This window comes from Periplaneta americana, chromosome 16, assembly GCF_040183065.1.
Source record: "Periplaneta americana isolate PAMFEO1 chromosome 16, P.americana_PAMFEO1_priV1, whole genome shotgun sequence".
Lineage (NCBI taxonomy): Eukaryota > Metazoa > Arthropoda > Insecta > Blattodea > Blattidae > Periplaneta > Periplaneta americana.
The window spans coordinates 177,077,282-177,221,460 of NC_091132.1; the positions used below are offsets into that span (position 1 = coordinate 177,077,282).

Genomic DNA, 144,179 nt, shown 5'->3' on the forward strand with positions numbered 1-144,179 from the left:
CGTTCAGCCATTATTACGTCAGAAGGTAACAAACATCCAGACAGACAGATAGACAAACAAAAATTCCAAAAAAGCGATTTTCGGTTTCAGGATGGTTAATTACATGTGTTAGGTCCAGTTATTTTTGGTAAAGCGTAAATTATCAGAAAAATTTCGGGGACAGATTTATTATTGGTATAGAATAGATAGCTTATATTAAAACCTCGTCTTCTGCACAGCATTGCAGTTAGTGGAGAGAATCTAGTGCCGGGTTGCTGCGACAATATCGCGCAAGATGAGCAGCAGCCTGCTGACAAGGAGATGCACAGATGCGATGTTTGTGGGAAGTGTTTCTCAGGACCAGTGCAGCTCAAAAGGCACGCAAGTGTTCACACGGGCGAAGCGCCTTTCATTTGCGATGTCTGTGGAAAACACTTCTCGCTAGTGGAGAATCTGAGAAGACATACGAACGTTCACACGGGCCTGAGGCCATTCAGTTGCGTCGTGTATGGAAAAAATTTTTACGAGTCGGGATATTTCAAAGAGCATACGAGGAGACATGCAGGCGAGAAGCCATTCAATTGCAATATTTGTTTAAAAAGCTTCTCTTTTTCGCAAAGTCTGAGCGGGCATAAATGCACGGAAGCCGTTGAAAAGCAATGCAGTTGTAATGTGTGTGGAAAATACTATTCGAATTCCGTCCTTCTCAAAAGGCATGTTTCACGCACATACACTCCGTCGATAAAACGTTCAGTTGTGGTAAACGTTATTTTTATTTGGAAAGTCTAATCGCCATGTTCTCTCACACACGGGGGAGAAGCCGTTCGCATGCCATGTTTGTGGAAGATCCTTCGTTGTCTCAGCGTCACTAAAAATACATTTGCGCGTACATACAGGCGAGAAGCCATACAAGTGCAGTCTCTGTGGTAAGAATTCCGGAACTCTATCTAATCTCAAAAGGCATTTATGTTTGTGCGAGATCGTGCGTATTTGCTTGTTTTCCGCAAAGAACCAATACGCGGTAAGTGTGAAATACCACATTCTGTATTCCCAACGTAACACACACAACAATTTCCCTCTTCTTACCGCTTAAGCGCGACATTCATTTTACTGCTTTAGGTTTTTAACACATTATTATTAGAGACGTTTAACTTAGTAATAATTATAAATTGTAAACTTACCACTGCAGTTTCACCTAAATTGCAATGTTAATTATTGTTTTTAAATATTTGCAAAAATTAAGTAAAGTCTACTACTCCACGAAACCTATTGCATTCCTGATACACGTAACATTAAGGAAGCCGTGAAAAAATCAACAAGATTCCAGATGCCGATGTTATTACTGCAATATGTTATATAAATAATATTGTTAAAATATTAAAATGAAAAATAAATCATTACATAACCTTACTGTTTGTTTTAAGTTCGCATTTATAGACAGGGGGGGGGGGGAAAGACACGTATATCACGGCCTGCTGGAGTATAGTAAACACAGAAACTATTTTATAGCAACAGTGTTGAAGAAAATTATTTTGGTGTTCCGAAGTTGCCGTCATTAAACAGAAACAATCATGGAAATTTCATTGCAACTAATTAGAAATTCGTCTTTCAGGTATATAACAAACGATCTTCGCACAAAATAATGTACGCTACACGAGCGGTATGTTTGTTTTGATGTTCTCGGAAATTAAAAACGCTCAACTACGTTTCGCTTTTTCAATCTTTTCCTCGACCATGAAAACGTCAACATACCGCTCTTGTAACGCATATTACTAATACGCACAGTGAGAAGGCGATGTCGATGGCAAATGATAATGTTCCCGAATAGGTTTAAGGTACGATGCATACCACCATACATTTTTTTTGTTTTATTGGGTTATTTTACGACGCTGTATCAACATCTAGGTTATTTAGCGTCTGAATGATATGAAGGGGATAATGCCGGTGAAATGAGTCCGGGGTCCAGCACCGAAAGTTACCCAGCATTTGCTCGTGTTTGGTTGACGGAAAACCCTGGAAAAAACCTCAACCAAGTATCTTGCCCCAACAGGGATTCGAACCCGGGCTATCTTGTTTCGTAGCCAGACGCGCTGACCGTTACTCCACAGGTGTGGACACCTCCATACAGAAAACAAGAAATTCAAATGCGGTATTTCGACAATAAAATGTATGGCAGACATTGGGTCCCTATTTCACTAATTTACAAATTAGATCCGTAACTCACTACAGCAAGAGCTATGAACTGCGTAACGTGTGCACACAGCTTAGCTTAGCTTACAAGAGACTTTACTACTCAAGCAGAAGAACGTCCGTCCTTGGTACATCCATTACGCTGAATACCGAGTTGTGTTACGCACTATAAATGAGTGAGTTAGAACATCTGTGCCACAAAGCAGCGGCAAGAAAACCATCTTCTAATACTAACCAACAGAGGTCAGATACAACTCGAAACATTTTCTTGCACCAATCAGGGTCACACATAGCAGCACATAAATCAAATTATTGGGGAGTGTTGCACCGATTCATTCAAATAAGCGTTAAATTTGTGGATACGTGTAAATGCTCTGAAATATAAGCGTTTATTGTTTGATGTGTGTTATTATTCTTAGTACAGATGCAGCGAGATACTGGAGGCGGTTGGAGAAGCTCCGCATTAACACTGCTTATCATTGTAATCTAAACGCATTGTTCTGATGTTACTATGGAAACAATTTTCGAAATGAAATAGAGCAACTACACGTTTCCAATATTGGTTGCATAGATGTGTTCTTCATAGGAGTATATTTATTTCGCTGTTGCAATTTAAGTATTAATAAAGTAAGAAGACTAATAATTAAGTAAACATAAATAAAAGCAATATCAAATAAACATATATAACCCACCGCTTGCAAACACAATCCAGCAAATTACCAACACGCTCTGAAAAAAACAGACCGATGCTAGTTGTAGGCCTATTTCTCTTACAGCTATATTTCTATGTATAGAAGAGTGAGAAAATAATCTTTGTCATTACTTTACATTGTACTATTTTTCTACCTGGTAGATTGTTATTAGTGCGAACAACAAATTCAACAGCAAATTTGTTTTTAGACTTCGCGTCCTGATTAGATTCACCTACCCGGAAATACGTGAATCGCTTATGTAGATGTTGGTTGGGCATAAATTTCGTAAGTAGCGTAGGTGGAGACGGGTTATGGTTTGATTTACAGCGATCTGCTCTCTAAAGAGAAATAGATTCTTAACACTCTGAATACAAGCCACTTTCTTGCGCACAACGAACTCAGGAATAAGTTACGCGTGTTCCTGATAAATGTTGAGATTCACTCAATTCGTTTTAACAAACTTGATCTATAAGTATTAACCAAATATATAAATATTCTTAAATGAAATGTCTGTGATGGAAACCTAATTAATTTTGTAGCTCAAACCCATGAAATAAAATTGTTACTTTAATTGAACCTTGAATCTACACATCGAATGGTTTACTACAGGGACATCATTTTATTTTTACTTCATTTTTTATTGCATCTGAGTTTTCGAATATACTTCACTCCCACCCCTTCTACTAATGAAGTTCAACCGTCCTCCACACAGAACCAAAACCGCCTTAAATAATTAATTATATATTATATAATATCTTATATTAATTAAACAAACCGATATTTACCATTTATATTGTTATCGCTCTTTAGTGATCCTGTATAAATAATATTGAAATTATTTATATTCTGTTAACGTTCTTAAGCGACATAAATAACATAAATTTAATATTAGGTTTGGAACAATACATTTGCATAATACTGGTTTTAGTTTTTTTCTTTTTATATTATTATATTATACTATCTTCAAACACAATAACATGAAAAGCAGTGACGAGGAAATGAAACTCAGACGTTTACATCTAAATTCCGACGTTTTTCCGACTGAACTACGAGGGCACAAGTAAAGAAACATTTTCTGGAAAAAGTGGCCCAATCCCCCTCCAAGATTTTCTGACGATTTGTACAAGTTCGTCCAGGATGCGGGGGGCAAAGGCTGATTGGGATTTCTCGGTTCTGATCAGGTCAAAAATCCTGATAGAACTAACATTTAACACTTGCGGTGAATTTCGGTGAAGTCCGGAGGGCCCAATTAGTCAAATCCACTCTCTCACCGCCAAGCTTGGGCCCCTAGGATCTATTAAGATGCGAAAGAGACAGTGGTGTGCGGAAAGCAATGGGAAGTTCGCGCATTTATCCTTCCCAAGAAAAATCGCAAGGGAAGCTTCTAACAGAAAAAGGAGGAACTTCTGGGGACCCCTGGAAAAAGAACTAAGGAATAGACTAGTGAAGTGTTTTGTGTGGAGTGTGGCACTGTGTGAGGAAAAGACGTGGACATTACGATGAAATGAAGAGAAACGAATTGAAGCATTTGAAATGTGGATGTGGAGAAAAATGAAACGTGTGGTGAACAGACAGTATAAGAAATGCAGCTGTGTTGGAAAAAGTGGATGAAGAAAGAATGATGGTGAAACTGATTAGAAAGAGAAAAAGGAATTGGTTGGGTCACTGGTTGAGAGGAAACTGCCTACTGAGGGATGCACTGGAAGGAATGGTGAACGGGAGAAGAGTTCGGGGCAGAAGAAGTCAAATAATAGACGACATTAAGATATGTGGATTATGTGCGGAGACTAAGAGGAAGACAGAAAATAGGACAGATTGGATAATGTTGGGTTTGCATTGAAGGACCTGCCCATTTATGTATGTCCCATGGTGGAAGAATACTGGCGAGGCCGTGCGCAGCTATCGTCCCCTCTCACCTAAACAGATGACGTCACGCTGGGACCAATATCCAGCCTTGCCTTCATTAAAGCATTACATTGAGGCGGTTCTGATCTTGATTATGTTACTCGAAGGCATCGTTGATGAAAATAAATATTTGTTACGGGACATTGTAATTATAAACAATGATAATATGCTGATGATACAGCAATAACTCTGTGCACTTACTTACTTACTTACTGGCTTTTAAGGAACCCGGAGGTTCATTGCCGCCCTCACATAAGCCCGCCATTGGTCGCTATCCTGAGCAAAATTAATCCAGTCTCTATCATCATATCCCACCTCCCTCAAATCCATTTTAATATTATCCTCCCATCTACGTCTCGGTCTCCCCAAAGGTCTTTTTCCCCCCGGTCTCCCAACTAACACTCTGTATGTATTTCTGGATTCGCCCATACGAGCTACATGACCTTTACTATGCCTAAAGCCGACATTAGAAACTATTTTCCAGTCTTTCTGCACCCTACCTCGAATGGGGATCACTTCAAACTACAGATTTTAATTTCTCAACTTGGAGTTTTAAAGCAGAACAAGCTTGCATTGAATGAGAGGACACTGGATAAAATCTACTGGTCGTTTCTCGTCACAATAGAAGCGTGTATTAGAATAGTACCAACTAAATATAAATATCTCTAATATTTATATGCGGAGAGCTGTGAAAATGAGGACACACAAAGTAGAAGAGGGGATAAGCAAAGTGAAGTAGTCGGTCTGCATGGCGCAGTCGGTCGAGTGCTATTCGCTTTATGACTCTTAATACACATCAAAAAATATTACACTTTGAACAATTTAAATTGTTTAATTAAACTGAATTTGTCAGTCTCATTGTAACTGTATACTCGTTACTACAGCTTGTTATATTGTAGCATATGCAATGCAATTCCTCCCATGTGAAGTAGAGGAACATGTAATCTCCTATGTGAATATTAAGCATATATTTTTGTAGTTGTGACACGCTGGCTTATTAAGCGTAGATTATTGTTATCAATTATGTAGTCTGACTGCACAGAGATTGTATTTAAATGTGTAGAATAAATAAATGAACAAATTCCCACTAATAAATGTGTTTATTCTTCCTACTGAAAAAAATTATATTTTGCACAAAGGAGATATTGTAGGAACAACGACGATAATGTTTTTGTTACATTCATCTTAAGCCAGAGCACGGCGAGTACAGGGTGTGAGGGCGATCTCCTCGTGACTGCCATCTGTGCTGCAGGGAAGAGTGTTGCCGTCTGTTGCAACTGCTACTGAATTCACTGCGATATAGCGATCTTTCCTACGAACAAAATCGATTTCTTACTAAATAAAAATAAAGAAATGGAGAAGGAAGCTTCTGTTCTTTTAATCTTAAGCACTTAGTGCGTGAACTTACTGTTATCGAACATCTTCCACCCTGTATGAATTTTTGTACCACCTTTCACAGTTGAGATGCAGCTCTTCGCTTGTTTCATTCCGTATGAACTGAAACAACCCAGAACTCACCACGTGGAGGTGGCTGCATGTCGAGTTCCGCCCTGCCCATCCCAACCTCCCTACCATTGGGCAGTGCATTCAATTTTTGTAGTTTGCAATTTTTTAAATTTTTTTTTTATTTTTTATTTATTTATTTTTTTTTAATTTGGTTTTATTTAACGACGCTCGCAAAAGCAGGGGTTATATCAGCGTCGCCGGTGTGCCGGAATTTTGTCCCGCAGGAGTTCTTTTACATGCCAGTAAATGTACTGACATGAGCCTGTCGCATTTAAGCACACTTAAATGCCATCGACCTGGCCGGGGATCGAACCCGCAACCTTGGGCGTAGAAGGCCAGCGCTATACCAACTCGCCAACCAGGTCGACTGTATATAGGCCTAAATGTTTTGTTTTTTATTTAACGACGCTCGCAAAAGGAGGGGATATCAGCGTCGCCGGTGTGCCGGAATTTTGTCCCGCAGGAGTTCTTTTACATGCCAGTAAATGTACTGACATGAGCCTGTCGCATTTAAGCACACTTAAATGCCATCGACCTGGCCCGGGATCGAATCCGCAACCTTGGGCAGAGAAGGCCAGCGCTATACCAACTCGCCAACCAGGTCGACTGTATAAAATGTTATGTTTTTTATTTAACGACGCTCGCAACTGCAGAGGTTATATCAGCGTCGCCGGTGTGCCGGAATTTTGTCCCGCAGGAGTTCTTTTACATGCCAGTAAATCTACTGACATGAGGCTGTCGCATTTAAGCACACTTAAATGCCATCGACCTGGCCCGGGATCGAACCCGCAACCTTGGGCAGAGAAGGCCAGCGCTATACCAACTCGCCAACCAGGTCGACCAGAATTTGGATCCAGGACCGCAGCCGCGGAAGTGTTCCCCTACTTCCGTCCAGATTGTTTTCTAACCGAGTCCAAAAATCTTTCCAAAGCTTCCTCAGCCGGGATAGGTTTCCAAAGTCGAAAGGGTTCAAAGGGTCTCTGTTCCTCCGACATCGTGCCTGAGTCAGAGTCCTCACTGTCCGTACTGGACTCATCCTGCCGACTTGACTGGGGAGGACTGTCGTCTGTATTGTGTGGGGGTGTAGTGTCAGTGCCTAGGCCGCCCGCTGTAGAAGGTCCCGCCATCGCTTCCCCCTGAGGTTCCTCAGGAGGAAGGTCAAACGTGACCCTCGGGCGCGGACGGTCGGCCCCCTGGTCTTTCTCAGTACCCCTGAGAATACCATGGGGGGGAGGCGGGGGTAGTGGCGGTACTGGTGTAGGTGGCGAAGATGGCGGTGGGTGTGTGCGGCGTGAGCGGCGTGATCGTCGTCTCACTTGTTGTGGGTGTATTTCAGTGCAGGGGGGAGCATAAAAGTATTTGAATTTTGTACAGTACCGGGGGTGTGTTGGGGAAGGCTGAGGCGATGAAGGCGGAGGGACAGGCTCAGGGGGCGTGGAGGCACCCCTCGTGTCCCCTGGACTGCCACTACTCCAGAGGTAGTAGCCCCCCAGCCCTATCGCCCCAACGATCCCCACAATTTTGACCAAATCGGGCTTACCGAACGAAAAACGGGGCCCGCCTTCCGCTACCGCTGGTCCTTCCTTCCGCGGTCCAACCGCATACGCAGGTCTTCCCGCCGTCTGGAAGGCTCCCATACGAGAGCCCCCAGCAAATGCAGCTGCCCCCGTGAAGGGATAGCCTCCCTTCTTCAGGAAATGAAACGCAGTTCGCATTCCAGACATACCGAACTATTCTTCCGAGAAAAGCAAACCACAGTGTTTCCGTGGAAACGATCCGTCTTGTCGTGTCTGTCGGCCATTGTTGATGACGTCGGCACGACAATACGCAAGCGCACGAGTACGTTGAAATACCGATACAATACAAGATGCGAACGTTTTCACATCTTCTATCTTTAAGATATTATTATTCCCTACATTTATATTAGAAAAGAAGATTAGGCCTATTATTTTATATCTTGACGTGTATTAAATACTGACAAATAGAAATTGAATAATATTTATTAGAATTCAGTTTGCTTACTAATACATAAATAGTATACCAAGATGTGTTGCTACTCTTTCTTCACTTCAGACAGTGATACATGTAACAGGACTTCTGTCTTGTGTAAGCATTTCATGTTCTAGCGCTTTATTTTGTTTATTTATTTACTTATTTATATGTTTATTAATTTTTTAATAACTTACTGATTTGTTTTAATTATTTACTTATTTATTTATTAATTTATTCACTAATTTCTGGGGTCTTCCCTCAGCCATTTGAAGCAGAATTCAGCGTAGGACCTCGAACTCCTTTGGCCAAATTGTTGGTCTCGCCTGCTATATCAATAAAGATATGCCGTTGATTTTCAAGTTCATTGTAAACATCTGTTTTGTGATCCCTTAAATGTTGCAGTTTCGTTGAAGATTCGGAATGTCTGCTACAGTATAATTTGTACGTGCACACACTCACCTTGTTGGTTTTCAAGATTTATTTACTAATATTATTTATTTTATAATAGATTAGTTATAAACATGTTTCTTTTCACTTCGTATTTACAGGATTTAAAGTTTACTGAGTTTAGGCTGATTCGCACATATTAAATGGGTAATGATGTCTTTTGTTACGTATTATGTTGAAGGTATGTTTCTGCATTTTTCATAGAGTTAATGTAAGAACAACAACGCTATAATCTGAGGCGTTGGTGAAAATGTGTTGCATTGTTATTTTAAAAGTCTTCTATATCCTTAAATATCAGTCCTATCAAAATGTTGCATTGAATAAAACTATCGGAAATCATTTTTTAAGAAACTTTTGTGATGTAACATTTTTTAGAAAAATCAATAATAAGCTTAGTATTTCGATTTATTTAATTCAGGCCCACTTATAACCCCCCTTTTAAATAAAGTTCTTTGATTGCCATATAGCCTAAAATCTAAGCTACAACGTACTTTATTTATATGTGAATTTTCATCGAAATCCGTTCAGCCATTATTACGTCAGAAGGTAACAAACATCCAGACAGACAGATAGACAGACAAACAAAAATTCCAAAAAAGCGATTTTCGGTTTCAGGATGGTTAATTACATGTGTTAGGTCCAGTTATTTTTGGTAAAGCGTAAATTATCAGAAAAATTTCGGTTACAGATTTATTATTGGTATAGAATAGATAGCTTATATTAAAACCTCGTCTTCTGCACAGCATTGCAGTTAGTGGAGAGAATCTAGTGCCGGGTTGCTGCGACAATATCGCGCAAGATGAGCAGCAGCCTGCTGACAAGGAGATGCACAGATGCGATGTTTGTGGGAAGTGTTTCTCAGGACCAGTGCAGCTCAAAAGGCACGCAAGTGTTCACACGGGCGAAGCGCCTTTCATTTGCGATGTCTGTGGAAAACACTTCTCGCTAGTGGAGAATCTGAGAAGACATACGAACGTTCACACGGGCCTGAGGCCATTCAGTTGCGTCGTGTATGGAAAAAATTTTTACGAGTCGGGATATTTCAAAGAGCATACGAGGAGACATGCAGGCGAGAAGCCATTCAATTGCAATATTTGTTTAAAAAGCTTCTCTTTTTCGCAAAGTCTGAGCGGGCATAAATGCACGGAAGCCGTTGAAAAGCAATGCAGTTGTAATGTGTGTGGAAAATACTATTCGAATTCCGTCCTTCTCAAAAGGAATGTTTCACGCACACACACTCCGTCGATAAAACGTTCAGTTGTGGTAAACGTTATTCTTATTTGGAAAGTCTAATCGCCATGTTCGCTCACACACGGGGGAGAAGCCGTTCGCATGCCATGTTTGTGGAAGATCCTTCGTTGTCTCAGCGTCACTAAAAATACATTTGCGCGTACATACAGGCGAGAAGCCATACAAGTGCAGTCTCTGTGGTAAGAATTCCGGAACTCTATCTAATCTCAAAAGGCATTTATGTTTGTGCGAGATCGTGCGTATTTGCTTGTTTTCCGCACAGAACCAATACGCGGTAAGTGTGAAATACCACATTCTGTATTCCCAACGTAACACACACAACAATTTCCCTCTTCTTACCGCTTAAGCGCGACATTCATTTTACTGCTTTAGGTTTTTAACATATTATTATTAGAGACGTTTAACTTAGTAATAATTATAAATTGTAAACTTACCACTGCAGTTTCACCTAAATTGCAATGTTAATTATTGTTTTTAAATATTTGCAAAAATTAAGTAAAGTCTACTACTCCACGAAACCTATTGCATTCCTGATACACGTAACATTAAGGAAGCCGTGAAAAAATCAACAAGATTCCAGATGCCGATGTTATTACTGCAATATGTTATATAAATAATATTGTTAAAATATTAAAATGAAAAATAAATCATTACATAACCTTACTGTTTGTTTTAAGTTCGCATTTATAGACAGGGGGGGGGGGAAAGACACGTATATCACGGCCTGCTGGAGTATAGTAAACACAGAAACTATTTTATAGCAACAGTGTTGAAGAAAATTATTTTGGTGTTCCGAAGTTGCCGTCATTAAACAGAAACAATCATGGAAATTTCATTGCAACTAATTAGAAATTCGTCTTTCAGGTATATAACAAACGATCTTCGCACAAAATAATGTACGCTACACGAGCGGTATGTTTGTTTTGATGTTCTCGGAAATTAAAAACGCTCAACTACGTTTCGCTTTTTCAATCTTTTCCTCGACCATGAAAACGTCAACATACCGCTCTTGTAACGCATATTACTAATACGCACAGTGAGAAGGCGATGTCGATGGCAAATGATAATGTTCCCGAATAGGTTTAAGGTACGATGCATACCACCATACATTTTTTTTTTTGTTTTATTGGGTTATTTTACGACGCTGTATCAACATCTAGGTTATTTAGCGTCTGAATGATATGAAGGGGATAATGCCGGTGAAATGAGTCCGGGGTCCAGCACCGAAAGTTACCCAGCATTTGCTCGTGTTTGGTTGAGGGAAAACCCTGGAAAAAACCTCAACCAAGTATCTTGCCCCAACAGGGATTCGAACCCGGGCTACCTTGTTTCTTAGCCAGACGCGCTGACCGTTACTCCACAGGTGTGGACACCTCCATACAGAAAACAAGAAATTCAAATGCGGTATTTCGACAATAAAATGTATGGCAGACATTGGGTCCCTATTTCACTAATTTACAAATTAGATCCGTAACTCACTACAGCAAGAGCTATGAACTGCGTAACGTGTGCACACAGCTTAGCTTAGCTTACAAGAGACTTTACTACTCAAGCAGAAGAACGTCCGTCCTTGGTACATCCATTACGCTGAATACCGAGTTGTGTTACGCACTATAAATGAGTGAGTTAGAACATCTGTGCCACAAAGCAGCGGCAAGACAACCATCTTCTAATACTAACCAACAGAGGTCAGATACAACTCGAAACATTTTCTTGCACCAATCAGGGTCACACATAGCAGCACATAAATCAAATTATTGGGGAGTGTTGCACCGATTCATTCAAATAAGCGTTAAATTTGTGGATACGTGTAAATGCTCTGAAATATAAGCGTTTATTGTTTGATGTGTGTTATTATTCTTAGTACAGATGCAGCGAGATACTGGAGGCGGTTGGAGAAGCTCCGCATTAACACTGCTTATCATTGTAATCTAAACGCATTGTTCTGATGTTACTATGGAAACAATTTTCGAAATGAAATAGAGCAACTACACGTTTCCAATATTGGTTGCATAGATGTGTTCTTCATAGGAGTATATTTATTTCGCTGTTGCAATTTAAGTATTAATAAAGTAAGAAGACTAATAATTAAGTAAACATAAATAAAAGCAATATCAAATAAACATATATAACCCACCGCTTGCAAACACAATCCAGCAAATTACCAACACGCTCTGAAAAAAACAGACCGATGCTAGTTGTAGGCCTATTTCTCTTACAGCTATATTTCTATGTATAGAAGAGTGAGAAAATAATCTTTGTCATTACTTTACATTGTACTATTTTTCTACCTGATAGATTGTTATTAGTGCGAACAACAAATTCAACAGCAAATTTGTTTTTAGACTTCGCGTCCTGATTAGATTCACCTACCCGGAAATACGTGAATCGCTTGTGTAGATGTTGGTTGGGCATAAATTTCGTAAGTAGCGTAGGTGGAGACGGGTTACGGTTTGATTTACAGCGATCTGCTCTCTAAAGAGAAATAGATTCTTAACACTCTGAATACAAGCCACTTTCTTGCGCACAACGAACTCAGGAATAAGTTACGCGTGTTCCTGATAAATGTTGAGATTCACTCAATTCGTTTTAACAAACTTGATCTATAAGTATTAACCAAATATATAAATATTCTTAAATGAAATGTCTGTGATGGAAACCTAATTAATTTTGTAGCTCAAACCCATGAAATAAAATTGTTACTTTAATTGAACCTTGAATCTACACATCGAATGGTTTACTACAGGGACATCATTTTATTTTTACTTCATTTTTTATTGCATCTGAGTTTTCGAATATACTTCACTCCCACCCCTTCTACTAATGAAGTTCAACCGTCCTCCACACAGAACCAAGACCGCCTTAAATAATTAATTATATATTATATAATATCTTATATTAATTAAACAAACCGATATTTACCATTTATATTGTTATCGCTCTTTAGTGATCCTGTATAAATAATATTGAAATTATTTATATTCTGTTAACGTTCTTAAGCGACATAAATAACATAAATTTAATATTAGGTTTGGAACAATACATTTGCATAATACTGGTTTTAGTTTTTTTCTTTTTATATTATTATATTATACTATCTTCAAACACAATAACATGAAAAGCAGTGACGAGGAAATGAAACTCAGACGTTTACATCTAAATTCCGACGTTTTTCCGACTGAACTACGAGGGCACAAGTAAAGAAACATTTTCTGGAAAAAGTGGCCCAATCCCCCTCCAAGATTTTCTGACGATTTGTACAAGTTCGTCCAGGATGCGGGGGGCAAAGGCTGATTGGGATTTCTCGGTTCTGATCAGGTCAAAAATCCTGCTAGAACTAACATTTAACACTTGCGGTGAATTTCGGTGAAGTCCGGAGGGCCCAATTAGTCAAATCCACTCTCTCACCGCCAAGCTTGGGCCCCTAGGATCTATTAAGATGCGAAAGAGACAGTGGTGTGCGGAAAGCAATGGGAAGTTCGCGCATTTATCCTTCCCAAGAAAAATCGCAAGGGAAGCTTCTAACAGAAAAAGGAGGAACTTCTGGGGACCCCTGGAAAAAGAACTAAGGAATAGACTAGTGAAGTGTTTTGTGTGGAGTGTGGCACTGTGTGAGGAAAAGACGTGGACATTACGATGAAATGAAGAGAAACGAATTGAAGCATTTGAAATGTGGATGTGGAGAAAAATGAAACGTGTGGTGAACAGACAGTATAAGAAATGCAGCTGTGTTGGAAAAAGTGGATGAAGAAAGAATGATGGTGAAACTGATTAGAAAGAGAAAAAGGAATTGGTTGGGTCACTGGTTGAGAGGAAACTGCCTACTGAGGGATGCACTGGAAGGAATGGTGAACGGGAGAAGAGTTCGGGGCAGAAGAAGTCAAATAATAGACGACATTAAGATATGTGGATTATGTGCGGAGACTAAGAGGAAGACAGAAAATAGGACAGATTGGATAATGTTGGGTTTGCATTGAAGGACCTGCCCATTTATGTATGTCCCATGGTGGAAGAATACTGGCGAGGCCGTGCGCAGCTATCGTCCCCTCTCACCTAAACAGATGACGTCACGCTGGGACCAATATCCAGCCTTGCCTTCAGTAAAGCATTACATTGAGGCGGTTCTGATCTTGATTATGTTACTCGAAGGCATCGTTGATGAAAATAAATATTTGTTACGGGACATTGTAATTATAAACAATGATAATATGCTGATGATACAGCAATAACTCTGTGCACTTACTTACTTACTTACTTACTTACTTACTGGCTTTTAAGGAACCCGGAGGTTCATTGCCGCCCTCACATAAGCCCGCCATTGGTCGCTATCCTGAGCAAAATTAATCCAGTCTCTATCATCATATCCCACCTCCCTCAAATCCATTTTAATATTATCCTCCCATCTACGTCTCGGTCTCCCCAAAGGTCTTTTTCCCCCCGGTCTCCCAACTAACACTCTGTATGTATTTCTGGATTCGCCCATACGAGCTACATGACCTTTACTATGCCTAAAGCCGACATTAGAAACTATTTTCCAGTCTTTCTGCACCCTACCTCGAATGGGGATCACTTCAAACTACAGATTTTAATTTCTCAACTTGGAGTTTTAAAGCAGAACAAGCTTGCATTGAATGAGAGGAGACTGGATAAAATCTACTGGTCGTTTCTCGTCACAATAGAAGCGTGTATTAGAATAGTACCAACTAAATATAAATATCTCTAATATTTATATGCGGAGAGCTGTGAAAATGAGGACACACAAAGTAGAAGAGGGGATAAGCAAAGTGAAGTAGTCGGTCTGCATGGCGCAGTCGGTCGAGTGCTATTCGCTTTATGACTCTTAATACACATCAAAAAATATTACACTTTGAACAATTTAAATTGTTTAATTAAACTGAATTTGTCAGTCTCATTGTAACTGTATACTCGTTACTACCGCTTGTTATATTGTAGCATATGCAATGCAATTCCTCCCATGTGAAGTAGAGGAACATGTAATCTCCTATGTGAATATTAAGCATATATTTTTGTAGTTGTGACACGCTGGCTTATTAAGCGTAGATTATTGTTATCAATTATGTAGTCTGACTGCACAGAGATTGTATTTAAATGTGTAGAATAAATAAATGAACAAATTCCCACTAATAAATGTGTTTATTCTTCCTACTGAAAAAAATTATATTTTGCACATAGGAGATATTGTAGGAACAACGACGATAATGTTTTTGTTACATTCATCTTAAGCCAGAGCACGGCGAGTACAGGGTGTGAGGGCGATCTCCTCGTGACTGCCATCTGTGCTGCAGGGAAGAGTGTTGCCGTCTGTTGCAACTGCTACTGAATTCACTGCGATATAGCGATCTTTCCTACGAACAAAATCGATTTCTTACTAAATAAAAATAAAGAAATGGAGAAGGAAGCTTCTGTTCTTTTAATCTTAAGCACTTAGTGCGTGAACTTACTGTTATCGAACATCTTCCATCCTGTATGAATTTTTGTACCACCTTTCACAGTTGAGATGCAGCTCTTCGCTTGTTTCATTCCGTATGAACTGAAACAACCCAGAACTCACCACGTGGAGGTGGCTGCATGTCGACTTCCGCCCTGCCCATCCCAACCTCCCTACCATTGGGCAGTGCATTCAATTTTTGTGGTTTGCAATTTTTTAAATTTTTTTTTTATTTTTTATTTATTTTTTTTTTAATTTGGTTTTATTTAACGACGCTCGCAAAAGCAGGGGTTATATCAGCGTCGCCGGTGTGCCGGAATTTTGTCCCGCAGGAGTTCTTTTACATGCCAGTAAATGTACTGACATGAGCTTGTCGCATTTAAGCACACTTAAATGCCATCGACCTGGCCGGGGATCGAACCCGCAACCTTGGGCGTAGAAGGCCAGCGCTATACCAACTCGCCAACCAGGTCGACTGTATATAGGCCTAAATGTTTTGTTTTTTATTTAACGACGCTCGCAAAAGGAGGGGATATCAGCGTCGCCGGTGTGCCGGAATTTTGTCCCGCAGGAGTTCTTTTACATGCCAGTAAATGTACTGACATGAGCCTGTCGCATTTAAGCACACTTAAATGCCATCGACCTGGCCCGGGATCGAATCCGCAACCTTGGGCAGAGAAGGCCAGCGCTATACCAACTCGCCAACCAGGTCGACTGTATAAAATGTTATGTTTTTTATTTAACGACGCTCGCAACTGCAGAGGTTATATCAGCGTCGCCGGTGTGCCGGAATTTTGTCCCGCAGGAGTTCTTTTACATGCCAGTAAATCTACTGACATGAGGCTGTCGCATTTAAGCACACTTAAATGCCATCGACCTGGCCCGGGATCGAACCCGCAACCTTGGGCAGAGAAGGCCAGCGCTATACCAACTCGCCAACCAGGTCGACCAGAATTTGGATCCAGGACCGCAGCCGCGGAAGTGTTCCCCTACTTCCGTCCAGATTGTTTTCTAACCGAGTCCAAAAATCTTTCCAAAGCTTCCTCAGCCGGGATAGGTTTCCAAAGTCGAAAGGGTTCAAAGGGTCTCTGTTCCTCCGACATCGTGCCTGAGTCAGAGTCCTCACTGTCCGTACTGGACTCATCCTGCCGACTTGACTGGGGAGGACTGTCGTCTGTATTGTGTGGGGGTGTAGTGTCAGTGCCTAGGCCGCCCGCTGTAGAAGGTCCCGCCATCGCTTCCCCCTGAGGTTCCTCCTGAGGAACGTCAAACGTGACCCTCGGGCGCGGACGGTCGGCCCCCTGGTCTTTCTCAGTACCCCTGAGAATACCATGGGGGGGAGGCGGGGGTAGTGGCGGTACTGGTGTAGGTGGCGAAGATGGCGGTGGGTATGTGCGGCGTGAGCGGCGTGATCGTCGTCTCACTTGTTTTGGGTGTATTTCAGTGCAGGGGGGAGCATAAAAGTATTTGAATTTTGTACAGTACCGGGGGTGTGTTGGGGAAGGCTGAGGCGATGAAGGCGGAGGGACAGGCTCAGGGGGCGTGGAGGCACCCCTCGTGTCCCCTGGACTGCCACTACTCCAGAGGTAGTAGCCCCCCAGCCCTATCGCCCCAACGATCCCCACAATTTTGACCAAATCGGGCTTACCGAACGAAAAACGGGGCCCGCCTTCCGCTACCGCTGGTCCTTCCTTCCGCGGTCCAACCGCATACGCAGGTCTTCCCGCCGTCTGGAAGGCTCCCATACGAGAGCCCCCAGCAAATGCAGCTGCCCCCGTGAAGGGATAGCCTCCCTTCTTCAGGAAATGAAACGCAGTTCGCATTCCAGACATACCGAACTATTCTTCCGAGAAAAGCAAACCACAGTGTTTCCGTGGAAACGATCCGTCTTGTCGTGTCTGTCGGCCATTGTTGATGACGTCGGCACGACAATACGCAAGCGCACGAGTACGTTGAAATACCGATACAATACAAGATGCGAACGTTTTCACATCTTCTATCTTTAAGATATTATTATTCCCTACATTTATATTAGAAAAGAAGATTAGGCCTATTATTTTATATCTTGACGTGTATTAAATACTGACAAATAGAAATTGAATAATATTTATTAGAATTCAGTTTGCTTACTAATACATAAATAGTATACCAAGATGTGTTGCTACTCTTTCTTCACTTCAGACAGTGATACATGTAACAGGACTTCTGTCTTGTGTAAGCATTTCATGTTCTAGCGCTTTATTTTGTTTATTTATTTACTTATTTATATGTTTATTAATTTTTTAATAACTTACTGATTTGTTTTAATTATTTACTTATTTATTTATTAATTTATTCACTAATTTCTGGGGTCTTCCCTCAGCCATTTGAAGCAGAATTCAGCGTAGGACCTCGAACTCCTTTGGCCAAATTGTTGGTCTCGCCTGCTATATCAATAAAGATATGCCGTTGATTTTCAAGTTCATTGTAAACATCTGTTTTGTGATCCCTTAAATGTTGCAGTTTCGTTGAAGATTCGGAATGTCTGCTACAGTATAATTTGTACGTGCACACACTCACCTTGTTGGTTTTCAAGATTTATTTACTAATATTATTTATTTTATAATAGATTAGTTATAAACATGTTTCTTTTCACTTCGTATTTACAGGATTTAAAATTTACTGAGTTTAGGCTGATTCGCACATATTAAATGGGTAATGATGTCTTTTGTTACGTATTATGTTGAAGGTATGTTTCTGCATTTTTCATAGAGTTAATGTAAGAACAACAACGCTATAATCTGAGGCGTTGGTGAAAATGTGTTGCATTGTTATTTTAAAAGTCTTCTATATCCTTAAATATCAGTCCTATCAAAATGTTGCATTGAATAAAACTATCGGAAATAATTTTTTAAGAAACTTTTGTGATGTAACATTTTTTAGAAAAATCAATAATAAGCTTAGTATTTCGATTTATTTAATTCAGGCCCACTTATAACCCCCCTTTTAAATAAAGTTCTTTGATTGCCATATAGCCTAAAATCTAAGCTACAACGTACTTTATTTATATGTGAATTTTCATCGAAATCCGTTCAGCCATTATTACGTCAGAAGGTAACAAACATCCAGACAGACAGATAGACAGACAAACAAAAATTCCAAAAAAGCGATTTTCGGTTTCAGGATGGTTAATTACATGTGTTAGGTCCAGTTATTTTTGGTAAAGCGTAAATTATCAGAAAAATTTCGGTTACAGATTTATTATTGGTATAGAATAGATAGCTTATATTAAAACCTCGTCTTCTGCACAGCATTGCAGTTAGTGGAGAGAATCTAGTGCCGGGTTGCTGCGACAATATCGCGCAAGATGAGCAGCAGCCTGCTGACAAGGAGATGCACAGATGCGATGTTTGTGGGAAGTGTTTCTCAGGACCAGTGCAGCTCAAAAGGCACGCAAGTGTTCACACGGGCGAAGCGCCTTTCATTTGCGATGTCTGTGGAAAACACTTCTCGCTAGTGGAGAATCTGAGAAGACATACGAACGTGCACACGGGCCAGAGGCCATTCAGTTGCGTTGTGTGTGGAAAAAAATTTTACGAATCGGGATATCTCAAAGAGCATACAAGAAGACATACAGGCGAGAAGCCATTCAATTGCAGTATTTGTTTAAAAAGCTTCTCTTTTTCGCAAAGCCTGAGAGGGCATAAATGCACGGAAGCCGTTGAAAAGCGATGCAGTTGTAGTGTGTGTGGAAAATACTATTCGAATTCCGTCCTTCTCAAAAGGCATGTTCACGCACACACGCCGTCGATAAAACGTTCAACTGTTATGTTTGTGGTAAACGTTATTCTTATTTGGAAAGTCTAAACGCCATGTTCTCTCACACACGGGGGAGAAGCCGTTCGTATGCCATGTTTGTGGAAAATCCTTCGTTGTCTCAGCGTCACTAAAAATACATTTGCACGTACATACAGGCGAGAAGCCACACAAGTGCAATTTATGTGGTAAGAGTTCCGGAACTCTGTCTAATCTTAAAAGGCATGATGTGACAATTTCTGCATCCTCGGTGTGTGTGGTTATTAAACATAAGAGTACAAACCTTCTCAAAAGGGGAAAAAAACAAATAGTCTTAAATGTATATAATAAGTTAAGTGGGTTTTAATTACAGTAATAAATTATAAAGTAAATGGTTCCTAAGCAAACAATTGTATAGTAGTGAGGTTAGGCCTACTTGACGAGTAACAGGAAATGTTTAACATGAAACAGAATGTACATCAGTATGTGGGTACACGTACTGAGAATCTATGGCGCCAAACAGTGGCCAATGAAGCCTCACTTCAGTCACGTGCTATTGTTTACATTAGGATTTTTCTTACAGCGAAAAGATTATAGCTACAAAACGCAGCCATACCCAACATCTGTTCCACACATCACACTCGAGTATTTGCACGCAAGAATTAATTTCGTAAGTAATGCATTCCTCGTAGGTGTTGCCCGATATGGCTCATGAAAGTATTCTCGCTTGTGTAAGAGTGCATGTCTTTTCAAATGACTACAGTGCCCAAAGTTCATTGCAGACATTGCACTAGCACCGCTTTTTGCTTTGAACATGCATTACTGAAGTTTCAACTATATACATCTGTGTAGACTTCCCTAAAACATCGCGTACAAGAAGCTTATGCCATTAACTTGAAAATTCCATTACTTCTCGCCAGTATGTAAGCGTGAATGCCATTTGAGACTTCTCATAGCGGTAAAACGACTTCCACACACGTTGCAACTGAACGGTTTCTCACCGGAGTGCACGCGTGAATGCCTTTTCAGATTGTCAGAGCGAGAAAAACACTTTCCACATACATCACAAGTGAGTGGCTTCTCGCCTGTGTGAACAAGTGAATGCATATTGAGATTATATGCCCGTGCGAAACCTTTTCCACAGATATCACAACAAAATGGCATCGCCCCTGTGTGTACGCGTGAATGCTTAGTAAAGTCTTCCAAATCAGAAAAACACTGTCCACACACATCACAAGTGAATGGTTTCACGGCGGTGTGTACGAGTGAATGCATCTTTAGATTATCCGAACGCAAAAAACACTTTCCGCATACGTCACAACTGAATGACTTCACGCCTGTGTGTACGCGTGAATGAGTGTTGAGATATTCCAAGCGCGAAAAACACTTTCCACGAACGTCACAACCGAATGGCTTTTCGAATGTATGCACGCGTGAATGTCTCTTAAGTTGTGCAGAACATGAAAAACATTTCCCACACTCGTGACAACTAAATGGTTTCGCGCCTGTGTGCACGAGTAAATATGCCTCTTGAGATTTGCCAAGCACGACAAACTTTTTCCACATACGTCACAACTGAATCCCTTGTCGCCATTGTGTTCGAGGCCATGGCACAATCTTGAGTCACAATCATATTTCTTGTCATCGGTATACGCGTCTTCTTCTTGTGGGATATTTTCGCTGAATGTTGCAACTCCACTACTATGGCTAACTGCAACACTGACAATATTATAAGTGCCATTAGGTGAAAGAATGCCTAATTCAGCAATGTGGAAATATCTAGCCCAAAAGCAAAGGAATACAACAGAAAGTATTAGAGGATTATCTCCGAAAGTTACTCTCTACCGATGATCCTAAAAAAATTAATAATAATAATAATAATAATAATAATAATAATAATAATAATAATAATAATAATAATCGTCATAAAATTATTAATAACTGTAGTAATAAGAGTGGTATTAGCAATAGAAGTAACAGTAATAATAATAAAAATAATAATAGTAATAATAATAATAATAATAATAATAATAATAATATTGCAAAGAGATGCACTATCACCTTTACTTTTTAACTTTGCTCTAGAGTCTGCCGTTAGGAAAGTCCACGATAACAGAGAGGGTTTGGAATTGAATGGGTTACATCAGCTGCTTGTCTATGCGGATGACGAGAATATGTTAGGAGAACATACAGAAACGATTAGGGAAAACACGGGAATTTTACTTGAAGCAAGTAAAGAGATAGGTTTAGAAGTAAATCCCGAAAAGATAAACTATATGATTATGTGTCGTGACGGAAATTTTGTACGAAATGGAAATATAAAAATTGGAAATGTATCCTTAGAAGATGTGGAAAAATTCAAATACCTGGGACCAACAATAACAAATATAAAAGATACTCGGAAGGAAATTAAACACAGAATAAATATGGGAACAGCCTGTTATTATTCGGTTGAGAAGCTTTTATAATCCAGTCTGCTGTCAAAATATCTGAAAGTTAGAATTCATGAAACAGTTATATTACCAGTAGTTCTTTATGGTTGTGAAACTTGGACTCTCACTTGGAGAGAGGAACATAGGTTAAGGGTGTTTGAGAATAAGATGCTTCGGAAAATATTTGGGGCTAAGAGGAATGAAGTTACAGGAGAATGGAGAAAGTTACGCAACACAGAACTGAACACATTGTATTCTTCACCTCACCTAATTAGGAACATTAAATCCACACGTTTGAGATGGGCAGGGCATGTAGCATGTATGGGCGAATCTAGAAATGCATATGGAGTGTTAGTTGGGAGGCCGGAGGGAAAAAGACCTTTGGGAAGCCCGAGACGTAGATGGGAAGATAATATTAAAATGGATTTGAGCGAGGTGGGATATGGCGATAGAGACAAGATTAATCTTCCTCAGGATAAGGACCTATGTCGGGCTTATGTGAACAATGAACCTCCTGGTTCGTTAAAAGCAAGTAATAATAATAATAATAATAATAATAATAATAATAATTATGAAACTTGTAAATACAGACATTCAAATCAATCCAGATTGACTAATTTCCTTCTTTGGACACAGGATCTCTAGGAGAGAAGCAGATCTGAAAGCAGTAGGACTCAGTTCCTTCTACGTTATAAAGAAATGCGTATTAGAAATTCGACATCAAACCAGAGAAAAAAAATCGAAGTCATTTTTCCTGGGTACATACAATTGGAAAATGAAAGAATTCAAATATTTCGCCTGTATTAAATGTGATAATATGAAAACAGGTGAATGTCTAGGTATTTCCTTGCACAGCCGCAACATTAGCATAGTAGTAATGTTTAGTAGTGCTAGGGCATGTATTGGTGATAGTAATAGGAATTATTATAATTTATGCTATTTGATTGCATAAACTATACAGAAATTTTCATCTGAACAATAATCATGTTGAAACTACAAATATATTTACTTTGTTATAATGTAAATAAAGCAGTGAAACCAACGACCAAGTAACAGACTTACACATTTCACTCACCTCTGAGTTAAGACTTCATTCTCTTCTGATGTTACTTCCAGTTTGACCTCCTCCTTCACTTCATCCACTTCACAAGAATTGTTCTGTAAATCAAGATTATGTAAAACAGACACATGGGACAACAACAGATGAACAGTCAATGTAATGTAGTTCATATAATCAAACACATTTGAATATAAATTCTATCCAATGCAGTATACAATATAAGCATTTTTGGCAAAACATTATATAGGAACCAGGAGGCCCGGGTTCGAATCCCGCTCGGGGCAAGTTACCTGGTTGAGGTTTTTTCCGGGATTTTCCCTCAACCCAATATGAGCAAATGCTGGGTATATTTCGGACACCGGACTCATTTCACTGGCATTATCACCTTCATTTCATTCAGACGCTAAATAAGCTAGATGTTGATACAGCGTCGTAAAATAACCCAATAAAATAAAAAATGATATAGAAACATATAGATAAACAATTACATGCAAAAGATTAGTGCATTTTGTAGGAAATATCTTGTATTACGTTTTTATTTAGTAGGTTATTTTACGACGATTTATCAACATCTTAGGATATTTATCGTCTGAATGTGGTGAAGATGATAATGCCGGTGAAATGAGTACGGGGTCCAGCACCGAAAGTTACCCAGCATTTGCTCATATTGGGTTGAGGGAAAAGCCCGGAAAGAACATCAACCAGGTAACTTACCCGAACCGGGAATCGAACCGATGCTACCTTGTTTCGCAGCCAGACGCAGTAACCGTTACTCCACAGATACGGACGTGTATTACGTAAATTTTGCACAAACACAGAGTTAATTGAAAGTGGAAATGACAATGAGTGTTGCACCACATTCTGAGATGCTCACAAGTCAGAACCAGACAGCTGTGTGGAAGGAACAGTTTACGGTTAAGTCAGTAATGGAGAAATGTTTAGAAAATTGTGAGGAGCTGTAGGACAACTCAAAATGATGGGCCTGATTTCAGTAACTTATTGTGTGAAAGCTAATGAACGTATTGTTTTGTGAGCTGTGTGCTTCCAAAGGTAAATTTTTAAACATTCAAGAAATTAAATTACAACATCGCATACAGAATAAATAACACTCTACAAAAACATCTCAACACACAAACAACACAATCAAACAAATACAACCACACAGGCGTATACAAACTCAAATGTAACACTTGCAACAACTTCTACATTGGACAGACAGGCAGATCATTTCAAACACGTTACAAAGAACACATCACAGCCATAAAAAATTACAAAACACCTCCACATATGCAGAACACATCACAAATGCTAACCACACCTACAGAGACATCAACACAGACATGGAAATACTACACATCCAACCAAAAAGCCAGAAACTCAACACACTAGAACAATATGAAATATACAGACACACGAAAACACACCCCAACGATATTCTCAACACACACCTCAATTTCAAAACACAAACACTCTTTGACTCTACACTACGAACGCACCCTCACAGGAAACGAGGCGCCAAGACCAACAACGACCAGTTCTGAAGATGGCCCAATATAGGTCGAAACATGTTAACAAGGTACGTTAAAATTTAACACAAGATAATTCTTATCATACATATACCGAAATTTTTAAAGTTTAGTTTCCCGGCATTGTTTCCACTTTCGCTCGCAAGGAATGAGCAGCAGGGCAATGAAGGATAATGACGTTGACTGGACAACATAAATCTTTCTGCGTGCATGATTATCACGCAAAAAACTCTGTGATTAGTGTTCAGCGACATATCCGAACCAAGTATCAGAGAAACGCAATTTTACAGAATAGGTTTTTCTTGATATGATGCAACGATGGCTCCTCCCACAGCGTGAAGAGGATAATGCAGACTTCATTCTTCAACTGGATGGTGCCTTTCCGCATTACCATGACAGCGTTCAGCACGATTCTCAACGGGGCACTACAACAACGATGGATAGGCCCTGTAAGTGTGAAAGAAGCGAATCTGCTTCGTTAGCCACCACGTTCTCCCGATTTGTCTCCAAGTCATTTCTAAGTCAGTCACATCTACGTTCCTTAATTGTAGACAGAAAATTTACCATACCACTCCTATGAAATTAATGTACGTACCATTGTGTTACTTCGTCTCTTATGTAATAGATAAATATTATAATTCAGTACTCAATTGTAGTATTGAAATACAGACAAATAAAGTGTGACGGGTGTCATACATGACATTATGTTTAATTATAATGTATAATTGCTAATATAGGAATGTAAGTTACATATAGTAAACATAACCTATAATATCCATATGACATAACACACATATGTAGTGACAGGGCATTTGAGACCACTAAAGTTAGACAGAAATGGGCAACTGGTACAGTAAACATAACCTATAAGATCGACATATCTAAATATCCGTGCGGTGCAATTGAAAATTACTGAATCGTGCATAAATCAATGTACAAGAATTTCGCAATATTTAATCGAAATGAAGGCAGGTACTACACTTACGAACAACGTAATTTTCACACCAAAAATAATATTACACCTTAACTCGCAAGGAATTATGTCTGAAGTGTCCCCTAATCATTGTTTTAAATTTTTATTAATGTAATTATACTACATTTTAGAAAAATATGGTTACTCTTTATGCATTTCTCTTACTTTTTATTGTTGAAACTCCGCCCTTTGTGATTGGGTTAAGCGAGTCACATGGTCTGCCTTACGGCCTGTATTGGATCACGTTAGCAGTGACACAGTCTATTGTTCCTATTACTCACAGCGCTCGAAGTGGCTAGCAACTATCGCGAGAAATGCAACTCATGGCAAAAATCATCCCAAGCTTCGTTACTGTATATAGTAGACTCTGACTTTAACAAGTATTTACATGTACACACAGACATGAACCCATTCTGATGTGATCACTGTGGAAAGGATTTTGCATGCACGCCTAACTCAAATTGCATTTCTGTGTTCATATAGGCAAGAAACCTTTGATCTATGTGTTTCGAATGGCTTTCGACGCTAGGAAAATCCTAATATGCAGTTTTGGTTTAATTGGAATCCATTTTTTATGGTCTGTACATCTCTGTATACATTCATGCGTGTAAATAGGTGAGATGCCAATCAGTTTCAGGGGGAGGTGGTTTTTGGCTGTTAGAAATCTCAAAAGTGTGTACACGCTTCCTGGCGTGAAGCCAAGTTTGTGGGTTACGTTTCTTGAATGATGGAAGTCAGAAATGCTACGTTTGTGGGAAGATCAATAAAGAATTGTGTATTCTGAGAACTCAGGAATACATTCTCTCCAGCAAAAAACCGTACTGGTGCAACGACTGGAAAAAAAAAATTGTTGACTACGGACATTTGAAAGTATATGCACGCTCACAAAAGCGAGATACATTTGAAGATCCATATCTGACAACACGTACGAGTAATACATTACTTTCGAAAGGAATGCGAGTGTACAAACACGCCAGAAACCATTCCATTCTGATGCGTGTGGAACAGAGGTAGGTTATAACTTTATTTTGTACTCAAAGCTCTGAACTGTGAGAGATCCGAAATATCATGGTGACTGGTAATAGCGATTTTATCTGAGAATTTTTACTCATTCAGTAATATTTACCAAATATAAGAATCGGCAGACTAATGAACTATAATAAAGTATTATTGTCCGCATTTTATAAGTTGTGCAGAATGTTTATGAAACACCTAATTTAGTATCTTTATGGGTCTAAAGGAGTAACATTATTAACGTGTTGTGAAACACGGCCCAACACTCCTCTCGTTATGGGAACGGCTTCACACAATGCATTGGTTTTTCTCATCTAGTTCACGAACGACTTACACAGATACGATTCATCTAGTTCGCGAACGACTTCCACAAAAGTTTCGAACTAGTTCATCTACTTCACTTGAACGATTAGTTCAATTCGAAGTAATCATTCGCGAACTATCCATCACTAATCCTGAGCTCTAACAAGGAAATTAGAAAATCTACGTGAATTTAAATTTTTGGATTTAGAAATTTCATATGATTATTATTATTATTATTATTATTATCATTATCATTATTATTATTATTATTATTTTTATTATTATTACAGTGAAACCTGCCTTTACGGTCACTTCATTTAAACGGCCACCTGGCCAAAAGTCCAATTTTCTCTGGAACCAATTGGATTTTCCATAAGATCAATACAAATTCTCTCTTTATTTAGTGGCCACCTCATGCGCCTGGCAGCGGCCGGGCTCTATTTGGATTGGTACCTGACTATAACGGTCATTGTCCAACAAAAAATCTTTTCACGGATACTGCCTGACCTATTTTTTCGATGGTTAGAGGACGGGAAGCAATAGCTAAGTGTACAACAGTACACCCTCCATATCTTGGGGTTAGTTGGTTACAGTTTTATGACTCTTTTGTCACATTCCACTCCGACCCTGCACAGCTGTAAATTCTTACTCGTTTTTTAAGGATTGAAACGGACATTTTCTATCGAAAATGTCACAGTATATTTTAGGTAGTTAACCATTCGATTTTTTTTTTCTCCTCATTCTTTCTTTCTCTATATGGATCAGCTTTTACGAATTTTTCTTTTTCTCATTCACTTGATTCAGAGGAACTGTGAAGTTAGTTTGAGAGAGAAATCATGTCTAAAAAATAAATTTAGAGTGGTGTTAAGTTTAGAGGTGAGACGAAAAATGATTGAAGAAAGTGAGAAGGGAACATCTGCGAGAAAAATTGCAGAAATATTCAAATGTGGAAGGACACAAAATAAACGGTATAAATAAGAATAAAGATGAAATATTAGAAGAATGGGAGGAAGAGAGAATCTGTGTTTAGTAATGTGAATGATTTCGTTTACGAATGGTTCAAGTGTGCGAGGAGGAAGAAATTGCAGTAAATGGGCCTATGATTCAAGAGAAAGCTCTTGAAATTGCCAAAGAACTCAATGTAAGAAATTTTGTTGCTAGTAATGGGTGGTTAGAGTGCTTTAGAAAACGGCATAACATTGCATTTCGTTCTGTGTCTGGTGAAGGAGGTGACATTGCAACTAACGTTATTGAAGAATGGAAAAATAGACTGCCTTCAATTCTTGCGGAATATCAACTCAGAGATATTTACAGTGTTGACGAAACAGGTTTTTCTTCAGGGCCCTCCCTAACAAAACTTAAGTTTTAAGAAAAAAGAGTGTAAAGGGGGGAAGTTGGCAAAAGACAGAATAACCCTGCTCTTTTGTTTTAATGCTGCAGAAGAAAAAGAACCACTCTTAATGATAGGGAATTCATTGAAACCGAGATGTTTGAAATATATTGGCATGTGCTTATTGGAGGTGGTGGACTGCCAACAATAAAGATTGGATGACATCATCATTGTTTGAGAATTAGCTATGCGATTTCAATTCTAAGATTAAACGACATTATCGCAATGTGATCCGTGAAATTGGTGTTTCTTCCCCCAAATACATCACACCTCCAGCCCCTTGATCAAGGTATTATCCAGTCATTTAAAATGAGGTAACGCAAGCGAGTTTTGAAAAGGCTAGTTGCAAGAATGGAAGAGGCTGACATTAATATGCATGATTGTTGTACGCGTACAGTCCTAAAAAGTCAGTGAAATTCAGTATTTTCGTGCTGATTCATAAAAAAACCGCAACCTTAATCCAGCGGCCACCTGATAAAGCGGCCATTTTACAAGGTAACTTCAGATGGCCACTTTAGACAGGTTTCACTGTATTATTATTATTATTATTATTATTACTATTATTATTATTGTCATCATTATTATTACTATTATTATTATTATTTAATTTGTATCATAGTTGTTAATTTTATTGTATTAATTGTATCACTGTCTTGGACTTCTATTGTCGAATATCTGTTGTCCAGCACATAAACATTAATATTAAATGAATAATTAAGGGGTTTGCGAATTGAGATACAATCTAAGATTTTAAAACGCAACTGAATAAAATGTTATACACGCACGCAGCCCTGTCCTGCATATATGTAAATACAGTCCAAATAAAACTTCGCTGGTATAATTATTCACTACATTTTAAACCGTTTTCCCGAAGAAGGGCGTATAGGTCTGTTCGCCTTTCTTCCAGCAAAGCCCTCAATTATTGTTATTACTATCAATATTGCTGTTATGATTATTATAATTAGTATTATTACGTAATTTTTTTAGATAGTCTGTACAGAAGTAACTGAAGGTGAAAGACCAATGTCAATTTCTCCTATATTACTTTGCTTATGGTGGATATATCTCTTCATTGAAAGTCTAGACATTCTTTCCACTAATGACACATAATTTTTAGTGTTGCAGTTAGCCATAATAGTGGAGATGCAACATTCTGCGAAAATATTCCTGAAGAGTACGACGGCAAGAAATACGATTCTGATATTTGCGGAATGTCTTTCCCAACTTTTCAAAACTCAAATCGGGGGATCTCGAAAAGCATTCACGCGTGCTCACAGGCGGGAAACCGTTCAGTTGTGATGTGTGTGGAAAGAGTTTTTCCCAATTGGCACATCTCAGGGCGCATTCACTCGTGCACTTGGGAGTGAAACCATTCTGTTGCGGCGTGTGTGAGAAGTGTTTCTTAAGGTCTGGACATCTTAAAGCGCATTCAATGGTACACAGTGGCGACAAGCCATTCAGCTGTGACGTCTGTGGAAAGAACTTTTCTAAGTCCTACGACCTCAAGAGGCATTCACTCGTGCACTCAAACAACAAGGTGTGGAAGGAGATTTTTGCAATTGGCACAGCTTGAGAGGCATTCTCGCACGCACAAAAACGAGAGACCATTCAGTTGTGATGTGTGTGGAAAAAGTTTTTCGCAATTGGCACGTCTCGAGACGCATTCATACGTCCAATCAGGCGTGAAACCATTCAGTTGTGACGTTTGTGGGAAGTGCTTTTCAAGGTCCTACGATCTCAAGAGGCATTCAGTCGTGCACACAAACGTGAAGCCATTCATTTGTGATGAGTGTGGAAAGAGTTTTTCAAACTCGGACTATCTCAAGAAGCATTCACGCGTGCATACGAGCGAGAGCCTATTCTGTTGTGATGTGTGTGGAAAGAGTTTTTCGCAGGTGGCACACCTTGAGAGACATTCACGCTCTCACATTGGCGCGAAACCATTCTGTTGTGATGTGTGTGAGAAGTGTTTTACAAGTTCTTCAAACCTTAAAACACATTTAATTATGCATACCGGCGAGAAACCATTCATTTGTGACGTTTGTGGAAAGTGTTTTTCGCTCACGAAATACCGCGATATGCATTCACGCGTTCACTCGGGGGTGAAACCATTCACTTGTGACGTCTGTAGTAAGAGTTTTTCGCGCTCCATACGTTTGAAAAAGCATTCTCGTGTACACACGGGTGAAAAGCCATACAGTTGTGACGTATGTGGAAAAAGTTTTTCGCAATTCGCACATCTCAAGATGCATTCACGCGTGCACACAGGCGCGAAACCATTCTGTTGTGATGTGTGTGGGAAGTGTTTTGCAAGATCTTCAAACCTTAAAAGACATTTAATGTTGCACACTGGGTAGAAGCCATTACGACATATTAATAAAAGTGAGAAACTCCTCGTGAGTAAGGCCTGATGAGCACTAGCATATCGTCGCTAGTTTGTATTAATAAAAACATCCTTAAATGACGGAGCAAAAGATCAGCGACGTGAGCATTTGCTCTGTATTCGTTCATCTTTTGTTTTTTCTTTATTTACATCCTTCCACACTTCCGACTCTATTTCATATCAGAGGGCTGGCAATAGTAGATAGGCTATCTTAACAAACACAACGTGTTCGGTCTGAGGAGTGGCTTAAAAATTTAATTAACGTTCCACAATGGAGGAAAGCACAAAAGCGTTTTGAGCAAATTATTGAAGTCCATAAGAAAGTGCTTCAGAAATCACAACTCCCTGACAGCAAGGGCATAAAACATGTAGGGAACGTCCATGGAATTTGGACCACTTGACTTAAATCGCATATAACTTCATCCACTGCAATGAAATCTCTATAAATTTTATAAACAAAAATTAGTGTAGTGCAGTGACTGCTTTGGTGAAACTAAACAATAATACCGGTATAATTTACATAAATTGTTTAAAAGCAGTGTTTATAAGAAAATGTGTTTCCATGTAATTTGGACCGGGAATTCGTGTAATTTGGACTGGTATACTGTATATAAACTCCAGTACTGAAATTTAATTTACTTAAGTAATTCTAAACAATAAAATGGAACATTGTGCGTACCTTTGCACACGTGGAATAATAATAATAATAATAATAATAATAAAAATAATAATACAGTTCATCCCGAATTTCGGCACAGTCTTCATGGGCTTGCTTTTCGCAACTACTGCACTGCTAAGTCCACAGCCAGACTTTCAAAACAAATTAAAAATGTTCCAATGTTTTTTACATTCGTGTTTATTAGAGGCTATTTCAATATAAGAAACTTACTGTAGCTAAGTTTGTGAATATAAAACAGAATTATGGGGTTATTGTATATGTCTTTATGTAATATTTATCTCTCTGTCAAATTTCAAAAGCTTTTATTCAATATCGTCCTTAGAATCACAGGTAAAACCACCCACAAGCGCAGAAATTATAATATTGCTTCAATGGTCCAAATTACACACTCACGGTCAGTTAAAATTACATACCGTGCAAATATTTCATCTATAAACAAATATTACAAAAATATTGTAAATAGACGAATGCAACTATGGTATAAGTTATCTTTATATTTTTGCAATACTTGAACAAGCAAAACATCCAAATAGTAACTACACAGCACTCTATCTCGACAGAGTGTAAGTTTTTAAGGATTGTGAGCAAAAAACTTATTTTCTTCTCACCCCTCACCTTTGAATGTAACAGCAAAATAACTTGGAGGCAGAAAGTTACTCTCAACGGTCTTGCTATTCCTACCTGAGACAGGAGTTGATCAAACTTGCAAATACCAAAATTGAAATCAATTCAAATTACACACCGGTCCAAGTTACATGGCCTTCCTTTAGCTGTCGAATCCATCGGGAAGTAATAAAGCAGGAATTAGGCATGGAAATGATAGACAACCAGATTATGAAAAATATTAATAATATGAGAAGCCGATTGAAATCAAAAACAGACCTAAAAGGACTGGAAACAAGCAAATCATTTTAAAGAATTTCTTCATATACGGGAATCATGCACGGAACCAGGCCACCTGACGTTAACGCTAGTTTAATCTCTCATGTCCATTGCACGTAGCCTGCACGTTAATACTGAGGACTCCTTTCCTATTTATATATTCATCCCCATGTATAGTTTTTTTTTTATTAACACGTGGGTACAGTCCACTGCCCCTATAATATCAGGGAATGTGTCGACCTCGGTAGCACACTGGGTATAGTGCTGGCCCGCTGCGCTCGAGGTTGCGGGTTCGATCCCGGCCCAGGTGTGCTTAAATGCGACAGGCTTATGTCGGTAGATTTACTGGCACATAAAAGAACTCCTGCGGGACAAAATTCCGGCACATCGGCGACGTTGATACAACCTCTGCAGTAATTGTGAGCGTCGTTAAAGAAACCATAATTAAAAAAATTATCAGGGAATGTACACTTGTTTGACCGTTAAATTTTAGCTGCCTCAAGAGCAGCATTGATAATAGTATCCAGTTTTCTACTTTTCCCTTCATTGCTCAGATAATTTCCCAGAATGCTAAGGACACAGTCCCTTCTGAAATACTAATATCTTCTACTACACCAACTTGAAAACGAGGGTCACCTACGCACCTTAGAAATATTCTCCTTTTTTTCTTCATTGCTTGTTGTTCCACTCACTTGTTTCGTTCGATTCGGGTAAGAAATGTTCCGTAAGATACTACACGTCATTTTCCCGTTCAAATCTTAGTAACTATTCACATTAGAGTCCCTATGTCTTTTATAAATCTTTCTTCTTCGATCAGGAATCACATTCATCAATGCTGCCATCACGTTTATAAACCTCTCTCGATTAAGTTTGAGTCTCGTAATAAGCTACCTCAGAATCTCGTAATCATTTGCTCGTAACAATGAGCATGACGTCTGCTTTATTTATATCAAAACATGAGCACTTGCTCTGCGGCCGAGGTGATTGAGCACGACCTCGGCGAGTAACATGAGCAAGATCTTATTATTAATATCAAACAGCGACAATGCTCAGATTCTTGAGTAACTCCCTTTTATTAATATCTCCTATTGAGTTGTCACGTTTTTGAAAGTGTTTTTCGCTCTCAAAATATCTCGATAGGCATTCACGCGTACACTAAGGTGTAAAACTATTACCACAGTCTACTATATACGGTCACGAAGCTTGAGTTTTGAGGGTGCTAGAAACAATAGACTGTGACGGTACTATTTTGCATTGCCGGTAATGAGGCGATATTAGCGATCCTAGTGGTGAGCAACTACCTAATGTTTGCATAATTACTACATATTGAGCTTCGCGACTGTATATACTAGACTTTGCTATTACGCTGTGGCGTCTTTGGGAAGACCTTTTTCGCTCTCCGTACATTTGAATAATCATTCACGCGTACGCACTGGTCAGAAACCATTCGTTTGTGAAGTGAGTGGGAACTCTTATAGAAGCTCTTCAAATCTAAATGAGGCATTCTTTCGTCCTTACTGTCATAGAGCCATTCAATACAGACGTCATTGCAAAGTGTTCTTCTCGCGCGGAATATATCTCTATGCATTCACGTGTTCACAGAGATCTCAATGTGCATTCACGTATCCACAGTTGAGTAGCCATTCAGTTGTGATGTGTGTGGGAATCTCCAGATGCCTTTTCGTGAAAAACCGTTCAGTTCTGATGTGTTTGGACTGGATTTTTCACGCTCGAAAAACCTTAATGTGTATTCACGTATGCATACATAAAAGAAACTCTTCAGCTGCATGTGTGTGAAATGCGTTTTTTATATCCCGCACATCTTAATATACATTCATGCTTGTCCATAATTATATTCTATAATAAATACTTAAATATCCTGTACTTTAATCACTGTATGGTTTTATTATTTTAGCTTTAATTTGTACTTCGGCAAGATAATCGTTCTCTATTCTTAACGTCTATAATAAATTGTCTAGGTTTTTTTAATCAGGTAATGTTTTTTTTTTCCTTTGAATTTTATTCTAATTGTAAATTTAACATTAATTAGAATTATAATTTTATTTTTATTCCTAATCCTGTAGTTATAATTCTCAGCTAGGGGTTAAGATTAGGCTTGATGGGATTATTTCTACCAGGTTAAATAAATCATTATATAGTATACTATACTGTTCATAAGCCAAAAGCCATATGTTGGATCTTGTGTGGAAGGTCTTTTTGTGCTAAAAGGTACCTCAAATGGTGTTTACGCTTACTTCCTGGCGAGAAGTGATTGAATTGTCTAGTTTTGGCGTAACTTTGTTAAATAGGGGAAGTGTGAAATGCGAAGCTGCAGAAGCTCGACATCCTCACTTATGGAATCAGTTCGAAGCAGCTAGGTCAAGTGAACCACGCACATTAACACAGAAGCTTGGCACAACCGCTTCCAGCACATTGTTTGTAAGAATCATCCCACTGTATGCAGACTCATATATTATTTAAAGAATGAGCAATCCGATGTAGACAGAATGATCCAGGGCTTGGAACTGGGACGAAGAGTAAAAAAAGCACAAAAACGAAAATATAAAAGCTCAAATATAAGGCTGCAAGACATTTCACAAAGGTATGATGAATTCAGAGGCAAAGGACGTGTAGTAATATTTGCGTGCCTGTGGTTACAACATTCAAATCTGAATAAATCCATACAAAACTCGGTTTCTGTAATAAAATAGGACTCAAGTTTTTCAGGAAATATGTAAACATTTCAAAACTTCGTTCCACCTAATTATTGCAATATCATTTTAAAAAATATATAAAATAATAGATACTGTATATGTGAATTTGGTTTGTTCTAATTTTCTCTTGGGTCAATTCGTTTGGCTGAATTCTCCTTTGCGTCAATCATCCATGCGTCAAATTTCATTTGAGTGAATATTCTTCGTGTGAACTAGCACCGATATAAATATACTTGAACAATACGAAATGTACAAACATGTATGGGAAAAATGAGCAGCAGTATACTGATTATATGCAATTGTTCATTACTCCGTTATTAAGATACTCTTTGGAAAGTTTGGTTAAACTATTTCAAATGTATGTACGCCTAAAGTGTTTGTTGACCAGCGTTTCAACAAATATATTATGTATTTTCATTACAATGTAATCAACAAAATAACTATATTCGTTATAGATAAATATTTCAGACCAGCTGCTGCTCCTCATTTTGATTTGGCTCACAAAATATGGACTCATTCGCTTTAGATTTTTGATTTTGATGTTGACTACTCTTTCAGATTCAAACAAGTTAAATCTCATCAATTATATATCTCATTCTGTTTATGGATGTATATGTGAAATTAGTACCCTACATAATTATGAGTTTGCTTCAGCTATTCTCAATGCTCCACATATAGCCCTGCAGGAACGTAATGAAATATATACTAGACATCTACCTGCCACTAGGAGACAGGATTGCGGAGAACCTACAGCTCACTATGGTCCTATTCAGACACTCCTAGCTTTATGTAATACAGGAAACTATTTTAAAGCCGTAAATCGACCTGATAATTATATTCGTGACTTTTTTTTCCTGGACTCTCTTCTTCTCAAATACGTCAGAAGGTTTTGGAAGGTAATACTCTCACACAGGCTTTAAACTAGAAAATAAATAATTGTCGCAAAAATCCAAAAATGAAAAATTATATTTGTTCAAAATACGAAAATCTTGTAAAATATGCTAAATAATTGTACAAAAAAGATTAAATTAATAAGGTTTATAGAAGCAAAAAGATAAGTAATTTGTTTCTAGGAGTTTTATTGCTTTAAGTCCATCTACCACACTCTAGATGAGATTATGCATGTAAATCATTAGACGTAGTTGTGTTTAGTACCGATGACTGCAGAATTTACATCACATCAAAATACGTTATTTTATGCGCATTCTAAACATTCATATTCCATCCCAGTAGGCTCATCAAGATTTATTATTAGCATAGAGCAAACTCCTTTTACTGAAAGACGTTGTCTAATTATAGTTTTTACAAGATTTATGCCCCTAAATCCTCGCTCACAGTTTACGATAATCGTCTTAGAGGCTTAGGAAACTCTTTGGCAGAATGAATTTATCAAAGAGATAGATACTACCTAACTTGTTGGAATTTATATACAGGTATTGTGTATCCAGTTTATAATGTTCACATTACTGGGCATGTGTAATCCAGAAACCTACGTCTCACGGTCTTCTATGTGAATTGCTATCCAGCTAGAATAGTTATCCTTTCTAAAAGTTTCTTTTAGGTCTGTGTATATTTGCTGTATAGAGTCAATTATTCTGCGCTAATTTTGGTCTTACCTAGTGCTTAAGATTTACGGCACAAACAGGTATGTAAATGTAAATATTTCAGTGCACAGTGGACAATTTACTGTTGCATTGTATTCCGCAAAAGATTGGAGTAAACGACATCTACAAACTTTCTTCATGACTTTCAATCCGTTGTGCTTTATATCGGCTTGTATTACAGACAAGTATTTCTTTCTTTGCGTGGTAATATGTATAATGTATTTCGGCAAAAGTTTTCACTTCTCTCGTATGACATACAGTTGATTCTTGCTTACCGGTTGTACGTTGTATTGTCACATTATTTCTACAATATTTGTATATGGAACTTGGGTCTTGTGAATACTATGCTCCACATTAATAATTATACGCAGTATATGAATATTGATAGAGAATGTTTTACTCTGATTACGCAGGAAGGAACAATTGCACAATACCGAAGGAGCGAATATTTCGTATACCGCTACTCATGACGTCATCTTATTTTCTCGAAAATAAAAACGAAATTACACTCCTGATCTCCTTATTCGAACCTATTTTGTCTACTCATACCCTTTTTACTATTTATTCTCTCTCTACTTTTATGATACATTCTTTTCATTACCGTTACTATCTCTTATTTGTTATACTTACCGTACCCGTGCGCTCCGTTGCACCTGTTAGAATTAAATATAAAGTAATTACATAATTAAAATAGGACGTTTGATCCAGGGAACAACTTTTACAACAGCGCAACATAATCTGCTTCGCTCTTTACCCAATTTTTTTGATTTGCATTTATTGCATATATATTTTATGTATTTTAACACGATTCAACTGAGCATAGTTAAAATTTGAATTATAAAATAATGGATTGCTAAGCTAACGTACTATTACTGCATACTAAATCAATACACTCTCGTTGTTCGCTAATTCTCTGAGATTAAAATGAGTGTACATCAATATTATTTAAAGAAATACAGAAAACGAATGTACAAAATAGCCTATCAAACTTTCTGTGCATAAGAAGCTATTTTAATCTTACCTGTCCTCGATTTACTCAGACGTTACTGTAATAACATTATAGCATTATGTCCATCTAGAGAACCTACACTTTCCAATGGTGAAATAATAATTAATTATACAAATCGGTTAATTTAGCTTCTGATATTACTTCATACAAACACAGAAACATTCTCTGTAGGCTATGTTTAATAGCTTTCGATTGTTGATGTCCAAGGCCCCTGTTTCGATTGTTATTGTCCAAGGCCCCTTATAGACGAAGTCATTCGTTCTTAATTCTTTGCACTATCTTAGATGGCTTTATTTTAATTTTAAAACTCATTTATCTCATTAAAAATCAGTCCTATCAAAGTTTTGTGATGGATTAAACTTATCGGAAATCATTTTTAAAGAAACTCTTCATATGTAACATTTTTCACAAAAATCAATAATAAGCGAGATATTTCGATTTATTTAATTCAGCCCCCCTTACAACCCCCCTTTTAAATAAAGTATTTTGAATGCCATATAGCCTAAAATCTAAGTTACAACGAACTTAATTTATATTCCAATTTTCATATAAATCGGTTCAGCCATTATCGCGTGAAAAGGTAACAAACATACAGACAGACATAGAAACAAAAATTTCAAAAATGCGATTTTCGGTTTCAGGGTGGTTAATTATATATGTTAGGACCAATTATTTGTGGAAAATCGAAAATTACCGGAAAAATTTCGGCTACAGATTTATTAGTAGTATAGATATATCCTAATCTCTATCCCACCTGATGCTATATTCCTAACTCTCCTAATTCTTAGTCCTTATTGACATGTAACATGACTAATTCATACACCTCGCTCACTTTGCTATTTACATCACTTCACTATTTAATTTAATACCTTTACACTATAATCTGACACTTTACATAATTTAAGCGACTCATACACTTATCTTCCATTGTTCTACTCTGTGTCTTTCATGTCTTTTGTTTTCTTTTTTCACTTCGTCTATTTCCTACTTTACTCGTCCGACACTATTTAGTAGACATCTGCATTTTGTTGAAAATGCCCGATCGAATCCAGTGGAACAAATCATATGTAGAACATCGAGAGAAACAATATCGTGAAATAATCGAACTTATTTTTTACACAACGACTGTATCATGTCCCTAGTATCACCAGCGAATTGGGATTATAAAGAATGGACACTGAGCGAATTGTCCTGTGTTTTGTTTCTCTGTGCGCCAGCGGCTAGTTCCACTTTCAAGCGGTAGCGGTAGTGTAATCGAGCATACGCTAAGATAATAATTGAGAATAGTATTAAGGCACAGGATCCAAACATCGCCTACCTTATTGCATAATCCAGTAACGCTTTGCTTCAAATAAATTCAAGTTAACAGCTTTTCCTCATTTCTCAGTGACAAACTAGTTGTAATAATAATATTTTATATTTCAGATTTAATACATTACCGGTATATTATAAAATAATATAGTACATTATAAAATTAAGTATCGAATTCGTTTAATATTTGTATATAATATAATATAGGTATATGGTTTTACTTCTCGTAAGAGTTTTGTTTTTCCATTTTGAGCGCTATCAAATCATTACATATTTTAATTGTTGTTGGGGTCAACGTCTCAACTCTCATTATAAAGGAAGTCCAGACATTGCAGTTAATGAAGGATTTATTATTTTATGGATCCAATTTATTTTATTTGAGTACATAATGTACCTAGATGTATTAATTGTATGTGTTATATTTCCGCTGTGTCGACTGCTAGCTGGTGTGATGTCAGCGCCAACTCTAGGGAGAAAGCAGAATGTCTCGTTCTAGCTGGCTTGAAGGTCATTGAAATCAGTCCGGCTACATCAAAGGTACCGACGCGAAGTGTCCATTCTTTATAATCCCTATTCGCTGGTATCACATGCTCATCTGTGCTGATGTACACATTCGTTTGTGTTTTTTTGGTAACTTTTGTGTGTTGTGGCGTGCACAGAAATACACACACTACGCAGATGTGGACTTATTATTAAAAGCTAGTAAGTCTGTCTGAGTATTTCACATTCTGCATATTAACTTATGTCACTTAATTTCATTGTCCAGTCGTAATGGACGTGATCAAGATGGAACCTGGGTCCGACCCAATGGGTATACAGACAAGTGGTATCGCAGATGTAGAAGAGAAGAAGCCTTTATCTGAGGTATATTGAGAGCAATTATTTTTCTTTTCATTTTCTAAATGCGTCATTTATAACTAGGAAACGCATTCCTTTGTAATTAACTGTTTTTTCTTCCACGACATGAAACACAACTAAAAAAAGTTGAATATTGTAAATGTGAAGTTTCAAACGGAAATTTCTTTCACTTTAAACAAACATACTCACAAAAAGGTGTCAATATTTAAATTCAGGATATATATTTCAAACAAAAAAACGTTTTTTTTATTCCATGGATTTTTTAGAAGAGCATTTATGTAATTTAAAGCTGAATCAATAATAGGTTATTTAGAATAATATTAACCTTTATATTTCATGGTGGATCCTTCTGATCATACTATCAGCATATTATCATCCAATAAATATATTCTTTTACTCGTATATTCTGTGATAGGACGCTTTTCAGATAAATTATTTCACTTTTGGTTTTGGAATAGCTAGATGTGCATTTGTTGACATCAGTATTAATAAAAATGTGGACGGACTTTATAAATAGTCAACGGGTTTTCTTGAACAACTTTTATGCTGTTTTGTCTAATTATATTGTAATTTTTGTTACAGGAAGGAAATTTATTAGATGTCGACGTCACTAAAATAGAAACAGAATGTATAGAACACAGGTATGACATTAAATCGGAGATAGTATTTGAGGAATCTGCAGTGCCAATTGACTTTCCCACGCTGAAGAGTGAAGCTGAGGTGAGTGCAGTCTATGAAGTGTGTTGGTCGGTAGTTCTCTCTCTGTTACTTTCTGGCTGATGTAGCTGCTACAGTCATCCTTGTGATAACTTTTACTGTCCAATTTTTAAGTTTTACTAGCACTGTTCAGTTTATTTCAATCATATACCGTACTTCCTGGTAATCCATTAGTAACAAAATGGATGCTCACATTCTTCTCAATATTCTTCTCCTACAGGAAGAGTTTTGTGAGTTGGATCAAGTGAAGGAGGTCAAACTGGAAGTAACAGCAGAGGAGAATGAAGTCTTAACTGAGAGGTGAGTGTAATATACGAGCCACTATTTTGTTGTTGGTTTTACTGCTTTATTTAAATAATGACGACATAAACATATTTGTAATTTCAACGTGATTATTTTATATATGAATACTCCAGTTTATCTTGCGGACATAAATGGCATGAATGATATCATATCCTATCTCTATCACGAACACCTGCCCTACCGCTACTTTACCACTCCTACAACTGCCAACTAGTGGAGCTGATGTTGCTGCTGTCAAAGAAAATACCAAGGCATAGACCTGCCTTCAACTTTTCCCATTTAATGCAGAACAGTTCACCAACCATTTTCATTGACTAATGGAATGTAGCCAGGATATATAGTTCCTGTTGTTTTCTCAGGTCTGATCCGGCAGTTCTAGTAGGCTTTTGTGTATAGCTTTGAAGGAAGTGGGTCCTACTTCTCTGCAGCATATCTTTCACAGATCCTGAGTTCTAACATATAACTTAGAAAATCTGTGTCCACTTCAATTTTTGGATATAGTATTAATATTATTATTATTATTATTATTATTATTATTATTATTATTATTATTATTTAATTTGTACCATAGTTATTTATTTAATTGTATGAATTGTATGACCGCGTTAGACTTCTATTGTCCAGTGTCTGTTGTCGAGCACATAAATAATAATTAAATAAATAATTATTATTATTACTATCATTATTGCTGTTTTGATTATTATAATTACTATTATTAATTTTTGAAAGATAATCTATACAGAAGTAACTCAAGCTCATTGTCAATTGCTAATGGCATATGGGGTCCCAAATCTAGTAGTGGACACAATTAACCATTTTTTTTATTTAAATAAATTGTGAGTGGTGGATGTTTTAAGTGATTTATTTTTCAAAATATTCATCATATATTTAAACACATGTACATTCACTTAGGTATGTTTGATTATGGGTGAATTTTTTGGCAAAATTGTATATCACTTTTTGTATAGTGAAGACAAATCTTAGTATTGGACACTCAAATTTTAGTAGTGGACATAAAAAAATTCAGTAGTGGACACCCAGTTAAAAATAACAAATGATCTGAAAAAAATGTAGTTCACCAGTAAACAATAAATAGACTGCCTTGCATTATATGGGTGTATCAAAAATACGTGTACAAACTTCAGGCATGGGTTCCTTACACCAAAAGAAGGAAAAAAGTTCATAGGAACATATGTCCCATAATCCTTTGTTTCCCCGTTATTAATTTATTACTAAAAGTTTGCGTTCAACAGCCTTCGAGGTCCAACCTCAAAACTTCATTTCTTTATGCACTCATTCATAGAAGGCTGTGACTCGTATCAGAAATGGACTGCAGATGGCGAATTGTTGCCATGGAGACTTGTTTACATGTGTCATTTGTCATTAGTCTGTCTTCAACGTTGCAATTGTGAACGTGGAGTGAGTTAAAGTGTTTCGTTCAACCATGGCAGGACGATATTCATTTCGTGAGCAGGCTGACATAATTTTTATGTATGGTCGCGCGAATGGTAATGGACGCGAGGCTGTACAACTGTATCAGATGGCGTTTCCAGACCGAAGACAACCGAATCATCAAACCTTTGTTGCTGTGTATCGTCGCGTTGCTGAGACAGGAACCATTGCACCACAGACTGGTGATCGAGGAAGACCAAGAATTTTTCGTACGCCGAATCTCGAAGAAGACATTTTACACTGTGCCGACGACGATCCAGGTATCAGTACAAGACAATTGGCTGTGGCAACTGGTACATCACACAATACAGCATGGAGGGTACTTCACGAGCAGCTCTTGTATCCGTATCAAATGCAACGTGTGCAGGGCCTTTCGCCTGCCGATTATCCACCACGGGAGAACTTTTGCCGATGGTTTCTAGCACAAATAGCCAATCCATTGTTTGTCTCATCAGTTTTGTTTACAGACGAGGCAACGTTTGGGAGAGATGGAATTACCAATTTCCACAATGAACACGTATGGGCAGATCGTAATCCTCATGCTGTATTTCAGGCTAGACATGAGCAACAATTTAGGATTAATGTGTGGGCTGGAATTGTAGGTGACTGTCTGGTAGGTCCATACGTTCTACCAGCACGTCTTACAGGTGCTATCTACAGGGACTTTATCCAAAACACTCTTCCAAAATTACTGCACGAAGATGTGCCTCTGAACATAAGACAAAACATGTGGTTCATGCATGATGGGGCTCCAGCACATTTTAGTCGCCTTGTTCGAGATACACTGACTGGTGTCTACCATGACAGATGGATAGGCAGAGGAGGACCAGTTCAATGGCCAGCACGTTCTCCCGACTTCAATCCTTTGGATTTTTATCTTTGGGGGCACCTTAAACAATTGGTTTATGGAGCAGACATCCCGGATCAAGAAACTCTTCATCGACGTGTCATGGAAGCCTGCAAAACCATTCGACATCATCCCGGAGTATTTGAAAGGGTGCGACAGTCCATGATTCGACGAGTGCATGCATGTCTAGAAGCAAGAGGAGGACATTTCGAGCATTGGTTATGAGTTTTGGGTGTTGGCACATTATGAGTGTACCAATGTGTTGAACAGTTCCTAACGAGGAAACAAAGGATTATGGGACATATGTTCATATCAACTTTTTTCCTTCTTTTAGTGTAAGGAACCCATGCCTGGAGTTTGTCCACGTATTTTTGATACACCCTGTGTATATATATATATATATATATATATATATATATATATATATATACACACACACCTATTTACTTACTGGCTTTTAAGGAACCCGGAGGTTCATTGCCGCCCTCACATAAACCCGCTATTGGTCCCTATCCTGAGCAAGATTATTCCAGTCTCTATCATCCTATCCCACCTCGCTCAAATCCATTTTAATATTATCTTCCCATCTACGTCTCGGACTCCCCAAAGGTCTTTTCCTCTCTGGCCTCCCAACTAACAATCTATATGCATTTCTGGATTCGCCCATTCGTGCTACATGCCCTGCCCATCTCAAACGTCTGGATTTAATGTTCTTAATTATGTCAGGTGAAGGATACAACGCGTGGAGTTCTGCATTGTGTAACTTTTTCCATTCTCCTGTAACGTCATCCCTGTTAGCCCTAAATATTTTCCTAAGAATCTTATTCTCAAAAACCCTCAATCTCTGTTCCTCTCTCAAAGTGAGAGTCCAAGTTTCACAGCCATACAGAACAACCGGTAATATAACTTTTATAAATTCTAACTTTCAGATATTTTGACAGCAGACTAGATGACAAAAGCTTCTCTACCGAATAATAAAAGGCATTTCCCATATTTATTCTGCGTTTAATTTTCTCCCGAGTGTCATTTATATTTGTTACTGTTGCTTCAAGATATTTGAATTTTTCCGCCCCTTCGAAGTATAAACCTCCAACTGTTATATTTCCATTTCGTACAATATTCTGATCACGAGACATAATCATATACTTAGTCATTTCGGGATTTACGTCCAAACTTATCTCTTTACTTGCTTCAAGTAGATTAATTTGTCAACATCTAACTTGATTACAAGGAAATCTGAAAAAGGGGATTCTTAAACATAGTTCGGATCAGGCAGGACTGTTCAAGAAAAAAGTAAAATCTCCCATCCATTAAACAATTAAAATTGGCAGTAGCTAAAAAAGTCAAAAGACTATGTAAATCGTAATTTCCGCCACAAAATCCGTCACCCGTCAAAGCCATTTTTCTCCCGTTAGCTACGTTGATAATCCCTCAGTTTTGACGGAATTTCCGTCCAGTTGGCAACACAGTTTGGCAGCATAATCCAGTAAGCTGTGCGTCACACCGTCACGGTCTTCTACGTGAACTGAACAGTGATCACGGCAATTCGGCATTCCTTATTATTGCTGGAATTTACATAAAATTGCTGGATTAAGTCTAGTTATTCTGTTTTATGTTGGACACGAGTAAAGCTTAGGAGTGGCAGCAAAACAGGTATATAAATATTAATTTTTCATTCACATACATTCTTACTTTGCATTCCACACAAATTTACGAGTAACGAGACGGTATCCACACATCTACGTGGCTTTCAATCCAACTCGCCATTGTGCTCACATCGGCTTATACTGTAGTAAAGGAATTGATTTCACCCATTGCACATTTTTGTATAATGGCTTGGTACAAGACATATATTTAGGCCCTCATTTAAGTAATACGAAATGTTTATTTTCAGTCAATGACTTTACTTTCGATATGTGTAAGGTACAAGTCCTTATATTACATAATTTAATACTGTATTAACGTTTTCGTCCGTCATGCCGACATCATCAGATACAACTTTTTATGCAGCAATATCATCCCTAATAGGTACATATGTCTCTACAATCAAAATACAATATACATTAATGAGCATAAAACATAATAAAAAACAACATAATTTAGGACATCAGTATCTCTTTTCTTGTATAAATATATCCTTACTGTCAATTGATTAAAATCACACGTGTGATTACAATGCATGTACATATATGAAAGTGCAAGTCTTCACTAATAAATTAATAAAATTGCAATCTATATGATATATTATGTGAAGAGATACTGGTCAATGTTACTTATGTCTCGCCCACTATAGAGACATAGGCCAATTTTACACATATTTAGTATAACTTGTTGCTTTGACAGGTTAGTTTGGTTAGTTTAGGTTTTTGTTATAGCCTACCTTACATATACGATTACAGCGCAACATTGGCAATGATAAAAGTGAAATATTCGTTCAGTGGGCGTTGGATACTCTACATTCACCAAAGTTGTTGTGGTTGTCGTTTATGACATGATATGTTTCTATGTTAGGTTGTCTTTTGATGTTAATTAACGGCATAAGTTTGAACGTACATTATGACCGGTGATGCTCTTCAATCTAAGAAAGAATTAATAAAGTTAAGTAATTAAATTAAATAGGCTAGAATCGAAAATTCATTGTCAAATACGTGTTTGTTAAAGATGAAAATCATAACATTGTAACTATATTACATTAAGAAGATATGACATTAAATAGGTGTGTTATTAGATCAATTTTTAGTGTATATATATATATATATATATATATATATATATATATATATATATATAAAGTTAATGGCTTAACGTTAATGAAGAGATATTAAAGATTTTTATAAAATGAATTCAATTTCGTATGACCTGTTACGTGGATGGAAACTTACATTCAAGACTTCAATTATTGCATAAGATAAATAATTTTTATAATTTGCTCTTATTAATTTGTGTTTATTGCATACTCGCGGGTTTGCAATTTCCATTTTATGGATGTTTTATTATTTTTTGTCTGAAAATCATTAAGAACGATGCACCTTCGTCTATTTCTTAAAATCTTCATTAGCCATATCGTTTTTCATTCTTTTATCATTTTCTTACGTAACGATGATGCCCAGTGGGGGCAAAAGATATGTAGGCTTATAGCGTATATTCATATACAACATACTCTCTATTTACATTGGTTTATAATGATTTATCGAGTTATTCAGAAACATCTTAAACGCATATCCCTGTATGAAATTATCGTATATTTTAGTTATTTACATATACGAGCAATTGAACAAGTTAAGGGAACTATGTTTGCACCATAGTTTATGCTTCCTGGACCAAAATTATTGGGTTTTCGTGATTTAAATACAGTTGCAATGAAGAAACGTATTCAACTTATTATGCTTGCGCCAAATATAGATGCTCCTGGACCAAATAATTTTATTTCAAGTTCTTAAATATTCTACTTAACTTAGTAGATTCAACTGGTATTTTATGAGGTTATCATGACTAGGATAACGGTACCTATTGTTAGTTGTTTTTATTTATATTATTAGAAAGTAAATGACGAAGTTAAACGACTAGCGCTCTGGCGGTAAAGGATAGTATCTTGGAACGCCCCACAAGTTGTTCTGAAGATATTACTTCCAAAAGAAATCAGTATTGATGGAGTGTTGTGTAGTAGGCTATACGAAACTGTTGGCTAACTCTCTGCACAAAATTTTTGAACTTATACTATCATATATTGTAGGTTGGGAGATAATGTCTAGATGACACATTTCTCGGCAAATGCCTAGTTCACGGACACCATTTTCAAATGATCGCCTGATATGATCCATGAAACTCCAGGGAACAATTCCCAGAATTCAGTAATTGACGTAATAATGAATATATATTGGCAAGATGCGATGAATGAAGCTGTTTTTGGAACTATATAAAAAAGAATGTATAGTGTATAATCATAACAAAGCACATTTTTCTCAGAGATCTACTACGTTTTCGTGTAGTATTCAAATCGATTTCGATACATTTACCGTACCGGTATTGAATACGATTCTGCCATCCCTGTTTTCATGCAGTTTTCGATACGTATTGAAAACGAATTGACTACGGAAATTGAAGTTTCGAAAATAGTTATGTTTGTTAAATGTTAGCATGTTGGTCACTCTGCAGGCTTTAGCTATAAACAATGCTGCGTTCTCTTAATGAGGCGCATGAAAACTTAATATTCTGGCGTTAATGAAGAATGGCAATATTGGTTTTCAGGAAAAAACAAAACATTATGTATTACAACATGCCTTTTCAACATATATGATTGCCCGCTCTGTTTATAAAACAACTGACAGATCAAACAAATGCCAAACGTTCACATGTATAGCTTATTGAGATCTTTCTTAATACGATACCCGTTTTCATGCAACTCAGTCAGTATTGAATTCGATTCGATCCCCTTTTTACGTGTATCGACCTTGATAATCAGATCGTTTTGAATTCCCGTTTTCATGGATTATCTATATGGTAATCGAATTGATAATTGCCTGTGGTATGGTTATGGACATGAATGGCAACCATTATTGGCTTTGAAAAGCTTCAAACGTCTACTCAAAGGGAACTACATGTTTCCCCAAAAAACTGGAAAGAGACCTCCATAAACTGTAATAGCCTAAGTATAATTCAACATTTCTGTTATTAGTAGTATACGTAAAGTAGACAGTTACGCATTTATTTATTTAAATATTATATATTTTTTTACGGAATTTAATAGTTCATTATGCAACGAGCCTATTATTGTAGTAATTAAGACGCGAGTATGTTTGTTCATGAAACGAGCGCAAGCGAGTTTCATAATTTTCATACGAGCGTCTTAATTACTATTATAGGCAAGTTTCATACGACTTTTTATGCTCGACCATATTTCTAACTTGAAATTATTCATAAGTATTCATGTTATGGTTATGTAAGTGAAGAGCGGAACTGATCTTCTAAATTGTAAGATTTGCGCAGATGCGAAAGTATTGATTTTTTCCGAGGAACGAATATCATCGACCTTGATATATACTCTAGAGAATAACATGAACATTAATCTTGATATAACCTGGAAATTGATTTAGAATTGAAAAACGAGATGACAAATTTAATTTATTTGAATATTATTTACAATTAACGCTAATTATTATAGTAACAGAACATAACCTTGTGCGACAGTATTGGATTTCCAGCCTCCGTGACGTTTCGCTAGTTGTCTTTCGATTGCATATCCGAGAATAAGCGATACTTGCGGTTTTATAATGCTACAATGGTGATTTGTCATTGGCTGAGCAACTGAACTATAATGAATAGGTGTACTTTAATGAGGTGCGTTAAAGGGCTACTACTAGGTGTATTATTACTACATTTCGGCATGGTCGAGCATAAAATTGTTTGTATAATCTTACCGTTAATTAAATTCTCTTTAATATGTAGAGAAAAGATATCAACAATTTTTTAAGTAAGCTTAAAGGTTTATTTCTTGGCATAAATAATATTGGGGCATAGAATGGAAAAGATTATGAAGTTTCCTGTGGAAATAAAATGGGTAATTATGTGTAGAGTATAGCAAAAACTAGGTAGAATAGTTTCATCTGAGTAAGGTTATTGACGTTTACAAATTAAAAATTGAGATACTTATAGAGTTCGATTATTTTTTAAATTTTTTTCCAAACTTCCATTTTCGCCGTACTTTAGCGTCGTAAAAACGATAGAAATATTTTCATTTGTCGGAAAAGAACTACAACCCAACCTACCTAACCTAAGAACACATTATTATAGGTGGTTACGACGTTAAATAAGGCGAAAATGAAAGTTAAAAAAAAAAAGTTGAAAATCCATTATTACCAGCGAATATAATAAGCTCTGCAACTTACCAATTGGACGTGATGTGACTATAGGTTCTCCCAGTCTGCTTTGAAAATGACCACACTATTTTTACACGCACAACTATCACATGATTAATTAAGAACTCACGCATTTCTTAGTAGAACTTGGTTAATAAAAAATCTACTTTAACCAAATCGAACGTTCGTATCTGCAAGATGTACAACCACGCTGACACCACATCAGACGTGTATCCACTACCATCCTAGATCCAAAAAAAAAAAAAAACAAAAGACAGAGCCTCGAATATTGCAATCGATCGATCGATCAATCGAACTCTACCATCCAGCAACCAATCACCCCATTGAAACCGCTAATTAATGTTTGACACTTGAAACACTTTCTCTTCCAATCTGCTTTCAAAATATCCCAAAAATTGCCACACGCACAACTACCAGATAACACAGGATAATTAATTAAGTACTCGCGCACAAGACACGATCCAGTTCGACTGAAGTCGAGACAAAAGACACATTCTTCAATACTGCAGTCGATCGATCACTCGAACTCCTCCACCCACCAAGCAATCACAACAACCCCCACTGAAAAAGGGCCACCAATCTTCACAACGCCCGCCGAATTCAAACCTATAAATTATAATAAATTACTAATAAAAAAAACATGTTCCCTTCACTTCCTACAAATAAAAAGCGAAACACTGTGTTCTTATAAAACTACCCTATAACCAAGAGCCCTTATTTAAAAAAACCGCGCAATAGTCACACTCCATAATTACTTGCCTATTGGCTTTTAAGGAACCAGGAGGTTCATCCCTGCTCTCACATAAGCCTACCATTGGTCCCTATCCTGAGCAAGATTAATCCAGTCTCTACCATCTTATCCCACCTCCCACAAATCCATTTTAATATTATCCTCCCATCTACGGCTCCGCATTCCCTAAGGTCTTTTTTCCTGCTGGTCTCCCAACTAACACTCTATATGCATTTCTGGATTCGCTCATACGTGCTACATGCCCTGCCCATCTCAAACGTCTGGATTTAATGTTCCTAATTATGTTATGTGAAGAATAAAATTAATAATAATAATAATAATAATAATAATAATAATAATAATAATAATAATAATAATAATGGCTTTATTTAACCTGGTAGAGTTAAGGCCGTAAGGTGTTCTCTTACACTCAACCCGGATTAAAACCTGCTTTCATAGTTGAAAATAAAACTGGATCAGAATTAATTAATTACATGCTGATACAATTTAGGTACATAATGAGATCAAAAGAGGTAGTTATATAAAAATTTACCTCATAAAATAAAAATAAATACAGTGTGAAGTACGTATTAATGTTGTTGGAATCAAATACGAATGACATAAAAACAGAAGCCGATAATTCAATAAAAATAATGTACACAGTAAAAATAACAATAAACACATTAGTATACATATTAGTATTAGATTACAATTAAGTAGGATTTACATAATTAAACCAGAAACCGACAATTGAATAAATTGTACACAAAAAATAGATTAATAATAAAAAAACAACACAGTGGGATACATATTGCCGTTAAGTGTGATAAATAAACACGATTTACATGATTACACAATAAAAATAAGAAACAAAAAAGAAAATAAAAATAAATACAGTGGAACACATTCCATTAAATATTTGCAACGCGTTAGGTCTGGCAACTCATCATAAGATATTTTTCTAATTTATATTTAAAGCAAATTAAAGTGCGGCAGAGAATTCCAGTGACGAGAAGTAGCAACAGTGAAAGATGAAAAATAAAGAGATGATGTGTGGAGTGGTATTTCTAGCGTGTTATCATATTGTGACCGAGTATTGCAGTTCTGCATTGTGCGACTTTAACCATTCTCCTGTAACTTCATCCCTCTTAGCCCCAAATATTTTCCTAAGCACCTTATTCTCAAACATCCTTAACCCTTGTGTTAATTTTTGTGTGTGTTCGCACGCGCTTTCAGAAATGCACATACAAAGCAGATGCCGAATTATTTACCAAGCCAGTAAGTCTACCCAGATAGCTGACATTCTGGATGTAAATTTAAGTTTCTTAATTTCCTTTTCCAGTCGTAATGGACGTGATCAAGATGGAACCTGAGTGCGACCCACTGGCTATACAGACAAGTGGTATCGCGGATATTGAAGATAAGAAGCCTTCATCTGAGGTATATTGAGAGCAATTATATTTATTTTCTTAATGGTTCGTTTTTAACAAAATAGCTTATGATGCAAAAAGTATCCTATAACAATTCTAGATGCGTCTGTTCATACAGAGCCAAAACTGACTACACGATTGCTGTCCTCGCGTCACATGCGTCAACAGAGGTGCACGATCATCCTACCTGTACAGGGGTTTAGTATGGTTATCATTATCTCACTAGCCTTGATAGCTGATCCGTGGAAGCAGTTTTCGCGACATATTGTATGTCCTCTAATTCCTCAGAATGTTGTGTATCATACACTGGCCGATATGTTTTGAAGTAATTTCTCCTCCCATCAAGACTCAAACCAGCTGTCCTTATATAAGACTAGTCGAGACGTAATGGGTAGTGAGAGTAAAACTCAGGTACCTTCTCAAGGTTTGTACTTTGGAGTATGAGCGCTTTCTGTGACTATATACTCCTACCCACTAGAACATACTCATTTTTGTAAGAATAAAAGCATTCTACCTAACGCGAATATATACTCATTTCAACAGCCTTCTTAATCATTTAAACGTTAGTATATACTCGTGTTATATATCCCCATTGACCACATTGCAATTTTACAAAATAAACTGTAATTGTTAATTATAAATAACAATACAATCTAACCTTATCATTTCATAGTCTTTCATATTTTTATATAGATCTTTTTTTACGAAGAACATTTACGTGTTTAACCAGTTTACATTTCCTTTTGTGAAAAGTTAAAGGTTTGTGAATTTGTTTGGATCCACATGGTCACGTATTTTTCTATATTTTTCCATGAGGCACTACAACGTTCATAAATTCTGCAATTTTTTCAGTTTAACTTTAAACTGAACACAGATCAACAGATACTCTGAACTGAGCTTACTAAAAACCATACTCAGTATAGCATGAGAAAGAACTTATAAAATGTGAATATACTAGCTTTTATTCTTAACAAATATGAGTATGTATTCTGTACACTTGAGTATATTCTACTATGCTTTCATGTTAGGAATTTGCAATCAAAAATGAGTATGTTCTCAAATGCTTTTATTCTTACTAACAAGAGTATTTACTAAAATAAGTCTAATATATACTGTTTACTCATTTTTATTCTTATCATCCAATGGATAGTAACAATAAAGCTTAAGTACTTTCTCAAGGTTTGTACTTATGATTTTGAGCACTTCCTGTGACTGTATTACTTGTAACCATTAGAACATACTCATTTTCGTAAGAATAAAAGCATTCTACGTAATGCGAATATTTACTTATTTCTATAGCCTTCTTGATCATTTAAAAGTCAGTATATACTTACTTCTGGCTTTTAAGGAATCTGGAGGTTCATTGCTGCCCTCACATTAGCCCGCTGTCAGTCCCTGTCAGCAATATCAATCCAGTCTCTAGCATCATATCCCACCTCCTTCAAATCCATTTAATATTATCCTCCCATTTACGTCTCGGCCTCCCCAAAGGTATTTTTCTCTCTGGTCTCCCAACTAACACTCTGTATGCATTTCTGTTGGTGGACATTTCAAAATACTTCTCTGCACTTCCCCGTTATATTCACTATTTAGATCAAACCTGAAATGTAACCATTCCTATTACAATTTTTACTTTTTCTTCTACCTAAAAAATCTTGAGCCAATACATTTTTTTTCTAAAAAAATCTTGAGTCACTTTCAGAACATGATATCCCAAAAAGTAAAAGTAGCAAATGGGCTGTGAAGTTTGAAATCATTTAGACACGGCCAACCAAATCTGTTATGTTAGAATATCTCAGATTTATTTAGTAACAATATTTTATTTTTACATAAACGTACAAACAAAGATCTTTATTGGAATGAACTGTTTGCTATTTTATTGTAATATAGAAAAGATTTCTTGATCCTGTGCTCAAAAATAACAAAAGTATGTTTATGTAAGTTTATGTACGTAATTAAATGAATATATATATATATTAGTGTCTGATAACATAAATGATTTGTGATGCACGTGGTTAGGAAAATCTATCAATGTACAGCAATTTCAGTTGTCAGGGATGTCACATTTTTGCTATTTTCAAACTCTATATAATGAAAATGGAATGACTTCATTCTACTTTTATTATTAGAATCAATTTAGAAGATCAGTATCATTTACAGAACAAAAGTGTCTGAATAAAATTTATTATTATTGCAGAAAATAAAGAAAAGGTTCTGTCACGGATGTTACAAGATTTGTGAACTCACTTCACACATTTGCCTCAAACAAAAATAGATCCATTCATATAGTGTCCATGTGAAAGCAATGCAAATCTCTTGGCATCCAGTTAGTTCACAAAAACATAATCGCTAAATATTTTATAGCCGTTTCTTTCATGTCACGGATGTTACAGATGAGTTTATATCCTTCATTTTCCCAGTTTCAAAAGAACTGTGACATTTCTAAGACATGGTATTTACTTGAACTGTAAACTTGCTAATTATTATTAACCCAATCTACTTAAAATAAATGGCAGATAGAATAAAGTACAGAGAAAAGAAAATACTTTATCCTGGACCTCTGAAATTATCAGTTCAGGCTCTCAAAATATTTCTTCAACAATAGCTCCTTGAAAAACATTCAATAACAGCTGATCTGTCAATGTGTAAGTGCTGCAAACTTTAGGGAAACAAAAAGTACCCATTACCTACCCAAGATCACTTAGATTTGTTGCCCATAAAACTTGGGAAATATTTTCCTTTTGAAAATAAAACATTTAATATTTAAACTTAGACCATTATCTCTGTTTTACACAAATAATAAACAAACATTTCTGGAAAAGACTTCTTTTTCATTAGAATTCCCAATTTGACTGGAATGGCTGTATATGAAATTAGTTTCGAGTGATAACATTGCTTTATATTGTAAATGAAAACACAAACGTTTTAACTATCTCCCGGTATTTTGAAGAAACATTGTGTGGGGTAATTACTCGTATATCCGCATTTGGGATACTCGCATTTAATACGTGAAGCCATTGCAATGTAACAGACATAAAAAAGGATTCTGTAAGTGAGGTTAGAAGATTCAGAATGTCTGGTTAAAATGCATTTCCAGGAGTAATGACTTAGGCCAAGAGCATTTCCAGGATTATAAATTCAGTGGCGGAATCTTGGTAAGAAACGATGTTAGAATTTTCTGTCAAGGTTGCTTAGAGTTGAAAGCGATTAACAGAAAAAAAGAGTGGACTGAATCCCTCGTGTCTGTTTTAGCCCTCTAGACTGCAGTGTGTGTTCTCAAAGTCTGCAGCAAAAGACCCAATAATCTGCTCAGAGAAAATTTATACTCTCTAGTCTGCCATAATAATTCATTTCAATTCAATTTATTAAGCCGTTAAACATACAGCGATATGCTTCATCACAAAAAAACATGCATTTGAAAATACACATATAATTGAAACCAGTAATAAGAATGAAAACACAAAATATTTTGAAACTCTAAAATTAATGAAAACACTTCACTCTTATGTAATAATTGTAACTAATCTAAATAACTTTATTTATTAAAAAACAATTTCGTATGAATTTATGTTAAGAAACTCATCTACAGAGTAGAACGGATTAATTAAAAGCCAATTATAAAATCTAGCTTTGAAACTATTGGTTGGTAACTTATAATATTGACTGGGAAGCTTAGTATATAGTTTCATCCCCATGACAGAATAGCACATTATACAACGAGCCTATAATATACACTTTTGCTGGTTGAGTAGAAGAGAAGGCCTTACGGCCTTAGCTCTGCCAGCTAAAATAAATCATTTTTATTATTATAATGATAGTAATTAAGAAGCGAGTATGGGTGTTTATGAAACAAGCGCAAGCGAGTTTAATAATTTTCATACGAGCGTCTTAATTACCATTATAGGCGAGTTTCATACGGCTTTTTTTTATGCTCGACCATATTTCTAACTTGAAATTATTGAGATGTATACATTTTATTTGTATCTGATAAGATCGGAAGTGACCTTGTTCTAGGTCGTGAATTGTGAGATGTGCGCAGACGCGAAAGTAATTTTTTTTTTCCGAGAAACAATAATGTCATTGACCTTGATGTAATCCCGTTAAACTTGATATAACTTTGATTATTGAAGTCGACATTGAAAAACGAGATGACAAATTGCATTCATTTGAATATTATTTAGAATTAACGCTAATTATTATAGTAACAGAACATAACCTTCTGCGACAGTATTGTATTTCCAGCATCCGTGACTTTTCGCTAATTCTCTTTCGAGTGCATATCCGAGAATAATCGATACTTGCGGTTTTATAACGGTACAAAGCTGACTTGTCATTGCCTGAACACCTGTAAGCTGATTTGTCATTGGCTGAACACCTGTACTTTAATGAGTAGGTGTACTTTAATGACATGCATTAAAGGACTGCTACCTGGTATTTACTTACTACATTTCGACATGGTCGAGCATAAAATTAATTAAAACACTTCACTCTTATGTAATAATTGAACTAATGTAAATAACTTTATTTATTAAAAACAATTTCGTATGAATTTATGTTAAGAAACTCATCTACAGAGTAGAAAGCATTAATTAAAAGCCAATTATAAAATCTAGCTTTGAAACTATTGGTTGGTAACTTATTATATTGACTGGTAAGCTTATTATATAATTTCATCCCCATGGCTAGTTTTATGTAATCTACAGTATGGAATACTTTGTTCGCTATTTCTAATTTCATGATGATGTATATTGGCTATTAATGAGTAACTGTCTATATTTTGTCGGGTGTAAAGGACTAGGTCGTATATATATATAAATTTATGACATTTAATATCTGTGATTGTTTGAAAAGAGGTCGACGATGTTCAAGATAATTTGATTGACATAGAATCACAGTCTACTATATACAGTCGCGAAGCTCAATAAGTAGTAAAAATGCAAACATGGATAGTTGCCCACTACTAGGATCGCTACTATCGCCTCATCAATGCAGATCTCTCTCCTATCTGCCGACAAAATATGTTACACTTTCGTTGTCGTGTTCTTTTGGAAAAATTAACACCTTCCTTCCATTATTGAAATATTAAATGCATAAAGTTAATTTATTATTTTAATGAAGTATTTCAAATTCCAACATAAACTCGAAGATACCTGCAAGAAATAAGTTAATATAAATTTTGTTTGTGCAAAACGAACTGAAATTTACTATAATAGCTTCACTCATTCAAGATTATAGCGATAATTAACTATGAAACCAATAAATATTAATTTGCATTTCCCTTTACAACAATAATAATGGAAATATGAATTAATGGGGTAACTTACGTGTACCGGTACTTGTAGTGTAGGCTTACGTAGTTAACAAAGTGGGATGAGGTTAAGCAATAATAATCACACCAGAATTGGAAATAAAACGTGATCAATACATTTTATTGTAACATACTTTTTCTACGTCTCTAGTAAAGCAACAAATAAAAATAACAACAAAATTAACAGCTATAATTAAAAACATATCCTTTGAAGAAAAAAGTAGGCCTAAGCAATAATAATCCCACCAGAATTGAAAATAAAACGTGATCAATAAATTTAATTAAAACAAACTCAATTTTTCTACATCTTTAGTAAAATATCACATAAAAATAATAACAAAATTAATAGCTACGATTAAAAATATATCCTCTGAAAAAAAATAGACCTAACCTTTATTTCTCTGGAAATTTAACAGCCTAAGTGACAGAACTTTAACCGTATCTAATGTCCTTTCGGTTAGACTGAAACATTTCATTGTGAAATTTTAGGATATAATGTATTTTAACAGTCACAAAGAACTTCAAATTAACAGTTTTGTTTCTGCACAGCATTCTTGTGGAAACCCAGGAACCTTTCTGAATCTTTCGGAAATCGGATAAAGGATAACTCTGGCCTCTTTCTCTTACTGTTGCTACAATTTATAGCACTACAAACGTCTCCTCCTTGTCCCATGTTATTATTCCAATTATTATATTTTAGCCATTTAACATTTTCATTACAACCAATAACGAACATTTCACAAGCATCAATGTGAAATACGCAACGAGCTAGCACTCGATAGAATACGACACAGTCCAAAGTCGACCATGGACAGTCTATTGTTTCTAGTTGCTAACCGCTTGGAGCGCTTTATCACGAGATTTGCAAAAAAAAACACCTCAAGCTTCGCGACTGTATATAGTAGACTGTGATAGAATTCTAATGGCTTTCTTTTGCAAAATCAAGACACTCCCAATTTTGCTACCATTTCCCCCGAAAATTAAGGCATACCTAATTATCGACTGAAAGAACGAAAAGTAGGCACATCTTAAATAATTTTGAGAAACGCAAGTCACTAAATTCTTTAATAAATATATTCTTGAGTGTTTTCCTTTTCAATAGTTGAATACCTCTGTGGAAAAAGGTTGCAAGTAACATGCTGCCCAAGTGTTACATCCATCCTGACTGAACGGAGGTATTCAGGGTTTAAATCTTGCACACTGACAGAGCTCTTTGTACGAGTTTAAGACTGGATACTCTGATTGCCGGAGTGTTCGTGAACATCTTTGTATGATATTTTCCCTAATTATTTTGCAGGGAGGAAATTTAATACATTTACACGTCGCTGAAATAAAGATGGAATGTATGGACGACAGGTACGAAGTGAAATCAGAGATGCCATTAGCGGAAACTGCCGTAGCATTTGACTTGCCTATCGTGAAGAGTGAAGCTGAGGTGAGTGCAGTTGATGAAGTGTGTTGGTCGGTAGTTCTCTCTCTGTTATTTACTGACTGATACGGCTGCTACATTCAGGGACCAGGGAATAGAATTGTTGCTCTCATTCTTTCAATTTCTTCATCCTGTAGTCACTCGTAAATCATTTCCACCATGTTTATTGTCGTTGAGACTGCAATGCTGAATGTTAACTACATTATATTAACTTTAGTTTTTACATCACCACTGATAATTTTTGCCTTATCTTCTTTTAGTTCATTTTCTGCCGAACATAAATTGTTGTTACTATAATTTACTGCATAGTAAGTGCTTACACTTGTTAGATGCATTGGCATAGAATTTACAAGCAAACAGTTACGAAGGGGATCCAGGAAATAACGACCGTTCGCGCATACCCGCCGCGCAGATGACTCCCCTTCCTTGTTTGAAGGTCAACTGGCTTCCTTAACATGTGTTCTCATAATGTTGTGAGTACTGGTTGCAACAAGTCGCCATTGTGCATTTTGTGTTACTTCAAAATGAACGACGTGTTTGATAATCCCGCCGACTGTGAGGTGAGGAGTGTGAGTCGATATATGAATGCCCGACATTTGAAACCTGCAGAAATTTACCGGCAATTGAAAGAAGTGTATGGTGATACTGTATTGAATGAAAGAAATGTGAGATCAATTCGGTTGGGAAATCTTTGATCATCCGCCCTATAGTCCAGACCTTGCTCCTAGCGATTTTCACCTTTTCACTAAGCTGAAAGACTTTCTGGGTGGTACGCGTTTTGGAAGTGATGAAGAGTTGAAGAAGACAGTGAACACCTGGCTTAATGAACTGGCGGCAGAGGAGTATAACACGGGAATTCTAAAGCTAGTGAACAGATACGACAAATGTTTAAATGTAGGTGGTGGTTATGTAGAGAAGTAAAGGAAGCTTCAGTTATGTAACAGACTTTGTTTTTTCAAATAAATATATATTTTTTAATTATTACAACAAAACGGTCGTTATTTCCTGGATCCCCTTCGTATTTTAACTTAAATTATTTCTTTCTTTATTTACTTAAAGATTTATTTATTTAAATGTGTACTTATTTAAATATTTATTTATTTAAATGTTTCTTTATTTAAATACTTACCTCTTTAAATAGTTACCTATTTACTTTATTACTTAATGCTAGTTTATACCACGACACTAGTGGCCAGTTTGTCCAAGTGATGTTTAATTTTGATTAACGAATGTTAAATTAACAGTCTGTTTATTTTTAACGCTTTATTAATGTATTTTCCATTTGTTCAACATAATTTTGTTTAAGATAACCAACACGTAACTATAACGTCTGTTAGCACTATTTTAACTACTCAACAGCAGTTGGTAATGATTCTACACATGTTAGACAATTTGTGATTGGCTAAAATTAATATTTAAATTCTATATTATAGAGTGAGTCATGAAACTTGCATAAAATGACAACCTGTTATAGTAGGCCACGCTCCATAAACAAACAGTTGACAAATGAAAGTTGTAGGTGACGTGCTGAATAATAATTGACAGGTTTGCCAGAAAAAAGGTGGATAGACCTATACGCCCTTCTTCGGGAAAACGGTTTAAAATGTAGTGAATAATTCGTAGCGAAATTTTGTTTTGATTGTACTGTACATACCTGCAGGACAGGACTGTGTGCGTGTATAACATTTTATTCAGGTGCGTTTTAAAGTCTTAGATTGCATGTATCTCAATTCGTCATATTGACGTATACGCCCTTTTTCCGGCAAACCGCTCAATTACATAGTAAGGTTATATTTCCTCATTGCTATTATGGATACGAAATACGAAAGAAATAAAATAACAATGATGTATTTAAACAGTCCAAAGTATTTTTTAAATGTTATATTACCAGTCATAGGCTAAACATTCCCTACAGAGAGACACAAAATATTAATTTCGCAACTTCTGTTGGAATAGCTGTGGAGACATCGGCCATATTTAACTAATTGTTAAACGAGTTAATTGCCCGAAATCCTACATTTGCAATTAGCAAACTGTTAACAATCTGTTTAACCAAACTGGTGTTGAAAACATACAATTTTATTAATTAACAAACTGTTTAGAGTTTAACAGTGGGTAAATTTTCTAACATTACTTGGAAAAACCGACCATAGGTTTTGTAACTGGTTCTTATTTGAATGCGCATAGCCTACGTAAATGTAATGGCGAGACTGAGTTACAACACTGTAAAGTTTCAGCTGCTTCCAACTTTTCGCGAAATGAAACTTGTAGTTTCGAGGTTAAACACGTCCTGATCTGTTGATTGATTTACGAAATGAAGTGGGATATATATACGTAAACGTGTTTGTGGCATTTAAATGACACAGACTTTAAAAATAAGCAAAAAAAAATAGAACTGTTCCAAAGTCATTATTAAATGATTGTGATCACGTTTGGGATCTTCTGCAACTATCTCTTTCAGTAAGTTTGCAGAACATCCTAAATGCGATCTTCTCTTTAGCCATGCTGTAGTTTAGACTCCATATTTTCTATTTTCCTTCCTTTTTAACGTCAGTAGTAAGTATCTCTGCTACTGCTCTCGCATTTAAACAAATATCGCTGAAGCAAAATACAAATGTTGTCATGAAACTACAGTACACACAAGTGTCTCCATTTAACAAATTTCCACTTCAGTGCTTTCATGAAGTTAGTTGTGAAACTCAGTGTCGTCGTGTAAATTAGCCTTTACATACTTACTTAATTTCTAACTTATATAGTTACTATTTATTTATTTATTTATTTATTTATATCTTTGTTTCTATGTTTATTTATTTATTCATTTGTTTATTTATTCATTCATTTATTCATTCATTTATTTATCTATTCATTTATTTATGTATTTATTTATTCATTTATTTATTTATTCATTTATTTATGTATTTATTTACTCATTTATTTATTCATTTATTTATTCATTCATTTATTCATTTATTTATTTATTCATTTATTTATTTATTCATTTATTCATTCATTTGTTCATTTATTCACTTATTTATTTATTCACTTATTTATTTATTTATTCGTTTATTTATTTATTTATTTATTTATTTATTTATTGATTTATTCATTTATTTATTCGTTTATTTATTTATGTATTCATTTATTTATTTATTCATTTATTTATCTATTGATTGATTGATTTATTTATTTATTTATTTATTCATTTTCTTAATAATTTATTGGTTCATTTATTTATTTATTCATTCATTCATTTATTCATTTATTCATTCATTTATTCATTCATTTATTCATTCAATTATTTATTCATTCAATTATTTATTTATTCATTCATTTATTTATTTATTCATTTATTTATGTTGTATTTATTTATTCATTTATTTATTCACTTATTCATTTATTTATTTATTCATTTATTTATTTATTTATTCATTCATTTATTCATTCAATTATTTATTTATTTATTCATTTATTTATTTATTTATTTATTCATTTATTCATTCATTTATTCATTCAGTTATTTATTCATTTATTTATTTATTCATTTATCTATTTATTTATTTATTTATTCATTTATTTATTCATTTATTTATTCATTCATTTCTTCATTTATTTATACATTTATTTATTCATTCATTTATTCATTCATTTATTTATTCATTTATTTATTTATTTATTCATTTATTTATCTATTGATTTATTGATTGATTTATTTATTTATTGATTCATTTATTAATTAATTTATTTATTCATTAATTTATTCATTTATTTATTTATTTATTCATTTATTTATCTATTGATTTATTGATTGATTTATTTATTTATTGATTCATTTATTAATTAATTTATTTATTCATTAATTTATTCATTTATTTATTTATTCATTCATTTATTCATTCAATTATTTATTCATTTATTTATTTATCATGCCAGAGAATCAGTCCCATTCCAAGGCTTATTGTATAGTTTCGTAACAAGCTGTTTTTTTTTTACGGTGATGGGTTGTTAGCCCTTATCTTAATAGATGTAATGATAAATATGTCTAAAAATGGCCACCCACCCCATCCTAAATGAGAGTTGAATGTTTTTATTTCTTTAGACATAAAGAATTTGATGAATGGCATAGTGCAAGTTATACATAACTACATTATTCATGTTGTTAAACAATTTTAGTTACATAAGAATAACATTCAGCTTGCATCTCGACTGGCATTCTCGTAGGAGATAATTATAAAAAAAAGAACAAAGAAAGAAAAGAAAAACCGTTGTCATTGGGTCACACATATTTCCTGGAGGTCATCAATTTAACTGAAGTGTAATGGAAAAGTTATGAATTTGAAACATTGGAAATCAGTAGACATTCTGAATAAGAAACAATCAATAAGATATGGGACCTGCAAACACAGAGTGGCCGATATCCATTTAAGGGGTTAGGTATAGCTTACAGCAGTAAAATTCTGAAAATATTGAACATTTTTTTGCTCCGTTGCTGTAACTTGTACCATAATGAATATTAGTAGGTGTAAGACATTCTCGTTCTGCTATATGAAAAAAATGTATTATACAATTTTTTTCAAAAACAAAAATGATGACAATTCATTGTGCAGTGGTGAAGCATTTCCCTCATATCTCAGACACTGTTAAACTCTTTAATGCTCTCTCTCTTTTTAAATTTATTTCTGAAATGTTTGCAGATAATGCTCTTTTAACTACGTTCCTTAATAAACAATATTTTTTATTTTATGTAAAGCAATATACTGATATTTGACCATTTTTTGTAGTTTATTTTTTATCAGAGAATCTATGCAAATAGAGAAGTGATTTTGCATCATTTAATACTATGACATGCATATATACACAAATAATATCATCACAGAGTGTTGGATAGTTTTTGAGTTATTAGGGAAACGTTTTTTGAAAAAGTAAATTACGGGAATTTAGAGTTAAAAGACCTTTATGTATTTTGTACATTTCTTGAAACCAAAAATCACGTTCTTGTGTTTACAAACAAGCAACCATTACCACGATTGCTACTAGTATGAGAAATTTGATCTACGAACTCGTGCTTATCAGCTGGTATGAGAAATAATGCTTCCAAACAAAAAATAATTTTTTTTTCCAGTGAAATATACTGGTATAATTTGTGCATTAAATAAAAAATATTTTGAACAATCAATTTTTTTTAAGTCTAGTTCTAATCAGTACTGAAGACAAGAATCGTTTTACTTTATTTAAAGACACTCGTATGAAGTTTAATATGGAACAGATTTCAACGTTAATCTCCTTTGATTTGTTTTGTCAGTCTGTGACAATTAAATTAAACGTATTGAAGTTTGTTCAGCATCCATGCTATTGGTAGGTGGCCAGATGGACAGAATAGCTGCATAGGCAAAGGTTGGATAAGTTAATTTCTGTTATTAATAAGACTTGCAGGCAGTCAACCACTGATTTGTCACAAATGTAGGTTATTAAATATTTATAAAAATAATCATAGCCACATAAAAGTCTGAGTAATAGGGATATCTTATGCAAAGTTTTACCGTCAGTTGGCAGGAGTGTTCCACGCGGCGCAACATGTTGTAGGGCTATGCTTTGTCATATGCTACAGTTGATTATGTTTTTCCACTTGTTGGTTTTCTGTGCGTGTCAAAATTATATTTACAATTATTTTGCATAACCTAGTATAATTTAATATAAATCAGTATTTTCTTACGTCATAATTTAATTTAATTTACAATAAATAATAACGTAAATCTGTATAATATTGAGCGATTTCCCGAGATGGGTGGGGAAATTGCAGTATGCAGAATATAGATACGAGTAAATTGAATGTTCATGAACCTAAACGAGAACTTTGAGAACGAGGTGCACGAATAAAGGAATAGGAACTATGTCGAAGGTGAATGTCATCTTTAATCATTAGTATTTAAGAACAGTAAGCTAAAAACAGGATATGCAGCCACCAGTGTGTTTTTTGTATAGGGAAGAGACTATCGATATTGAATTCCTTGTATTTTTTCTGTAGTTCCAGAGAGATCAAATGCTTTTTTTAATAGGATCATATAATATGATCACAATAGTATCACGATTAGTAGTGTATTTTGTAGGTTAAGGACATGCAGTTTTGAATACTGTGTGGGATGATTTGAAAATTTGAACTTAAAACATGGCTTTAATAATTAGGGTGCAGTACATTAAAAACATTATTCACGAAATGGATTTCACTAGGGATCGTCCTGGATAATAAACATCCCAGTTTATCGAGAGTTTACTGCAGGCGTAAACTTCGGAGACTCCTACAACTACTGCATATAATCTAAGCTAAAATAGCTCGCTGTCGAGGTTGCGTATGTTTTTATTAATTTTCCTTTCTCCTCTTCCAAACTGAAACTATGGTCAACATTTCCTTACTTGAAGTAGTTACTTTTATTTAATAGCTAGCACTTTCGAGGCCCAATTTTATTACTTATATTTTTTAAGGTTTAAAGCATATATTCAGAATATTTCGGGACCTGGCTGAAGACAAAAAGCTTTCCCTGGTTTTTACATATAGGAACATAGCAAAAATTTGTCATTTTTAGTTGTTTTAAGAGTGTTTAATATACTAATACATTACGTATATCCTCAATGTTCACATACCGAAAAACAAATGCACACGCAAAGCGCATCCCTCATAGTACACGTGCGCAATCTGTTGGTGCTAGTTCAGGATGTCCCTACTAGTATCCTACATATGTAGAAATTCGAAGCTCTCGTCACAGAATTGACAATCTTTCCAACACTTTAAAGATTCCCAGGAATTTGAAATTCTTTTATTGTTTTATTAATGCTAATGTGTTTAATTGAATCATATAAAGTACTTCCTGGTGATTCACAAATGTCTAAAATAGGTCCTCACATCCTTCATCAAATTTATCCATTAGTGACTTTACCGTAAGGATTGGATCAGTTGCAAATTTTTACTCTCTGACTTTTATCTGGTTCTCACCTCTGATCATCTTAGAAAATGGTGCGAGAATCTTTGTTATTTTGTTTGAATTAACTCAGTGTGGTACAAAATGTACTTAATGCACGATATTTGCTACAAAATGCCAGTATTTTTTAATTTCCTTTTTGTATTTAATTCCATATCATATTTTTGCCAACAATGCTTATATTTTCTACTGCTTTCGGTAAGATTTACATTCAAATCTGAGGTATATAAACTACAATCGATCGATTGTTCCTGTATTATTGTCCTGTGTGTCTATTTTACATAATCTTCTCCCACAGGAAGTGTTTTGTGGTTTGGATCAAGTGAAGGAGGAGGTCAAACTGGAAGTAACGGCAGAAGAGAATGAAATTTTAGCTGAGAGGTGAGTGTAATATATGAGTCTTTACTTTGTCGTTGGTTTCACTGCTTTATTTAAACCATAAATATATTTGTACTTTCAGCGTGATTATTGTTCATATGAAAACTTCAGTATACCTTGCGGACATAAATGCCATGAATTATAAGATATCCTATCACTATCACGAAACCTGACCTACCATTACTAAAACTACTGGAGCTGATGTTGCTGGTGTCAAAGAAAATACCTATGCATAGACCTGCTTCACCTTATCACCTTTAATGCAGGACAATTGATTGATCTCTGTCATAGACCAATGGCATGTTCTCAGGAAATTTGGTTTCCATTTTTTCTGACACTTGATCATGCATTTCTAATATACTTTTGTTTATAACGTTGAAAGAAATGAGTTTTACTTCCTTCAGTCATTCTTCTCTGCTACAGAACCCGCACTGATCCGAAGTTCAAACAAGGAAATTAATAAATCTGAAAGGATTTGAATTTTTGGATTTATTAAATGCATAATTTTCTTCTCTGTCTCCCCTTCCCATTAAACGTGCAGTTTGTGTGCAAACTGAATTTGGTTTCCAATCTCTCTTCACCAATCAGTTTTCCTCCATGTAATCGATATGTTAATGCAATTTAATTTTTTCTATGCATTATCCAGCTATTCAGAGGTTTCATTTTGCATTCATCCGTAATTATTTGACTTTTGATTATATGCCTTTGTGATTTTTGTGTGCTTCTTAAAATCTTCATTTCTGTTCCTTCATTTAACTCTTTAGGTTTTTGTGTTATATCTCCGGTTTTACATCAATAACTATGTACAAGTTTAACAAGTTTTGGTGTCCTTAAAATTTTTATTACCTAATGTCGCAGTACTGGGGCAATTTCCAATTTTTGTTAGTATTTTCTTGCTGTGACGGATGTATGGATGGAAAGATAGAGGCAGGCAGGCAAACAGGCAAAAGCAGACAATGCTGGAAACATTAAAAGAGAGTATAACAACGTCAAAACAAAATATACTACTAATTATTAATAATATATTCCTCAAGATCATAAAGATGATTTGCCTTCAATTTAGTTCTCAGCTACCTTTTAGAAGATTCCTTTATACAGGGTGATTCAGACCACCCGTAACAGTAATTTATTTCGGAAACTAGTGCATTAAAATTTTCGAGACTAAAATATTTATGACTAAAGCACATGTGAACTTTCACTTGAGCTTGATTTCATCAATCAGTCTTAACAGGAAGTAGGGTCAGTGGCGTATCACTTTAAAATTTCAAATGGGAGTCGGGGTCAAATAGGGTACCATTTGATAGAGCTCTTCAAAACAAACAACTTTCATAGGAAACGTTTTTATTATTTCCTATACTTTCAATGAGAAAACGTACGAAAGGATAATGTTATTAATACTGAGAAATGTTACGAGAAAAAAATGTATTTTAGTCACTGACAGTGTTAGAAGAAGAGTACGGGTGTGTGCTGCTCAGAATGGCAGACAGTTTGAACATTTGTAAACATTAATGACATTGTCCAGTTTCCAGTGACATCTGTCAACATTGTCTTGTTTACATTTTCGTATTGTAACATTTCTCAATATTGATGGCATTATCTTTTCGTACCTTTTCTCATTGAAAGATTAGGAATTAATAAAAACGTTTCCTGTGAAAGTTGTTTGTTTTGAAGAGCTCTATCAAATGGTATCATATTTGATCACTACTCCGATTTGAAATTTTAAAGTGATACGCCACTGACCCTACTTCCTGTTAAGATTGATTGATGAAATCAAGCTCAAGTGAAAGTTCACATGTGCTTTAGTTAAAAATATTTTTGTCTCGAAAATTTTAATGCATTAGTGTCCGAAATAAACGACTTAACAGTGGTCCGAATCACCCATTGCTTTTTTGTACGTTTTCTCATTGAGAGATTAGGAATTAATAAAAACGTTTCCTGTGAAAGTTGTTTGTTTTGAAGAGCTCTATCAAATGGTATCATATTTGATCACTACTCTGATTTGAATTTTTAAAGTGATACGCCACTGACCCTACTTCCTGTTAAGATTGATTGATGAAATCAAGCTCAAGTGAAAGATCACATGTGCTTTAGTCATCAATATTTTTGTCTCGAAAATTTTAATGCACTAGTTTCCGGAATAAATGACTGTTACGTGTGGTCTGAAACACTCTGTATAAGAAGGTAATCTACTTTAAAGTCTTATTGCACCCGTATCAAAGCTGTTTTGAGTGATACTATATTTATTCTTATTAGGATAGCTATTATTTCTGTAATGGTTGGAACAATCATGAAGGTAACAATTTGCGGTTGAATTTAGAACTTTTTTCGTCATATAAAGGAGACAGGTCAACACATATCAATGGCAAAGTAAATATTATACGCAACTTGATAAAAAGTGGTTTACAATGCGATCTTAATGATGTTACTTCATCATTTATTGTGTTCATGTAAAGTCAATGCCTAGATATTTAAATTAGTTGCTCTGTTATGTTAACATATTTCTAATTTTCGTGTTGTAGGTTCTTTTCACGGTACTAACGCCTTAGTTCTATTTCCTGAAATTTCCATCGTATATTCGCTTGCTCTTTGTCAAAAATTGCAGGAGTAGTATTCGTAAATTATCTTCAGAATGTGCTAAAAGTGCTATGTCGTCTGCACACTTGAATTAAAATTGTTATTACTTATCTCAATTCCATTTTTTACTAATTTATTTAACTTTACTGTATTGAGAAATGCTGTGGTCAGTAATTGTACAGTGATAATTAATTTAATTTTATAATAATGCATAAAATCAATAATGCACTTGTATGATCACGATATATTAAAATTTATTAAGAGATTAAAAAGCAACAGATATGTTTCGGGGCTACTGCCACCCCATCTTCGGTGTTGAAAATAATTGTTTAATTTTCTTGTAATTTCAACTGTACCGAGATTGAACAAGGTACGTGTTATGGAATATCCATGTCTGATTCCATTCTTGACTAAAATTTCTTTAGATAAATTGTTTTTTTTGCCTTAATTACTGTCATATTTGTATATATTTCTTTCATTACCTTTTTTTTTTTCATTTAATTTATTCTATTTCATACATCTTGAAGCTGTAAGATGTTGGAACAAGTTAATATTTATACAATTTTTAGCGAGTTGAAGTAATTTATTATTATTATTATTATTTTTATTTTTATTTTCCTCGCTGTTATTTATACTCGCTTTACCATCTTTGGTCATATCGCGACTTAATCTTTGTTTCAAATCCGAAGGCCTGTATACTATTGTTGAGATTAGTTCTATTGTTGTGATCTAGATGGCGACTGTATATATGTTACTGATTTATTATGAATATGATTTCGTCGGTAATGAATGTGGCCGGTGATTCCAGAGATGTGGCCCGAATTTCCTGGCATTTGCCTAACGGTTGAGGAAAAACCCTGAAAAACCTCAACCAGGTAATTCAACCCGACCGGGAATCGAACCCGGGCCCTCTGCGTAAGAGACCAGCATGCTGGTTGTTATTATTACTGCATTATTTTTATTTTTTGTTATAATCATTGCTATTATTACTCTCTTTTTGTTATTATTATAATGATTAATATTGTTATTACAATCATAATTATTAATAATTTTATTATTATTATTATTATTATTATTATTATTATTATTATTATTATTATTATTATTATTATTATTATTATTATTGTTGTTGTTATTATACCTCAGTAATGAGGTTATTGACAGTCCTGTTGAACCCTATCTCCAAACAAGAGTGTCTAGAGTACTTTACAGACCTCGGGACTCGTGGCATTTTATTTCCACAACACATAAATTAGAACTGAGAAGAGAACTTGATTAAATTACATTGGTGGAATTCGAAATGGTATTGACAAAAATTACGTACAAATAAATCACAAGAAGTTATACTAAATTTAGAACTTTGAAGTACAGAAGACAAAAATTCTCTCATAGATTTCTTTCATTACTCAACGAAATATGTTAATACAAAAAATGATTAATAAAGTCCTTCAATAACTGTCATAGTTTATTAGACTAATGAATTATACAAATAAAAACATTAGTTCGTAGTTATCATTGAAATTTGACTAGTGCTTTCGCCGTGTATGGCATCATCACGTGTAAAGGAATAACATATCAATATTATGAACATAATAGTACATTATGCAACGAGCCTATAATGATGGTAATTAAGATGCGAGGATGTTTATGAAACGAGCACAAGCGTGTTTCATAATTTTCACACGAGCGTCTTAATTACCATTATAGGCAAGTTTCATACGCCTTTTTATGCTCGACTATATTTCTAACTTGAAATTATTCATAAGTATTCATGTTATTCTTATGTGAATGGGAAGGGAACTGACCTTGTGCAATCTCGTAAATTGTGAGATGTGCGCAGACGCGACAGTATTGATTTTTTCCCTGAAACGAATGTCGGCGACCTTGATATAATGTCGTTAAACTTGATATAACCTTGAAATTGAATTCGACATTGAAAAACGAGATGACAAATTGAATTTATTTGAATATTATTGACAATTAACGCTAATTATTATAGTAACAGAACATAACCTTCTGCGACAGTATTGGATTTCCAGCCTGCGTGACGTTTTGCTCGTTGTCTTTCGATTGCATATCCGAGAATAATCGAAAACCTGAACTTTAATGAATAGGTGTACTTTAATGACATGCATTAAAGGACTGCTACCAGGTGTATAATTACTACATTTCGGCATGGTCGAGCATAAAAACATTAACAGTGTGAAAATATATTATAGCCTTGTAAAATACATGAAGATTTATAAAATGATTGGTTAAAACAATGTCATATGGCTAACAGCGAAACACATAATTGCGAGCAAAACCAAATATTTGCATGTGTAATTATTTACAAAATTAGTTTTCAATATTTTGAATGTAAGTAATGAATATTCTTAGAAAGTCAATATATTAAAACTCAAATTAAAATATATAGCGTATCATAATGTCCGTGTAGTATTCCTTGTGATTTAGACATTCCTTCCGCTAATGGCACATATAATTGTCAGCGTTGCAGCTACCCATACTAGTGGAGTTACAGCAATCTGCGAAAATATTCCACAAGAGGATCTGCATACTGACGACAAGAAATACGATTGTGGCATTTGCGGAAAGTGTTTTCCAGACTCTGCAAGTCTCAAAAGCCATGGCCTATTACACGCAGGGAACAAGCGATTCAGTTGCGATGTGTGTGGAAAGTGTTTTTCGCGCTCGGCAAATCTCAATATGCATTCACGCGTGCACACAGTGAAGAAAAGTTTTAATTGTGACATGTGTGGAAAGTGTTTTTCTCACTCGGGAGATTTCAAGAAGCATTTAAGCGTACACACAGGCGAGAAGCCATTCAGTTGTGATTTGTGTGGAAAGTTTTTTTCGCGCCTGACAAATCTGAATACGCATTCACGCGTACACACAGGCCTCAAGCCGTTCAGTTGTGATGTGTGCGGCAAATGTTTTTCGCACTCTGGTTGCCTCAAAAGGCATTCACGCTTACACACAGGTGAAAAACCCTTTAATTGTGACGTTTGTGGCAGAAGTTTTTCGTATCCGGGAAGTCTGAAACTACATTTACGCATACACACGGGTGAGAGACCGTACAAGTGCGATGTTTGTGGGAAGTGCTACGCCGAATCGAGTCATTTAAAGACTCACGCACGCGTGCACACTGGTGAAAAACCGTACAAGTGCAATGACTGTGGGAAGAATTTCTCGGAATCCGGTCATCTGAAAAGACATGCACGCTTGCACAAGCGACAAACCTTGCAAGAGCCATATCTTTGGCAACATTTACGTGGAATAGAGTCATGTCAAAGCGCATGTGTGGAATATAGGAGCTGTGACTTTGGAACTGTAGTCTCAGTCGGAACTAGTGACAAACCTGTCTCAGGGCTTCAAATCACGCCCCATCTGTAATGTGTGTGGATCAGTGATACTGTGTGGAAATCTTTTGCCGTCAGAGCGTCCCAGAAATTGCTGTGACATATAATAGATGGTTTTGGAGTTCTTCTGGTACATTAAACTGTTAATGTTATGTTGACGTCAGTTCTGACCAACGAGCTAGATACTATAGAGAGGCTTAAGACTTCTGGAAGTTGAAGACAATTGAACATTTGTCCGCCATATTTTGGTTAGTCAAAACAAAGGGGCGTGGCTTGGATGTTGTAGGAAATGACTGTGATGAAGTTAGTATTATTGTGAACTGAGTTACATATTAAAACTATGTTAATAAGTAAAAAGTAAAATACACACAAAACTTTACGTTTTATAACGGCTGTAGGCTTATATTTTTATTACTTTCACTAAATATGGCCCAGATATTAAATGACAAGCTATACTCGATGCAACCAAAGCAAAGCACCTAAAGACGGATGAATGTATTCGGCAGAAGAAAAATAAATAATTTTTTGACTTCGTCACAAATTTAATTACCTTACAGCTAATCTAACCTAATAAATGAAATCATGTAATTCAGTGCTCACCAGGTGAGGGACGACGTATGTAACTAATAGGAGTAAAATATAGGAAAGGTAGTGGCAAAAATTTAAAAAACAAATATCCAATAATTAAGTTATTGAGAAAAATTAATTTGAAATTGGAATTAACACAGAGAACTTTTGAAAACTGCAATTATTAAAACTGCAAATAACTCTTAGCATGCAACATAATAATTAAAGAATGACACTAATAGAAAGTTACTCATGATCATAACTCACCACATTTATTGAAACGATAAGATACTTACGATTAACATTGTTATCAGAAACAACAGGAGCCACAGCTAGCTACACTTCTTTTCGCGAGATGGAGACATCGTGTAGTCTAATATAAATTGAAACAAACATTGATCTCACACGTGTCTCGCAACTAAGCAGAGGCTTTTGCAGAATAAAACTCTTCTTACATTATTTTGAACAATAATGACAAATTGTGTGCGATGCAAGTGCTAAACTTTCCTCTTTGGTAACAAAAAGAGCCCTACGCATTAATAAAAAGAAAATTGGAGTAGGCCCTATAAACAGTAAATACTAAACTCTTGATGGTACAAACTTATTAATACAGATATTTCGCTTATGCTCAGTCCGTCTTATCTTATAATTCTCTGGGGCAATGGTACCTGTATTGAGAGGGTTTAATTATCCAGCAACGAATATTATGATTTACAGTACATTTCATTTAAATCCGAGGGAATGAGACATTTTTGGAAATTTTAAAGTCTTAATTATTACTCTTTCATTTATAAATCAGCTTTTTACAAAACCTATAGCGAAATGTTTAAATTAAATATTGATGTAGCCGAAAAATATAATTTATTTTATTTTACCTGTGCAGAGTTCAAGCCTGCTCTTCCACTGACCCAAGTCTACAATTAATACAAATAAATAATAATAATAATAATAATAATAATAATAATAGATATGTCGTGAAATATTATTACTGAGAGTATCGTATAAGAATATGAAATAAAGTATTCATTGGAAACTACGGGACACATTTTTCAAAGAGGCAGTGTACCTTTGATAAGCACTCCTTGCGGAGGCTGGTGGTACTATAGACCGCCATGTTTTGTAGGGAACGAGCCTTAGTACTGTTGGCCTCCGCAGGGAGCGATTATCAGAGGTCTTCAGCCTCTCTATAGTATCTAACTCGATGGTTCTGACATGTTAATGGTTGAAGAAGTTCGAAAACAATTGAAAGTTATCGGAGTAAGTATTCCTTTTAAGCAGTGATCGCCAAAACCTGTGTCACGACAAATGTTTTTCTCCTTCAAACCAGAAATACACTAAAACATTAATTTTAATAAGAATGGGAGGAACAATTTTTCTTTCGTGTTGAAGGCGAAAATATGAAATCCTTAATTTGTTGTGAAATGTTCAATTGAGCATAAAAGAATGACGTACGATGTCATTATTCTTGTTATAAAGATTACCACCTGTAAGTTTAATATTTCTTATAAACAAACAATAAAAAGCATCAGTTTAAATGTTTGCGACATTTTTTACATCTATTACAATATTATTTTTAACTTCATGATTACTCTGGTACATTTTTCTAATTCAAAATTCTGCTGTGTAAAGTACGTATCTTCTGTCTTGGTGAATAAGAACGTACATATATTTTTTGTTAATAATATAATGATGGTAAATAGTAGGGGAAAACTTAAAAGGAATAAACTGTATCTGGCCAATAATTAGAAGAATATTTTTTTTCGGTTACAGCCTTCTCTGAACTGTAATTCACGTCACTACCTGAGGAAATACCCACTCCACCTTGCGATAGTGGTGTTGTGCGGGTTGCATTTCTATTACGTCACAATTTCGTGGCGTTTGGCAACGATTGCCTTTAAGTTTAACATGAGGCTGTTGTGAGTTGTTTCTGTTATAGTCTACGATATTTCCCGCTTATTTAACTGTTATCATGTCGTAGCTTGGCCTGTTTGTTTAGTCAGTTGTCCGAAAACAGATCTGAACTTCACAAGTAAAGGCACATTCACAATGAAAATTAAACATAACGTAAGCGTTAACTTAACGTTACAGTAAAATCAAGAAGTCGTACCATCATTCACAATTGGAACATAAACATAACAGCAAACATACTTGGTAACCATGGAAACATAACAACGACGCCATTTCCTCATATTCTGTCGTATACTTCAGCGCTCCACGATTGTGTTCTGTTTGCAAATCACGTAAGCATAAGCATGAAAGTTTGGAGTTTGCAAACTTTCATGTTAACGTCTAACGGTAATGTTTATGTCAATGCTTATGTGAATCATACTGAATGATCCCATTTAGTAGCCTGCACACAAACTTCTGTGTTTTTGTTGCGATTATGTTTAATTTTCATTGTGAATGAGCCTTAATACCAAAAAGCACCACTTATAATGTAACTAGACCAGGAGATAATGGGGTAGGGTGGCCAGTTCCTTTCCCTCCCCATTGCATACTTCGCCGATTAGCTACATATTACACTAATCAGACTTCAGATGCATATCGTCACGTGATGTACTGCCTGATAATAGATGTACATATCAGCCAGATCCTCATTCAGAGGTAACGTGCTTGAATTCAGAGCTTAATAACCAAAGAAGGCATAGACAAAAATTCTAAATTAAAATAATTTTGAAAAGTAATCAAAAACATACTATCTTCGATGTATTCAGAATAGACATCTAAACTTTCATAAGTTTATGAATGGTAAATGTTTTCTATTTCAGGTTAGATGAGGGTCCAAAAATATTAAGAAACAATGGAAATTAGTTTTCAAAGTGGTCGCTGTTCAAAATCTTTTTGTCCACACCTGTGGAGTAACTGTGAGCGCGTCTGGCCGCGAAACCAGGCGGCCCGGGTTCGATTCTCGATCGGGGCAAGTTAGCTGGTTGAGGTTTTTCCGGGGTTTTCCCTCAACCCAGTATGAGCAAATGGTGGGTAACTTTCCGTGCCGGACTCATTTCACTGGCATTATCACCTTCGTCTCATTCAGAAGCTAAATAACCTACGATGTTGAAAAGCGTCGTAAAATAACCTACTAAATTAAGAAATCAGAACGTTTACTGATTTTCGAGTTATGGCTAGTTAAACAAAGGAGCACAATACTCACGAATCATAATTTGTCTCTGTTGGAATCCCAACGAAAAATAATCTTCTGAGCTCTTCTGCACTTCCACGTAATAATTTATCCATCTCGAGCTGTTGTAAGTAGAGGAATATCGTCCATAGTGGCAAATCTCAAACGAGATATCATATTTTTACACGAAATTAGGCCTATGGTAAATTTAATTCGCGTCCACGTTATTCGACTAGATGCTATTGAAATAAATAAGGTGAATGGCTGTGATTGGTTCTTTCATCAATGACTTCAACATACCGATGACATACGAGGAGGGTGAGAAAACTAATAGGGAGTTTGTCACAGTGTGATTTTTGTATTTGGATGACTCTTGGCGCTTTCAAATGTCTCTCGTCACTAGTCGGAAGATGTTTCTGTTTATCGCTTGTTCTGAATTCAATTGTTACATCAATGCTGTAACTTGTATCAATAATAGTGATTGTCCTGGCGACTATACTGAAAACACAAGACGCCCTTGGCCGTTTTATCGCGTTGTGTGGGTCCTATATTTGCGCAAAAAGTTAATTAATGATTATGTTAATTATTCATGGAAGAATGTCGTAAGTGCATTTTAACTTTAGTATCAAGGAGTTGTCGACGTTAACATGTTGACAGGGAAGAAAATTAGTTAAATCTCAGTTATGTTGTCTTCAAGTCAATCTTCCGACTTGCAGTTGCTGGACTCTGGAGTCCTCTTATACCAGGTATTGCAGACCACCCTTATCAGCCTTTTTTTCTCGAAAACTATATGATACTAGTTGTTCATAATAGTACATTATGCAACGAGCCTATAATGATAGTAATTAAGAAGCGAGTATGGATGTTTATGAAACGAGCACAAGCGAGTTTCATAATTTTCATACGAGCTTCTTAATTACCGTTATAGGTGAGTTTCATACGACTTTTTATGCTCGTCCATATTTCTAACTTGAAATTATTCAGATGTATACATTTTATTTGTATCTGACAAGATCGGAAGTGACCTTGTTGACAGAGACGACAATTACTTGCAGTTGCCTGGCCTCCGGTGTTGCAGATCACCCGTATCAGCCTTTTTTCTCGAAAACTATATGATACTGGCTGTTCATAATAAATTTTGATAACTCAAACCTATGTGAAGAGTCGATTGGTGGTACAGATAGTACCATTTCCCATAATAAGCCGGAGTTAGGGGTACCTGGGCTCAACTTCGAAATTTCAAGTGAGACCAAGGGTCATTGAAGGTACCATTGGAAACTGCTTTCAAAAAGAAACAACTTTAACTCAAACTTTTTTTTCTAACTTTTATTGCTTACCCGCAAAGCAACAAGAATGGCATCTTTTGAGAAATACTGTGTGTTGTTTTTTTATTTTTTATTTTATTGGGTTATTTTACGACGCTGTATCAACATCTCTGGTTATTTAGCGTCTGAATAAGATGAAAGTGATAATGCCGGTGAAATGAGTCCGGGGTCCAGCACCGAAAGTTATCCAGCATTTGCTCATATTGGGTTGAGGAAAAACCCCGGAAAAAACCTCAACCAGGTAACTTTCCCCGACCGGGAATCGAACCCGGGCCACCTGGTTTCGCGGCCAGACGCGCTGACCGTTACTCCACAGGTGCGGACTATGTTGTTTATGTACGTACACTTTTCATAGTAAGTGTTCAAAATGTATGCCAATCTGTGCTAAGCAATGTTCTGATCACCTCCTAACATTCGTGATTCCACTTCAGTACAGCTGAGAGACCCACAGGCTTATCTAATTCTTTGTTTTCCCTGGTCTCTAGTTGTTGAACGCACCTGGTAGACCATGTCTTTAATTCTCCCCCACAAGAAGACTTGCAATTTGACTCAAGGTAGCACCATAATACGTACAGTGTTTACAATTCCGATAGACAAAACCTTATTCATACCATATTCATCTCAATCAGGAACTTGGGGGACAAGACTTCCAGACTCGTGTTGATTTCTGCAACTGGTTTCTAAACACTGATTGTGATTTCGAGCTCAGAATTCTGTGGACTGATGAGGTAACTTTCAAAAGTAATGGTCAGGTGAATCTCTACAAGGCCCATTACTAATCTCCGGTTAATCCACACTGGCTACGCGAAGTGGATTACCAGCACGTGTGGAGCCTCAACACATGGTGTGGTCTCCTCCAATAACGAGTCATAGGACCATACTTTTTTGAGGAGAACGCACACTTCCTCCGAAACATGCACCAGTTGCTTCCTGACGTTCCTCTCGCGCTTCAGTTGAGGATGTGGCTTCAGCAGGACGGCTGTATAGCTCACTTTTCACGTAGTCATTTCCCTTACGATGGATTGGACGAGGAGGACCAGTAGCTTGGCCAGCCCGATCTCCTGACTTCGTACTTCTTACGGGAGAGAATTAAAGACATGTGCTACCAGGTGCGTCAAACAACTAGAGAAGACATAAAACAAAGTATTAAAGAAGCTTGTGGGTCTCCCAGCTTCGCTGAAGTGGAATCACGGAAGTTAGGAAGTGATCAGAACATTGATTAGCACAGGGTGGCGTTCATTTTGAACATTTACTGTGAAGAGTGTACATGCCGTAAAAGTGGGTAAAGTCATTCAGTGAGTGTAAAATCGATCATTTGCGATTTTTATTGAAAGTTATATATTTTCTCATTTACTTGTTAAAATGTTGTTATGCTGACTTCATTGCCTGACATTGCAAATGTAAGCGAGAGGGACAACAAAAAGCCTGCGAATGCCAACAATGGGAACACTGTGTAATTACCGTTGAAGTGAAAATTGTTATTCTCAACTTTTTCTCTTAAATGAAAACAAAGTCTTACAAACTCTAAATTATAGTCAGCAGTGAAAGGAGACAGGAAGTATACGTAAGTACTTTTCGTTGAGATTGCATCCTGAAATAATAGTTTTGCAGTTCGAAATGTTAGTATTGAAACTTATTATTTTAAGAAAACTTGTACCTTTGTAGGGTTAAGTCGATCATGCCATCGACCTACTCGAAGCAGATAGGACCAGCAGGAATAATAAATTGTTCACCGAAATACCTCCAACTAACACTTATAAACAGAGTCTTAGTATAGCTTATATTGATGGAATAGCGGGGAAAGAGGAAGACGAAATTATGGTGAATTTCTTGCGTAAGAGAAGCACTGCCAAAGGAACATATTTTGTACACCCCTCTGTACCTGACTATGGGACAACGTAGTTTCTAAAGTGACATGTGGAGGGGAAGATTTCAAGTAACACCTGATATAAACCTAAGCAATGTTGAATTGCATTTTAGGTTAAAATTGAAGGGTGGTATTTCAATGTAAACTTTGAATTCTTAAATCTTTGTTTGTTGGTATGTGAAGTATTAAAATGTGTTATGTTTTATAAGTTGGCAATCATTGTCATGATTGTACAGTGGAGACCTATAGGCCTATTTGTATCGAATAGTATGATCACAGTAACAAAAGATACACTATATAGTCAACTCCAGTGGAGTAACGGTCAGCGCGTCTGGCCGCGAAACCAGGTGGCCCGGGTTCGATTCCCGGTCGGGGTAAGTTACCTGGTTCAGGTTTTTTCCGGGGTTTTCCCTCAACCCAAATAAGCAAATACTGGGTAACTTTCGGTGCTGGACCCCGGATTCATTTCACCAGGATTATCACCTTCATCTCATTCAGACGCTAAATAACCGAAGATGTTGATAAAGCGTCGTAAAATAACCTACAAAAAAACGCAATATAATGCTATAGGCATAACTTATATTGAAGTTTATTATTGTTTTTTACACCCTTTATAACAAATAAAATATATGTAATACATTTAATTTGTTTTTTAAAAACATAAACAGTGATCGACTTTACTCCGCAATATTTAAAAATCGAACTTAAATTAGAAATTCAATGGTGATCGACTTTACCCTATTTAAGCAGGTAACTTCGATCACAAGTCAAATTAAAAAAAAACAGTCTTTTATAGATTGTAGTTCAGTTATAGTAACGTGTCTTCATAAGTGAAAGATATGACGACAAAATGGTATTTTCTGAGGAACTTCGCTCCATTGCATAACCCCAATATCAATAAAAAATTGCAAAATTTTGATCGACTTCACCCTTTTCTACGGTACATAAACAACATACTGCGTTTCTCAGAAGAAATCACTTTTGTTGCTTTGCGAGTAAACTATAAAAGTTAGAAAAGAAAGTTGTTTCTTGTTAAAAGTAGTTGTCAATGATACCTTCAGTGACCCATGTTCTTATTTGAAATTTCAAAGTTGACCACAGGTACCCCTACTTTCTGTCTGTTACGGTAAATGGTACTACCACAATCGATTCTTCACATAAGTTTCGGTTATCAAATTTTTTATGAACACAGTTTTCGAGAAAAAAGGCTGATAAGAGTGGTCTGAAACACCTGTTTTTTATTTTATTTTAGTAGGTTATTTTACGACGCTTTATCAACAGCTTAGGTTATTTAGCGTCTAAATGAGATGAAGGTGATAATGCCGGTGAAATGAGTCCGGGGTCCAGCACCGAAAGTTACCCAGCATTTGCTCATATTGGGTTGAGGGAAAACCCCGGAAAGAACCTGAACCAGGTAACTTGCCCCTACCAGGAATCGAACCCGGGCCACTTGATTTCGCGGCTAGACGCGCTGACCGTTACTCCACAGATGTAGACCGAAACACCTCGTATACGCACATAAACAACCATCGTTTTCAATCACATATCGATCATAGAGCTGTGATTTTAGAACTATATATATATATATATATATATATATATATATATATATATATATATATATATATTGTTTCTGCATAATACCACACAGCCTATGCACGGAAGTTTAGAATCTGCTTTGTAGAAAAAGTCTAGTTTTGCAGCGCCACTATGGCTATTGCGCGCACTACAACTTTACCACATCAAGTTCTGTTTCTCGTCTTTGCGGGATCATAGCTATACAATTTGAAATTTAAAAGTTACAGGCTTTCAGACCGTTATATTCTCATTGTGCACAGGTTGTAGTTTAAATATCCCTGATTTTATCTTTTATTACTTACTAGCCATACCCGTGCGCTCCGCTGCACCCGTTAGAAATAAATATAAAGTAATTACATAATTAAAATAGGACGATTGATCCAGGGAACATTAGTGTTTGATAGAAGGATAAATCGTTTAATATGTTACTTAATTTAAATTGTATTTTTAAAAATTAAAATGCGATCATTTTGGACCTGAGAGGAATCATTGGTGCCATGACAATTCTCTAACATGTTTCTTAATTGTTATTACATGCAACCATAGTTTAATGAAGATTGACATATAATTTAGTTTTAATGTGTAAACATTATATTACTTGCTAGATGTTTCCATTGAATTATGGTAATAACTTAACTTTAATCCTTCTTTTTTTCGTCTTCAGTAAAGGCGCTTGGCCCATTATAGTTCTGAACACTTCAAATAACTTAAATAGTGTTACAGCATATGTAATGATATTTGTTTCTTTCGAAAATGTAAGAATTCACGATCTCCTATGTATTACCATTGCCATGGAATGAATAAATGTGTTTTTTCCTCCTACTAAAAAATTTTATATTTTGCACGTAGGAGTTACTGCAGGAACAACAACGCTATGATCTGAGGCGGTGGTGAAAATGTATTGTATTCTTGCAAATCTAGTCTTTTAGGTAAATCTCCCTGTAAAGCAGATTTGAATAATTTCAAGGGAAAAATTGTTCCGGGGCCGGGTATCGATCCCGGGACCTCTGGTTGAACGTACCAGCGCTCTGCCAACTGAGCTACCCAGGATCTCCACTCGACACCGTCTCAACTTTTCCCTTTATATCCACGCAACTCACGTGGCCTGACGAAGCGCCAGAGACCCACATCGATATTTGCATAATATATACGTCACTGTGTACGTGAACAGAAAACCACAATTCCAAGTCACACAGAGTTGTGTGCATTCGATGTGGGTCTCTGGCGTCTCGTCAGCCGATTCGATTTGTGTGAATATAAGTGGAAAAATTGAGACGGTGTCGGGTGGAGTTCCCGGGTAGCTCAGTCGGTAGAGTGCTGGTACGTTCAATGAGGCATCGCGGGATCGATACCCAGGCCAGGAACATTTTCCCCCTTGAAATTATTCAAGTAGTACGTTGTTGGTTAAAAAGAGATAGTTAATCTCCTTGGCTATTGTTCAACATTTATCAGAGCGGCCCGATTTTTAATCCTGGTCGGGATAAGTTATCTGGTTGAGATATTTTCAGGGGTTTTCCCTCAACTTGTGGAGAGAAAATGCTGGATAACCCTCAGCTTTGGACTCTGGACTCGTTTCGCTGGCATTATTACCTTCATCTCATTCGGACGCTAGATAACCTTAGCAGTTGTTAAAGCGTCGTAAAATATTCAATTAAGAACCAGTTTTATCGTTCATAACTTATTTTAACCAAGGCTGATTTCCACGTAATATGATAATGGCTATTTGCAATGTAAGTCCGCTTTCTGACAGATCTTACATGACGTGTTCTCTTATGCTACGTACAGTTGGGCTGCTTCAGGACTGCTGGCCATCACGCACTGCTTTTAGAAGAAGGGTTTATGGAAGAATAATATTGATATTTAGTGCATTCTTTTACTTGTGAAAAAACTCATTTTCAGAAAGAGAAACTTGAATTTGCTTTTCGCTATTCCATTCACGTGTACACAATGTTGACCGACTGCAAGAATAAAAATATCACGTGTTCGCAATATGGCTGCTATACTCTTTTAAAAAACTTTTTCCTTATATTAATGTGTGCAATAAGGTGCTATGTACAAGGTGCAACGAAGTATACAGACACATGTGCTTACGGGAGAATATATTACAGACAGAGAACTTTTCAGAGAGAATATAAAACAATCTTAATAGAAGTTACTTTCAAAATTTGTACTGTGTTTGAAAATTATTGTGTACTATATCTGTTTTCTTTTAATCGAAGAAAACCTCAGCAGTGAGGAAACTACCAAATAAATGAAAACTGTCAAATAATGCCAATATCCACGTTGCCAGAGATTTGTGTTCATCTCCGCTCCTAGCGGCAGAGTTCAGCTCGTAGGACCATTTTGGATGTGCTCACACTGGCTGAATCTTGCAAGATACAGGGTTGCCAGATTGGTATAACTAAAAGTAGCGAAAGCTCGCTGAAAATGTAGCCAACATTCAGAAAAAGTAGTCCAATATAAATTGCTCCTTTATGAGCTCTTATTTGAATTTTATAAACTTTACAATCTGCTTTATTGCTGTAGTCCTTCACATGCTGAAGCCAGTTTGAGAATGAAATACGATTTAATCACTGCCTATTAAACGTTTTGGTATACTTCTCCCACTTTCCCATTTTCAGCAATTACAGAACGAAATAATAAATATTTCCATTTTCAGTATAATCACAAAACAAAATATGTATGAATAAGTTATTCACTATCACAATTTAAAAATGTTACTGTATATCACTTCTATAACAAACACAGTTCTCTTAAAATTATTTCACTATAGGACTCAGAATTGAATAATTAAGTTCCATTATAATTAGGGTACAAAAATGTCAAAAAATTAATTCTCTAATATAACTTAAAAATTGTATATCACTTTTACGAAAGATCCTAGTTCCTAATCGGCATTCACAAAAATACTAACGCTTGAAGTGCAGAAAAAACAGCAACTGATTTTTATCTTCGCCAATGCATTTCTGCTGACACTGGTCATGGTGAAACGAGAAAATCCCCTTACACGGACTTGGTCATGTGACATTGTGCAATATATTGGGTTATTTTACGACGCTGTATCAACATCTAGGTTATTTAGCGTCTGAATGATATGAAGGTGATAATGCCGGTGAAAGGAATCCGGGGTCCAGCACCGAAAGTTACCCAGCATTTGCTCGTATTGGGTTGAGGGAAAACCCCGGAAAAAACCTCAACCAGGTAACCTGCCCCTACCGGGATTCGAACCCGGGCCACCTGGTTTCACGGCCAGACGCGCTGACCGTTACTCCACAGGTGTGGACTTGTGCAATATCTCATATATATATATATATATATATATATATATATATATATATATATATATAATATTTCGCATAGGTAGGCTTATTTCGTTTCTCGTGGTTAAAGTGGTGGTGGTGGTGGTGGTGGTGGTGGTGTAATAAGGTTTTTTTCACGGAGAGGAATACTATTACTACATCTATTACTATTAATTTTCCACAATTTCAAATCAGAAAAAATAGCCCAAAAATAGCCCAGAAAATTTTTCAGTAGCCCAAAAAGTCGCAAGTAGGCCAATGGTAAAAGTCAATAGCCAATTCAAATTTCAAGTAGCCCAATTGGCTACTTGTAGCCCAATCTGGCAACCCTGGCAAGATAACGAAACCAACGCTTCACACTATGTTCGCTTTCTAATTGCCTGTTGGCTGCATGTCAGTTTTTTAATTTTTTATCTTTGAAACTATAGCGACAATTTATTACGGATTCAGGAAGGGACTATAATCTACCACTTGCAAATTTATTTGTGAAGCCACAGGCGTGGCTCGAGCAGAAGCGCGTTTGGCTGCTGATCCGGAGTTGTGCTCGGGCGTGGATTCGAGTCCCTGTTGCGCTGATTACCTGGTTGTGTTTTTTCCGAGGTTTTCTCGAACCGTAAGGAGAATGTCAGGTAATCTATTTCGAATCCTCGGTTTCATCACGCTTAATACCATCTATCACCAACACCATCGACGCTAAATGACCTAGTAGTTGATACATTCTCGTTAAATAACGAAGTACTCCCGTTGTCCCATAATAATTGTCCGGTACGCCGAAATGGTATTACACTAATTACATACGATGCACAGTGGTCCAAAATCCATATTTAGGAGGACAAATGCAGAAAAATGACATGTGAAAAAATGAAATTAAACCCTTAAATTATTTTTCCTATATAACTGAGTAACACCCAATTGATTATCTTAATCAGCGGAGGTGGCTGCATAGCGAGATACGAAGCCGGTAACATGCCACATTTCGCCACCCAGCATTCTTACTCAGCAAGCGCCGCGAGTCTGCCGTTTTCCTTGTGCTGTATCTCTGTTGTAAGTGGTCGATTCCATTCATACTTGGTACCAACATGTCAAGTAGTTCTTTGGGTATGTAACACTGTTTGATTTTGTTACATTTAATGTTATTATAGTATGTAAAATTAGCAAGATTGGACGCGGGACGAAATATAAATATAACCATTGAGTGCAGACTTTGCTAAGGTAGAGAAAAAAAAACCCTTTGGTTCGTCCAAAAATAATTTTTTTTCACTTCCTCCACTGTTTACCTCTATTTTAAATCTAGTCTTAAGGTGCGCAGATTTGCAGAAGTAATAATTTATGAGCACTATTCTTTCGACGTGCAGTAGTGCAATTTTTCTCGGTTGCAGTTATTTCAATATCTGTGAACCGAATCTGCTTCCAGAGTATAATTCAGGGAATTCAAGATGACAGCTTGTTAATTATATACCAAATAAGCTTTCCGAGTGTCCAAAAGGTGTAATAGTACCTAAAATGTTACATTTCCCCGCCCCATAAGATTTTGTCTAAATGCATCCCCCTGTAAGGGGCACTTCTGCTTATACCAACGTAAACAGAGTTTGTACACAAAACAAATGTACTAAGTGCAACTACTGTATAAAATTTCATAAAAATCTGTTAGATAGGACAAAAGTTACTAATTTTGTCTAATTGCGCCCCCCTATAAGGGGTAGTTACACTTAGACCAGCGTAATGAGAGCTTGTATATAAAACATGCATGCTACCTGTAACTACGTTGTAAAATTTCATAAAAATCTGTTAAATAGGAGAAAAGTTACTAATTTTGTCTAATTGCGCCCCCTATAAGGGGTAGTTCCCCATATACGAACGTAATCGGAGCTTGTATACAAAACATGTATGCTACTTGTAACTGCTTTGTAAAATTTCATAAAAATCTGTTAAATAGGAGAAAAGTTACTAATTTTGTCTAATTGCGCCCCCTATAAGGGGTAGTTCCCCATATACGAACGTAATCGGAGCTTGTATACAAAACATATATGCTACTTGTAACTGTTTTTTAAAATTTCATAAAATCTGTCAGATAGGAGAAAAGTTTCTAATTTTGTCTAAATGCGCCCCCCTATAAGGGGTAGTTCCCCTTATACCAACGTAACGAGAGCTTGCATAGAAAACATATATGCTACCTGTAACTGCTGTGTAAAATTTCATGAAAATCTGTTAAGTAGTTGAAAAGTTATTAATGTGTCTCGCAAACGAGAAGTGCACGCATGAGGAGAAGCGCAGTAGATCAGTGCACAAGGTGATCTTATTGAGACAAGCAACACAACCGCCCAGAAGATTACCGAAAGTGGGTATTGGTTTTCAACTCACCGGTGTGGCACTTATACAAACCAGTGTAGCAAAGCAAGTTGGAAATCGTTAGTAGAGCATACTCCTGCAGTGAATACGTACGTTTGAACAGACTTGGACATCCTGGGAACACAACTGGCGGTAGTGAGTGACAGGGGGAGCAAGAAACTTACAGACAGTGAACGGCAGGCGGTATAGGAGTTTTTGTTGAAAAACACTACGGCTGACGTAGTGAAGAAGGTGCATAACATGTGCGGCCGAGAAATTTCATGTCAGTAAAAGAATAGCACGCTGCATTTGGCAATGGGGGCGGCAATCTTTGGAAAGTGGATCCATGCCCATCACCAAATTAATCCCAGCAATAAATACAAAATGGCCTTCAGGTGTCAGTTGAGCAGGGCAATGCGCGTCCGCCTATCGCTCCCAGTGACCGCACCTGGATGGACGCTGCAGCAGCCAGTGGAATCACTTTGGAACTCGTGTGCCAACCGCCAAACAGTCCGGATATGAATGTTTTAGATCTGGGTTACTTCCGGGCAATTCAGTCTCAGGCAGCTCCAGAAACTATCGATGAGTTGATCGCCGCCATTGAAATAGCTTTCTCTCAGCTGACACGCAACAAGCTCAACAACGTCTTCCTCACTTTGTAGTTCAATCTTATTGAAATAATGAAAGTCAATGACGGGAAGAACAACAAGATTCCCCATATGCAGAAGGGGCACCTGGACCACCTCAACGTCCTGCCACCTCGCTTGAAGTGTCCTCGGAACATTTACGACGAGGCTACAGTGGCACTGCAGCGGTAGATCTGTGGTGAGGCAAACTGTTAGAATGACAACCTTCCAGGTCTAACAGGCAGTTCTTTCGTCTTTACTCGTAGGAGAATGTTTTTCTTTGTTTCACTTCTTGTTCAATTTGTACTATTCCTGGAGTTAATAAAGTTCCACTCCTAGGAGTATTTATTTCGGCTCAATGACTAGCCAATTTGTACTGATCCTGGAGTCATAAAGTTGTACAAGTAGTATTCATGTTCTTTTTTGGTTCAATGATTGGCCAATTTATACTGAATCCCGGACTAATTATTTTTTTCTTTTGCTAATTGAGTGACAATTTCGTACGGATTCTGGAGTAATACAGTTGTATTACTCATTCATGTGTTTCATTTTGCTCCTCTGTAAACGTCAGTATAAAATTATGGATATCGGACAATTATTATGGGACAAGAAAGAAAAGCGTACCGGACAATTATTATGGGACAGAGGGAGTAAAAAGTATTTATGATAAATAATTTCATGTGAGGTACGCACTACACTCTGTGATGCAAGCTGGAAGACTGCAGGTTCGACTCCAGTTATGGAGTTTCAACATTAATCTAATTCTAATCCATCTGGTGACACCAGAGTTATTTCCTTGAAGGTATATGAGACGAGCACATAGAACAGAGATCCTACTGCTACTAATACTTTCGCATATACAAAGAAACACATTTCACTTCTATTTTTGCGTACCAATACTCTTGGAATTAGAAATTAACGCCAAAAACGCACCTGATTAGCGGTTACTAGACCGACATAACAAACCAAATGGTTGCATACAGAGAACAAGTCCGCAAGCACCATAAGCCAACTTCTGAGTTGTGGACCCCCTTTTGTGTTTAAGGCATGCTAGGACCCACAACTTTAAATTTTAGTACCTGCGTAGAATTAGAAGTTGAGACGTAGGTAGCAATATTAACAACAATTAAATTGAACATTGAGTAAATACCTGAATCTAGATGTCATGGAAAAAATCACACCTTTTCTTGTTTGGGACAATTCTAACCACATCTAGTTCAATATTTGCTAATTTTAGCATTAAATCAGATTCAACATCGAGCCAATTTCTATGTTTGTTTTTCAGGAAACAAAATATTGAAAATGTTTGTTCACAGAGATACAGTACGTGCTACAACATGGAACTAGGTGTTTCAATGTATTTTCACCTATTTTATTATACTCAGAAAATACCTTGACCTCAAGTGATCAAGTGTACATTCTTTGAAAAATATTATAAATGAACCATTCCAAGGAACATCAACAAGTTCATCTTGGTCCTCCTTAGACAAAGTTTTTAATTGCATTACACCATACTCGAAAGGATTTCTTATCCACGAGTTTTCAGAATGGATGGCAGCTAGTCGCTAAATCATTCAGATGACATGTTTCCATGCTTCCACTAGCAATGCAACTATTTTTTCAACGTTACGACAATAATATAGCTAAATGCACAACAAACTGAGCGTTATCGTCCCGTCGCTCTAATTTCCGGCAGCGAATCGCGTTGCAGGTCGGCTACATTTAAACGTGTGCGTCTTGTGATTAGCTGATTCATTTCTTGAGGCTCTATAAATACTTAATATAATCGCACGCCATTTTAGCTCTTTCGTTGGCGTTCGCAGAAAGCACACGAAGACGTTATTTGCCGCTCAATTATTTGCTGAATTACACTGCGTTTGATTTATTATCATAGGTGCTACGTCATGATAGTGTTTAACGATGTGGCAAATAGATTCCTCGTATGGGAGCTCGGCAACGTAAGAACAAAAATGGGTAACGATACTACCTACCTAGACTTTATAGAGCCTTAACTTTCTAAGACGTAAGCAAAGAGGCGGAGTCACGCCGGAAATAATAGCGTCGGGACTATAACACTGCTTATCATTGTAACCTAAATGCATTGTTCCAATGTTACTATGGAAATAATTTTCGAAATGAAATAGAGCAACGACACGTTTCCAATATTCGTTGCATAGATGTGTTCTTCATAGCAGTATATTTATTTCGCTGTTGCAATTTAAGTATTAATAAATTAAGAAGACTAATAATGAAGTAAACATAAATAAAAGCAATATCAAATAGACGTATATAACCCAGCGCTTGCAAACACAATCCAGCAAATTACCAACAAAAACAGACCGATGCTAGTTGTAGGCCTATTTCTCTTACAGCTATATTGCTATGTATAGAAGAGTGAGAAAATAATCTTTGTCATTACTTTACATTGCATTATTTTTCTACCTGATAGTTTGTTCTTAGTGCGAACAACAACTTCAACAGCAAATTTGTTTTTAGACTTCGCGTCCTGATTTGATTCACCTACCCGGAAATATGTGAATCGCTTATGTAGATGTTGGTTGGGCATAAATTTCATAAGTAGCGTAGGTGGAGACGGGTTACGGTTTGATTCACAGCGATCTGCTCTCTAAAGAGAAATAGATTCTTAACACTCTGAATACAAGCCACTTTCTTGCGCACAACGAACTCAGGAATAAGTTACGCGTGATCCTGATAAATTTTGTGATTTTCGTTTCAACAGACTTGATCCATTCCGAATTTAATGTTTTTAGCATTAACCAAATATATAAATATTCTTAAATGTAATGTCTGTGATGGAAACCTAATTATTTTTGTAGCTCAAACCCATCAAATAAAATTGTTACTTTAATTGAACCTTAAATCTACACATCGAATCGTTTACTACAGGGACTTCATTTTATTTTTACTTCAATTTTTATTGCACCTGAGTTTTCGAATATACTTCACTCCCACCCCTTCTACTGATGAAGTTCAACCGTCCTCCACTCAGATCCAAGACCGCCTTAAATAACTGATTATATATTATATTAAAGAAACCGATATATACCATTTATATTGTTATCGTTCTTTAGTGATCCTGTATAAATAATATTGAAGTTATTTATATTCTGTTATCGTTGTTAGCGATATAAATAATATTCAAGTTATGATTTATATTCTGTTATCGTTCTTAAGCAACATAAATAACATAAATTTAATATTAGGTTTGGAACAATACAGTTGCATAATACTGGTGTTAGTTTTTTCTATTTATTTTATTATATTATACTGTCTTCAAACACAATAACATGAAAAGCAGTGACGAGGAATTGAAACTGAGACGTTTACATCTAAATTCCGACGTTTTTCCGACTGAACTACGAGGGCACAAGTAAAGAAACATTTGCGGAAAAAGTGGCCCAATCCCCCTCCCAGATTTTCTAACGATTTGTACAAGTTCGTCCAGGATGCGAGGGGCAAAGGCTAATTGGGATTTCCCGGTTCTGATCAGGTCAAAAATCCTGATAGAACTAATATTTAACTCATGCGGTGAATTTCGGTGGGCCCAATTAGTCAAATCCACTCTCTCACCGCCACGCTTGGGCCCCTGGGATCTATTAAGATTCGAAAGAGACAGTGGTGTGCGGAAAGGAATGGGAAGTTAGCGCTTATATCCTTCCCAAGAAAAATCGCAAAGATGAGCAAAGGTAGCTTTTAACAGAAAAAGGAGCAACTTCCGGGGACCTCTGGAAAAAGAACTAAGGAATAGACTAGTGAAGTGTTTTGTGTGGAGTGTGGCACTATATGAGGAAAAAAGTGGACATTACGATGAAATGAAGAGAAACGAATAGAAGCATTTGAAATGTGGATGTGGAGAAAAATGAAACGTGTGAAGTGAACAGACAGAATAAGAAATGCAGTTGTGTTGGAAAAAGTGGGTGAAGAAAGAATGGTGGTGAAACTGATTAGAAAGAGAAAAAGGAATTTGTTGGGTCACTGGTTGAGAAGAAACTGCCTACTGAGGGATGCACTGGAAGGAATGGTGAACGGGAGAAGTCTTCGGGGCAGAAGAAGATATCAAATAATAAACGACATTAAGATATGTGGATTATGTGCGGAGACTAAGAGGAAGGCAGAAAATAGGAAAGATTGGAGAATGTAGGGTTAGCATTGAAGGACCTGCCCATTTATGTATGTCCAATGGTGGAAGAATACTGGCGAGGCGGTGCGCAGCTATCGTCCCCTCTCACTTGCACAGATGACGTCACGCTGGGACCAATATCCAGCCTTGCCTTCAGTAAAGCATTACATTGAGGCGGTTCTGATCTTGAATATGTTACTCGAAGGCATCGTTGATGAAAATAAATATTTGTTACGGGACATTATAATTATGAACAATGATAATATGCTGGCGATACAGAAATAACTCTGCACATACTTACTTACTTACTTACTTACTGGCTTTTAAGGAACCCGAAGGTTCATTGCCGCCCTCACATAAGGCCGCCATCGGTCTAGATTAATCCAGTCTCTATCATCATATCCCACGTCCCTAAAATCCATTTTAATATTATCCTCCCATCTACGTCTCTGTCTCCCTAAAGGTCTTTTCCCCTCCGGTCTCCCAACTAACACTCTATGTGGATTTCTGGATTCGCCCTTACGTGCTACATGCCCTGCCCATCTCAAACGTCTTGATTTAATGTTCCTAATTATGTCAGGTGAAGAATACAATGCGTGCAGTTCTGCATTGTGTAACTTTCTCCATTCTCCTGTAACTTCATCTCGCTTAGCCCCAAATATTTTCCTATGCACCTTATTCTCAAACACCCTTAACCTATGTTCGTCTCTCAGAATGAGAGTCCAAATTTCACAACCATACAGAACAACCGGTAATATAACTGTTTTATAAATTCTAACTTTCAGATTTTTTGACAGCAGACTAGATGATAAAAGCTTCTCAACCGAATAATAACACGCATTTCCCATATTTATTCTGCGTTTAATTTCCTCCCGAGTGTCATTTATATTTGTTACTGTTGCTCCAAGGTATTTGAATTTTTCCACCCCTTCGAAGGATAAATCTCCAATTTGTATATTTCCATTTCGTGCAATATTCTGGTCACGAGACATAATCATATACTTTGTCTTTTCGAGATTTACTTCCAAACCGATCGCTTTACTAGCTTCAAGTAAAATTTCCGTGTTTTCCCCAATCGTTTGTATATTTTCTCCTAACATATTCACGTCATCCGCATAGACAAGAAGCTGGTGTAACCCGTTTAATTCCAAACCCTGCCTGTAATCCTGAACTTTCCTAATGGCATATTCTAAAGCGAAGTTAAAAAGTAAAGGTGATGGTGCATCTCCCTGTTTTAGCCCGCAGTGAATTGGAAAAGCATCAGATAGAAACTGAGCTATACGGACTCTGTGCACTGAAGGTGACAATAAATTAATGGACAAGCACAAAAAAAAAAAAAAATAATAATAATAATAATAATAATAATAATAATAATAGTAATAATAATGATAATAATAATAATAATAATTATTATTATTATTAATTCCACATCCATAATATGCAATATATTTGTAAGTGCTTACATTCAAATGTTTCTACTGCCGTGAGAAAGACTTTAACAAGTGTATTACTTTTATGAAATTATTGTAATGTCACAACAAACATCCTTGTTTTAAAAATCGTAATTTAGCGTCTTATAAATTGAACTTGTCCGCCCTTGGACAGTGATCCACGAGTTCGCTAGTCGCTACGTCCTTGTCCTTCGGAAATCCGTAGTATCTTATGTTGGTTCATTTCGTTTTCTTCGAGTGGCTGTTGTAGCCATACATAACACAGCCCGGCATTCTATTGCATATTTCTTTCCCGTAGATTAAAAAAATTCGCGCAATCTTTGCCACCAAAACTAAGTTTAAAGCGACTGCTGTGCTCGATTGCCAGCTCAGACCTCCCTGTGTGACGTCACATTTGCAGCCATAATGTCATAATAAATAATGATAAAGTCATGACATAACACATTCATGAACCTGATGTTAATTACTAAAATAATCATAAAAGAGAAAGGAGCAATTAAGTATGTTTTGTATCTCTGTCTTAAAAACAATAGAAAAAAGAACATAAAAAGCACTTGGTTGTATTCGAACGCAGGACCTCACGGATAAGAGGCAGGAACGCTACCATTACGCTATTAAGTAACACAAAGAATACTTGAATTATAACTGTAGATATCAGGTAACGTGGTACAACATGTAACATCGCCTGTCTCCGAATTGTAGCGAAGATACCCGAAGGGAAATTTGCTTCTGGAGAGCGGCCACTTTTTCTTTTGACAACAGTACATACCTGTAGTGCAAATAATGGCCCATGTCTAAATAATTCGATAATAAAAACTTCAGCTAGAATTGCCGTCTTGTAGTAATGAAATTTTCGATTCCAGATTCAAATAGTCATAGGACAGAGTTCCCTAGTTTATATTATGTATCATTAATTTTAAAACAAGTTTATTTCTTCTCTAAGTACATTATATCATTTCTGTCAATTTTATATTTTCGTTAATATATCTATATGATTTGCTGCTAATGACACTAATAATAATAATAATAATAATAATAATAATAATAATAATAATAATAATAATAAATTTAAAGGTATCCCCGTAACATGCCATGAAGGCACTTGGGGGGCATGGAGGTAGATCCACATGCTTTCCATGACCTCGGCACTAGAATGAGGTGGTGAGGTCGGCACCACGCTCTGACCGCCTTTTACTCCCGGCAAAGACCCGGTACTCTATTTTATAGGAGGCAGAGTGAACCTCGGGGACGCTCTGAAAGTTTGGCAACGAGAAAAAATTCTGTCACCACCTGGGATCGAACCCCGGACCTTTCAGTCCGTAGCCAGCTGCTCTACCAACGGAGCTAATAATAATAATAATAATAATAATAATAATAATAATAATAATAATAATAATAATAATATAATAATAATAATCCATCTCCATTCTCAACATAATCTTTTCTTAATTCTGAAATTATTATATAACTTATCTCAATTTATAACATATTATTTTTTTCATCTTTATGTATCCTATTTGTTAAATATCTTATTATGGTGTTTAAATGTTAGTCTACAAAGTATGTATATTGTGACTTTTCTATGTTTTTGTCTGTCTATTCCTCGCTAGAATTTGATCCTGGTATTACAATTTTTAATTTCATTTTATAAACAACAGAGAGATTTGTGTATGCGAATTATGTAAAATTAGTTTTTAATACCGGTATAATTTGAAAATACATACATACAAAATTATTGACGTTGTAGCATGTCTTTGCTGTGAAAAATAACACCAGGTTTTTAGATTACCTACTTGAGCCGATACTTTGCAATGAATGGCTAAATTGTAGATACTCCAGTCGCAACATTGAATTCACCTTAAGTTTACTTATAGCCAAAATTTTGTTTTGCAATAAAAAAACAAAGTACGAAATGTAGGGTAAATGTGCGTACTGTCTTTGTCAGATGCTTGTACTGCCTGCTCATTCAATGATCAAACATGTAACATCACCTATATACTTACTTACGGCTTGTAAGGAACCCGGAGGTTCATTGTCGCCCTCAAATACGCCCGCTATCTGTCCCTCTCCTGTGCGAGATTAATCCAGTCTCTGTTATATTCCACCTCCCTCAAATCCATTTTAATATTATCCTTCCGTCTACGTTTCGGCATTCCCGAATGTCTTTTTCTCTGCGCCCTCCCACTAACACTCTATATGCATTTCTGGATTCGCCCATACGTGCTACATGCCCTTTACTATGCCTAAAGCCGACATTAGAGACTATTTTCCAGTCTTTCTGCACCCTACCTCGAATGGGGATCACTTCAAACTACAGATTTTAATTTCTCAACTAGGAGTTTTAAAGCAGAACAAGCTTACATTGAATGAGAGGACACTGGATAAAATCTACTGGTCGTTTCTCGTCACAATAGAAATGTGTATTAGAATAGTACCAACTAAATATAAATATCTCTAATATTTATATACGGAGAGCTATGAAAATGAGGACACACAAAGTAGAAGAGGGGATAAGCAAAGTGAAGTAGTCGGTGTGGATGGCGCAGTCGGTCGAGTGCTGTTCTCTTTATGACTCTTAATACACATCAAAAAATGTTACACTTTGCAAAATTTAAATTGTTTAATTAAACTCAATTTTTCAGTCTCATTGTAACTGTATACTCGTTACTACCGCTTGTTATATTGTAGCCTATGCAATGCAATTCCTCCCATGTGAAGTAGAGGAACATGTAATCTCCTATGTGAATATTAAGCATATATTTTTGAAGTTGTGAGACGCTGGCTTATTAAGCGTAGATTATTGTTATCAATTATGTAGTCTGACTGCACATAGATGTTATTTAATTTGTAGAGTAAATAAATGAACAAAATCCCACTAATAAATGTGTTTATTCTTCCTACTGAAGGAAATTATATTTTGCACATAGGAGATATTGTAGGAACAACGACGATAATGTTTTTGTTACATTCATCTTAAGCCAGAGCACGGCGAGTACAGGGTGTGAGGGCGATCTCCTCGTGACTGTCATCTGTGCTGCAGGGAAGAGTGTTGCCGTCTGTTGGCAACTGCTACTGAATTCACTGCGATATAGCGACCTTTCCTAGAAACAAAATCGATTTCTTACTAAATAAAAATAAAGAAATGGAGAAGGAAGCTTCTGTTATTTAATCTTAAGCATTTAGTGCGTGAACTTAGTGTTATCGAACATCTTCCACCCTGTATGAATTTTTGTACCACCTTTCACAGTTGAGATGCAGCTCTTCGCTTGTTTCATTCCGTACGAACTGAAACAACCCAGAACTCACCACGTGGAGGTGGCTGCATGTCGAGTTCCGCCCTGCCCTTCCCAACCTCCCTACCATTGGGCAGTGCATTAAATTTTTGTGGTTTGCAATTTTTTAATTTTTTTTTTAATTTTTTATTTATTTATTATTTTTTTTTGTTTTAGAAAATTTGGTTTTATTTAACGACGCTCGCAAAAGCAGGGGTTATATCAGCGTCGCCGGTGTGCCGGAATTTTGTCCCGCAGGAGTTCTTTTACATGCCAGTAAATCTACTGACATGAGCCTGTCGCATTTAAGCACACTTATATGCCATCGACCTGGCCGGGGATCGAACCCGCAACCTTGGGCGTAGAAGGCCAGCGCTATACCAACTCGGCAACCAGGTCGACTATATATAGGCCTAAATGTTATGTTTTTTATTTAACGACGCTCGCAAAAGCAGGGGATATCAGCGTCGCCGGTGTGCCGGAATTTTGTCCCGCAGGAGTTCTTTTACATGCCAGTAAATGTACTGACATGAGCCTGTCGCATTTAAGCACACTTAAATGCCATCGACCTGGCCCGGGATCGAATCCGCAACCTTGGGCAGAGAAGGCCAGCGCTATACCAACTCGCCAACCAGGTCGACTGTATAAAATGTTATGTTTTTTATTTAACGACGCTCGCAGCTGCAGAGGTTATATCAGCGTCGCCGGTGTGCCGGAATTTTGTCCCGCAGGAGTTCTTTTACATGCCAGTAAATCTACTGACATGAGGCTGTCGCATTTAAGCACACTTAAATGCCATCGACCTGGCCCGGGATCGAACCCGCAACCTTGGGCAGAGAAGGCCAGCGCTATACCAACTCGCCAACCAGGTCGACCAGAATTTGGATCCAGGACCGCAGCCGCGGAAGTGTTCCCCTACTTCCGTCCAGATTGTTTTCTAACCGAGTCCAAAAATCTTTCCAAAGCTTCCTCAGCCGGGATAGGTTTCCAAAGTCGAAAGGGTTCAAAGGGTCTCTGTTCCTCCGACATCCTGCCTGAGTCAGAGTCCTCACTGTCCGTACTGGACTCATCCTGCCGACTTGACTGGGGAGGACTGTCGTCTGTATTGTGTGGGGGGGTAGTGTCAGTGCCTAGGCCGCCCGCTGTAGAAGGTCCCGCCATCGCTTCCCCCTGAGGTTCCTCAGGAGGAAGGTCAAACGTGACCCTCGGGCGCGGACGGTCGGCCCCCTGGTCTTTCTCAGTACCCCTGAGAATACCATGGGGGGGAGGCGGGGGTAGTGGCGGTACTGGTGTAGGTGGCGAAGATGGCGGTGGGTGTGTGCGGCGTGAGCGGCGTGATCGTCGTCTCACTTGTTGTGGGTGTATTTCAGTGCAGGGGGGAGCATAAAAGTATTTGAATTTTGTACAGTACCGGGGGTGTGTTGGGGAAGGCTGAGGCGATGAAGGCGGAGGGACAGGCTCAGGGGGCGTGGAGGCACCCCTCGTGTCCCCTGGACTGCCACTACTCCAGAGGTAGTAGCCCCCCAGCACTATCGCCCCAACCATCCCCACAATTTTGACCAAATCGGGCTTACCGAACGAAAATCGGGGCCCGCCTTCCGCTACCGCTGGTCCTTCCTTCCGCGGTCCAACCGCATACGCAGGTCTTCCCGCCGTCTGGAAGGCTCCCATACGAGAGCCCCCAGCAAATGCAGCTGCCCCCGTGAAGGGATAGCCTCCCTTCTTCAGCAAATGAAACACAGTTCGCATTCCAGACATACCGAACTATTCTTCCGAGAAAAGCAAACCACAGTGTTTCCATGGAAACGATCCGTCTTGTAGTGTCTGTCGGCCATTGTTGATGACGTCGGCACGACAATACGCAAGCGCAAGAGTACGTTGAAATACCGATACAATACAAGATGCGAACGTTTTCACATCTTCTATCTTTAAGATATTAATATTCCCTATATTTATATTAGAAAAGAAGATTAGGCCTATTATTTTATATCTTGACGTGTATTAAATAGTGACAAATAGAAATTGAATAATATTTATTAGAATTCAGCTTGCTTACTAATACATAAATAGTATACCAAGATGTGTTGCTGCTCGTTCTTTACTTCATGCAGTGATACATGTAACAGGACTTCTGTCTTGTATAAGCATTTCATGTTCTAGCGCGTTATTTTGTTTATTTATTTACTTATTGATATGTTTATTAATTTTTTAATAACTTATAGATTTGTTTTAATTATTTACTTATTTATTTATTCATTTATTCACTAATTTATCTATTTATTAATTCATTTATTCCCTCCTTCACTTACTGTTTGATTTATTTAATCTGGCAGAGTTGCCATCAGGCCTTCTCTACCACTACATCTCAAGAATGCAAATAGACATATACAAGAAACAAATGCAGAAAGAAGAGACAAATAAAAAATTGAAATAAAATTACAGATACTTATAAAAAAGCACAAGTGCAAGAAGAATGAGAGAAATATCACAATCTTCACAAAACGTACTAATGCAGTATATATTAGTGATTAAGAAAAATGATTAAATATCTAGAAGTAGTCTACGTAGCTGACTGTGCAAATGTAAAGCGGAACAAAACGGTTGCAATTTGCAGGAAGTTAGAGTACTCAGTTCACTGCATTGCACTCTACACCGTGGGGTGACGGACAGCGTAATGAACGGATCCTGGTTCAAATCGTGGTTGGGCTTTTTCCGGGGTCTTCCCTCAGCCATTTGAAGCAGAATTCAGCGTAGGACCTCGAACTCCTTTGGCCAAATTGTTGGTCTCGCCTGCTATATCAATAAAGATATGCCGTTGATTTTCATGTTCATTGTAAACATCTGTTTTGCGATCCCGTAAATGATTCAGTTTCGTTGATGATTCGGAATGTTTTCTACAGTATAATTTGTACGTGCATATACTCACCTTGTTGGTATTCAAGGTTTATTTATTAATATTATTTATTTTGTAATAAATTAGTTATAAACATGTTTCTTTTCACTTCGTATGTACAGGATTTAAGGTTTACTGAGTTTAGGCTGATTGGCACATATTTAATGGGTAATGATGTGTTTTGTTACGTATTATGTTGAAGGTATGTTTCTGCATTTTTAACGTAATTTATATTTGAATTTTCATCGAAATCCGTTCAGCCATTATCACGTGAAAAGGTAACAAACATCCAGACAGACAGACAGACAGACATACATAGAATCAAGAATATCAAAAAAGCGATTTTCGGTTTCAGGATGGTTAATTACACATGTTAGGGGCAATTATTTTTGGTAAAGCGTAAATTACCAGAAAATTTTCGGTTACAGATTTATTATCGTTATAGAATAGATCGCTCATATTAAAACCTCGTCTTCTGCACAGCATTGCAGTTAGTGGAGAGAATCTAGTGCCGGGTTGCTGCGACAATATCGCGCAAGATGAGCAGCAGCCTGCTGACAAGGAGCTGCACAGATGCGATGTTTGTGGAAAGTGTTTCTCAGGACCAATGCAGCTCAAAATGCACGCAAGTGTTCACACGGGCGAAGCGCCTTTGATTTGCGATGTCTGTTGAAAACACTTGTCGCTAGTGGAGAATCTGAGAAGACATACGAACGTGCACACGGGCCAGAGGCCATTCAGTTGCGTTGTGTGTGGAAAAAAATTTTACGAATCGGGATATCTCAAAGAGCATACAAGAAGACATACAGGCGAGAAGCCATTCAATTGCAGTATTTGTTTAAAAAGCTTCTCTTTTTCGCAAAGCCTGAGAGGGCATAAATGCACGGAAGCCGTTGAAAAGCGATGCAGTTGTAGTGTGTGTGGAAAATACTATTCGAATTCCGTCCTTCTCAAAAGGCATGTTCACGCACACACGCCGTCGATAAAACGTTCAACTGTTATGTTTGTGGTAAACGTTATTCTTATTTGGAAAGTCTAAACGCCATGTTCTCTCACACACGGGGGAGAAGCCGTTCGTATGCCATGTTTGTGGAAAATCCTTCGTTGTCTCAGCGTCACTAAAAATACATTTGCACGTACATACAGGCGAGAAGCCATACAAGTGCAATTTATGTGGTAAGAGTTCCGGAACTCTGTCTAATCTTAAAAGGCATTTATGTTTGTGCGAGATCGTGCGTATTTGCTTGTTTTCCGCACAGAACCAATACGCGGTAAGTGTGAAATACCACATTCAGTATTCCCAACGTAACACACACAACAATTTCCCTCTTCTTACCGCTTAAGCGCGACATTCATTTTACTGCTTTAGGCTTTTAACATATTATTTTTAGAGACGTTTAACTTAGTAATAATTATAAATTGGAAACTTACCACTGCAATTTCACCTAAATTGCAATGTTAATTATTGTTTTTAAATATTTGCAAAAATTAAGTAAAATCTACAATTCCACGAAACTTATTGCATTCCTGATACACATAACATTAAGGAAGCCGTGAAAAAATCAAGATTCCAGATGCCGATGTTATTACTGCAATATGTTATATAAATAATATTGTTAACTTATTAAAATGAAAAATAAATCATTACATAACCTTACCGTTTGTTTTAAGTTCGCATTTATACACTGGGGAAAAAAAAGACAGACGTATATCACGGCCTGCTGGAGTATAGTAAATACAGAAAACATTTTATAGCAACAGTGTTGAAGATAGATATTTTGGTGTTCCGAAGTTGCCGTCATTAAACAGAAACCATGATGGAGATTTCATTGCAAATAATTAGAAATTCGTCTCTCAGGTATGTAATAAACTATCTTCGCACAAAATAATGTATGATACACGAACGGTATGTTTGTTTTCATGTTCTCGGAAATTAAAAAAGCTCAAGTACGTTTCGCTTTTTCAATCTTTTCCTCGACCATGAAAACGTCAACATACCGCTCTTGTAACGCATATTACTATTACGTACAGGTGAGAAGGCGATGTCGATGGGAAGTGATAATGTTCCCGAATAGGTTTAAGGTACGCTGCATACCACCATACATTTTTTTTGTTTTATTGGGTTTTTTACGACGCTGTATCAACATCTAGGTTATTTAGCGTCTGAATGATATGAAGGTGATAATGCCGGTGAAATGAGTCCGGGGTCCAGCACCGAAAGTTACTCAGCATTTGCTCGTGTTTGGTTGAGGGAAAACTCCGGAAAAAGCCTCAACCAGGTAACTTGTCCCAACAGGGATTCGAACCCGGGCCACCTTGTTTCGCAGCCAAACGCGCTGACCGTTACTCCACGGGTGTGGACACCACCATACAGAAAACAAGAAATTCAAATGCGGTATGTCGACGATAAAATGTATGTCAGACATTGGGTCCCTATTTCACTAATTTACACTACAGAGAGAGCTATGAACTGCGTAATGTGTGCACACAGCTTAGCTTAGCTTACAAGAGACTCTACTACTCAAGCAGAAGAACGTCCGTCCTTGGTACATCCATTACGCTGAATACCGAAGTTGTGTTACGCACTATAAATGAGTGAGTTAGAACATCTGTGCCACAAAGCAGCGGCAAGAAAACCATCTTTTAATACTAATCAACAGAGGTCAGAAACAACTCGAAACATTTTCTTGCACCAATCAGGGTCACACATAGCAGCACATAAATCAAATTATGGGGGAGTGTTGCACCGATTCATTCAAATAAGCGTTAAATTTGTGGATACGTGTAAATGCTCTGAAATATAAGCGTTTATTGTTTGATGTGTGTTATTATTCTTAGTACAGATGCAACGAGATACTGGAGGCGGTTGGAGAAGCTCCGCATTAACACTGCTTATCATTGTAACCTAAACGCATTGTTCTTATGTTACTATGGAAACAATTTTCGAAATAAAATAGACCAACTACACGTTTCCAATATTCGTTGCATAGATGTGTTCTTCATAGGACTATATTTATTTCGCTGTTGCATTTTAAGTATTAATAAAGTAAGAAGACTAATAATTAAGTAAACATAAATAAAAGCAATATCAAATAGACAATCCAGCAAATTACCAACACGCTCTGAAAAATACAGACCGATGCTAGTTGTAGGCCTATTTCTCTTACAGCTATATTGCTATGTATAGGAGAGTGAGAGAATAATCTTTGTCATTACTTTACATTGTATTATTTTTCTACCTGATAGTTTCTTCTTAGTGCGAACAACAAATTCAACAGCAGATTTGTTTTAGACTTCGCGTCCTGATTAGATTCACCTACCCGGATATATGTGAATCGCTTATGTAGATGGTGGTTGGGCATAAATTTCATAAGTAGCGTAGGTGGAGACGGGTTACGGTTTGATTCACAGCGATCTGCTCTCTAAAGAGAAATAGATTCTTAACACTCTGAATACAAGCCACTTTCTTGCGCACAACGAACTCAGGAATAAGTTACGCGTGTTCCTGATAAATTTTGTGATTCAATTCGTTTCAACAAACTTGATCCATTAGTATTAACCAAATATATAAATATTCTTAAATGAAATATCTGTGATGAAAACCTAATTAATTTTGTAGCTCAAACCCATGAAATAAAATTGTTACTTTAATTGAACCTTAAATGTACACATCGAATGATTTACTACTGGGAGATCATTTTATTTTACTTCAATTTTTATTGCACCTGAGTTTTCGAATATACTTCACTCCCACCCCTTCTACTAATGAAGTTCAACCGTCCTCCACACAGATCCAAGACCGCCTTAAATAATTAATTATATATTGTATAATATCTTATATTAATTAAACAAACCGATATTTACCATTTATATTGTTATCGTTCTTTAGTGATCCTGTATAAATAGTATTGAAGTTATTTATATTCTGTTATCGTTGTTAGCCATATAAATAATATTCAAGTTATCATTTATATTCTGTTATCGTTCTTAAGCGACATAAATAATATAAATTTAATATTAGACTTGGAACAATACAGTTGCATAGTACTGGTGTTAGTTTTTTTTTTTCTTTTTATATTATTATATTACACTATCTTCAAACACAATAACATGAAAAGCAGTGACGAGGAAATGAAACTGAGACGTTTACTTCTAAATTCCGACGTTTTTCCGACTGAACTACGAGGGCACAATAAAGAAGCATTTGCAGAAAAAGTGGCCCAATCCCCCCCTCCAAGATTTTCTGACGATTTGTACAAGTTCGTCCAGGATGCGGGGGGCAAAGGCTAATTGGGATTTCCCGGTTCTGATCAGGTCAAAAATCCTGATAGAACTAATATTTAACCCTTGCGGTGAGTTTCGGTGAAGTCTGGAGGGCCCAATTAGTCAAATCCACTCTCTCACCGCCACGCTTGGGCCCCTGGGATCTATTAAGATTCAAAAGAGACAGTGGTGTGCGGAAAGCAAAGGGAAGTTAGCGCATTTATCCTTCCCAAGAAAAATCGCAAAGATGAGTAAAGGAAGCTTTTAACAGAGAAAGGAGCAACTTCTGGGGACCTCTGGAAAAAGAACTAAGGAATAGACTAGTGAAGTGTTTTGTGTGGAGTGTGGCACTGTGTGAGGAAAAAACGTGGACATTACGATGAAATGAAGAGAAACGAATAGAAGCATTTGAAATGTGGATGTGGAGAAAAATGGAACGTGTGAAGTGAACAGACAGAATAAGAAATTCAGTTGTGTTGGAAAAAGTGGATGAAGAAAGAATGATGGTGAAACTGATTAGAAAGAGAAAAAGGAATTGGTTGGGTCACTGGTTAAGAAGAAAGTGCCTACTGAGGGATGCACTGGAAGGAATGGTGAACGGGAGTAGGGTTCGTGTAGAAGAAGATATCAAATAATAGACGACATTAAGATATGTGGATTATGTGCGGAGACTAAGAGGAAGGCAGAAAATAGAAAAGATTGGAGAATGCTGGGTTTGCATTGAAAGACCTGACCATGGGCAGAACACTTATGTATGTCCCATGGTGGAAGAATACTGGCGAGGCGGTGCGCAGCTATCGTCCCCTCTCACCTAAACAGATGACGTCACGCTGGGACCAATATCCAGCCTTGCCTTCAGTAAAGCATTACATTGAGGAGGTTCTGATCTTGATTATGTTACTCGAAGGCATCGTTGATGAAAATAAATATTTGTTACGGGACATTATAATTATGAACAATGATAATATGCTGACGATACAGCAAGAAATCTGTGCACTTACTTACCTACAAATGGCTTTTAAGGAACCCGGAGGTTCATTGCCGCCCTCACATAAGCCCGCCATTGGTCCCTATCCTGAGCAAAATTAATCCAGTCTCTATCATCATATCCCACCTCCCTCAAATCCATTTTTAATATTATCCTCCCATCTACGTCTCGGTCTCCCCAAAGGTCTTTTTCCTTCCGGTCTCCCAACTAACACTCTATGTGCATTTCTGGATTCGCCCATACGTGCTACATGCCCTGCCCATTTCAAACGTCTGGATTTAATGTTCCTAATTATTTCAGGTGAAGAATACAATGCGTGCTGTTCTGCGTTGTGTAACTTTCTCCATTCTCCTGTAACTTCATCTCTCTTAGCCCCAAATATTTTCCTAAGCACCTTATTCTCAAACACCCTTAACCTATGGTTCTCTCTCAGAGTGAGAGTCCAATTTTCACAACCATACAGAACAACCGGTAATATAACTGTGTTATAAATTCTAACTTTCTGATTTTTTGACAGCAGACTAGATGATAAAAGCTTCTCAACCGAATAATAACACGCATTTCCCATATTTATTCTGCGTTTAATTTGCTCCCGAGTGTCATTTATATTTGTTACTGTTGCTCCAAGATATTTGAATTTTTGCACCCCTTCGAAGGATAAATCTCCAATTTGTATATTTCCATTTCGTACAATATTCTGTTCACGAGACATAATCATATACTTTGTCTTTTCGGGAAATTACTTCTAAACCGATCGCTTTACTTGCTTCAAGTAAAATTTCCGTGTTTTCCCTAATCGTTTGTGGATTTTCTCCTAACATATTCACGTCATACGCAAAGACAAGAAGCTGATGTAACCCGTTCAATTCCAAACCCTGCCTGTAATCCTGAACTTTCCTAATGGCATATTCTAAAGCGAAGTTAGGCCGCAATAAATTGGAAAAGCATCAGATAGAAACTGACCTATACGGACTCTGTGCACTGAAGGTGAAAATAAATTAATGGCCAAGCACAACAAAATAACATAATAATAATAATAATAATAATAATAATAATAATAATAATAATAATAATAATAATTGTTATTATTATTATTATTATTATTAATTCCACATCCATAATATGCAATATATTTGTAAGTGCTTACATTCAAATGTTTCTACTGCCGTGAGAAAGACTTTAACAAGTGTATTACTTTTATGAAGTTATTGTAATGTCACAACAAACATCCTTGTTTTAAAAATCGTAATTTAGCGTCTTTAAAATTGAACTTGTCCGCCCTTGGACAGTGATCCACGAGTTCGCTAGTCGCTACGTCCTTGTCCTTCGGAAATCCGTAGTATCTTATGTTGGTTCATTTCGTTTTCTTCGAGTGGCTGTTGTAGCCATGCATAACACAGCCCGGCATTCTATTGCATATTTCTTTCCCGTAGATTAAAAAAATTCGCGCAATCTTTGCCACCAAAACTAAGTTTAAAGCGACTGCTGTGCTCGATTGCCAGCTCAGACCTCCCTGTGTGACGTCACATTTGCAGCCATAATGTCATAATAAATAATGATAAAGTCATGACATAACACATTCATGAACCTGATGTTAATTACTAAAATAATCATAAAAGAGAAAGGAGCAATTAAGTATGTTTTGTATCTCTGTCTTAAAAACAATAGAAAAAAGAACATAAAAAGCACTTGGTTGTATTCGAACGCAGGACCTCACGGATAAGAGGCAGGAACGCTACCATTACGCTATTAAGTAACACAAATAATACTTGAATTATAACTGTAGATGTCAGGTAACGTGGTACAACAAAATGTAACATCGCCTGTCTCCGAATTGTAGCGAAGATACCCGAAGGGAACTTTGCTTCTGGAGAGCGGCCACTTTTTCTTTTGACAACAGTACATACCTGTAGTGCAAATAATGGCCCATGTCTATATTATTCGATAATAAAACTTCAGCTAGAATTGCCGTCTTGTAGTAATGAAATTTTCGATTCCAGATTCAAATAGTCATAGGACAGAGTTCCCTAGTTTATATTATGTATCATGTATTTTAAAACAAGTTTATTTCTTCTCTAAGTACATTATATCATTTCTGTCAATTTTATATTTTCGTTAAAATATCTATATGATTTGCTGCTAATGACGCTAATAATAAATAATAATAATAATAATAATAATAATAATAATAATAATAATAGTAATACAGGTAAAGGAATGCCCCTAACATGCCATGAAGGCAATTGGGGGGCATGGAGGTAGAGCCCCATGCTTTCCATGACCTCGACACTAGAATGAGGTGGTGTGGTCGGCACCACGCTCTGACCGCCTTTTACCCCCGGGAAAGACCCGGTACTCAATTTTATAGGAGGCAGAGTGAACCTCGGGGCCGTTCTGAAAGTTTGGCAACGAGAAAAACTCCTGTCACCACCTGGGATCGAACCACGGACCTTTCAGTCCGTAGCCTGCTGCTCTACCAACTGAGCTAATAATAATAATAATAATAATAATAATAATAATAATAATAATAATAATATAATATAATCCATCTTCATTCTCAACATAATCTTTTCTTCATTCTGAAATTATTATATAAGTTATCTCAAATTATAACATATATTATTTTTTTCAACTTTATGTATCCTACTTGTTAAATATCTTATAATGGTGTTTAAATGTTAGTCTACAAAGGATGTATATTGTGACTTTTCTATGTTTTTGTCTATCTTTTCCTCGCTAGAATTTCATCCTGGTATTACAATTTTTAATTTCATTTTATAAACAACAGAGATATTTGTATATGCGAATTATGTAAAATTCGTTTTTAATACCGGTATAATTTGAAAATACATACATACAAAATTATTGACCTTGTAGCATGTCTTTGCTGTGAAAAATAACACCAGGTTTTTAGATTACCTACTTGAGCCGATACTTTGCAATGAATGGCTAAATTGTAGATACTCCAGTCGCAACATTGAATTCACCTTAAGTTTACTTATAGCCAAAATTTTGTTTTGCAATGAAAAACAAAGTAGGAAATGTAGGGTAAATGTGCGTACTGTCTTTGTCAGATGCTTATACTGCCTGCTCATTCAATGATGAAACATGTAACATGACCTATATACTTACTTACGGCTTTTAAGGAACCCGGAGGTTCATTGTCGCACTGAAATAAGCCCGCTATCTGTCCCTCTCCTGTGCGAGATTAATCCAGTCTCTGTTATACTCCACCTCCCTCAAATCAATTTTAATATTATCCTTCCATCTACGTCTCGGCATTCCCGAATGTCTTTTTCTCTGCGCCCTCCCACTAACACTCTATATGCATTTCTCGATTCGCCCATACGTGCTACATGACCTTTACTATGCCTAAAGCCGACATTAGAAACTATTTTCCAGTCTTTCTGCATCCTATCTCGAATAGGGATCACTTCAAACTACAGATTTTTATTTCTCAACTTGGAGTTTTAAAGCAGAACAAGCTTGCATTGAATGAGAGGACACTGGATAAAATCTACTGGTCGTTTCTCGTCACAATAGAAATGTGTATTAGAATAGTACCAACTAAATATAAATATCTCTAATATTTATATACGGAGAGCTATGAAAATGAGGACACACAAAGTAGAAGAGGGGATAAGCAAAGTGAAGTAGTCGGTGTGTATGGCGCAGTCGGTCGAGTGCTGTTCTCTTTATGACTCTTAATACACATCAAAAAATGTTACACTTTGAAAAATTTAAATTGTTTAATTAAACTCAATTTTTCAGTCTCATTGTAACTGTATACTCGTTACTACCGCTTGTTATATTGTAGCCTATGCAATGCAATTCCTCCCATGTGAAGTAGAGGAACATGTAATCTCCTATGTGAATATTAAGCATATATTTTTGAAGTTGTGAGACGCTGGCTTATTAAGCGTAGATTATTGTTATCAATTATGTAGTCTGACTGCACATAGATGTTATTTAATTTGTAGAGTAAATAAATGAACACAATCCCACTAATAAATGTGTTTATTCTTCCTACTGAAAAAAATTATATTTTGCACATAGGATATATTGTAGGAACAACGACGATAATGTTTTTGTTACATTCATCTTAAGCCAGAGCACGGCGAGTACAGGGTGTGAGGGCGATCTCCTCGTGACTGTCATCTGTGCTGCAGGGAAGAGTGTTGCCGTCTGTTGGCAACTGCTACTGAATTCACTGCGATATAGCGACCTTTCCTAGAAACAAAATCGATTTCTTACTAAATAAAAATAAAGAAATGGAGAAGGAAGCTTCTGTTATTTAATCTTAAGCATTTAGTGCGTGAACTTACTGTTATCGAACATCTTCCACCCTGTATGAATTTTTGTACCACCTTTCACAGTTGAGATGCAGCTCTTCGCTTGTTTCATTCCGTATGAACTGAAACAACCCAGAACTCACCACGTGGAGGTGGCTGCATGTCGAGTTCCGCCCTGCCCTTCCCAACCTCCCTACCATTGGGCAGTGCATTAAATTTTTGTGGTTTGCAATTTTTTAATTTTTTTTTATTTTTTATTTATTTATTATTTTTTTTTTTTGTTTTAGAAAATTTGGCTTTATTTAACGACGCTCGCAAAACCAGGGGTTATATCAGCGTCGCCGGTGTGCCGGAATTTTGTCCCGCAGGAGTTCTTTTACATGCCAGTAAATCTACTGACATGAGCCTGTCGCATTTAAGCACACTTAAATGCCATCGACCTGGCCGGGGATCGAACCCGCAACCTTGGGCGTAGAAGGCCAGCGCTATACCAACTCGCCACCAGGTCGACTATATATAGGCCTAAATGTTATGTTTTTATTTAACGACGCTCGCAAAAGCAGGGGATATCAGCGTCGCCGGTGTGCCGGAATTTTGTCCCGCAGGAGTTCTTTTACATGCCAGTAAATCTACTGAAATGAGCCTGTCGCATTTAAGCACACTTAAATGCCATCGACCTGGCCCGGGATCTAATCCGCAACCTTGGGCAGAGAAGGCCAGCGCTATACCAACTCGCCAACCAGGTCGACTGTATAAAATGTTATGTTTTTTATTTAACGACGCTTGCAACTGCAGAGGTTATATCAGCGTCGCCGGTGTGCCGGAATTTTGTCCCGCAGGAGTTCTTTTACATGCCAGTAAATCTACTGACATGAGCCTGTCGCATTTAAGCACACTTAAATGTCATCGACCTGGCCCGGGATCGAACCCGCAAACTTGGGCAGAGAAGGCCAGCGCTATACCAACTCGCCAACCAGGTCGACCAGAATTTGGATCCAGGACCGCAGCCGCGGAAGTGTTCCCTTACTTCCGTCCAGATTGTTTTCTAACCGAGTCCAAAAATCTTTCCAAAGCTTCCTCAGCCGGGATAGGTTTCCAAAGTCGAAAGGGTTCAAAGGGTCTCTGTTCCTCCGACATCCTGCCTGAGTCAGAGTCCTCACTGTCCGTACTGGACTCATCCTGCCGACTTGACTGGGGAGGACTGTCGTCTGTATTGTGTGGGGGGGTAGTGTCAGTGCCTAGGCCGCCCGCTGTAGAAGGTCCCGCCATCGCTTCCCCCTGAGGTTCCTCAGGAGGAAGGTCAAACGTGACCCTCGGGCGCGGACGGTCGGCCCCCTGGTCTTTCTCAGTACCCCTGAGAATACCATGGGGGGGAGGCGGGGGTAGTGGCGGTACTGGTGTAGGTGGCGAAGATGGCGGTGGGTGTGTGCGGCGTGAGCGGCGTGATCGTCGTCTCACTTGTTGTGGGTGTATTTCAGTGCAGGGGGGAGCATAAAAGTATTTGAATTTTGTACAGTACCGGGGGTGTGTTGGGGAAGGCTGAGGCGATGAAGGCGGAGGGACAGGCTCAGGGGGCGTGGAGGCACCCCTCGTGTCCCATGGACTGCCACTACTCCAGAGGTAGTAGCCCCCCAGCCCTATCGCCCCAACCATCCCCACAATTTTGACCAAATCGGGCTTACCGAACGAAAATCGGGGCCCGCCTTCCGCTACCGCTGGTCCTTCCTTCCGCGGTCCAACCGCATACGCAGGTCTTCCCGCCGTCTGGAAGGCTCCCATACGAGAGCCCCCAGCAAATGCAGCTGCCCCCGTGAAGGGATAGCCTCCCTTCTTCAGCAAATGAAACACAGTTCGCATTCCAGACATACCGAACTATTCTTCCGAGAAAAGCAAACCACAGTGTTTCCATGGAAACGATCCGTCTTGTAGTGTCTGTCGGCCATTGTTGATGACGTCGGCACGACAATACGCAAGCGCACGAGTACGTTGAAATACCGATACAATACAAGATGCGAACGTTTTCACATCTTCTATCTTTAAGATATTATTATTCCCTATATTTATATTAGAAAAGATGATTTGGCCTATTATTTGATATCTTGACGTGTATTAAATACTGACAAATAGAAATTGAATAATATTTATTAGAATTCAGCTTGCTTACTAATACATAAATAGTATACCAAGATGTGTTGCTGCTCGTTCTTTACTTCATGCAGTGATACATGTAACAGGACTTCTGTCTTGTGTAAGCATTTCATGTTCTAGCGCGTTATTTTGTTTATTTATTTACTTATTGATATGTTTATTAATTTTTTAATAACTTATAGATTTGTTTTAATTATTTACTTATTTATTTATTCATTTATTCACTAATTTATCTATTTATTAATTCATTTATTCCCTCCTTCACTTACTGTTTGATTTATTTAATCTGGCAGAGTTGCCATCAGGCCTTCTCTACCACTACATCTCAAGAATGCAAATAGACATATACAAGAAACAAATGCAGAAAGAAGAGACAAATAAAAAATTGAAATAAAATTACAGATACTTATAAAAAAGCACAAGTGCAAGAAGAATGAGAGAAATATCACAATCTTCACAAAACGTACTAATGCAGTATATATTAGTGATTAAGAAAAATGATTAAATATCTAGAAGTAGTCTACGTAGCTGACTGTGCAAATGTAAAGCGGAACAAAACGGTTGCAATTTGCAGGAAGTTAGAGTACTCAGTTCACTGCATTGCACTCTACACCGTGGGGTGACGGACAGCGTAATGAACGGATCCTGGTTCAAATCGTGGTTGGGCTTTTTCCGGGGTCTTCCCTCAGCCATTTGAAGCAGAATTCAGCGTAGGACCTCGAACTCCTTTGGCCAAATTGTTGGTCTCGCCTGCTATATCAATAAAGATATGCCGTTGATTTTCATGTTCATTGTAAACATCTGTTTTGCGATCCCGTAAATGATTCAGTTTCGTTGATGATTCGGAATGTTTTCTACAGTATAATTTGTACGTGCATATACTCACCTTGTTGGTATTCAAGGTTTATTTATTAATATTATTTATTTTGTAATAAATTAGTTATAAACATGTTTCTTTTCACTTCGTATGTACAGGATTTAAGGTTTACTGAGTTTAGGCTGATTGGCACATATTTAATGGGTAATGATGTGTTTTGTTACGTATTATGTTGAAGGTATGTTTCTGCATTTTTAACGTAATTTATATTTGAATTTTCATCGGAATCCGTTCAGCCATTATCACGTGAAAAGGTAACAAACATCCAGACAGACAGACAGACATACATAGAATCAAGAATATCAAAAAAGCGATTTTCGGTTTCAGGATGGTTAATTACACATGTTAGGGGCAATTATTTTTGGTAAAGCGTAAATTACCAGAAAATTTTCGGTTACAGATTTATTATCGTTATAGAATAGATCGCTCATATTAAAACCTCGTCTTCTGCACAGCATTGCAGTTAGTGGAGAGAATCTAGTGCCGGGTTGCTGCGACAATATCGCGCAAGATGAGCAGCAGCCTGCTGACAAGGAGCTGCACAGATGCGATGTTTGTGGAAAGTGTTTCTCAGGACCAATGCAGCTCAAAATGCACGCAAGTGTTCACACGGGCGAAGCGCCTTTGATTTGCGATGTCTGTTGAAAACACTTGTCGCTAGTGGAGAATCTGAGAAGACATACGAACGTGCACACGGGCCAGAGGCCATTCAGTTGCGTTGTGTGTGGAAAAAAATTTTACGAATCGGGATATCTCAAAGAGCATACAAGAAGACATACAGGCGAGAAGCCATTCAATTGCAGTATTTGTTTAAAAAGCTTCTCTTTTTCGCAAAGCCTGAGAGGGCATAAATGCACGGAAGCCGTTGAAAAGCGATGCAGTTGTAGTGTGTGTGGAAAATACTATTCGAATTCCGTCCTTCTCAAAAGGCATGTTCACGCACACACGCCGTCGATAAAACGTTCAACTGTTATGTTTGTGGTAAACGTTATTCTTATTTGGAAAGTCTAAACGCCATGTTCTCTCACACACGGGGGAGAAGCCGTTCGTATGCCATGTTTGTGGAAAATCCTTCGTTGTCTCAGCGTCACTAAAAATACATTTGCACGTACATACAGGCGAGAAGCCATACAAGTGCAATTTATGTGGTAAGAGTTCCGGAACTCTGTCTAATCTTAAAAGGCATTTATGTTTGTGCGATATCGTGCGTATTTGCTTGTTTTCCGCACAGAACCAATACGCGGTAAGTGTGAAATACCACATTCAGTATTCCCAACGTAACACACACAACAATTTCCCTCTTCTTACCGCTTAAGCGCGACATTCATTTTACTGCTTTAGGCTTTTAACATATTATTTTTAGAGACGTTTAACTTAGTTATAATTATAAATTGGAAACTTACCACTGCAATTTCACCTAAATTGCAATGTTAATTATTGTTTTTAAATATTTGCAAAAATTAAGTAAAATCTACAATTCCACGAAACTTATTGCATTCCTGATACACATAACATTAAGGAAGCCGTGAAAAAATCAAGATTCCAGATGCCGATGTTATTACTGCAATATGTTATATAAATAATATTGTTAAAATATTGAAATGAAAAATAAATCATTACATAACCTTACCGTTTGTTTTAAGTTCGCATTTATACACTGGGGAAAAAAAAAAGACAGACGTATATCACGGCCTGCTGGAGTATAGTAAATACAGAAAACATTTTATAGCAACAGTGTTGAAGATAGATATTTTGGTGTTCCGAAGTTGCCGTCATTAAACAGAAACCATGATGGAGATTTCATTGCAAATAATTAGAAATTCGTCTCTCAGGTATGTAATAAACTATCTTCGCACAAAATAATGTATGATACACGAACGGTATGTTTGTTTTCATGTTCTCGGAAATTAAAAAAGCTCAAGTACGTTTCGCTTTTTCAATCTTTTCCTCGACCATGAAAACGTCAACATACCGCTCTTGTAACGCATATTACTATTACGTACAGGTGAGAAGGCGATGTCGATGGGAAGTGATAATGTTCCCGAATAGGTTTAAGGTACGCTGCATACCACCATACATTTTTTTGTTTTATTGGGTTTTTTACGACGCTGTATCAACATCTAGGTTATTTAGCGTCTGAATGATATGAAGGTGATAATGCCGGTGAAATGAGTCCGGGGTCCAGCACCGAAAGTTACTCAGCATTTGCTCGTGTTTGGTTGAGGGAAAACTCCGGAAAAAGCCTCAACCAGGTAACTTGTCCCAACAGGGATTCGAACCCGGGCCACCTTGTTTCGCAGCCAAACGCGCTGACCGTTACTCCACGGGTGTGGACACCACCATACAGAAAACAAGAAATTCAAATGCGGTATGTCGACGATAAAATGTATGTCAGACATTGGGTCCCTATTTCACTAATTTACAAATTAGGTTCATAAGATCCGTAACTCACTACAGAGAGAGCTATGAACTGCGTAATGTGTGCACACAGCTTAGCTTAGCTTACAAGAGACTCTACTACTCAAGCAGAAGAACGTCCGTCCTTGGTACATCCATTACGCTGAATACCGAAGTTGTGTTACGCACTATAAATGAGTGAGTTAGAACATCTGTGCCACAAAGCAGCGGCAAGAAAACCATCTTTTAATACTAATCAACAGAGGTCAGAAACAACTCGAAACATTTTCTTGCACCAATCAGGGTCACACATAGCAGCACATAAATCAAATTATGGGGGAGTGTTGCACCGATTCATTCAAATAAGCGTTAAATTTGTGGATACGTGTAAATGCTCTGAAATATAAGCGTTTATTGTTTGATGTGTGTTATTATTCTTAGTACAGATGCAACGAGATACTGGAGGCGGTTGGAGAAGCTCCGCATTAACACTGCTTATCATTGTAACCTAAACGCATTGTTCTTATGTTACTATGGAAACAATTTTCGAAATAAAATAGACCAACTACACGTTTCCAATATTCGTTGCATAGATGTGTTCTTCATAGGACTATATTTATTTCGCTGTTGCATTTTAAGTATTAATAAAGTAATAATTTTAAGTATTAATAAGACTAATAATTAAGTAAACATAAATAAAAGCAATATCAAATAGACAATCCAGCAAATTACCAACACGCTCTGAAAAATACAGACCGATGCTAGTTGTAGGCCTATTTCTCTTACAGCTATATTGCTATGTATAGGAGAGTGAGAGAATAATCTTTGTCATTACTTTACATTGTATTATTTTTCTACCTGATAGTTTCTTCTTAGTGCGAACAACAAATTCAACAGCAGATTTGTTTTAGACTTCGCGTCCTGATTAGATTCACCTACCCGGATATATGTGAATCGCTTATGTAGATGGTGGTTGGGCATAAATTTCATAAGTAGCGTAGGTGGAGACGGGTTACGGTTTGATTCACAGCGATCTGCTCTCTAAAGAGAAATAGATTCTTAACACTCTGAATACAAGCCACTTTCTTGCGCACAACGAACTCAGGAATAAGTTACGCGTGTTCCTGATAAATTTTGTGATTCAATTCGTTTCAACAAACTTGATCCATTAGTATTAACCAAATATATAAATATTCTTAAATGAAATATCTGTGATGAAAACCTAATTAATTTTGTAGCTCAAACCCATGAAATAAAATTGTTACTTTAATTGAACCTTAAATGTACACATCGAATGATTTACTACTGGGAGATCATTTTATTTTACTTCAATTTTTATTGCACCTGAGTTTTCGAATATACTTCACTCCCACCCCTTCTACTAATGAAGTTCAACCGTCCTCCACACAGATCCAAGACCGCCTTAAATAATTAATTATATATTGTATAATATCTTATATTAATTAAACAAACCGATATTTACCATTTATATTGTTATCGTTCTTTAGTGATCCTGTATAAATAGTATTGAAGTTATTTATATTCTGTTATCGTTGTTAGCCATATAAATAATATTCAAGTTATCATTTATATTCTGTTATCGTTCTTAAGCGACATAAATAATATAAATTTAATATTAGACTTGGAACAATACAGTTGCATAGTACTGGTGTTAGTTTTTTTTTTCTTTTTATATTATTATATTACACTATCTTCAAACACAATAACATGAAAAGCAGTGACGAGGAAATGAAACTGAGACGTTTACTTCTAAATTCCGACGTTTTTCCGACTGAACTACGAGGGCACAATAAAGAAGCATTTGCAGAAAAAGTGGCCCAATCCCCCCCTCCAAGATTTTCTGACGATTTGTACAAGTTCGTCCAGGATGCGGGGGGCAAAGGCTAATTGGGATTTCCCGGTTCTGATCAGGTCAAAAATCCTGATAGAACTAATATTTAACCCTTGCGGTGAGTTTCGGTGAAGTCTGGAGGGCCCAATTAGTCAAATCCACTCTCTCACCGCCACGCTTGGGCCCCTGGGATCTATTAAGATTCAAAAGAGACAGTGGTGTGCGGAAAGCAATGGGAAGTTAGCGCATTTATCCTTCCCAAGAAAAATCGCAAAGATGAGTAAAGGAAGCTTTTAACAGAGAAAGGAGCAACTTCTGGGGACCTCTGGAAAAAGAACTAAGGAATAGACTAGTGAAGTGTTTTGTGTGGAGTGTGGCACTGTGTGAGGAAAAAACGTGGACATTACGATGAAATGAAGAGAAACGAATAGAAGCATTTGAAATGTGGATGTGGAGAAAAATGGAACGTGTGAAGTGAACAGACAGAATAAGAAATTCAGTTGTGTTGGAAAAAGTGGATGAAGAAAGAATGATGGTGAAACTGATTAGAAAGAGAAAAAGGAATTGGTTGGGTCACTGGTTAAGAAGAAAGTGCCTACTGAGGGATGCACTGGAAGGAATGGTGAACGGGAGTAGGGTTCGTGTAGAAGAAGATATCAAATAATAGACGACATTAAGATATGTGGATTATGTGCGGAGACTAAGAGGAAGGCAGAAAATAGAAAAGATTGGAGAATGCTGGGTTTGCATTGAAAGACCTGACCATGGGCAGAACACTTATGTATGTCCCATGGTGGAAGAATACTGGCGAGGCGGTGCGCAGCTATCGTCCCCTCTCACCTAAACAGATGACGTCACGCTGGGACCAATATCCAGCCTTGCCTTCAGTAAAGCATTACATTGAGGAGGTTCTGATCTTGATTATGTTACTCGAAGGCATCGTTGATGAAAATAAATATTTGTTACGGGACATTATAATTATGAACAATGATAATATGCTGACGATACAGCAAGAAATCTGTGCACTTACTTACCTACAAATGGCTTTTAAGGAACCCGGAGGTTCATTGCCGCCCTCACATAAGCCCGCCATTGGTCCCTATCCTGAGCAAAATTAATCCAGTCTCTATCATCATATCCCACCTCCCTCAAATCCATTTTTAATATTATCCTCCCATCTACGTCTCGGTCTCCCCAAAGGTCTTTTTCCTTCCGGTCTCCCAACTAACACTCTATGTGCATTTCTGGATTCGCCCATACGTGCTACATGCCCTGCCCATTTCAAACGTCTGGATTTAATGTTCCTAATTATTTCAGGTGAAGAATACAATGCGTGCTGTTCTGCGTTGTGTAACTTTCTCCATTCTCCTGTAACTTCATCTCTCTTAGCCCCAAATATTTTCCTAAGCACCTTATTCTCAAACACCCTTAACCTATGGTTCTCTCTCAGAGTGAGAGTCCAATTTTCACAACCATACAGAACAACCGGTAATATAACTGTGTTATAAATTCTAACTTTCTGATTTTTTGACAGCAGACTAGATGATAAAAGCTTCTCAACCGAATAATAACACGCATTTCCCATATTTATTCTGCGTTTAATTTGCTCCCGAGTGTCATTTATATTTGTTACTGTTGCTCCAAGATATTTGAATTTTTCCACCCCTTCGAAGGATAAATCTCCAATTTGTATATTTCCATTTCGTACAATATTCTGTTCACGAGACATAATCATATACTTTGTCTTTTCGGGAAATTACTTCTAAACCGATCGCTTTACTTGCTTCAAGTAAAATTTCCGTGTTTTCCCTAATCGTTTGTGGATTTTCTCCTAACATATTCACGTCATACGCAAAGACAAGAAGCTGATGTAACCCGTTCAATTCCAAACCCTGCCTGTAATCCTGAACTTTCCTAATGGCATATTCTAAAGCGAAGTTAGGCCGCAATAAATTGGAAAAGCATCAGATAGAAACTGACCTATACGGACTCTGTGCACTGAAGGTGAAAATAAATTAATGGCCAAGCACAACAAAATAACATAATAATAATAATAATAATAATAATAATAATAATAATAATAATAATAATAATAATAATAATAATTGTTATTATTATTATTATTATTATTATTATTAATTCCACATCCATAATATGCAATATATTTGTAAGTGCTTACATTCAAATGTTTCTACTGCCGTGAGAAAGACTTTAACAAGTGTATTACTTTTATGAAGTTATTGTAATGTCACAACAAACATCCTTGTTTTAAAAGTCGTAATTTAGCGTCTTATAAATTGAACTTGTCCGCCCTTGGACAGTGATCCACGAGTTCGCTAGTCGCTACGTCCTTGTCCTTCGGAAATCCGTAGTATCTTATGTTGGTTCATTTCGTTTTCTTCGAGTGGCTGTTGTAGCCATGCATAACACAGCCCGGCATTCTATTGCATATTTCTTTCCCGTAGATTAAAAAAATTCGCGCAATCTTTGCCACCAAAACTAAGTTTAAAGCGACTGCTGTGCTCGATTGCCAGCTCAGACCTCCCTGTGTGACGTCACATTTGCAGCCATAATGTCATAATAAATAATGATAAAGTCATGACATAACACATTCATGAACCTGATGTTAATTACTAAAATAATCATAAAAGAGAAAGGAGCAATTAAGTATGTTTTGTATCTCTGTCTTAAAAACAATAGAAAAAAGAACATAAAAAGCACTTGGTTGTATTCGAACGCAGGACCTCACGGATAAGAGGCAGGAACGCTACCATTACGCTATTAAGTAACACAAATAATACTTGAATTATAACTGTAGATGTCAGGTATCGTGGTACAACAAAATGTAACATCGCCTGTCTCCGAATTGTAGCGAAGATACCCGAAGGGAACTTTGCTTCTGGAGAGCGGCCACTTTTTCTTTTGACAACAGTACATACCTGTAGTGCAAATAATGGCCCATGTCTATATTATTCGATAATAAAACTTCAGCTAGAATTGCCGTCTTGTAGTAATGAAATTTTCGATTCCAGATTCAAATAGTCATAGGACAGAGTTCCCTAGTTTATATTATGTATCATGTATTTTAAAACAAGTTTATTTCTTCTCTAAGTACATTATATCATTTCTGTCAATTTTATATTTTCGTTAAAATATCTATATGATTTGCTGCTAATGACGCTAATAATAAATAATAATAATAATAATAATAATAATAATAATAATAATAATAATAATAATAATAATAGTAATACAGGTAAAGGAATGCCCCTAACATGCCATGAAGGCAATTGGGGGGCATGGAGGTAGAGCCCCATGCTTTCCATGACCTCGACACTAGAATGAGGTGGTGTGGTCGGCACCACGCTCTGACCGCCTTTTACCCCCGGGAAAGACCCGGTACTCAATTTTATAGGAGGCAGAGTGAACCTCGGGGCCGTTCTGAAAGTTTGGCAACGAGAAAAACTCCTGTCACCACCTGGGATCGAACCACGGACCTTTCAGTCCGTAGCCTGCTGCTCTACCAACTGAGCTAATAATAATAATAATAATAATAATAATAATAATAATAATAATAATAATAATAATAATAATAATAATAATATAATATAATCCATCTTCATTCTCAACATAATCTTTTCTTCATTCTGAAATTATTATATAAGTTATCTCAAATTATAACATATATTATTTTTTTCAACTTTATGTATCCTACTTGTTAAATATCTTATAATGGTGTTTAAATGTTAGTCTACAAAGGATGTATATTGTGACTTTTCTATGTTTTTGTCTATCTTTTCCTCGCTAGAATTTGATCCTGGTATTACAATTTTTAATTTCATTTTATAAACAACAGAGATATTTGTGTATGCGAATTATGTAAAATTCGTTTTTAATACCGGTATAATTTGAAAATACATACATACAAAATTATTGACCTTGTAGCATGTCTTTGCTGTGAAAAATAACACCAGGTTTTTAGATTACCTACTTGAGCCGATACTTTGCAATGAATGGCTAAATTGTAGATACTCCAGTCGCAACATTGAATTCACCTTAAGTTTACTTATAGCCAAAATTTTGTTTTGCAATGAAAAACAAAGTAGGAAATGTAGGGTAAATGTGCGTACTGTCTTTGTCAGATGCTTATACTGCCTGCTCATTCAATGATGAAACATGTAACATGACCTATATACTTACTTACGGCTTTTAAGGAACCCGGAGGTTCATTGTCGCACTGAAATAAGCCCGCTATCTGTCCCTCTCCTGTGCGAGATTAATCCAGTCTCTGTTATACTCCACCTCCCTCAAATCAATTTTAATATTATCCTTCCATCTACGTCTCGGCATTCCCGAATGTCTTTTTCTCTGCGCCCTCCCACTAACACTCTATATGCATTTCTCGATTCGCCCATACGTGCTACATGACCTTTACTATGCCTAAAGCCGACATTAGAAACTATTTTCCAGTCTTTCTGCATCCTATCTCGAATAGGGATCACTTCAAACTACAGATTTTTATTTCTCAACTTGGAGTTTTAAAGCAGAACAAGCTTGCATTGAATGAGAGGACACTGGATAAAATCTACTGGTCGTTTCTCGTCACAATAGAAATGTGTATTAGAATAGTACCAACTAAATATAAATATCTCTAATATTTATATACGGAGAGCTATGAAAATGAGGACACACAAAGTAGAAGAGGGGATAAGCAAAGTGAAGTAGTCGGTGTGTATGGCGCAGTCGGTCGAGTGCTGTTCTCTTTATGACTCTTAATACACATCAAAAAATGTTACACTTTGAAAAATTTAAATTGTTTAATTAAACTCAATTTTTCAGTCTCATTGTAACTGTATACTCGTTACTACCGCTTGTTATATTGTAGCCTATGCAATGCAATTCCTCCCATGTGAAGTAGAGGAACATGTAATCTCCTATGTGAATATTAAGCATATATTTTTGAAGTTGTGAGACGCTGGCTTATTAAGCGTAGATTATTGTTATCAATTATGTAGTCTGACTGCACATAGATGTTATTTAATTTGTAGAGTAAATAAATGAACACAATCCCACTAATAAATGTGTTTATTCTTCCTACTGAAAAAAATTATATTTTGCACATAGGATATATTGTAGGAACAACGACGATAATGTTTTTGTTACATTCATCTTAAGCCAGAGCACGGCGAGTACAGGGTGTGAGGGCGATCTCCTCGTGACTGTCATCTGTGCTGCAGGGAAGAGTGTTGCCGTCTGTTGGCAACTGCTACTGAATTCACTGCGATATAGCGACCTTTCCTAGAAACAAAATCGATTTCATACTAAATAAAAATAAAGAAATGGAGAAGGAAGCTTCTGTTATTTAATCTTAAGCATTTAGTGCGTGAACTTACTGTTATCGAACATCTTCCACCCTGTATGAATTTTTGTACCACCTTTCACAGTTGAGATGCAGCTCTTCGCTTGTTTCATTCCGTATGAACTGAAACAACCCAGAACTCACCACGTGGAGGTGGCTGCATGTCGAGTTCCGCCCTGCCCTTCCCAACCTCCCTACCATTGGGCAGTGCATTAAATTTTTGTGGTTTGCAATTTTTTAATTTTTTTTTATTTTTTATTTATTTATTATTTTTTTTTTTTGTTTTAGAAAATTTGGCTTTATTTAACGACGCTCGCAAAACCAGGGGTTATATCAGCGTCGCCGGTGTGCCGGAATTTTGTCCCGCAGGAGTTCTTTTACATGCCAGTAAATCTACTAACATGAGCCTGTCGCATTTAAGCACACTTAAATGCCATCGACCTGGCCGGGGATCGAACCCGCAACCTTGGGCGTAGAAGGCCAGCGCTATACCAACTCGCCACCAGGTCGACTATATATAGGCCTAAATGTTATGTTTTTATTTAACGACGCTCGCAAAAGCAGGGGATATCAGCGTCGCCGGTGTGCCGGAATTTTGTCCCGCAGGAGTTCTTTTACATGCCAGTAAATCTACTGAAATGAGCCTGTCGCATTTAAGCACACTTAAATGCCATCGACCTGGCCCGGGATCTAATCCGCAACCTTGGGCAGAGAAGGCCAGCGCTATACCAACTCGCCAACCAGGTCGACTGTATAAAATGTTATGTTTTTTATTTAACGACGCTCGCAACTGCAGAGGTTATATCAGCGTCGCCGGTGTGCCGGAATTTTGTCCCGCAGGAGTTCTTTTACATGCCAGTAAATCTACTGACATGATCCTGTCGCATTTAAGCACACTTAAATGTCATCGACCTGGCCCGGGATCGAACCCGCAAACTTGGGCAGAGAAGGCCAGCGCTATACCAACTCGCCAACCAGGTCGACCAGAATTTGGATCCAGGACCGCAGCCGCGGAAGTGTTCCCCTACTTCCGTCCAGATTGTTTTCTAACCGAGTCCAAAAATCTTTCCAAAGCTTCCTCAGCCGGGATAGGTTTCCAAAGTCGAAAGGGTTCAAAGGGTCTCTGTTCCTCCGACATCCTGCCTGAGTCAGAGTCCTCACTGTCCGTACTGGACTCATCCTGCCGACTTGACTGGGGAGGACTGTCGTCTGTATTGTGTGGGGGGGTAGTGTCAGTGCCTAGGCCGCCCGCTGTAGAAGGTCCCGCCATCGCTTCCCCCTGAGGTTCCTCAGGAGGAAGGTCAAACGTGACCCTCGGGCGCGGACGGTCGGCCCCCTGGTCTTTCTCAGTACCCCTGAGAATACCATGGGGGGGAGGCGGGGGTAGTGGCGGTACTGGTGTAGGTGGCGAAGATGGCGGTGGGTGTGTGCGGCGTGAGCGGCGTGATCGTCGTCTCACTTGTTTCGGGTGTATTTCAGTGCAGGGGGAGCATAAAAGTATTTGAATTTTGTACAGTACCTGGGTGTGTTGGGGAAGGCTGAGGCGATGAAGGCGGAGGACAGGCTCAGGGGGCGTGGAGGCACCCCTCGTGTCCCCTGGACTGCCACTACTCCAGAGGTAGTAGCCCCCCAGCCCTATCGCCCCAACCATCCCCACAATTTTGACCAAATCGGGCTTACCGAACGAAAATCGGGGCCCGCCTTCCGCTACCGCTGGTCCTTCCTTCCGCGGTCCAACCTTATACGCAGGTCTTCCCGCCGTCTGAAGGCTCCCATACGAGAGCCCCCAGCAAATGCAGCTGCCCCCGTGAAGGGATAGCCTCCCTTCTTCAGCAAATGAAACGCAGTTCGCATTCCAGACATACCGAACTATTCTTCCGAGAAAAGCAAACCACAGCAGTGTTTCCATGGAAACGATCCGTCTTGTAGTGTCTGTCGGCCATTGTTGATGACGTCGGCACGACAATACGCAAGCGCACGAGTACGTTGAAATACCGATACAAAACAAGATGCGAACGTTTTCACATCTTCTACCTTAAGATATTATTATTCCCTATATTTATATTAGAAAAGAAGATTAGGCCTATTATTTTATATCTTGACGTGTATTAAATACTGACAAATAGAAATTGAATAATATTTATTAGAATTCAGCTTGCTTACTAATACATAAATAGTATACCAAGATGTGTTGCTGCTCGTTCTTTACTTCATGCAGTGATACATGTAACAGACTTCTGTCTTGTGTAAGCATTTCATGTTCTAGCGCGTTATTTTGTTTATTTATTTACTTATTGATATGTTTATTAATTTTTTAATAACTTATAGATTTGTTTTAATTATTTGCTTATTTATTAATTCATTTATTCACTAATTTATCTATTTATGAATTCATTTATTCCCTCCTTCACTTACTGTTTGATTTATTTAATCTGGCAGAGTTGCCATCAGGCTTCTCTACCACTACATCTCAAGAATGCAAATAGACATATACAAGAAACAAATGCAGAAAGAAGAGACAAATAAAAAATTGAAATAAAATTACAGATACTTATAAAAAAGCACAAGTGCAAGAAGAATGAGAGAAATATCACAATCTTCACAAAACGTACTAATGCAGTATATATTGTGATTAAGAAAAATGATTAAATATCTAGAAGTAGTCTACGTAGCTGACTGTGCAAATGTAAAGCGGAACAAAACGGTTGCAATTTGCAGGAAGTTAGAGTACTCAGTTCACTGCATTGCACTCTACACCGTGGGGTGACGGACAGCGTAATGAACGGATCCTGGTTCAAATCGTGGTTGGGCTTTTCCGGGGTCTTCCTCAGCCATTTGAAGCAGAATTCAGCGTAGGACCTCGAACTCCTTTGGCCAAATTGTTGGTCTCGCCTGCTATATCAATAAAGATATGCCGTTGATTTTCATGTCATTGTAAACATCTGTTTTGCGATCCCGTAAATGATTCAGTTTCGTTGATGATTCGGAATGTTTTCTACAGTATAATTTGTACGTGCATATACTCACCATGTTGGTATTCAATGTTTATTTATTAATATTATTATTTTGTAATAAATTAGTTATAAACATGTTTCTTTTCACTTCGTATGTACAGGATTTAAGGTTTACTGAGTTTAGGCTGATTGGCACATATTTAATGGGTAATGATGTGTTTTGTTACGTATTATGTTGAAGGTATGTTTCTGCATTTTTAACGTAATTTATATTTGAATTTTCATCGAAATCCGTTCAGCCGTTATCACGTGAAAAGGTAACAAACATCCAGACAGACAGACAGACAGACATACATAGAATCAAGAATATCAAAAAAGCGATTTTCGGTTTCAGGATGGTTATTACACATGTTAGGGGCAATTATTTTTGGTAAAGCGTAAATTACCAGAAATTTTCGGTTACAGATTTATTATCGTTATAGAAATAGATCGCTCATATTAAAACCTCGTCTTCTGCACAGCATTGCAGTTAGTGGAGAGAATCTAGTGCCGGGTTGCTGCGACAATATCGCGCAAGATGAGCAGCAGCCTGCTGACAAGGAGCTGCACAGATGCGATGTTTGTGGAAAGTGTTTCTCAGGACAATGCAGCTCAAATGCACGCAAGTGTTCACACGGGCGAAGCGCCTTGATTTGCGATGTCTGTTGAAAACACTTGTCGCTAGTGGAGAATCTGAGAAGACATACGAACGTGCACACGGGCCAGAGGCCATTCAGTTGCGTTGTGTGTGGAAAAAAATTTTACGAATCGGGATATCTCAAAGAGCATACAAGAAGACATACAGGCGAGAAGCCATTCAATTGCAGTATTTGTTTAAAAAGCTTCTCTTTTTCGCAAAGCCTGAGAGGGCATAAATGCACGGAAGCCGTTGAAAAGCGATGCAGTTGTAGTGTGTGTGGAAAATACTATTCGAATTCCGTCCTTCTCAAAAGGCATGTTCACGCACAACACGCCGTCGATAAAACGTTCAACTGTTATGTTTGTGGTAAACGTTATTCTTATTTGGAAAGTCTAAACGCCATGTTCTCTCACACACGGGGGAGAAGCCGTTCGTATGCCATGTTTGTGGAAATTCCTTCGTTGTCTCAGCGTCACTAAAAATACATTTGCACGTACATACAGGCGAGAAGCCATACAAGTGCAATTTATGTGGTAAGAGTTCCGGAACTCTGTCTAATCTTAAAAGGCATTTATGTTTGTGCGATATCGTGCGTATTTGCTTGTTTTCCGCACAGAACCAATACGCGGTAAGTGTGAAATACCACATTCAGTATTCCCAACGTAACACACACAACAATTTCCCTCTTCTTACCGCTTAAGCGCGACATTCATTTTACTGCTTTAGCTTTTAACATATTATTTTTAGAGACGTTTAACTTAGTAATAATTATAAATTGGAAACTTACCACTGCAATTTCACCTAAATTGCAATGTTAATTATTGTTTTTAAATATTTGCAAAAATTAAGTAAAATCTACAATTCCACGAAACTTATTGCATTCCTGATACACATAACATTAAGGAAGCCGTGAAAAAATCAAGATTCCAGATGCCGATGTTATTACTGCAATATGTTATATAAATAATATTGTTAAAATATTGAAATGAAAAATAATCATTACATAACCTTACCGTTTGTTTTAAGTTCGCATTTATACACTGGGGAAAAAAAAAGACAGACGTATATCCCGGCCTGCTGGAGTATAGTAAATACAGTAAAAACATTTTATAGCAACAGTGTTGAAGATAGATATTTTGGTGTTCCGAAGTTGCCGTCATTAAACAGAAACCATGATGGAGATTTCATTGCAAATAATTAGAAATTCGTCTCTCAGGTATGTAATAAACTATCTTCGCACAAAATAATGTATGATACACGAACGGTATGTTTGTTTCATGTTCTCGGAAATTAAAAAGCTCAAGTACGTTTCGCTTTTTCAATCTTTTCCTCGACCATGAAAACGTCAACATACCGCTCTTGTAACGCATATTACTATTACGTACAGGTGAGAAGGCGATGTCGATGGGAAGTGATAATGTTCCCGAATAGGTTTAAGGTACGCTGCATACCACCATACATTTTTTTGTTTTATTGGGTTTTTTACGACGCTGTATCAACATCTAGGTTATTTAGCGTCTGAATGATATGAAGGTGATAATGCCGGTGAAATGAGTCCGGGGTCCAGCACCGAAAGTTACTCAGCATTTGCTCGTGTTTGGTTGAGGGAAAACTCCGGAAAAAGCCTCAACCAGGTAACTTGTCCCAACAGGGATTCGAACCCGGGCCACCTTGTTTCGCAGCCAACGCGCTGACCGTTACTCACGGGTGTGGACACCACCATACAGAAAACAAGAAATTCAAATGCGGTATGTCGACGATAAATGTATGTCAGACATTGGGTCCCTATTTCACTAATTTACAAATTAGGTTCATAAGATCCGTAACTCACTACAGAGAGAGCTATGACTGCGTAATGTGTGCACACAGCTTAGCTTAGCTTACAAGAGACTCTACTACTCAAGCAGAAGAACGTCCGTCCTTGGTACATCCATTACGCTGAATACCGAAGTTGTGTTACGCACTATAAATGAGTGAGTTAGAACATCTGTGCCACAAAGCAGCGGCAAGAAAACCATCTTTTTAATACTAATCAACAGAGGTCAGAAACAACTCGAAACATTTTCTTTGCACCAATCAGGGTCACACATAGCAGCACATAAATCAAAATTATGGGGGAGTGTTGGCACCGATTCATTCAAATAAGCGTAAATTTGTGGATACGTGTAAATGCTCTGAAATAAAGCGTTTATTGTTTGATGTGTGTTATTATTCTTAGTACAGATGCAACGAGATACTGGAGGCGGTTGGAGAAGCTCCGCAATTAACAACTGCTTATCATTGTAACCTAAACGCATTGAGTCTTATGTTACTTTGGAAACAATTTTCGAAATAAAATAGACCAACTACACGTTTCCAATATTCGTTGCATAGATGTGTTCTTCATAGGACTATATTTATTTCGCTGTTGCATTTTAGTATTAATAAAGTAATAAGACTAATAATTAAGTAAACATAAATAAAAGCAATATCAAAATAGACAATCCAGCAAATTACCAACACGCTCTGAAAAATACAGACCGATGCTAGACAGACCGATGCTAGTTGTAGGCCTATTTCTCTTACAGCTATATTGCTATGTATAGGAGAGTGAGAGAATAATCTTTGTCATTACTTTACATTGTATTATTTTTCTACCTGATAGTTTCTTCTTAGTGCGAACAACAAATTCAACAGCAGATTTGTTTTAGACTTCGCGTCCTGATTAGATTCACCTACCCGGATATATGTGAATCGCTTATGTAGATGGTGGTTGGGCATAAATTTCATAAGTAGCGTAGGTGGAGACGGGTTACGGTTTGATTCACAGCGATCTGCTCTCTAAAGAGAAATAGATTCTTAACACTCTGAATACAAGCCACTTTCTTGCGCACAACGAACTCAGGAATAAGTTACGCGTGTTCCTGATAAATTTTGTGATTCAATTCGTTTCAACAAACTTGATCCATTAGTATTAACCAAATATATAAATATTCTTAAATTAAATATCTGTGATGAAAACCTAATTAATTTTGTAGCTCAAACCCATGAAATAAAATTGTTACTTTAATTGAACCTTAAATGTACACATCGAATGATTTACTACTGGGAGATCATTTTATTTTACTTCAATTTTTATTGCACCTGAGTTTTCGAATATACTTCACTCCCACCCCTTCTACTAATGAAGTTCAACCGTCCTCCACACAGATCCAAGACCGCCTTAAATAATTAATTATATATTGTATAATATCTTATATTAATTAAACAAACCGATATTTACCATTTATATTGTTATCGTTCTTTAGTGATCCTGTATAAATAATATTGAAGTTATTTATATTCTGTTATCGTTGTTAGCCATATAAATAATATTCAAGTTATCATTTATATTCTGTTATCGTTCTTAAGCGACATAAATAATATAAATTTAATATTAGACTTGGAACAATACAGTTGCATAGTACTGGTGTTAGTTTTTTTTTCTTTTTATATTATTATATTACACTATCTTCAAACACAATAACATGAAAAGCAGTGACGAGGAAATGAAACTGAGACGTTTACTTCTAAATTCCGACGTTTTTCCGACTGAACTACGAGGGCACAATAAAGAAGCATTTGCAGAAAAAGTGGCCCAATCCCCCCCTCCAAGATTTTCTGACGATTTGTACAAGTTCGTCCAGGATGCGGGGGGCAAAGGCTAATTGGGATTTCCCGGTTCTGATCAGGTCAAAAATCCTGATAGAACTAATATTTAACCCTTGCGGTGAGTTTCGGTGAAGTCTGGAGGGCCCAATTAGTCAAATCCACTCTCTCACCGCCACGCTTGGGCCCCTGGGATCTATTAAGATTCAAAAGAGACAGTGGTGTGCGGAAAGCAATGGGAAGTTAGCGCATTTATCCTTCCCAAGAAAAATCGCAAAGATGAGTAAAGGAAGCTTTTAACAGAGAAAGGAGCAACTTCTGGGGACCTCTGGAAAAAGAACTAAGGAATAGACTAGTGAAGTGTTTTGTGTGGAGTGTGGCACTGTGTGAGGAAAAAACGTGGACATTACGATGAAATGAAGAGAAACGAATAGAAGCATTTGAAATGTGGATGTGGAGAAAAATGGAACGTGTGAAGTGAACAGACAGAATAAGAAATTCAGTTGTGTTGGAAAAAGTGGATGAAGAAAGAATGATGGTGAAACTGATTAGAAAGAGAAAAAGGAATTGGTTGGGTCACTGGTTAAGAAGAAAGTGCCTACTGAGGGATGCACTGGAATCAATGGTGAACGGTAGAAGAGTTGGGGCAGAAGAAATCAAATAATAGACGACATTAAGATATGTGGATTATGTGCGGAGACTAAGAGGAAGGCAGAAAATAGAAAAGATTGGAGAATGCTGGGTTTGCATTGAAAGACCTGACCATGGGCAGAACACTTATGTATGTCCCATGGTGGAAGAATACTGGCGAGGCGGTGCGCAGCTATCGTCCCCTCTCACCTAAACAGATGACGTCACGCTGGGACCAATATCCAGCCTTGCCTTCAGTAAAGCATTACATTGAGGAGGTTCTGATCTTGATTATGTTACTCGAAGGCATCGTTGATGAAAATAAATATTTGTTACGGGACATTATAATTATGAACAATGATAATATGCTGACGATACAGCAAGAAATCTGTGCACTTACTTACCTACAAATGGCTTTTAAGGAACCCGGAGGTTCATTGCCGCCCTCACATAAGCCCGCCATTGGTCCCTATCCTGAGCAAAATTAATCCAGTCTCTATCATCATATCCCACCTCCCTCAAATCCATTTTTAATATTATCCTCCCATCTACGTCTCGGTCTCCCCAAAGGTCTTTTTCCTTCCGGTCTCCCAACTAACACTCTATGTGCATTTCTGGATTCGCCCATACGTGCTACATGCCCTGCCCATTTCAAACGTCTGGATTTAATGTTCCTAATTATTTCAGGTGAAGAATACAATGCGTGCTGTTCTGCGTTGTGTAACTTTCTCCATTCTCCTGTAACTTCATCTCTCTTAGCCCCAAATATTTTCCTAAGCACCTTATTCTCAAACACCCTTAACCTATGGTTCTCTCTCAGAGTGAGAGTCCAATTTTCACAACCATACAGAACAACCGGTAATATAACTGTGTTATAAATTCTAACTTTCTGATTTTTTGACAGCAGACTAGATGATAAAAGCTTCTCAACCGAATAATAACACGCATTTCCCATATTTATTCTGCGTTTAATTTGCTCCCGAGTGTCATTTATATTTGTTACTGTTGCTCCAAGATATTTGAATTTTTCCACCCCTTCGAAGGATAAATCTCCAATTTGTATATTTCCATTTCGTACAATATTCTGTTCACGAGACATAATCATATACTTTGTCTTTTCGGGAAATTACTTCTAAACCGATCGCTTTACTTGCTTCAAGTAAAATTTCCGTGTTTTCCCTAATCGTTTGTGGATTTTCTCCTAACATATTCACGTCATACGCAAAGACAAGAAGCTGATGTAACCCGTTCAATTCCAAACCCTGCCTGTAATCCTGAACTTTCCTAATGGCATATTCTAAAGCGAAGTTAGGCCGCAATAAATTGGAAAAGCATCAGATAGAAACTGACCTATACGGACTCTGTGCACTGAAGGTGAAAATAAATTAATGGCCAAGCACAACAAAATTACATAATAATAATAATAATAATAATAATAATAATAATAATAATAATTGTTATTATTATTATTATTATTATTATTATTATTATTATTAATTCCACATCCATAATATGCAATATATTTGTAAGTGCTTACATTCAAATGTTTCTACTGCCGTGAGAAAGACTTTAACAAGTGTATTACTTTTATGAAGTTATTGTAATGTCACAACAAACATCCTTGTTTTAAAAGTCGTAATTTAGCGTCTTATAAATTGAACTTGTCCGCCCTTGGACAGTGATCCACGAGTTCGCTAGTCGCTACGTCCTTGTCCTTCGGAAATCCGTAGTATCTTATGTTGGTTCATTTCGTTTTCTTCGAGTGGCTGTTGTAGCCATACATAACACAGCCCGGCATTCTATTGCATATTTCTTTCCCGTAGATTTAAAAAATTCGCGCAATCTTTGTCACCATAACTAAGTTTAAAGCGACTGCTGTGCTCGATTGCCAGCTCAGACCTCCCTGTGTGACGTCACATTTGCAGCCATAATGTCATAATAAATAATGATAAAGTCATGACATAACACATTCATGAACCTGATGTTAATTACTAAAATAATCATAAAAGAGAAAGGAGCAATTAAGTATGTTTTGTATCTCTGTCTTAAAAACAATAGAAAAAAGAACATAAAAAGCACTTGGTTGTATTCGAACGCAGGACCTCACGGATAAGAGGCAGGAACGCTACCATTACGCTATTAAGTAACACAAATAATACTTGAATTATAACTGTAGATGTCAGGTAACGTGGTACAACAAAATGTAACATCGCCTGTCTCCGAATTGTAGCGAAGATACCCGAAGGGAACTTTGCTTCTGGAGAGCGGCCACTTTTTCTTTTGACAACAGTACATACCTGTAGTGCAAATAATGGCCCATGTCTATATTATTCGATAATAAAACTTCAGCTAGAATTGCCGTCTTGTAGTAATGAAATTTTCGATTCCAGATTCAAATAGTCATAGGACAGAGTTCCCTAGTTTATATTATGTATCATGTATTTTAAAACAAGTTTATTTCTTCTCTAAGTACATTATATCATTTCTGTCAATTTTATATTTTCGTTAAAATATCTATATGATTTGCTGCTAATGACGCTAATAATAATAATAATAATAATAATAATAATAATAATAATAATAATAATAATAATAATAGTAATACAGGTAAAGGAATGCCCCTAACATGCCATGAAGGCAATTGGGGGGCATGGAGGTAGAGCCCCATGCTTTCCATGACCTCGACACTAGAATGAGGTGGTGTGGTCGGCACCACGCTCTGACCGCCTTTTACCCCCGGGAAAGACCCGGTACTCAATTTTATAGGAGGCAGAGTGAACCTCGGGGCCGTTCTGAAAGTTTGGCAACGAGAAAAACTCCTGTCACCACCTGGGATCGAACCACGGACCTTTCAGTCCGTAGCCTGCTGCTCTACCAACTGAGCTAATAATAATAATAATAATAATAATAATAATAATAATAATAATAATATAATATAATCCATCTTCATTCTCAACATAATCTTTTCTTCATTCTGAAATTATTATATAAGTTATCTCAAATTATAACATAAATTATTTTTTTCAACTTTATGTATCCTACTTGTTAAATATCTTATAATGGTGTTTAAATGTTAGTCTACAAAGGATGTATTTTGTGACTTTTCTATGTTTTTGTCTATCTTTTCCTCGCTAGAATTTGATCCTGGTATTACAATTTTTAATTTCATTTTATAAACAACAGAGATATTTGTGTATGCGAATTATGTAAAATTAGTTTTTAATACCGGTATAATTTGAAAATACATACATACAAAATTATTGACGTTGTAGCATGTCTTTGCTGTGAAAAATAACACCAGGTTTTTAGATTACCTACTTGAGCCGATACTTTGCAATGAATGGCTAAATTGTAGATACTCCAGTCGCAACATTGAATTCACCTTATGTTTACTTATAGCCAAAATTTTGTTTTGCAATGAAAAACAAAGTAGGAAATGTAGGGTAAATGTGCGTACTGTCTTTGTCAGATGCTTATACTGCCTGCTCATTCAATGATGAAACATGTAACATGACCTATATACTTACTTACGGCTTTTAAGGAACCCGGAGGTTCATTGTCGCACTGAAATAAGCCCGCTATCTGTCCCTCTCCTGTGCGAGATTAATGCAGTCTCTGTTATACTCCACCTCCCTCAAATCCATTTTAATATTATCCTTCCATCTACGTCTCGGCATTCCCGAATGTCTTTTTCTCTGCGCCCTCCCACTAACACTCTATATGCATTTCTCGATTCGCCCATACGTGCTACATGACCTTTACTATGCCTAAAGCCGACATTAGAAACTATTTTCCAGTCTTTCTGCATTCTATCTCGAATAGGGATCACTTCAAACTACAGATTTTTATTTCTCAACTTGGAGTTTTAAAGCAGAACAAGCTTGCATTGAATGAGAGGACACTGGATAAAATCTACTGGTCGTTTCTCGTCACAATAGAAATGTGTATTAGAATAGTACCAACTAAATATAAATATCTCTAATATTTATATACGGAGAGCTATGAAAATGAGGACACACAAAGTAGAAGAGGGGATAAGCAAAGTGAAGTAGTCGGTGTGGATGGCGCAGTCGGTCGAGTGCTGTTCTCTTTATGACTCTTAATACACATAAAAAAATGTTACACTTTGAAAAATTTAAATTGTTTAATTAAACTCAATTTTTCAGTCTCATTGTAACTGTATACTCGTTACTACCGCTTGTTATATTGTAGCCTATGCAATGCAATTCCTCCCATGTGAAGTAGAGGAACATGTAATCTCCTATGTGAATATTAAGCATATATTTTTGAAGTTGTGAGACGCTGGCTTATTAAGCGTAGATTATTGTTATCAATTATGTAGTCTGACTGCACATAGATGTTATTTAATTTGTAGAGTAAATAAATGAACACAATCCCACTAATAAATGTGTTTATTCTTCCTACTGAAAAAAATTATATTTTGCACATAGGATATATTGTAGGAACAACGACGATAATGTTTTTGTTACATTCATCTTAAGCCAGAGCACGGCGAGTACAGGGTGTGAGGGCGATCTCCTCGTGACTGTCATCTGTGCTGCAGGGAAGAGTGTTGCCGTCTGTTGGCAACTGCTACTGAATTCACTGCGATATAGCGACCTTTCCTAGAAACAAAATCGATTTCTTACTAAATAAAAATAAAGAAATGGAGAAGGAAGCTTCTGTTATTTAATCTTAAGCATTTAGTGCGTGAACTTACTGTTATCGAACATCTTCCACCCTGTATGAATTTTTGTACCACCTTTCACAGTTGAGATGCAGCTCTTCGCTTGTTTCATTCCGTATGTACTGAAACAACCCAGAACTCACCACGTGGAGGTGGCTGCATGTCGAGTTCCGCCCTGCCCTTCCCAACCTCCCTACCATTGGGCAGTGCATTAAATTTTTGTGGTTTGCAATTTTTTAATTTTTTTTTATTTTTTATTTATTTATTATTTTTTTTTTTTGTTTTAGAAAATTTGGCTTTATTTAACGACGCTCGCAAAACCAGGGGTTATATCAGCGTCGCCGGTGTGCCGGAATTTTGTCCCGCAGGAGTTCTTTTACATGCCAGTAAATCTACTGACATGAGCCTGTCGCATTTAAGCACACTTAAATGCCATCGACCTGGCCGGGGATCGAACCCGCAACCTTGGGCGTAGAAGGCCAGCGCTATACCAACTCGCCACCAGGTCGACTATATATAGGCCTAAATGTTATGTTTTTATTTAACGACGCTCGCAAAAGCAGGGGATATCAGCGTCGCCGGTGTGCCGGAATTTTGTCCCGCAGGAGTTCTTTTACATGCCAGTAAATCTACTGAAATGAGCCTGTCGCATTTAAGCACACTTAAATGCCATCGACCTGGCCCGGGATCTAATCCGCAACCTTGGGCAGAGAAGGCCAGCGCTATACCAACTCGCCAACCAGGTCGACTGTATAAAATGTTATGTTTTTTATTTAACGACGCTCGCAACTGCAGAGGTTATATCAGCGTCGCCGGTGTGCCGGAATTTTGTCCCGCAGGAGTTCTTTTACATGCCAGTAAATCTACTGACATGAGCCTGTCGCATTTAAGCACACTTAAATGTCATCGACCTGGCCCGGGATCGAACCCGCAAACTTGGGCAGAGAAGGCCAGCGCTATACCAACTCGCCAACCAGGTCGACCAGAATTTGGATCCAGGACCGCAGCCGCGGAAGTGTTCCCCTACTTCCGTCCAGATTGTTTTCTAACCGAGTCCAAAAATCTTTCCAAAGCTTCCTCAGCCGGGATAGGTTTCCAAAGTCGAAAGGGTTCAAAGGGTCTCTGTTCCTCCGACATCCTGCCTGAGTCAGAGTCCTCACTGTCCGTACTGGACTCATCCTGCCGACTTGACTGGGGAGGACTGTCGTCTGTATTGTGTGGGGGGGTAGTGTCAGTGCCTAGGCCGCCCGCTGTAGAAGGTCCCGCCATCGCTTCCCCCTGAGGTTCCTCAGGAGGAAGGTCAAACGTGACCCTCGGGCGCGGACGGTCGGCCCCCTGGTCTTTCTCAGTACCCCTGAGAATACCATGGGGGGGAGGCGGGGGTAGTGGCGGTACTGGTGTAGGTGGCGAAGATGGCGGTGGGTGTGTGCGGCGTGAGCGGCGTGATCGTCGTCTCACTTGTTGTGGGTGTATTTCAGTGCAGGGGGGATCATAAAAGTATTTGAATTTTGTACAGTACCTGGGGTGTGTTGGGGAAGGCTGAGGCGATGAAGGCGGAGGGACAGGCTCAGGGGGCGTGGAGGCACCCCTCGTGTCCCCTGGACTGCCACTACTCCAGAGGTAGTAGCCCCCCAGCCCTATCGCCCCAACCATCCCCACAATTTTGACCAAATCGGGCTTACCGAACGAAAATCGGGGCCCGCCTTCCGCTACCGCTGGTCCTTCCTTCCGCGGTCCAACCTTATACGCAGGTCTTCCCGCCGTCTGGAAGGCTCCCATACGAGAGCCCCCAGCAAATGCAGCTGCCCCCGTGAAGGGATAGCCTCCCTTCTTCAGCAAATGAAACGCAGTTCGCATTCCAGACATACCGAACTATTCTTCCGAGAAAAGCAAACCACAGTGTTTCCATGGAAACGATCCGTCTTGTCGTGTCTGTCGGCCATTGTTGATGACGTCGGCACGACAATACGCAAGCGCACGAGTACGTTGAAATACCGATACAATACAAGATGCGAACGTTTTCACATCTTCTATCTTTAAGATATTATTATTCCCTATATTTATATTAGAAAAGAAGATTAGGCCTATTATTTTATATCTTGACGTGTATTAAATACTGACAAATAGAAATTGAATAATATTTATTAGAATTCAGCTTGCTTACTAATACATAAATAGTATACCAAGATGTGTTGCTGCTCGTTCTTTACTTCATGCAGTGATACATGTAACAGGACTTCTGTCTTGTGTAAGCATTTCATGTTCTAGCGCGTTATTTTGTTTATTTATTTACTTATTGATATGTTTATTAATTTTTTAATAACTTATAGATTTGTTTTAATTATTTACTTATTTATTTATTCATTTATTCACTAATTTATATATTTATTAATTCATTTATTCCCTCCTTCACTTACTGTTTGATTTATTTAATCTGGCAGAGTTGCCATCAGGCCTTCTCTACCACTACATCTCAAGAATGCAAATAGACATATACAAGAAACAAATGCAGAAAGAAGAGACAAATAAAAAATTGAAATAAAATTACAGATACTTATAAAAAAGCACAAGTGCAAGAAGAATGAGAGAAATATCACAATCTTCACAAAACGTACTAATGCAGTATATATTAGTGATTAAGAAAAATGATTAAATATCTAGAAGTAGTCTACGTAGCTGACTGTGCAAATGTAAAGCGGAACAAAACGGTTGCAATTTGCAGGAAGTTAGAGTACTCAGTTCACTGCATTGCACTCTACACCGTGGGGTGACGGACAGCGTAATGAACGGATCCTGGTTCAAATCGTGGTTGGGCTTTTTCCGGGGTCTTCCCTCAGCCATTTGAAGCAGAATTCAGCGTAGGACCTCGAACTCCTTTGGCCAAATTGTTGGTCTCGCCTGCTATATCAATAAAGATATGCCGTTGATTTTCATGTTCATTGTAAACATCTGTTTTGCGATCCCGTAAATGATTCAGTTTCGTTGATGATTCGGAATGTTTTCTACAGTATAATTTGTACGTGCATATACTCACCTTGTTGGTATTCAAGGTTTATTTATTAATATTATTTATTTTGTAATAAATTAGTTATAAACATGTTTCTTTTCACTTCGTATGTACAGGATTTAAGGTTTACTGAGTTTAGGCTGATTGGCACATATTTAATGGGTAATGATGTGTTTTGTTACGTATTATGTTGAAGGTATGTTTCTGCATTTTTAACGTAATTTATATTTGAATTTTCATCGAAATCCGTTCAGCCGTTATCACGTGAAAAGGTAACAAACATCCAGACAGACAGACAGACAGACATACATAGAATCAAGAATATCAAAAAAGCGATTTTCGGTTTCAGGATGGTTAATTACACATGTTAGGGGCAATTATTTTTGGTAAAGCGTAAATTACCAGAAAATTTTCGGTTACAGATTTATTATCGTTATAGAATAGATCGCTCATATTAAAACCTCGTCTTCTGCACAGCATTGCAGTTAGTGGAGAGAATCTAGTGCCGGGTTGCTGCGACAATATCGCGCAAGATGAGCAGCAGCCTGCTGACAAGGAGCTGCACAGATGCGATGTTTGTGGAAAGTGTTTCTCAGGACCAATGCAGCTCAAAATGCACGCAAGTGTTCACACGGGCGAAGCGCCTTTGATTTGCGATGTCTGTTGAAAACACTTGTCGCTAGTGGAGAATCTGAGAAGACATACGAACGTGCACACGGGCCAGAGGCCATTCAGTTGCGTTGTGTGTGGAAAAAAATTTTACGAATCGGGATATCTCAAAGAGCATACAAGAAGACATACAGGCGAGAAGCCATTCAATTGCAGTATTTGTTTAAAAAGCTTCTCTTTTTCGCAAAGCCTGAGAGGGCATAAATGCACGGAAGCCGTTGAAAAGCGATGCAGTTGTAGTGTGTGTGGAAAATACTATTCGAATTCCGTCCTTCTCAAAAGGCATGTTCACGCACACACGCCGTCGATAAAACGTTCAACTGTTATGTTTGTGGTAAACGTTATTCTTATTTGGAAAGTCTAAACGCCATGTTCTCTCACACACGGGGGAGAAGCCGTTCGTATGCCATGTTTGTGGAAAATCCTTCGTTGTCTCAGCGTCACTAAAAATACATTTGCACGTACATACAGGCGAGAAGCCATACAAGTGCAATTTATGTGGTAAGAGTTCCGGAACTCTGTCTAATCTTAAAGGGCATTTATGTTTGTGCGATATCGTGCGTATTTGCTTGTTTTCCGCACAGAACCAATACGCGGTAAGTGTGAAATACCACATTCAGTATTCCCAACGTAACACACACAACAATTTCCCTCTTCTTACCGCTTAAGCGCGACATTCATTTTACTGCTTTAGGCTTTTAACATATTATTTTTAGAGACGTTTAACTTAGTAATAATTATAAATTGGAAACTTACCACTGCAATTTCACCTAAATTGCAATGTTAATTATTGTTTTTAAATATTTGCAAAAATTAAGTAAAATCTACAATTCCACGAAACTTATTGCATTCCTGATACACATAACATTAAGGAAGCCGTGAAAAAATCAAGATTCCAGATGCCGATGTTATTACTGCAATATGTTATATAAATAATATTGTTAAAATATTGAAATGAAAAATAAATCATTACATAACCTTACCGTTTGTTTTAAGTTCGCATTTATACACTGGGGAAAAAAAAAAGACAGACGTATATCACGGCCTGCTGGAGTATAGTAAATACAGAAAACATTTTATAGCAACAGTGTTGAAGATAGATATTTTGGTGTTCCGAAGTTGCCGTCATTAAACAGAAACCATGATGGAGATTTCATTGCAAATAATTAGAAATTCGTCTCTCAGGTATGTAATAAACTATCTTCGCACAAAATAATGTATGATACACGAACGGTATGTTTGTTTTCATGTTCTCGGAAATTAAAAAAGCTCAAGTACGTTTCGCTTTTTCAATCTTTTCCTCGACCATGAAAACGTCAACATACCGCTCTTGTAACGCATATTACTATTACGTACAGGTGAGAAGGCGATGTCGATGGGAAGTGATAATGTTCCCGAATAGGTTTAAGGTACGCTGCATACCACCATACATTTTTTTGTTTTATTGGGTTTTTTACGACGCTGTATCAACATCTAGGTTATTTAGCGTCTGAATGATATGAAGGTGATAATGCCGGTGAAATGAGTCCGGGGTCCAGCACCGAAAGTTACTCAGCATTTGCTCGTGTTTGGTTGAGGGAAAACTCCGGAAAAAGCCTCAACCAGGTAACTTGTCCCAACAGGGATTCGAACCCGGGCCACCTTGTTTCGCAGCCAAACGCGCTGACCGTTACTCCACGGGTGTGGACACCACCATACAGAAAACAAGAAATTCAAATGCGGTATGTCGACGATAAAATGTATGTCAGACATTGGGTCCCTATTTCACTAATTTACAAATTAGGTTCATAAGATCCGTAACTCACTACAGAGAGAGCTATGAACTGCGTAATGTGTGCACACAGCTTAGCTTAGCTTACAAGAGACTCTACTACTCAAGCAGAAGAACGTCCGTCCTTGGTACATCCATTACGCTGAATACCGAAGTTGTGTTACGCACTATAAATGAGTGAGTTAGAACATCTGTGCCACAAATCAGCGGCAAGAAAACCATCTTTTAATACTAATCAACAGAGGTCAGAAACAACTCGAAACATTTTCTTGCACCAATCAGGGTCACACATAGCAGCACATAAATCAAATTATGGGGGAGTGTTGCACCGATTCATTCAAATAAGCGTTAAATTTGTGGATACGTGTAAATGCTCTGAAATATAAGCGTTTATTGTTTGATGTGTGTTATTATTCTTAGTACAGATGCAACGAGATACTGGAGGCGGTTGGAGAAGCTCCGCATTAACACTGCTTATCATTGTAACCTAAACGCATTGTTCTTATGTTACTATGGAAACAATTTTCGAAATAAAATAGACCAACTACACGTTTCCAATATTCGTTGCATAGATGTGTTCTTCATAGGACTATATTTATTTCGCTGTTGCATTTTAAGTATTAATAAAGTAATAAGACTAATAATTAAGTAAACATAAATAAAAGCAATATCAAATAGACAATCCAGCAAATTACCAACACGCTCTGAAAAATACAGACCGATGCTAGTTGTAGGCCTATTTCTCTTACAGCTATATTGCTATGTATAGGAGAGTGAGAGAATAATCTTTGTCATTACTTTACATTGTATTATTTTTCTACCTGATAGTTTCTTCTTAGTGCGAACAACAAATTCAACAGCAGATTTGTTTTAGACTTCGCGTCCTGATTAGATTCACCTACCCGGATATATGTGAATCGCTTATGTAGATGGTGGTTGGGCATAAATTTCATAAGTAGCGTAGGTGGAGACGGGTTACGGTTTGATTCACAGCGATCTGCTCTCTAAAGAGAAATAGATTCTTAACACTCTGAATACAAGCCACTTTCTTGCGCACAACGAACTCAGGAATAAGTTACGCGTGTTCCTGATAAATTTTGTGATTCAATTCGTTTCAACAAACTTGATCCATTAGTATTAACCAAATATATAAATATTCTTAAATGAAATATCTGTGATGAAAACCTAATTAATTTTGTAGCTCAAACCCATGAAATAAAATTGTTACTTTAATTGAACCTTAAATGTACACATCGAATGATTTACTACTGGGAGATCATTTTATTTTACTTCAATTTTTATTGCACCTGAGTTTTCGAATATACTTCACTCCCACCCCTTCTACTAATGAAGTTCAACCGTCCTCCACACAGATCCAAGACCGCCTTAAATAATTAATTATATATTGTATAATATCTTATATTAATTAAACAAACCGATATTTACCATTTATATTGTTATCGTTCTTTAGTGATCCTGTATAAATAATATTGAAGTTATTTATATTCTGTTATCGTTGTTAGCCATATAAATAATATTCAAGTTATCATTTATATTCTGTTATCGTTCTTAAGCGACATAAATAATATAAATTTAATATTAGACTTGGAACAATACAGTTGCATAGTACTGGTGTTAGTTTTTTTTTCTTTTTATATTATTATATTACACTATCTTCAAACACAATAACATGAAAAGCAGTGACGAGGAAATGAAACTGAGACGTTTACTTCTAAATTCCGACGTTTTTCCGACTGAACTACGAGGGCACAATAAAGAAGCATTTGCAGAAAAAGTGGCCCAATCCCCCCCTCCAAGATTTTCTGACGATTTGTACAAGTTCGTCCAGGATGCGGGGGGCAAAGGCTAATTGGGATTTCCCGGTTCTGATCAGGTCAAAAATCCTGATAGAACTAATATTTAACCCTTGCGGTGAGTTTCGGTGAAGTCTGGAGGGCCCAATTAGTCAAATCCACTCTCTCACCGCCACGCTTGGGCCCCTGGGATCTATTAAGATTCAAAAGAGACAGTGGTGTGCGGAAAGCAATGGGAAGTTAGCGCATTTATCCTTCCCAAGAAAAATCGCAAAGATGAGTAAAGGAAGCTTTTAACAGAGAAAGGAGCAACTTCTGGGGACCTCTGGAAAAAGAACTAAGGAATAGACTAGTGAAGTGTTTTGTGTGGAGTGTGGCACTGTGTGAGGAAAAAACGTGGACATTACGATGAAATGAAGAGAAACGAATAGAAGCATTTGAAATGTGGATGTGGAGAAAAATGGAACGTGTGAAGTGAACAGACAGAATAAGAAATTCAGTTGTGTTGGAAAAAGTGGATGAAGAAAGAATGATGGTGAAACTGATTAGAAAGAGAAAAAGGAATTGGTTGGGTCACTGGTTAAGAAGAAAGTGCCTACTGAGGGATGCACTGGAAGGAATGGTGAACGGGAGTAGGGTTCGTGTAGAAGAAGATATCAAATAATAGACGACATTAAGATATGTGGATTATGTGCGGAGACTAAGAGGAAGGCAGAAAATAGAAAAGATTGGAGAATGCTGGGTTTGCATTGAAAGACCTGACCATGGGCAGAACACTTATGTATGTCCCATGGTGGAAGAATACTGGCGAGGCGGTGCGCAGCTATCGTCCCCTCTCACCTAAACAGATGACGTCACGCTGGGACCAATATCCAGCCTTGCCTTCAGTAAAGCATTACATTGAGGAGGTTCTGATCTTGATTATGTTACTCGAAGGCATCGTTGATGAAAATAAATATTTGTTACGGGACATTATAATTATGAACAATGATAATATGCTGACGATACAGCAAGAAATCTGTGCACTTACTTACCTACAAATGGCTTTTAAGGAACCCGGAGTTTCATTGCCGCCCTCACATAAGCCCGCCATTGGTCCCTATCCTGAGCAAAATTAATCCAGTCTCTATCATCATATCCCACCTCCCTCAAATCCATTTTTAATATTATCCTCCCATCTACGTCTCGGTCTCCCCAAAGGTCTTTTTCCTTCCGGTCTCCCAACTAACACTCTATGTGCATTTCTGGATTCGCCCATACGTGCTACATGCCCTGCCCATTTCAAACGTCTGGATTTAATGTTCCTAATTATTTCAGGTGAAGAATACAATGCGTGCTGTTCTGCGTTGTGTAACTTTCTCCATTCTCCTGTAACTTCATCTCTCTTAGCCCCAAATATTTTCCTAAGCACCTTATTCTCAAACACCCTTAACCTATGGTTCTCTCTCAGAGTGAGAGTCCAATTTTCACAACCATACAGAACAACCGGTAATATAACTGTGTTATAAATTCTAACTTTCTGATTTTTTGACAGCAGACTAGATGATAAAAGCTTCTCAACCGAATAATAACACGCATTTCCCATATTTATTCTGCGTTTAATTTGCTCCCGAGTGTCATTTATATTTGTTACTGTTGCTCCAAGATATTTGAATTTTTCCACCCCTTCGAAGGATAAATCTCCAATTTGTATATTTCCATTTCGTACAATATTCTGTTCACGAGACATAATCATATACTTTGTCTTTCCGGGAAATTACTTCTAAACCGATCGCTTTACTTGCTTCAAGTAAAATTTCCGTGTTTTCCCTAATCGTTTGTGGATTTTCTCCTAACATATTCACGTCATACGCAAAGACAAGAAGCTGATGTAACCCGTTCAATTCCAAACCCTGCCTGTAATCCTGAACTTTCCTAATGGCATATTCTAAAGCGAAGTTAGGCCGCAATAAATTGGAAAAGCATCAGATAGAAACTGACCTATACGGACTCTGTGCACTGAAGGTGAAAATAAATTAATGGCCAAGCACAACAAAATAACATAATAATAATAATAATAATAATAATAATAATAATAATAATAATTGTTATTATTATTATTATTATTATTAATTCCACATCCATAATATGCAATATATTTGTAAGTGCTTACATTCAAATGTTTCTACTGCCGTGAGAAAGACTTTAACAAGTGTATTACTTTTATGAAGTTATTGTAATGTCACAACAAACATCCTTGTTTTAAAAGTCGTAATTTAGCGTCTTATAAATTGAACTTGTCCGCCCTTGGACAGTGATCCACGAGTTCGCTAGTCGCTACGTCCTTGTCCTTCGGAAATCCGTAGTATCTTATGTTGGTTCATTTCGTTTTCTTCGAGTGGCTGTTGTAGCCATGCATAACACAGCCCGGCATTCTATTGCATATTTCTTTCCCGTAGATTAAAAAAATTCGCGCAATCTTTGCCACCAAAACTAAGTTTAAAGCGACTGCTGTGCTCGATTGCCAGCTCAGACCTCCCTGTGTGACGTCACATTTGCAGCCATAATGTCATAATAAATAATGATAAAGTCATGACATAACACATTCATGAACCTGATGTTAATTACTAAAATAATCATAAAAGAGAAAGGAGCAATTAAGTATGTTTTGTATCTCTGTCTTAAAAACAATAGAAAAAAGAACATAAAAAGCACTTGGTTGTATTCGAACGCAGGACCTCACGGATAAGAGGCAGGAACGCTACCATTACGCTATTAAGTAACACAAATAATACTTGAATTATAACTGTAGATGTCAGGTAACGTGGTACAACAAAATGTAACATCGCCTGTCTCCGAATTGTAGCGAAGATACCCGAAGGGAACTTTGCTTCTGGAGAGCGGCCACTTTTTCTTTTGACAACAGTACATACCTGTAGTGCAAATAATGGCCCATGTCTATATTATTCGATAATAAAACTTCAGCTAGAATTGCCGTCTTGTAGTAATGAAATTTTCGATTCCAGATTCAAATAGTCATAGGACAGAGTTCCCTAGTTTATATTATGTATCATGTATTTTAAAACAAGTTTATTTCTTCTCTAAGTACATTATATCATTTCTGTCAATTTTATATTTTCGTTAAAATATCTATATGATTTGCTGCTAATGACGCTAATAATAAATAATAATAATAATAATAATAATAATAATAATAATAATAATAATAATAATAGTAATACAGGTAAAGGAATGCCCCTAACATGCCATGAAGGCAATTGGGGGGCATGGAGGTAGAGCCCCATGCTTTCCATGACCTCGACACTAGAATGAGGTGGTGTGGTCGGCACCACGCTCTGACCGCCTTTTACCCCCGGGAAAGACCCGGTACTCAATTTTATAGGACGCAGAGTGAACCTCGGGGCCGTTCTGAAAGTTTGGCAACGAGAAAAACTCCTGTCACCACCTGGGATCGAACCACGGACCTTTCAGTCCGTAGCCTGCTGCTCTACCAACTGAGCTAATAATAATAATAATAATAATAATAATAATAATAATAATAATAATAATAATAATAATATAATATAATCCATCTTCATTCTCAACATAATCTTTTCTTCATTCTGAAATTATTATATAAGTTATCTCAAATTATAACATATATTATTTTTTTCAACTTTATGTATCCTACTTGTTAAATATCTTATAATGGTGTTTAAATGTTAGTCTACAAAGGATGTATATTGTGACTTTTCTATGTTTTTGTCTATCTTTTCCTCGCTAGAATTTGATCCTGGTATTACAATTTTTAATTTCATTTTATAAACAACAGAGATATTTGTGTATGCGAATTATGTAAAATTCGTTTTTAATACCGGTATAATTTGAAAATACATACATACAAAATTATTGACCTTGTAGCATGTCTTTGCTGTGAAAAATAACACCAGGTTTTTAGATTACCTACTTGAGCCGATACTTTGCAATGAATGGCTAAATTGTAGATACTCCAGTCGCAACATTGAATTCATCTTAAGTTTACTTATAGCCAAAATTTTGTTTTGCAATGAAAAACAAAGTAGGAAATGTAGGGTAAATGTGCGTACTGTCTTTGTCAGATGCTTATACTGCCTGCTCATTCAATGATGAAACATGTAACATGACCTATATACTTACTTACGGCTTTTAAGGAACCCGGAGGTTCATTGTCGCACTGAAATAAGCCCGCTATCTGTCCCTCTCCTGTGCGAGATTAATCCAGTCTCTGTTATACTCCACCTCCCTCAAATCAATTTTAATATTATCCTTCCATCTACGTCTCGGCATTCCCGAATGTCTTTTTCTCTGCGCCCTCCCACTAACACTCTATATGCATTTCTCGATTCGCCCATACGTGCTACATGACCTTTACTATGCCTAAAGCCGACATTAGAAACTATTTTCCAGTCTTTCTGCATCCTATCTCGAATAGGGATCACTTCAAACTACAGATTTTTATTTCTCAACTTGGACTTTTAAAGCAGAACAAGCTTGCATTGAATGAGAGGACACTGGATAAAATCTACTGGTCGTTTCTCGTCACAATAGAAATGTGTATTAGAATAGTACCAACTAAATATAAATATCTCTAATATTTATATACGGAGAGCTATGAAAATGAGGACACACAAAGTAGAAGAGGGGATAAGCAAAGTGAAGTAGTCGGTGTGTATGGCGCAGTCGGTCGAGTGCTGTTCTCTTTATGACTCTTAATACACATAAAAAAATGTTACACTTTGAAAAATTTAAATTGTTTAATTAAACTCAATTTTTCAGTCTCATTGTAACTGTATACTCGTTACTACCGCTTGTTATATTGTAGCCTATGCAATGCAATTCCTCCCATGTGAAGTAGAGGAACATGTAATCTCCTATGTGAATATTAAGCATATATTTTTGAAGTTGTGAGACGCTGGCTAATTAAGCGTAGATTATTGTTATCAATTATGTAGTCTGACTGCACATAGATGTTTTTTAATTTGTAG

At 37.1% G+C, this 144,179-nt stretch overlaps 3 protein-coding genes across 3 annotated transcripts; all 3 read left to right on the forward strand.

The window, feature by feature from the left end:
- Positions 1–29,289: 29,289 nt before the first annotated feature.
- Positions 29,290–30,928, forward strand: LOC138692046 (zinc finger protein 227-like; the record flags this gene model as incomplete). The annotated part of the gene is made up of 1 exon (XM_069814884.1): positions 29,290–30,928. A coding segment is annotated over one exon (951 nt), but the record flags the coding sequence as incomplete, so codon positions are not given.
- A 5,144-nt stretch (positions 30,929–36,072) lies between these two features.
- Positions 36,073–72,801, forward strand: LOC138692063 (zinc finger protein 664-like). Its single transcript, XM_069814945.1, has 5 exons — positions 36,073–36,186; positions 39,232–39,329; positions 39,906–40,043; positions 40,261–40,340; positions 69,828–72,801. The coding sequence occupies exons 2-5, from the start codon at positions 39,237–39,239 to the stop codon at positions 70,729–70,731; spliced, it is 1,215 nt and encodes a 404-aa protein (XP_069671046.1). The 5' UTR covers positions 36,073–36,186; positions 39,232–39,236; the 3' UTR covers positions 70,732–72,801.
- On the forward strand, positions 44,159–69,917 carry LOC138692065 (uncharacterized). Its single transcript, XM_069814947.1, has 5 exons — positions 44,159–44,295; positions 50,591–50,688; positions 57,284–57,421; positions 64,685–64,767; positions 69,793–69,917. Exons 2-5 carry the CDS (start codon positions 50,596–50,598, stop codon positions 69,806–69,808), a joined length of 330 nt encoding a protein of 109 aa, XP_069671048.1. The 5' UTR covers positions 44,159–44,295; positions 50,591–50,595; the 3' UTR covers positions 69,809–69,917.
- Positions 72,802–144,179: the final 71,378 nt, after the last annotated feature.

Coding starts and splice junctions, on each gene's coding strand:
- LOC138692063 (XM_069814945.1), top strand. CDS start 39,237: ATGGACGTGATCAAGATGGAACCTGGGTCCGACCCAATGGGTATACAG. Junction 39,330..39,905: donor AGAAGAAGCCTTTATCTGAG/GTATATTGAGAG, acceptor TTTTTGTTACAG/GAAGGAAATTTATTAGATGT. Junction 40,341..69,827: donor AATGAAGTCTTAACTGAGAG/GTGAGTGTAATA, acceptor TATAATTGTCAG/CGTTGCAGCTACCCATACTA.
- LOC138692065 (XM_069814947.1), top strand. CDS start 50,596: ATGGACGTGATCAAGATGGAACCTGAGTGCGACCCACTGGCTATACAG. Junction 50,689..57,283: donor ATAAGAAGCCTTCATCTGAG/GTATATTGAGAG, acceptor ATTATTTTGCAG/GGAGGAAATTTAATACATTT. Junction 57,422..64,684: donor TCGTGAAGAGTGAAGCTGAG/GTGAGTGCAGTT, acceptor CTTCTCCCACAG/GAAGTGTTTTGTGGTTTGGA.